Source organism: Phalacrocorax aristotelis, chromosome Z (assembly GCF_949628215.1).
Source record: "Phalacrocorax aristotelis chromosome Z, bGulAri2.1, whole genome shotgun sequence".
NCBI classification, from domain to species: domain Eukaryota; kingdom Metazoa; phylum Chordata; class Aves; order Suliformes; family Phalacrocoracidae; genus Phalacrocorax; species Phalacrocorax aristotelis.
Window position 1 is genome coordinate 51,584,954 of NC_134311.1, and position 121,173 is coordinate 51,706,126.

The following is a 121,173-nucleotide window of genomic DNA, read 5'->3' on the forward strand; positions in this document are numbered from 1 at the left end:
GTCTACAAGAAGGGCCAAAAAGAGGATCCAGGGAACTACAGGCCTGTCAGCCTGACCTCGGTGCGGGGGAGGGTTATGGAGCAGATCATCGTGAGTGCCACCACGCGGTACGTACAGTGCAACCAGGTGGTCATGCCCAGTCAGCGTGGGTTTAGGAAAGGCAGGTGCTGCTTGACTAACCTGATCTCCTTCTATGTCAAGGTCACCCACTTAGTGGATGGGGGAAAGGCTGTTAGTGTTGTCTACCTAGGCTGTAGTAAAGTTTGACACTGTTTCCCACAGCATTCTCTTGGAAAAGTTAGCTGCTCATGGCTTGGACGGGTGTGCTTTTTGTTGGGTGAAAAACTGGCTGGATGGCTGGGCCCAAAGAGTTGTGGTGAACAGAGTTAAATCCAGTTGGCAGACGGTCACAAGCAGTGTTCCCCAGGGCTCAGTGTTGGGGCCCAGTTCTGTTCAATACCTTTACCAACAATCTGAACGAGGGGATCGAGTGCAGCCTCAGTGAGTTTGCAGCCGACACCAAGTTGGGCGGGAGTGTTGATCTGCTTGAGGGTAGGAAGGCTCTGCAGAGGGAACTGGACAGGCTGGATCGATGGGCCGGTGGCAACTGTATGACATTTAACAAGGCCAAGTGCCGGGTCTTGCAACGCTACAGGCTTGGAGAAGAGTGGCTGGAAAGCTGTCCAGCGGAGAAGGACCTGGGGGTGTTGGTTGACAGCCCGCTGAATATGATCCAGCAGTGTGCCCAGGTGGCCAAGAAGGCCGATAGCATCCCGGCTTGTATCAGGAATAGTGTGGCCAGCAGGAGTAGGGAAGTGATTGCGCCTCTGTACTTGGCAATGGTACAACGGCCTCAAGCTGGATATGAGGAAATATTACCTCACCAAAAAGGTTGTCAGGGACTGGAACAGGCTGCCCAGGGAATTGTTTGAGTCACCATCCCTGGAGGTATTTCAAAGGCATTTGGATGTGACGCTTAGGGTCATGGCTCAGTGGTGAACTGGCAGCGTCAGGTTTATGGTAGGACTCGATGATCTTAAAGGTCTTTTCCAACCTATAGGATTCTGTGGATTCTGTGTGTTCTGTGAGTTGCCGCAAGTGATTTCCCCCTTGTTAAGCAGCGTGTGCCCCTGAAAAAAACCCACCATGAACGCATTTCAGGAAAAGGGGATGCCAATGTCTGTCTTCTTCACTGACTAAGGTTGTATGTCTTACCCCAGTTGTTTGTTGTTTCAGTAAGGACCTCTAAAGGTCCTCATCCAAAGACCATTCACATGAATAGAAATTCTTACGGTGGGATAGCCGAATCCCTGCGTCAGTATGATGTTGTACCAGTTTTCATGTGCCATCTGTTCTGCCCCTTGTCGTATGCAAGCTATTCATAATCCACTCGGCATATTGGGAACTGACAAAGAAGCCATACAGTCCAGGAAGATCTGTGTGCTTCTGTTCTGAGAAATCACTTGGTACAAATCAGTCCTTCTTCTTCACGCATATTTCTTTAGGGTACCCAGAAACTTAAGAGGGTAACTCCACTGTTATCTAGTGGAGGCAATTTCACAGCAGTAGTTTCTCCAGGTGGAAAGACTGTAACACAAGTACGTAATGTAACTGAGGTTACAAAGAGCATTTCCTGTAAGAACCATTTTGTGTGGTGCCTTTTTTACCCTAGTGCTAATGTATTGGAAGCGCCAATGTAAGATTAATTGCCAGTAATAGTCACTGGAATACATTTTCTTTTTAGGCTCATCTTTTGATAACTGTGAAGCGTCAAATACCTCAGTTAAGGTAATTAAAAATAAAAAGTGGAAATTTGTGTTTCTTCTGTTACTATGCCTTCTAACGGAACAGTTCCATGAGGAGGGTTGATAGTTCAAAAGACACCAATGGGTAATTCTAGTTTTCTGTCATGGAGAAAATGTGAGGGACATGACACTCTGGCGTAGGGAAGATGAAAGCCCCACAGAAGTAAGCAAAGGTGTTTAAAAAAAACCCAACACAGCAGCCTGAATCCTTAATTTTGGAAAAAAAAATAGCGATAGACTATACTGAAGATACCCTGCCCAACTTTATTGTTTATAACTCTGTGAGACTTTACAGACCACATTGTAATAAAAACTGTAGAGAAGTCTGCCTTCTCAGTGGCCTACAGCTAGGCCAACATGGAGGAGACCAAACGGCTCTCTGCCAATGCCTGCATTTCTCTTGGGCGTGTAGCACGTGAGAACATGCTCATGTCAGCACTGGTTTGACTTCCTCGACTACTAGCAACAGCAAAATGTTTTTAATGCCGGTTCATTACTAACTGAACTGGCGTCTTGCAGTAACGCTTGAAAAGAACATTGAATGGACAACAGTGAAGTTGCAGTCGTGTAAGGTACTTACAGCCAGAGGAAGGCTTGACATCTAGTCTGAGCTGAACACCTCTTTCGTAAAATCATTACACAGAAGCACCTGGGAAAGTGAGGTGGGCCACTCCTACGTGTTCACGTTCTGCCTCTTCTACCCGGGTATTGCCACCTGTCCATCCCAAACCGTGTTTTCTTTTGTGAACTGTTCATCTCAGCCAAAAAACACAACAAGCCTGTGTGTAGTTTTGGAAAGATGTGTTTGAAATAGGTGGTGATATCAACAGTGGTATGAGGCCTGTTCTCTTATTACTATCAGGAAATTACAAGTACCTCGTCTCACATGGAATTTAAGAGAATCTCTTGCTGATCTCACACTTTGCTTCTCCTTACGGTAAGGTAACGGCAAGGTTACTTCACTGAGCGATTTAGAACTGTCCACCCGAAAAAGAAGAAATAATAGGAAGGTGCACTTCTTAACATACAAAACCTTGGTCTAGTGTAAAGCATTCCCAGCCACCACAGCCAACATAGACTCATTCGCCCTCCCTTTCTTATTCTTTTTTTCTTCCTCCTCAAAAGTGCAGAAGTATGTCGTCCTGGTTTCAGCTGGGATCAAGCTATTGACAAAATGCAAACATGTTTCATAAAATTACGTCCTCTAAAAACACAGTTTGCTCTGCTTTTTAGATTTAATTCCATAACTAGAGACTCCCCAGACAACGTAAAGTTGCAGGACAAATTGTACGGCAAGAAACATACACAAGTTTTAGGAATATAAAAGTGGCATATTATTTCTGGAAGCAAGAACAACTTTTTTACTCTCTGTTTCCTGTGCTGGCCCTCAACTCTCTGCAGTGAAAAACACTCTGAGGCAAGAGACCTTCTTGCAAAAGCTAAGAAATGCTGCTATGAAAGAAGCAGTCAGAATTGTTACTGGGAGAGGCAGGTTCGTTCTTCCTCAGAGAAACACATCCTCGGCTCCCAGTTCCTGTTGACCTGACCCCTGCTCCCACATAGGAAAGAGACTCCTTTTTCCATCTTCCAAGCACTGATTCCATCAATGGACAACCCCATAGTGATAGACCAATAGGCCCAATGGCCAGTCACTACACTTTCTCTGCTTTCCACGCAGAGGCCTGGAAGTGTTCCCCAGTGCCAGATCTGGGCTGGAGCTTTTGTGCGATCTCAGCAAGCCTCACTGCTCACTTCTTTAACATGCGTGGCAGTAAGGTGGCAAAGAACGTGAAGACAAAACTCAGGTTGGCAAGATTCGGACCCTGTTTCTGTTGCTAAATATTGTGTGGGCGTTTCAATAAGGCCCTGGGATCCTACATTACTGGTTAATTCAGAATGGGAACCGTCAATACCGTACGTTAGGTAGGAAGCACTGTAGAAGGAACCTGCCCTGGCCAGCTTGGATGAATCGGGAACCTCTGACTAAGCCTAACCACGAAGACCAAGTACACAGACGGTGTACTGTGATGTGTGCAAGCAGTGATGTGCCACCAGGCTGGAAAATAAAGATGTTGCCTCAGCCTGCAACAGTGACACTGGAAAACCCAAAGCTCAGCTGACGTTAAAACTTGCAAGAGAACAGAAAGGCAACTTGAAGGGATTCTAGTAAGTACATTACGAGGAAAATTAAGGCTAAGGCAAATACGACCCTGCAGCTTCATGGGCAGCGAACCGTGACGAAGGACACAGAAAAGACCAAGGTACTTCTTGAAATCTCTGTCTCACTTTTCACCGGGAAATCCCCTCTCAGGCTCCTGACCCTTTTAGCAGGCTCCAGGGGAGTGAAGATGTACCCACAGCAGAAGAAGACACGGTTAGGGATCACTTAGGCACGCTTGATATGACAAAGTACAGTGGGTCTGGGGGAAAGGTATCTGAGATGGCTCAGGGAGCTGGCCGGTATCATTTGCATGGTAGTTCCCGTTTTCTTTGAAAGGTCACGGCCACCCGGCGGAGAGTCCTGAGAGGAGAAAGCAAATGTCACACCTGTCTTCAAGAAAGGCAAAAAGGAGGATACAGAGGATTACAGACCACTCACCTAACTTCAGTCCCTGGCACGTTTATGGACCAAATGCTCCTGGAAAACTTGTCCAGACATACAAAGGACTAGAAGACATTTAGGATGAGTAAACATGGATCTACCAAGATGAAACTGTGCTCAGTTAACCCAGTCACTCTCTGTGATGGTATTTGTCGATATATGATGGGAAAGCTGTCAGTGGACGTCATTTAGCAAGCCTTTGACACAGCGTGCAATATCCTTATGGCCAAAGTGGTGAGATACGGGTAGTATAAGTGGACCGTAAGGTATGTGGAAAGTTGGTTAGATCACCAGGGTCTGAGAGTTGTTATCCACAGTTCAAAGTCTGATTATTGGCCAGTTTACCTAGAGGCATATCTCGGGGATCGATATATAGCAAATAACGTTCACCATCTTTGTAAATGACCTAGACAATAGGGCAAAGTGCACCCCCCAGCAAGTCGACCGACAGTACCAAGCTGGGAGGAGCATTTGACATGCCAGTGGGCAGCGCTTCTGTTCAAAGAGACCTCAAAAGGCTGCACAAAAGGGCTGTCAGGAATCTACCGGAGTTCAAGAAAGGTAAAAGGAAAGTCATGCCTCTGGGATGGAATAACCCCATATAGAAGCGGAGTGTTAACTGGCTAGAAAGCAGCTTTGTATAGACCTGGGAGGGCTGGTGAACAGGTTGAACCTGAGCCACCAGTATGACCTTTCAGCAAAGAAGGCCAGACACATCCTGGGCTGGTCAAGCGCAGCCAGCAGGTTGAGGAAAGTAGTTCTTTAACTCCGTTCAGCACCAGTAAGGCCATATCCGGAAGGTTTGCTCCAATTTTAGGCTCCCTAGTATACAGCAAATATTGGCGTATGTGATAGGCCAGCAGAATTGCAGCCGGATGGGTCAGGGGGCTGAAGCATGGGACACGCAAAGAAAGGCTAAGAGAACTGGAGAGGCTGGGAAAAGTAGATGAGGGCTTCTTCAAACAACAGGAAGAAGCCAGATATTCACAGGCCCTGTTCCTCACTGGGGACTTGAACCACCCTGATATCTGCTGTAAGGAAAACAGAGCAGGGCTCAAGCAACCTGGGAGATTTCTAAACTGCACTGCTCACCACTTCCTGCCACTGGTGATCAAGGAGCCAACAAGTAAAGGTGCTCTCCTAGACCTGATATTTACAAACTGGGTAGAACTGGTTGTGGCTGTGAAGGTCAGGGGTATCTTTGCCTGCAGTGGCCATGACACACTGGAGTTCAGCATCCTGAGAGGCAGTATCAAGGCGAAAACCAGGACCACAACCCTGGATTTCAGTAGTGGCGTTCATGGAAGGAAGACCAGATTAACGAGAACTTAAAGAAACCAGACATACATAAACTTATGGGGCATAAAGGTTTGCACCCACAACTGCTGAGCAACCTCAGTTACATCACTGCAAGTTTACTCTTGATTGTCTTTGAAAGGTCAGGGCAACTGGGAGAGGTTCCTGAAGACTGGAGGAAAGTAAATGTCACTCCTATCCTCAGGAAGGGCAACAAGAAAGATCCAGGGAACTACAGGCTGGACAGCTTCACTACAATCCCTGGGAAGATAATCACAGCATCACAGAATCACAGAATGGTAGGGATTGGAAGGGACCTCTGGAGATAACCTTGTCCAACCCCCCTGCTTGAGCAGGCACACCCAGAGCAGGGGACACAGGAGTGCATCCAGGCGCGTTTTGAACACCTCCAGCGAAGGAGACTCCACAGCCTCCCTGGGCAGCCTGTTCCACTGCTCTGTCACCCGCACAGTAAAGAAGTTTTTTCTCATGTTTAGCTGGAACTTCCTGGGTTCAACCTTGTGCCCGTTGCCCCTTGTCCTGTCATTGGGCACCACTGAACAGAGTCCAGTCCCATCCTCCTGACGCCCACCCTTAGATATTTATAAGCCTTGATGAGATCCCCCCTCAGTCTTCTCTTCTCCAGGCTGAGCAAGCCCAAGTCTCTCAGCCTTTCCTCATAAGGGAGATGCTCCACCCCCCTGATCATCTTGGTAGCTCTCCGCTGGACTTGCTCAAGCAGTTCCACATCCTTCTTAAACTCGGGGGGCCCAAAACTGGACACAGCACTGCAAATGTGGTCTCAGTAGGGCAGAGTAGAGGGGGAGGATAACCTCCTTTGACTTGCTGGCCACAATCCTTTTTATGGCGCAACGAATCCTGGAAGCTGTTTTTCCAAACATGTGAAGATGCACAAGACAGTAGTCAGAAATAGTCAGCATTGATTTAGGAAGAGGAAGCCATGCTTAACCAACCCAATAACTTTCTACAATGAGATGACTTGCTTGGTGCATGAGGCAAGAACAGTGGATGTTGTTTACCTTGACTTCAGTAAGGCTTTTGACTCTGGCTCCTGTAACATCCCCTCAGAAAAGCTGACAAAGTACAGGTTAGATAAGCGCACAGAGGGGTGGATTAAAATAGCCTTAACAGCCAGGTCCAGGGGGTTGTGATCACTGGCTTAGTGGAAAGTTGTTAGTGGTGTATCCCCGGGGTCAATACTGAGGCCAATACTGTTTAACATCTTCACCAATGACTCAGAGTGCGCCCTCAGTGAGTACACAGACAGTACAAAACCAGGAGGAGTAGCTGATTCATAAGATGGTTGTACTGCCATTCAGAGGGACTCAGACAAACAAAAGGGTTTCTGAGAGAAATCTCATGAAGGGTAACAAGGATGAGTGCAGTCCTGCATTTGGGAAGGAATAACCCCAGGCACTAGTACCTGCTGTGGACTGGCTGGCTGGAGATCAGCTCCGCAGAGACGGACCTGAGGGTCCTCGTGAACAACAAGCATGTGGAGGGAGGTGATCTTTCCGCTCTGCTCAACAGTGGTAAAGCCATAGCTGGAGTACTGTGTCCAGTTCTGGGCTCCCCAGTACAAGAAAGAGATGGACTTACTGGACCAAGTCCAGCGAAGGGCTACAAAGGTGATTAGGGGATGGAATGTCTTTCACATGAGGAAAGGCTGAAAGAGCTGGGACTGTTCAGCCTGGAAAAGAGAAGGCTTAGGGGGGGATCTTATTGCTGTGTATAAATACCTGATGAGTGGGAATGCAGGGTACAGAGCCAGGCTCTTTGCAGTGGTACCCAGAGACAAGACAAGAGGCAACGGGCACAAATTTAAAAACATGAAATTCCGTCTTGTCACCAAAATTGGGAATAAACCTCGTAACACCAATGTAGTGTTAAAAGGCAGGCATTCTTTATTTATGGCGCCGGATGCACGGGCGATCGCTCCTCCTAACGTGCACCCCGTCAGATCTCATTGTGCCGGTTAAGTACATGCTCTATATACATATTCATTAGTTTCCCGCTAAAAGATACATATATTCATCATATGCAAATGTCATTTGCGCATGCCTGTTGGTGTGTCTGGGTGGTCGTCAGGGGTCTCTGGATGAAGGGTATACTCCAGTTAACCCTTGCTTTTGCACAAACTCAGTTCTGAGATTACGTACGTCCCGTCCTTGAGGGATGGTCAGTTCTGGTTTAGTGTTTGCTCTGCAGTTCCTTATCTTTATGGTTCTGTACATCTGCTTTTCTTAAGGTCAAATGTCGTCGTAACTTTGTTTAGGCACTTCTTACCTTGAAGCTTTTCTGACTCCCCCAAAGCAACAAGTTTTAGTCGTCATGCGGGCTGTTCCTGTTAAGGCTACTTCATTATCCTGGCTAAGTTCTGGCTCCGGGCCCCAGCATTTGTCGAGCTACACTAGATTGCATTAGTAACACCCAACCATTTATTCCCTGAATCACTGCTACCTAAAAATGAGGCTTTAGTCCTTAAAACAGAGGTTTGGACCCTAAAAGTGAGGGTTTGGGATCTAAAAATTAGGCTCTGAGCCTTAAAAGAGGGGTTCTGTCAGAAACACATTGTCTATTGTTTCATTCGCATCAATGATTAACTAATGACTAAAATACAGATCAAAGAATACACTGATTGTCCCCAGACTTGATGTCCAGTTGGACAGGGTTGTACAAGGAGTATAGCAGCATCCATGGCTGGTTAACTTTATCACCCCGGTTACAATCTGAACACAAGAAAACACTGTTCTCCTGGGAGGCTGGTCAAATACACTGCTCAGGGATGTGGAGGGGTCTCCATCCACGGAGATAATCAACACCAAACTTGACATGGTCCTGGGCAACGTGTTCCAGCTGACCCTGCTTGACAGGGGGGTTGGGTCAGACGGTTTCATGAGGTTTTTCCTGACCAAAACAATTCTGCAATTCTGAGACTGTGTTGTTGGCTATGATTATCTAATGCAAGGATGTAGAGAAGACTGAGCAAGGCTCTTTCCAGAGATACCTAGTGCAAGGACAAGAATAAATGGCATAAGTTTCAATTGGATACAAGGACAACTTTTTTGACCATGAGGGTGGTCAGGCCAGAGAGGCCACGAGTTCTCTGTCATTGGAAATACTCAAAACTCAACGGTACAAGGCATTAAATAGCCTAATCTAAAATTGGACTTGCTTTAAGCGGCATTTGGACTAGGTGACCTCCAGAGGTCCATCTCAAGCTGAACAATTTCATGATTCCCATGCAAAGCTGAATTTAAAGAATGTAACCTGTTACAGATTAACTTATTTGTGGAAACACTTAAAATACACATGACACTTAAATATAGGGCTGTTAAAATACACGCACACTGGGACAGGAGTGTGGAATACAAGACCAGGACCTAGGCAAACCTAAGTTACCCTTGGCGGGTATCACTTTAGCCTGGAAGTACTGATCACCTGAGAAACACTGTTTCCTTCTCTCTGAACCGGGCAAATAGGCAGAATAACACTGTCCTATTACTTGTTAGTGCTTTGAAGCATTCACATGGAACAGCCTACTGGCTAAACGCAACGGTTTATTGATGAAACCCCAGAAACACTTTCCACTAACTTCAGTGACTAACAAAAGACTTTGATGGATCTAAGTAGAACCACAGGGACTGACAATCACTGCCATGTCATCAGATACCTCGGTTTACTGGCCTGCCAGTACGTAAAACCAGTCCCAGAGATTTCAGAAGGAAGATCTCAAAAATATGAAATAAACTGCCCAAGGATTCCTTACCAAGTACCAGAATGTACAGATTGGTTTATGTCCAAAAGAAAAGGGGAGGATTAAAAGTTATTGTATTTTTATAATATCTAAATATGTCTTTGAATTCTTTGTTTGTAATATCTCTTCCTTTCCTCAACATTGTTAACTGACTGACCTGATTTCCACCAGCTACCAGTGAGTTTGACAGGCCACTTACATACTGAATTAAAAAAAATTTCTGTTTATATTTTCAAATTTGTTGCTAAATTTCTTCAGTCTTCTGCTGATCTAGTAGTTCAAGACTTGTAGGGATAGACAAAGATGATGAAATTAATACTAACAAAAAAATATTCACCTTCTTAATGCAGTACAGACATTTTAGGATTCACATGTCTGACTACAAATGGTGGTGTGTTCCCATTTTCTGATTTTCACTCAGCAGACCCAAGGCTCAGTCTTGACGGTTGCTGCTGATTTTCTCTGCAGAGTTCACAGAAGTGGTCTCTAGTGTTCGGAGAAGGAGCCTGTGACTTTATCTAGCCTTTATCTAGCCTTCTCTAGCTTTTATCCCTTTTCACTGATGTTAGTGATTGTGTTAGTGATCGGTTCCGTTGTTCTGGTGATGCAGATGCAGGTCTTTGATTGCTTGATTCCTTGGCCCTGGCAGAGAAATTCACTGTTGTACAATTACCTAAGTAAAGACAGATAGAAGCCACTAGCAACTCCCTGCAAAGACTACTAAGCTCTAAGCAGAAATTAGTCCAGTAGGAATTGACCGTATGATAGCAGAATTTGGATCTGTGTATGTACAAAACGGATAACACCAGGAAAGCTGAGGCTGACCTGGAGTTGAATCTGGCAAGATTTCTGCAGAATTAATCCTTGCAGTTTTAAATTTAGATTTCCTCTGAAAATGCAGAAGGTGGCATCACCATGTAATTATTTCTCATTTAATAATAAATTACCAAGGTACAGTGACCATGGAAACCCATGAAACAGTCAATTGCTTTTATAATTTTCGCTCCTCTTGCTGCAGCATGGTGCCAGTTGTCCCTATTTGAATTGGGGTACTGACGTGTTTTCTTGATTTGTCTTTGACTGTTGTAATTGATGGCACGATTTCACAGTTTTTTGATCCCTAATGGTAATACCACAGGAGAAATAGAAGGCATCAATTGCACGTCTGCCTTTATTACAGGAGATATCTTGTACCAATGTTCTTGTGGCATTCTGTTATACTGAAGTCCTTATCCCCCCCTAACACATACAGTCACTGCATTTTAAATTAAGGAATTTTTGGTAAATGAAGGTCAGTGCCCTTCCTGCTAATGCACAGAGCAGTTCTTTTGAGCTTGCTGATCAGGTAAATAGCTGTATTTTTGCTAATACAGTAGCTTTTCTGTGATATCCTGCCTGCAACTCTGGCACTCAAGACAAAATTACCTTGCTAGGCCACTGATGCTTTGCTCTAATAAGCAGGAAAAGCATAGTGATCTAAAAGAGGCTGTTTGTACATATGCCCATAAAACAGCCTAAGCAGGACCTCTGAGAACAGGGAGAGAAGCTGCAGGAACTTCAGACAGCAGAGCTAACTTGTGTCGTTGGCAAGAATCTGCTACTTACTGGGTGACTAAGAGAAAAAGTTGGAAGGTTATGAAAAAGCAGTAATAACATATATCTTGCTACCTAAAAAAGAGACCATGTGAAAAGGTGGAAAGTCAAGTCAAGGTGCCAAGCTTTGTGCAGATACATCTTTCATTTAACTAACAAAAGCTGGAAAAAGTGTGTAAGTACAGATGCTTCTGGGTCTGCAGGAGTCCCAGAAGACACACGTATATGTAGAGTAGTAAGTCCCAATAGTCAATCCTGAATTGGATGAAATGCGAGGTACACTGTTTTCTTCTCTCTTCTTTTCCTTTACTGGGTGTTCTGCCAATGTGTCATGCAGTTAGCATACCAGACTTGAATCTTGGCCCTTGGGACCAAGGTCTGTAGGACTGATATTCCTGCCAACAGCTGCAGGATGGGTAGCCCTCCAGAAATGGTCCATGGCAACCGGGTTGCTGTGCCTATTCTCTTTGATTGAGCTTGCAGTCTGTGTTTGCGCCACTATTGTGGTTTCTTCACCGGTTTGGAATCTACATGTTTTACATTTTATAGTCCTTCACTACATCTTTACAATGCACTGTACTGCTTTCCTCTTTCCACATAGAACAATGTGTTCTCCCTTTATTGAGCTATTCTGTGAGCAAGGGCTTCTGCTGATTTCAGAGCTCCTTCATTTGCCTTCAATTCAGACAATGCTGCTCTTCAGCTATCACAACTGTTTGCTCATCCCAGGTTGCAGCTCAGCAGACTCCACACCAGGATGCACCATTATTTTTCTGTCTTAAAGATATTTATTTTTTGCTGTTACTGTTGCATTATCTCCATGTACCATGTTTAGCTCCATCCAAAATTTATTCTCTTCTCTTTGCAAATATCATAGGCTAGATTTTGTTACACTGACTTATTCAATATAACACCTGTCTTAGGTACACTTTCACCTTCTTCTTAAAAAATGGCCTTGCCATTATCAGTTGGTCATTGACAGCTTGGTCAATGGGAGTTACTCAAAGTTTCAGTGTGATGTGCTCTGGGGAAGATTAAATGACAGTGACTAAAATAGTGGCTAATACACTGTTCTCCAGCTACTGGCCTTTGTGAAACTGTTTCAACAGGGACAATGATGGAAGATTTTTAAGGTAGTTTCCTTATACAGGCTCTGTAGCCGGATTCTGACTTTTTGTAGCCTCCAGCTGGGGCTACAAAAATTTTATTAGTCCCCAGTTGGTATTGATCTGCCAGCTGTTCTAGTGTTAAGTCTGCCTTGGGACCCTCTGATAAAACAAAATAACAGCAGAACAATTGGATTTCTCTGCTGACATCCAGTGAATTCTGGTTTTGTGCCAAATGTTTAAATCCCTTCCTGCAGAAGATCTTGACCCTTTCAGGTGATTTGCAGCTCCGTAGACCCTCAGCATTGTTCCTTCTAAAGCTAGTTAACTGACTTTAAAATGCATTCTAAAGATCTATTTTGAGGGTGGTCACCTCTAACTACAGAGGTGACTGCAACACTACAGGTTGCCAGTCATTTCTTAGCCTCACTCCTGTTCTTGACAGGGTAAGAGAGTTTCCCACTCTTACCCAGATTGTGCCAGCAAATTAAGTACTAGTATTTTAAGGAGTCCGTTTGATGCAAATCTGCTTTCTTTTAAAGTGTTGAACTAGAAACCTGTGCTGCTATATATGTTTCTCTATCCTCAGGTTCAATGTGCAAAGAAGAAGCAGAAGACAAAGCATGCATGTTAGAAAATGATTACTGCAAAAGCAGCAGGACACAGGCTTTGGGACACACACTGCAGTCCTGTGCTCTTAGAGACCGCAGCTGCTGCAGAAAGAGCAAGTGTCTCGTTGGCAAGTGGTTATGGGGCTTTTATACGCAAACTACTTTTCTGAACCTAGTAGAGTAGTAAACACGTCTCTCACTGAGTAGATGACCCTCTGGAAGGGATTTCCCAGTTATTGCAGCACCCTGAAGAGCAGGAGGCTTTTGAGCACAAGGATGTTTCCCAGGGATCCCACTGGCTGTGCTCCTAAGCGATGAGGAGGCATTTGAAATACCCTCAAATGTAGCAGGGGTGGTGGAAGAAGTGGCAGGTCACCCTATGGCTTCTTATATTCATCAGTGGAATGGCTGATCCTGAGGTCCAAGGCTAGACAATATGTAGAAGAATACATCTTAGTTAATTTATATCAGCTGTCAATACATGAAGCTTATGAAATATTTGTTGGGGGGTGTAGAGCAGATTTTTGATTATTTACACCTCTGTTTGAACCTGGTGATTACGCTCAGCTCTGTCGTGAAACTGCCACCATGCATAACTCTTCATAACCTCACAATTTATGCTATGTGAAGGCGGTGAAATCTTTACACTGGGTCAGTACTATTTTGCAAAGTAAGAGCGCTGTGTTTTGACCAGTCTTTCTGCCTAACTACCATTATTGTAAAGCTGTTAGGAATGGGGTATGCAGAACCCTACGATCTATCTTCCATTCCAAAACTTTGGATAAAAAGTAGTGTTATTTGATTCATCTAAATAACAGCCACAATAATCTCTGTTTTGCTGGGAATCTTACACAGAGCTTACAGCTGTGAAGGATCTAACAAATGCAGAATTGTTAAGCAGAGCAAAAGAGCTACATGACAGATTAGGGTGGGGTGTGCACAGGAAGGTCATGTTGAGTAACATCCCTTCTTTGAGAATCTGCAACATATAAATACACTCAACATCCTCCTGTCCAGGGGGAAAAAGGGTTGGGGGACTTTTAAGCCAAATGATGGTCTTTGATATCGCAAGATCTGTCTCCTTCTTTTACACAATTAAGATTATTATGATGGTAAAGTTCTGAGGAAGGTATTTGGGTAAGAAACTTTTGTGAGCTTTGTCATATATTTTATAAACATGGCCATAGCTGTACATATTATTGTTGGCTCTGCTTGTCTCAGACCTGCACAATATTCTCTAGCTGGGGCACCTTATCTGTCCAAATCCTTCCGAAAGCTGGTTTTGCCATAAAAATAAGTAAGGTCAAGGGATCCATGCAGGAGATCCAGTTTTTAGGAATAAAACGGTGACATGAAGATCATCAGATTCCAATGGATGTGATCAATAAAATAACAGCCATGTCTCTACCAACTAGCAAAAAGAAAACACAAGCTTTCTTGGGTGTGGTTTTGGAGAATGCGTATTCCAAATGGCAGTCTGATCATAAGCCCTCTCTACCAAGTCACCCAGAAAAAGAGTGAGTTCAAATGGGGCCCTGAGCAACGACAAGCCTTTGAACAAATTAAACCGGAGATAGTTCATGCAGTAGCTCTTGGGCCAGTCCAGGCAGGACAAGGTGTAAAAAATGTGCTTTACACCACAGCCAGGGAGAATGGCCTGACCTGGGGGAGACCGAAGGTTGACTACCAGGGTTTTGGAGTCGGGGATACAGAGTGTCTGAAGCCCGCTATACTCCAACTGAAAAAGAGATATTGGCAGCATATGAAGGGGTTCGAGCTGCTTCAGAAATGGCTGGTACAGAAGCACAGCTGCTGCTGGCACCCCGACTGCCAGTGCTGGGCTGGATGTTCAAAGGGAAGGTCCCCTCCACACACCATGCAACTGATGCTACATAGAATAAGTGGCTCACACTCGTCACCCAATGAGCTCAAACAGGAAACCCCAGTCACCCAGGAACCTTGGAAGTGATCATGGACTGGCCAGAAGGCAAAGATATCACTGGAGCAGGAGGTGATGTGTGCTGAAGAGGCCGCACTGTATAACAACTGCCAGAAAATGAGAACCCATATGTCCTGTCATTTTGTGTGAAAGCATCGGAGATGGAAGGCTGCTGTATAAAGTCATATAGGACAAGTCACAGAAACTGCTGAAGGAGAAGCTGAATCAAGTCAGTTTACAGAGGTAAAGGCCGTCCAGCTGGCCTTAGACATCGCTGAACGGGAAAAGTGGCCAGTGCTCTATCTCTATACTGACTCACAGATGGTGGCAAGTGCCCTGTGCGGGGGGTTACAGCAGTGGAAGCAGAGCAACTGGCAGCGCAGAGGCACAAACCCACCGGGGCTGCCGCACTGTGGCAAGATATTGCTGCCCGGGTAGAGAACCTGGTTGTGAAAGTACGTCATGTGGATGCTCACGTCCCCGAGAGTCGGGCCACTGATGAACATCGGAACAACCAGCAGGCAGATCAGGCTGCTAAGACTGAGGTGGCTCGGGTGGGTCTGGACTGGCTGCATAAAGGTGAATTAATTCCAGCTCGGTGGGCCCATGACACCTCAGGCCATCAAGGGAGAGATGCAACATACAGGTGGGCTCGTGACTGAGGGGTGGACTTGACCATGGATGCTATTGCACAGGTTATCCACGAATGTGAAATGTGCGCTGCAATCAAGTGAAGCAGGTAAAGCCTCTGGTGTGGAGGACTATGGCTGACGTATAAATATGGGGAGGCCTGGCAGATTGATTATATTGCACTTCCACAAACCCGCCAAGGCAAGTGCCATGTGCTTACAGTGGTGAAAGCAACCACTGGATGGCTGGAAACAGCCTGTGCCCCATGCCACCACCTGGAACACTATCCTGGGTCTGGAAAAACAAGGCTTATGGCAACACGGCACCCCAAAGAGAATTGAGTCAGACAGTGGGGCTCATTTCCGAAACAACCTCATAGACACCTGGGCCAAAGAGCATGGCATTGAGTGGGTGTATCACATCCCCTGCCATGCACCAGCCTTCGGGAAAATGGAATGATACAATGGACTGTTAAAGACTACACTGAGATCAATGGGGGGTGGGACATTTAAACACTGGGATATGCATCTAGCAAAAGCCACCTGGTGAGTCAACATTAGGGGATCTGCCAATCGAGCTGGCCCTGCCCAATTAAATGGAGTGCAAGTTCCCCAACAAGTTGGTGCTCTCCGAGATGTGTGTAGCAGTGGAATGAGTTAAACCCTCCAGTGATGTCCATCAGATAGGGCAATTTCTTAGCAGCAACCTGCAGAGAAGCCCCCAAAATATGTGCTAGATCTCTGTAGAACAAGTGTAAGGATTTTATCCACTTTAAGCTTTTTTCACTGTGATGGGGTCACTGACTAGGTTCACTGCTAGAAGTTGGTGGCTGAAGTTCTCTTGTGGGGGTTAATATAATGGTTCACATGTTCCACCAACATGGAGAGGGACAGATAATAGCCTTTCTGCAAACTGTACTGCCATACCTTACCCTGCAATGGTATTTCAAAGGTAGCATCTTCGCTGATGTTCTCCCAGCTGTGCAGGTACTGTATTTCCATCAGCCCTATCTCCCACTTGCCTGAGGACTCGAAGTGCCTCGCCAGCTCTACAGTAAAGTTCATGCTAGTGTATTGTGGAAAGATGCCATTGTTGGGCAGCATGATGTTGTATGAGCCGCCACCTGCCACCCTTCCTTCTTCCTCTGCTCGGCTGCCAATCAATAGATGTTCTGGACATGGGAGGCTCCTGTCCAAGTGTTAAATTTCGGGGGACAGCCCCACCAGCAGCTGTTTTCTTTCTTCCTTTCCCTTCTGCAGCTATGTTCTTCCCAATTCTATAGATTCTGTCCTCGTCAGGATTCATTTTTTGAAGTTCTTTAGGGTAACATGTCCCCTCAATTGCTTTGTGATCATGATCTGTTAAGTAGCATGCAGGCAGCTGGCCCCTTCTCACAGTTTCAGCTTCTATGAAAATTTAATCTGTGAACATCTGCTCATAACCGTTCTCAAATCTCCCTTTTGTTCTAGACTCCTTGATGAGGTCTCCCTTTTTGAGCAGAGGTGCAGATTCTTGAAACTCAATATATGGTTTTCCAAACCCTTGGGGAGTTTAAAGTGTTTGTGTCCACAGGCCTGGCTCTGGTAGCTGGGTGGAAGCTGTGGTTGTAGCTCTTTATAAACTTTGACAACACATCAATGTAGCAAGAAGTATTGCATGTTGTAAAATATCTCCACACCTTGGTTTTGAGCACACTGTTAAAATGCTCAATGGCAGAGGCTTTTACTTCATTATTAGTAATAACATGGTGAAAATTATCTGCTTGAAAAATTTGTTTAAAAGCTGGCTTAAAAATTCTTTTCCCTGGTCCATCTGTAATTTCTTAGGCTTGCACAGTCTTCTAGAAGCCCCAGCTACCTCAGCACATTTTGGCTTTTGGATCAGTGGCTGAAGCAAGCTTGGATAGTATGTCTATCACTGATAAGATGTACTAAACACCATCATTATGAAGGAAAACTGTTGCATATCCACCAAGTCTGCCTTCCATGGTACATCCACCTCTGCCACAAACACCTGTTTTCTTTTAAAGTGGTTTCTTGCTGCCTTTTCTAAGCTATAAGCATCCTGGTTTGCAAGCCAGGTTGCTACTTGGCTTCTGATGAGATCAGCAGTTCACCTTTTAGAAGTTTCAGAAAGGAGACTTACAACCCCCAAAGCTTCCCAGGAGGATAGTAGATCTCTACTAACAGAAGCTGTGGCATAGAGGTTTAGTCATGTGCTATTACACATGCTTATGAAATGCAACACTGGACAATCAATTTAACTCAAGTACAGAGAAACTTCGCTAAGGAGTATGAGGGGAGTTAGTTGCCAGTCAGACTTCTCCAGGCTTTTTCCTTCTTTTCCTTGACCACACTGTCACTTCTGTGCTCATGCTCATTTCTTTGGCTCCTGCAGGCCTAGACAGGAAGGCAGAGAAGTCATAGCGTGCTACCCAATTCCCCCTCACTCAGGCAGGCAGAGCTTACTGAAACCTTTTGTAAGGTCATTGACCTAACGATAAGGCAACAGATACAGCACCAGCCTGCATCCTGCAGTGGACTTACAGGTAGCTCACTGATCCCTCACAAGCTCGGGCAAAGGGAGTTCTGCTTGCCACGCGCCCTCTCTGTGTGACACTTACCTCCAAACCCAGATTGTGATTCAGAAGCCCATCAGCGGTTCTTCTGGTTTGGGGGCTTCCCTTACGGTCTTTTCCTTCTTGGTGCAGCTCACAGGATTGGTCTCTGCATGTCACAGAATTTGCACCAGAGGCCCCTTGGTGCCCTCAGGCACATTCCAACATGTCTGTGCCCCACCACTCTTTTGGCATCCCTCTGCCTTTTTCAAGCCCCCCCACCCCAGACATGTAGTGCTTGTTCTGCAGTCTGGTAAAGTGCAGGACCCTGACCTGGCCTATTCATTCCATTAGCTCTTAGTAAAGAATATTTTACCCATTTTATATCACTGCTTTTATGGCTATATATATTTCTGTATCTTGATAAATGTGTGTATATTATCTATTATATAGTATAGGATAGCGGTACCTATATCACGTAGTACAGTGTGTAGTGTATCTATGTATAAATAAAATACGTATTTATAAACATTTATACACGCCTATTTATAGTTCCATATATGTATATATTGTATATATCATTGTGGTGGGTTAGCCTTGGCCAGCCGCCAGCTGCCCACCCAGCCACCTTCTTATGCCTCCTCAGCAGGATGGGGAGGGAAAATAAGATGGGAAAGCTCACGGGTTGAGATAAGGACAGGGAGGTCACTGACCAGTTATTGTCACAGGCAAAACAGACTCAACTTGGGGAAAATTAATTTACTGCAAACTAAGAATAGAGTTACATGGTGAGAAACAAAATCGAAACCACCTTAACCCACCCAACGCCCCTTCTTCCCTGGTTCAACTTCACTTCTTCATTGCTGACTCCTCTACCTCCACCCCACCCTCAGCAGCGCAGGGGGATTGAGAATGGCAATTAGGGTCAGTCCACAACAGCCCCTCTCTGCTGCTCCTTTCTCCTCATACATTTTTCTGAATGGTGGTGACGGTGTAGGTTTTTTGGGGCCAGCTGAGACTCTCAAGGACAGTGCAACATTAGATGAATCCTATCAGGAGGAATGGGTCAGAAAAAAAAAATCTTGCCTACTCAAGATGTTGCTTTTGACAATGGAGATACTGGCTTCCAAAAAGGGTATTTATAAATGGGTCATGGCTTTCCCCCATTACACTTTTCACACTCTTCGTGTGTAACACTGGTCTGGTGGTCAAGGTGCTGTGACTTGGTTGCTGTTCCTTGCCTGGTCTGCCTCCTGTGCTCTGGTAATCCTGCCTTCCTTGTGCTCTGCGGTCTGTCAAGTGCTGCCAGGTGTTGGGCAAAGAAAAGCTGGAGGCAGAAAACACAGAAAAAGGAAAACCAGGAAAACTCTGCCTGGCTGTAGCTCTGCACAGCTCTGCATGCTCCATTGTTTGACAACTCACTTGCTGGGTGACAAGAGATGCTCCAAGGCACATTGTACATAATCAAATGGGGCCTGAAACTAACTTCAGGGCGGGACCAAACCATGAGTTTCAGGGAGTGGTTGGTTGTGTCTTTTAAGATCTCAAACTGGGCAGTTTCTGTTCTTATCAGGGAATATTAAAGAACAAGTGAACTGCACAGGTCATTACTGGTTTTATGCAGTTTACACTCTTGTGGAGCTGATATAGCTGACCTGTGTGTACTGACAGACCTGTGCATGTTTACGTCCAGGTGTTTTCTTTTCTCAGTGTAAAGAGTTGACTACAAGTCCCTGAGTATTTCAGCAGGAATGCGTGAGTGGGTAGCCTTGTCTTCCAAAACAACATGGCTTTTCTGACTGGAGACTCTCCACCACTCTCCAAAGCTTCCAGACCAGGAGGCTATGGAGAAAAGGACACATTGCCCATGCAGGATGTTTCCACATATATACAAGGTACATACTCAGAATATTGTGTCAGGAAAAGCATCTTTGGACTTAACAGTATCTTCAGTATATGGTTTGGTCTCTTGGTGGTGAATAGATGGCCAAACAGCACCACCAACCCCCACTGAGCTGAATCTGATCTATCTAAATAAACAGTGAATAATCCCTTGCTTAGGGTGTGTTTAATAGTATACTCCCAATCCAGATCATCTGTCGTCAGAGGGCTTTCTTGCCATCTCAGCACTGTACTCTTAAACATTCGTTTTATTGGAAGAAGAGAGTAATTCTTGCCAAAGCTACAGCTGAGTCACTAGTGAAGGTAACAAAAATCCTAAATTCAACCAGATTTTTCTTGCTACAGCTAAAGGAGCTCAATATGCTGCAGTGAGAAGCGTAAAGAGATTATTTATTTAGAACACGTTAGGAACACTGTTCACAGTACATCATAACAGGGTGGCTACATAATGGGGTGATCATAAGAGGGTGACTTAAAAAAGCAAGGAAAAGACAAAGAATAGATTATAGGCTAGTTGTGGAAACTGGTTGTTTTTTTCCTCCCACAAGCCAAGCTGTACAAATAAAGACTGCCTCATACTATTTCTGCACAGGTAAAGATTGATCTACTCAATCTGTACATTTTCTTTATCTTCTGTAAACATACCAATACTTAGATTCACACTTCCATATAGTTTACAATGTTTAATTTAAATACAGTATTATGTCTCATTGACTTATTGATTTAAGGTGCAATTTATCAAAACCTACAGTAAATATTTTCTTCTTTTCTTAATCAGTTCTCTTTGGCACGCTTCTGGTTTATTTAAATACAAAAGTGTAGGACTGAATTGAGTAAATACCACTGCAGGAACTTGAAGGGAGATTTTGTTAGCGTATGAGTGCAATTTTAGGTTAACCACCAGCTTATTTACAAACTAAGAACCACATATGAATTTCAGTTTACTTTACATATAAAATGACTAATGATGTCAAGGTGGAAGGCAAAAAAACCTGTTACAGCAACTCTTCCCTTGTTCCCTTGAGACAGCGATTTTTGCACCATGGAAATCTTGTATAAAATGTTTTAGATTGAGATTTCTTATGAGGAAGTTCTTGGCACTTCTTTTCCTATAGCAAGCCACCTGAACACATGACTTCTTGCATCCAGAAATGTTTCATAACATACAGTTTATCTGGCATGTTGGCACTGTAGTAGTGTTGCAGCTACAAACTTGCACGTTCAACTGGCAGACTAAACCAAGGAGCAAAAAAACCAACCACTCTGTGTAAAAAGCTTAGTGACAGTGGCTTCTTTCTAGAAAATGGTATGCTTCATATATTCTTTATATTATATCTGTTTTTATTCCAAGGAGAAAAGGTTTACAATTTGCACTATGCATTGCTGTGTAGTCTATTTTCATCTTCACAACTTCTGCCTACTTTTGGGCTGATTAGTAATTGGTTAGAATCAAAGGTGAACAACTGTAAATGGGCTTATTTCTGCTTCTGGTGGAAATGTACTAGGAGGCCATCAAAGTAGACCTACGTCGGTGAAGTATCACTTTAGAAAAACCCTTCAAATGCCAGAAGGGCACACCCACAGCAATTTATTTCATGTCTGAAGGCCAATCCCAGCAGCTGGCATTCATGTGAAAGGCACGGGGAAACCTAGCTACACTGAAAATTCTTCCATGACCAATTTTTCATAAAGAGAAAATGAAACCCTGTTCACAGTAAAATACTTATTACAAGGCCTTTCTGGTCTGTTCCTTCCTGAATCACCCAAATGGTATCCTCTCAGCTGCAGAAATTACTATTTTGGCACATGGTCAAGTTACAGTAGGTGTCTGTCAATTACAGTGCAATCTGTTTAGAAGGCAAGGATCTTAAAAGGGATTTCATACAGCTGCTTTGTAATGTGGGTAAGGTGTGAATTGCTGTGCTACTCCTGAGTAAAACATGTTTGGCTGTCCCAGCTAAGATACCCCATTATAAGCATGCTGATTCCAAAGAGGCATTTCATAGCCTCAGCTATAGTGTATATTCTTTAAAAAAACCAAACCAACAAACAAAAAGCAGTATTTTACAACTTTTTCTTCAGCCTATCAGCAAAGACTAAGAGTGTTGAGTTAAAATTGTTGGGAAAGGGGATGAAAAGGGGGCAGAACTGGTAAGAATCAGAGTCTGTGTAGTAAATCAAATGCATGTGAGATGTAATTCATTCTCAATTATCCTTTAAGCTTTTTGACATATTGCATATGGCCATGGCCTTTAGTGCTCCTATTTTACCTGAAACCTACTGGCTTTAGAACTGAGATGTCTGTGTGAAGGATATGGTGTCAGACTTATCTATAGCAAAACCTCCATTGATGTATGATTTCTTGGTGTCTGTTTCATCAAGTATTGCTGTTTCCAAGGCAAAAGGATTAACTATGTTGACTTCAGAGGTGACATCCATTTGCTTCAGCTCCTTTTTAGAGAGCTTCTCTACTATCCCTGTACCAAAGGCATCTCCCAAGACATTCACCATTGTTCTGAATCGATCCCTGTGGAATAAAAATGCTGTCAGACAAACCATTCTGTATGTTAGTTAGAAAATCCTTTTTAGTAAAAGTAAGCAACTCTAGAAAATGCAGAGCTGTTTTTTTTTCCAGTGTAGACTCAGGGTAATTCTGCAATTAAAAGAAAAAAATCTTGTAGGAACAAGAAACAGAATTTTCCCCACATGTATTTAATGAAACCTGGAGTAATTTTAATGACAAATTAGTTTGTACAGCGTGTGCAAAACTGCAAGTCACATCGTTAGTCTGTTAGAGCAGTAATTAGACTTCTGTGCACAGCCTTACAAAATGTTGTAGGGATCACTTCTCAGGCCCTGAAGTATGCTACACAGCTGTTTCTCTTTGTGATGAGACTGCTTGTGTTGGGAGGAGAGAATGTGGGGTGCAGCAGAAGAGTCTGCATTTTGCCTTTTGTCTTTCTAACAGTCATTTACTCAGCCAGAGGAGTGTCTAGCCCAGCACCTTCAGTGTCTGGCCCAAACCCTGGAAATGGGAAAGGCTATGTTCTGTTAGCTTCCCTTGCTAAAGGGTTGAAGTACCCTTAAGGGAAGATGGTACTTCTGTACTGTTGATTCTTCTCCCAGCAGAACTGTGACTTGCAGGCCTTAAAAATCTGCCACTGCTTGGGAGAGGAACAACAAAACCATGCAACATAGCAAAGTTTGAAAATTGGCATGGAAGTAAGGTAGGGACAATGGAAGGTCATGCCTCCTTGTTTCACTGTGAGGGCTTTGTGGGGGAACGAGTTGTTCTGTCTGCGCAGAGTTTTGAAGTGTATGTATTCACAAATAGAAGGGACTGCAAAAACAATAGCGAAGTGGATCAGTGTGTCTTATATACCCATTCTTCTACTACAGCTGCTGAACTCCAGTGCTAAAAGCTGCCCGTGTGTTCTCCACGTGGAAAGGAAATACATGGTAGGGAAAGGAGTAAAGACAGAGGAGTGAAGTTAAATTCTGATAGGATCAGTGTGACAAGTGAGGAAACTAGCAGCACTGGAAACTCATCTTTCATAATATTTCTATTCTATTCTCAAATTTTTTCTATTCTTCATTAAAAACATGGAAGTATTCCTCAAGCCTATGTAGTAAAACCTTGGTAAGTTTAGAATTAACCAGAGGACTGTTAATGAGCCACTACTAGCAGGTTGCAAAATAATACATTTTAGGCAACAAGTACAAAAGGTGAAAGTGTTAATAACCTACGTGGTGTCATGATGTGCATTTCGTCTGCTGAGGTGCAAAATACACTGCCATTGATCCCTGGTACATGAAATTAATCTTTAATTTGCTTTACAGAGCATGACACCTTAATCTGAAAAATATTTCAGAATCAGAAACAGCTTGAATTCTTCGCCGGTTCCATGCTGGAATGGGTAGCTTCTATGTATTCCTATTGTGCCTAAGAATCACATAAAATGTGGACTTTCAAAGAAGAGATGAGATCAGATCCATAAAATTATTATTACTATGAGAAATAGGGAATTGCTCTTCTCTTTTTCGCTCTTTTAATCCTGGAAAAGAACTACAGGGCATCGAATAAAAGTATTAGGTGTAGATTAAACCAGACAAAATTAAGTATGTCTCTGTGCAACACCCTGTTAGGCTGTGAAATTCCCCTCCACAGGACTTGCAGAAATCTAGAAGTTTATATGGGTCCTTAAAGCAACGTGGCATTCATGGAAGAAGAAATCTATTGAGAACCATTAAAACAAAAACTACCTCTAGCTCAGGAACTCTGTGAGCTGCGATTTGCAGGAGGCTAGGAAACCACTTTGGGAAAAGAACCAATATACCATTTGTTCTCTTTTTACACTCTTCTTTAGATACCTGCTCTGAGACAGTGGTTTGTACTGATCTTCACCATCCTTAACAAAACTAAATGCCCACTGGCAAAAAAAAGGACAGAGCTGGAGAAAACAAAATTATTGTGGAGCACAGCAAACAAACCTATTAGATCCTGCTGCAGAAAGTTGGTGGCGAGAACGTACTTGTGGCTGGAGCTGTTTTGTTTGGAGCAATTATGCTTATACAGAAACTGAATTGATTCTTGGATCCATTCAACAGCTCTGGTTTTCTGGAGACGGGCATTTCTCTCTACAGCTTGCAAAATTCAGTTACATAATAAAATAAATGACACATATGTGTGAAATACATAGGTTCCTGCCAGAAATCCTTCAAGAAAATGATTGGAAAGGGTGGAGGAGGAACAGGAATGCATTTACCTTGTGTGTAAATATGAACCTAAGATGAAGACATGCAGAGACTATGAAATGAATAATTTTGATACCAGTGAAATAACCATACTGAGTTACTGCAGGTGAACAAGATCTTGGCCTGAGCACTAAAGCTCCGCACAGTTTAGGAGGCAAAAAAGCTGTATTACAAACTAAAGTTATACTCCTTAAAATGTGAATCTTACTACTCTTTCCCAGTGAATCATGGGACAAACTGAATGCTGATGCCCTTCTGAACTCCCGAATACACTCTGTGATCTCTGGGCTTTTGCAGAAGTAGCAGTGAAACACCTCAGTGCAGGATAAAGAGAAAAGATTTCTGGTGAAAATGCTTCTCTCCAGAAAGAGCTGCTTAATGGGACTGAGGAGTTTTGATGTGCTCTGAGGTGAGATGGTTGGGATCAGGCATCAGGAATGTTTTCCGAGTTTGCATGTGTGTGTTTGTTGATCAAGGGGTTGGGTCTTCAAAAAACTCTCAGTGAAGAACAGCCCTAGCAAAGGAATGCTGGCAGCACAGACCCACGTACAGCCCACACAGTGTGTGTGCACGTGGAGTCCAGGACCAGCTTTGCTTACTTCATGTTGTGCTCCACTACCTCTTCACCAGTGTGTGAATTCTATGTACTTTGTGGAAATCAGCTGAGATATTCTGCTTGAAGCTGCATTTGATTTTTATGAATTCAACATAATATGGTGGCAGCTGACATTCCAGAGGCACTCCTTGATACTGTAGAATTTGTCTTTGCCGAGTATTATGCTCATGATTTATTAATGCTGTGGCCCCTATTTTAAGGTTGATAGCACCTCTGGATGCAGTAGGACTTCTCTCAGACTTAAAGCCATTACTGCATTCAACTCTATATTGAACAAGCCTGGCCATAAGAAGAATCTTTGTCCAATTCCTGCAACAGTCCTACGTGATTTTGTTGCTTTCTTTCTCAGATCCACGTGTTCCCACACAACCTATGTAAACATTAAAAAATAATAAAATAATTAAATAGAAAGTGCCATAAACTTACAGAAGCCAGTCAACTGCAATGATCAGAGTAACATCTTCGGTGGGCAGGCCAACAGCGCTCAGTACAATCACCATGGTGACAAGTCCGGCTTGGGGGACGCCTGCAGCCCCGATGCTGGCTGCTGTAGCTGTGACACTAAATTCCAAACAAAGCCCAGAAAAGGCATTCAGAGAACATGTTGCTCAGGGAAATTCTATTTTCTGGCACAAATAGGCTTATTTCACTGCAAGAAAGAAGCCCAAATGCTCCTGTTTTCCTCTTGAATAGTAGCTACTCAAAGTAGCTACTATGACAAGTTTATGGGACAAGTCATGTACAGATACTGTTACGGTTACACTGCAGAATAACAGGCAATGCATGACTAACAAGCAAACTGAGCAGAACAGATGTAGAGACCAAGTTGGCTTTGCGAATGTTTGCAGTGGAAGAATAATGGCAATTTCCAGAACGATGCTGTATACCAGCTGCATGTCCTGGCTCATCCCACCTCCCCATCAGGTTGCACAGGCAAGGCATCAGACCAAGAAGTGAGAATATTTCTGTTACTTCCTGTGCTGTGAATGACAGATTCAACTTTCCCATTGGGTATCCAAAGTTAATGTACCCTTCATTAAAAAACCACCTCCAACAAACTGTGTGTGTGATGGCTTTAGTCTTACCTAATGGTAAGTATTTGGCCAATATCCAGTTCTAATTCATTCAGTTGTGCAATAAATACAGCTGCTACTGCTTCATAAAGAGCTGTGCCGTCCATATTGATGGTAGCTCCAACTGGAAGAACAAACCTGGTAATTCTTTTGTCGACTAAGTTTTTTTCTTCTGCACAGCGGAAGGTGACAGGCAAGGTTGCTGAACTGGCACATAGATAAACACACAAAGTAAGCCCAGGCGACAACATACCATTTCCCTTATCCTTCCTTTTCCTCAGAGCCGGAGCTGCTCTAAGACCTAAATGGAGATCTAAGGCAAGCAGGAGGGCTGCACCATGAAAGTTAGAGTTGGCTTTTAAAGCAAAATAACTTTTTTTATCTCTTCTAATTATGGAAGGAAATAACGAAGTCTTAGTTATCCTCAAAATTACATGGTAAAATTGTCATGATGCCTGTAGTCACAGAAACAGCGCAACAGCTTAAACTCTAGCAAGTCTGTGACTAATGAACTGAATGGCAAAGAACTGTCTCCTCCTCGGAGGGGCAGACTCTTGTTTGGTGTAAGGCCAGTGCAATCTACAGTGCCCCTTTGGGTACTACAGAAATAATGATGAAAGTAGCATTTCAATCTTTAGGGGATTTAGAATTGTCCAGGTGAAATCAGGGTAAGTAACAAAGTGCCAATAAAATCAGAGCACAAATTATTACCAAGAACATTACAGAAAAGAAATGTCTCTTCTGTTTACCTGGAAGAAATCATGAGGGCCGTAAGAAGTGCCTGAGCCATCCCCATGGCAAACCGAAAAGGATTCTTCCTTACTATTACTAAGTAGATCAGTGGCAGAATTATTGTAGAATGGATTGCAAGTCTGCAAAATAAAATGGACTAGTTAAACAAATGGATCCATCTCATTGTCTTGCTTTAATAAGACAGTGATAGTAGGTATCTAGTTCTGTCCACAAGTACACTTATAAAACATTAAAGGTAACTTTAGTGACACCTATGCTCAAAATCTAGAGTATACCATCTCAGAAAAAATGTAGACTAATACTGTTCTACATTTTCTTTTGGAAGGGAGAGAGAGATTACTCTTTCCAAAGTAGAACAAGAAATAACTAATACATTTAAAATAATTTCAAACTGATGAAGATGACAAAACTAAAGTAATACATAATATTTAAACTGCTATGCAGAGGGTGATCTGAAGTACCATAGAACACTCCACTCTCCTGCCATATCCTTACAATGTAGACTAGAGACAAAACAGAAAAACAAACAAAATTATTTTTCTAAGTTTATCTGCCTTTATTATAGAAAATTATTTTGAATTAAAGGTCAATACAGTTCCCAGTCAGGAAAAGATGAAGTCCACATTTTTCTGCAGAAACTTCAAACATGATTCTATCAAAAAAATCCACACATGCTTTGTGGAAAACTGTGTAAGCTTAGGTCCACCACTCAAATGTGGGGAGGTATTTCAGACTGTACAAATGAGATGTATGTGTTTTCACCATCTCTAATGTTGTAAGATGCTGAAATACCGTCTTTTGAAACTACTGATTTTTAAAATTAAGCATGTTGACATTCAAAAGATCAAATTGTCCTCTTGACTTTAGCTGCTTAGGTGTATTTGCCTGGATATTTGGGTGGGTCTCAGGGACAAATTAATCTTTCAACTTGTGCATTAATCCTGAATGTTGTGCATTAATCCTGAATGCACATGAATGCAGAGCTTTGTGGGCATTAAGATTAGAGGTAAACAGCCTGCTGTGAGTATATTTGATATGAAATACACGTGAAGGGTCTGTGAAAGATTTCCTGTGTTCAGAGGTCACAAGCAATTAGAGCAGCATCAGCTTCTTGTGAAATGAAACTATCATAGCCTGGAAACATAAAGCTCAGAACTGTTGTAAAATATAACCTTGGGATTTTCATTCTGTTCTAACAGGATGTTCTTGTGAACCTTACTGTGTTTTAACAGTGCTTTATGATTTCAAAGCAGCCGATAAACATAGTGATAAATCATGGTACCATTTATTCTGCCAAACATAGGCAATTAAGAGAGCCACAGTAGAGAAATCCACAACAGCACTAAAAATCACCCATAAAACCTAACTGTTTGTTTCCTTGGAAAAATTGTATTTTTAAAAGAATTAGAGTTTTTATTCTGTATGTGAACAAATTATCTATTTAGTGGAATGTAAATAACAGCACACAACGTGTATTGATAAAGTTTTGTAAAGAAGTCTAGAAAGAAACCTAATAATTTATATAATGGTGCCCAAGAACAACCTGAATTCTGCAAAACGTATAGAAAAAAAATATAAAGTGGTATGGGTGTCGCTGGTGTCTTAGTAAAATGTCGATGAGACTAAACCCTTCAAGTATATCTGTGTCTAAAAGCATACTGACTTCCAAATAGTTATTTTGAAAAATCTAGATCTGCACTGTAGTGGCAGCATGAATATAGCATTATCCAAAATAAAAGTATTTGTGCATATCTGCTTTGCATGAAATGCAACTCAGAGCAAGCAGCAGAAATTTTTATACCAAAAGTCATAATCAGCAACTGAAACTAGAAATTCTAATAGCATTCAATTTTAAGATAGGAAGAATTTTGTCCCTCAGAATCCCGAACTGGCATTCCTTATAGCATCCAGAGAAGCAGCTGCTTTCAGAACAGGCAAAGGCACAGGAAAGAGAGCGTTTGCCTGCTGCAGCTTCCTTTTTTCTTTCCAAGTGCTCTCTGGCACTTGTATTATGCCTCCTCCTTTAATTTTCCTCCTCTGTGACTGGTAACATGTCCTCACCCTGACACTTCCACCAGTAGAAGTGAGAGGCTGAAGATATTTAGTGGCCAACTGGAGCAGAGGCACTGGGGGAAGTCTGTTCCCTTAGGGTGACCTGAGTGAGACATAAAAACTGAGATGTGCTGCACGCAACATCTCAGCTGAGATGGCTGAGAATGTGAAAGGTCATGAATAATAAAGCTGGAAAGAAGGTGAGATAGAAGATGAATTGGACAGGGAAGTTAGAGAAAAGGAAGAGGGGGACAGACACATCAGCCCTCATGTTCTTGCACATTTTTCTTGATAGACAATATAAGAAATATGTTTAAGATAACCTATACTTCTCAGGGTCAAGCTTAAAGGGAGGATGATAGACAGCTACAGAAGATGCTGACGAACAGAACTCACTGAAAACAGACACAGTCAAGCAAATAAGGACAAAAACCAAAAAGATGGTGGGAGAAAGAGCACAACTACTCCTGTTTGCCAAGAGGTGGGAAAAAGGGTATTCTTGCAGGCTGGAAAATGTAGAACAAGCACCTTTTCCCTGCAGCCTATAGCCTTGTGTGTACGTTGTCACCTTTGCTCCTGTGATCCTGATTACAACATGCCCTCCCTGATGGTCAGTTTTGCAGAGAATGTACTGCTGTTAGCCCTTGTCTACAACACCTAGAGCATCACCTGCTGTAGGGCATCTGGTAAGAGACAGAAACGCTGTGGAGATTGACCCTAGCAGCCATCAGGGAAAACTGTGGCATGTGCAAGGGAGTTCAGTGTGGAACAGAGACTTTTTCTCTCCAGGAATATGAAGGTGGGCACCCTTACTATATAAACTCTTTTTGATGGCACCTGGGAACATACTTAAAATTGTTGTGCCTCTCAAGCCCATGGTTACCAGCTAAACAGGAGATTATATGTGGTGGTAGTTTACTTTACAACAAAAGTACTCTGGAGAAGGCACTGTTTCTTTGCACACATCTTAAGGAAGTTACTCCCTATCACAGTACAAATAGTAAACAGTAATAGGTAAGCAGTCATAAAACTTGCTATCAGATCTCAAACTGTAAAACTCACTACCTGATCTAAAACTGAAGTCAAAGGGCAGTAATAACAGATCCAACATATTCCTCCTCTGAGTTAACTGGAATTAATAACATAGAAAACCTGCAGAAGTTATACAGGATCATTCCATAAATGACTTGCACCTAACTTCTGGTTCATGGTCTCATTTATAGTTTATATAGAAAATATTACTCTTTTGATTTCAATTCTCTTGGTAAACATCAACTTTTGCATCCTTTAAAAGTCTCCTTTCTTTTCCAAGTCTAAGTGGAAACTCACAAAAAACTGCATTATGTATTAGACAAACATAACTTGCCCTCCTCTCTGTGATATTCTGAAAAAGTCATGATTCAGTGCTATTTCTGGAGCTGTAATATTTACTTAGAAAGTCATTATATCTCAAACGCATTTTGAACAGCTAGTCCAAAGATACTGGCTTATGCATAAAACAAAACAACAACTTTGAAATAAATATGATTCTCTAGCAAAGATTAATAGAATAAAAAAAGGAAAAAGAAAAAAGAGATCCTTCTTGACTATATATAGAGCAGTTTGCATTTTAGACTAATATATTACCCTTCTCTCTGCTTGGTTGTCAGCAAGCGTGTGTATTGGGTTTGTGTGGTGAGAGAAACAACTATGCAGACACCAAGGTCAGTGAAGAAGGAGCGGGAAGAGGTGCTCCAGGCACTGGAGCAGAGATTCCCCTGCAGCCCATAGTGAAGACCATGGTGAGGCAGGCTGTTCCCCTGCAGCCCATGGAGGTCCACGGTGAAGCAGATATCCACCTGCAGCCCATGGAGGACCCCATGCCAGAGCAGGTTGATGCCTGAAGGAGGCTGTGACCCCATGGGAAGCCTGTGCTGGAGCAGGCTCCTGGCAAGACCTGTGGCCCCTGGAGACAGAGAAGCCCACACTGGAGCACATTTTCTGGCAGGACTTTTGACCCCGTGGGGGACCCACACTGGAGCAGTCTGTGTCTGAAGGACTGCACACCACAGAGGGGACCCACAGTGGAGCAGTTCATGAAGAACTGCAGCCTGTGGCAAGGACTCATGTTGGAGAAGCTCATGGGGGACTGTCTCCTGTGGCAGGGACCCCACGCTGGAGCAGAAGCGTGTGCGGAGTCCTCCCCCCAAGGCAGAAGGAGCAGCAGAGACAACGTGTGATGAACTGACCACAACCCCCATTCCCTATCGCCCTGTGCTGCTGCGGGTGGGGAGGATGTAGAGCCTGTGAAGAAGGGAGGGATGGGGGGAAGGTATTTTAAAACTTGGCTTTATTCCTCATTACCCTACTCTGATTTGACTGTTAATAAATTAAGCTAATTTCCCCAAGTCAAGTTTGTTTTGCCCACGATGTTAACTGCTGAGTGATTTCTCCCTGTTCTTATCTCGATCCACAAGCTTTTTGTTATATTTTCCACCCCTGAGAAAGAAGAGGGGGTGATAGAGCAGCTTCGGTGGGCACCTGGCACTCAGCCAGGGTTAACCCACCACAGCGTGTGAATGACATCTGAGGAACAGCATGCATATGCATAAACGGAGGGGAAAGAAGCTCTTGAACAACTTTGGATCTAGCCTCTAGACAGAACGTGAATAAATCCTTATTATACTGAAGGAATTATAGTAGTGGATGCTACGGCAATGAACCAAGACAGCCTAGCAGTTACTCTTCACTGAACTGGAAATAGAAATCTAAATGCATTTAACTTATTGGGACTGTAATATCCATTTATCTATCAAAAGGTTTCTTTGTAGGATAGTCTTCAGAGGTATATAATGATCTAGTATTACAGCCTGTATCACTTAGAGCAGTTAAGTTCCCCCTTCTAAGGCTCCACATCTGCAAGACTCAACATTGTGCATGTATAACCTCCTCCACACCAGACTGTTCTACACAGCCAAGGGTCTAGAAAATGAATAGAACAGATGTTTTGATGCTTAGCTAAGTTATTCAGATAGCAACCGCTGCTTCTGCAGCTTCACCAGCTACCTTTAACTTGAAGGAGTAACTAACAAACCGTGCAATCCCCAGGGCTTCTCTTGATGTCAGCTGCCTGTTCTGCACTGAGGTGGGAAAGGATCAGTTTCCTCTTTGGCATATTTTATTACACTCTGCACCTAATGTGCATTTGTATTGGGCAGTGTTGCTGGGCGTATGCTGGTACACCTTGGACCCACAGGTCCCATGGAGATTCCCAGCTCAATCCAGATATTGGTGTATTTTCAATAGGCTGGCAACCCCCAATAAGCCATAATTCAGAACCTCACCCTTTTCCAACATCTCTAGTATCTAACAAAAGCTTTAGTACTCTCAAAAATGCGATGATATTATCTGTTTCAGCACCAAGCTGAGAAGATGAAACAATGAATATCAGATCAGCCTTCGCTTTTTTTTTAAATGCAAGACAGTGACTTTTTCAAACAAAACATACATTCAGCAAAATGTGCATTCAAAACATCTTCACATAATTTTCACTTACAACAATTTTTGTCTCTGACCTAGAAGAGGCTGGGTGTTGTGGATAACTGATTTGTAATCAACTGACCTCTAAAAAATGCACATATTTAATTTCATCTTAAAGAAATTACATACCCACTTAGTACCGTAGCCATATAAAGACCCAGTTTATGAAAGATTTCCCAGTCCTCAACTTCTATTATCTTCCCAGCAATTAGAGACACAATACCAATTGGCATATACCTAGAAAGCAAAAATAAAGCAATTTAAAATGCATTCTCAGAAATATTGCATGCTTGTCACAGAATAATTTCTTGCACAGTATAACTTTTTACAACAGATGGAAGAATTCTTTTATATTCTATTACACAACTGAAGATTTTTTTTTCATTCTATTATACAACTGACTTTATTCACTTGCAGCAAGACTACAATAGAGGTGATGAAAAAATATTTGAAAATCAGAGTAAAAGAAACCCTATGCATAGTCAAACAAGTACTGTATGACCTGGTGTGACAGAATGCACAGAAACTGGGAAGAGGTGTGGGTTTTGCCCTACTGCAGCAAATGTTTTTGCATAGCTGTAGCTTACTTGGAGGTGGAAGTTTGCAGGGCTGAGACCAATATCTGTGCATTCTGCAATCACACACAGAGGGGAACAGCCTCCTGTGCTTAGAGCAGTTGCCCTGTAGCACTGAGGGCTATATGTGGGTCACCTGCAAAGAGTGATTTTGATATGTTGGGATAGTACAGTCATCAGTGTGTTGCTTGATGGAGGAGTCCCCATCCCCCAGTAAACTTACACAAGGCCATGCCTTACAGACATCAATAGCTGCATGTGCTACTGCCTACAGAAAATTCAGGGCAAAAAATCAGGACTTAGGGTGGCACCAGCTCCTCTGCATTCCTTTTGGTACCAGATAGCAGGCTGTCAGGGAGTCAAGTTGCCACTTCAGAGCTTTGAGTAGTATAAATTAATGAATTTGTGAATATATAAAAGGTATCAATTTTAAAAATGTAAATTATAAATTACAAATTTTGTATGTGCTATCTCACAAATAAAATAGTACCTTGCCCCTGTGTAAAGCAGGGACTCCTAGTTCCTTCTGAGCCCTGACCCTGGTAAAAGCAGAACTAATTCCCCACAGTGGCAGCATCAAACTTTACCTTATTCAAGGCCACCAACCGCTCCCACATCTGTAGAACCACAGCTTCAGGCACATGCAAGACAATCAATAGTCAGCTTATGGGGAGGATCCTGTATCTGTGGCATGTGCTAACTCTCAGGTCTTGGTAGTGATAATTTGCTGCAGTGTGAGGCTGCCTATTTCACCAGGCTGAACTCAGATGGGAACTGAGCCAGCTGCCTAGCACAGGACAAGTTGCAGAAACTAATTTAACTTTCTTTGAAGGCAGCAGGAAGTGTGCAACTAAACCCTGGACAGGTTTACTGGTTTACAACCATCTCAGTGTGCTGGGATGGAAGAAAAATCCATGGAAGGGCCAGATCTGATAAGCTACTATTTGTGTGAAACATGTGGATATGAGCACAGTATGGCACAAGGCACTCCACATGTACGATCAAACTCTGGAAAGGATTGTGTGTGCCTATAGACCTGATCCTGTAATTGCGATCTGTATGGACAAAAACTCTGTGAATAGCTGTGAAGTCCAACCAAACACTATCAGACAAGTTGCTACATTTTAAAGTTGTTTTTCATGTCTGAGAATATTGTGAGAACGTTGTCTCACAAGACCTATTCGCAGAAGCTAAATGATGCTAAGTTAAATTTTGCATACCATTTTGGATTTTGCTCTGTCCTGTGGTTTGTATATTTATATTTCTAAAGGAACTTAGCTCCAAGGACAGCAATCCTGTCAATGTAATGGCTATGTGGGAATGGTGTTCAAGACTGAGAGGGTCATGCGGGTAGTAATGCTTCTACAGTCCTCAATTCACGAGTGCAGTTATACTGGTTTGATATAAACCTCTTGCAAGAATGTCTGAAAAACTCAGGCTTCTTTTGTACCAGTAGGACTGTTTCTTTAGTATACAGTAAGTGGAAGCCTTGCCTCCAGTTTCCTCAAAAGGATCAAATTCTGTGGAAAGGAAACTTTTTATCAACCTCTCTTTTAAAGCTTTTTGCTGTCAAGCACTGTGCAAAAGCAAACATGAAATATGAGTCTGCTCCCACCCCTTCAATGACAAAACACACTTAAAGAAGTTGTTAGAAAATGCCAGTACGTGCTTGACTTACCACATAATTATCTGAACTATTCTCATTGTAGCTTCGTTCAGCGCATTGAAAAAATCCACCAGCACTTGCCCTTTCTCTCCCATTTTCCCAATAACCACTCCGAAAACAAGACAAAAGACGATCAACCCCAGCACATTGATGCCATCGGAATACATGCCCACGATTTTGTATTCTTGGGTTTTGTTCTATAGATTAGATTCCAGAGAAAAAAAGTTACACTCTGAAAACACTGAATTTACTTTAAAGAGTTCTAAAATGAAAACACATTTAGAACTTTCTTTGAAAAGACACAGAGCTCTTCTCCAGTTACTTTATCCCCTTTCTGGCAGTGCCAAGTAGGCAAGTTCAGGAATGAAGGTAGAACTAAAATGTCTTTGAAAGCTTTGTATTTTAAAGCTATGCAAGGATATGACCAAACCTTAGCAGTGGATAAAGCACCCTTTAATTTATGTTGCCCTTTCTACAGGTGTCTGACACAAAGTATGGCAAGGTCTAGGTTGCCACAGTCATGACTTCAATATACTCAAAACTTACTTCCTGCTGTGGAGAACAAAATACAGCTGATGTATAATCCTTCTAGCTATTTCTGAGCAACTCAAGGGCTTGTCTAGATTTAAGATAAAGTCTATTGCGTAAGAACAGGGACAATGGTGTTTAATTTTGCCCTAAGCTTAAAATCTATTGTTCAGCTGAAAACAGTGAAATGGCATAATTTATAGCAGAATTGGATGCACATAATATAAAAATCCTACTAAATAGGTAGGTATTCACACATTCCTCTGTGTTTGTGCAATATGAACATATGAAAGAAAGGGTGTAATTCTTTACTACATCCTGCTTCAGGATTTAATTAAGGTCTTTTCACATAGCTCATGCTCCCATGCTTTCATTACTATGAGATGAAATTTGGAAGGAATATAATAAAATGCATATTGATTTAGTACTGTTCATAGTCCTGTGTTCATATTCTATTGAATTCCTTTCTCTCTTTCCTCCAGTGTAATTCTAGGCTTTATAAACCATCAGCATCCATAAGCTTTTCATACCTCTAATCAGAGGCTTGTTAAACCTCCTCTTCACTTTGTCTCTTTACATTTTTTTTGCAGAGTAACAAACTATTAATTAAAAAATGCATTCCATTGTTTTGCTTTCTATTAAAAAAATTATGAATTTCCAATCCTTTCTTTCTGCAGTGCTTACAGTTATCCCATTGCTGCTCAAACATCTCATGCTGATATATATCTAGCCTTTCCACAGTGACTTTTTTTTTTTTTTAAATTTCTCAGCAAATTGACAGTTCATTAGCACACAGATTTAATGGAGTATATGAATGGATTATTTTCTCACATCATGTATTATCTTTGGACTGCTTAATTACCAGTGGAGTCCTCTGGTGTTACAAAACCTACTTGATCCTCATAATCACCTCTAGCATTTACTTATTTAGTGCCCTTGCTAAAATCTATGTACCATTTCCTCGCTTCTCTCAGTCATTAACTACATCAACTAAATAAAATTTAATTTATGTTCCTTTTCCCCACTTCATATATTATGAAGGAATACAACAATAAAGGTCACACCTCTGAAGCCTCTGTCGTAGCAGTTGTAACTGTTTCTTCTGTAAATATGGAGCTATTTTTATCCACACCAGTTGTAGCTTCAAGTTTTTCACGTTTGGTTTTATACTGGAAAAGGTTTTAAAATAATAGAAGAGCTCATTTAGAACATGAGGAAACTAAAGAATGGGCAAAGGCTATGCCCAACAAAAATAAGGTAAAAATGGACCAATCTGACTTGAAGGTAGCAAACATAGACAAACATTTCCCAATTCATGTGAGCCATCATGTTTCTGTACTTCAGATGCTATAGATCAAACAAGCGATTCTCAGATAAAACACTATGAATTCTGCTCCCCAGGCTCTCGGGTGCCCTGTGGACCTGGGGATGAGATACACCTCCTGACAATGGCAAGGGGACTTTCTGCTGGGACCGGCAGTCTGGAAAGAATTGCTGACAGCCACCCCAGAAGAGGTCTGCAGAGCATATGCACCTGATACAACCAGACACCCGCTAATGTGGTTAGCATAACTAACACCCTTATATAATGCAAACAGCCATTCTCTGAGACCAAGCTGGTCACTTATTAGTCCCCTTTCCCTGCATTATCAGGCCCTGAAGGTCCTGCGCACCAAGTAGATGAACCAAACAGATTTCTTCTTACCCTCCCTACCAGCCTCAAGATTCCTGGGTGCCAGGCTGACTACTCCATTCCTTATTTGCCTTGAAGGTCCCAGGCACCGGGCCAAGCCGGTGTTGGTGATGACCCCGCCACAGAACAGGGAAGCATAACCGCACCCGGAGTACTGTCCCTAAAGCGAAGCAGTTACAAGTCCTAAGGGGAAACTTGGGCCACAGCTGCTGCTGGGCAGTGAGACCTGTGACCCCCCGGCAGCCAGGCACACCATCGCCATTGTCTGCTTCCTCCAAGGACTGAGGGAGTGACTCATATTCTTTTAATGTTTTTTTGAGTCTAGATGATGACTGTTACGTTGATACAGCAAACCAAGCACTAAGATTTGACCCAATCTGCAGAAAGTCCATCTGATTAGAAACTATAAGCTAAGTGGCGCTATTATAAAATTGTACTACACTGATTCTGCTTATAGAAATCCTGCGCTATTCTGAATATATATATAATATATAATATAATGATAACTGTAACTATGGTTTAGTGCTGTCATCATTCTGCCAAGGAAAGACTACATGAAGAAGTTTTACAAACCAGAAAAACATTCAGTGCTGTGCACAGCAGGATAGTTAACATTATTTCCTGGGAAAGGTTAACTACCTCGCATACAAACCTCAGATAAACTGGTAGGCTGCTGTTGGGGAAAACAAAAAAGGGAAGCAGAGAGCATCACAAAAACCAGCTAATATATTTACAGATAAAGATGACTGAATCTGAAGTAAATTTCATATATAAACAGCAGCTTCCTCCTTCATCTTGCAAATCTCACTTTTTCTGAAAGATGTCTCAAATAGACTCTACTAACTGACTGCCTTTTCCTTAAGATGGATCATCAGGTCTGGCAATGGATGTTAGATGAGAGACATATTGGGGTGAGGGTTGCTGTGCAGATTTCATCAGACACTGAGGCTTTTTAAGAACAAGGAAATAGATCCTCCTGACATGGTTCTTCTAACTCTGCCTGTCCCAAACAGAAAAATCTTGTCTTACACACTTCTTGGCTTCTGCATCCAGCTCCTAAGCAGTGTTTTTTTTTTCACAAGGGATGATCAAGGACTTAATAGCTGAAAACAGAGTGTTTGCCACAATGGAAATGAAAACAAGACGCTTTAAAAAAAAGTCTTTTTATGGGAGAATAAGATATTCTTGGATTTCTCAGAAATAATTTTTACCTGACATAGTTTTGGGGGCCATAAAAGAAGAGTAATTTGTAGTCAGGAATGAAAACTACAGTAGCAAAGAGAAATGGTCAAACTTACCTGTTGAAAACAGGCCTGGACAAGGTTTTCTGGGAACATATTTCTGTTAAAAAAGTAGATTCTTTTCAACATTACAGCATACTAAGATAAAGCTGCTTATATAAGTAAAATTGTAAAATCCACTGCTTGAAAAACAGATCAGACTGTGTCCCTTTACCCAGAAAGCAGTGTATTTGGCCCTGTCACATATAGAGACATAAGAAATTAAGGGTTCAGGACTTTCAATGACCAGTTGACTTTTTTCCTACAGATGAATCCTGGAACTTATTTTTTAGTATTTGACATTTATGTTGGTAAGCTACTAAACCCAGTGTTTCTTTTCCCTGCTGCATCATCTCCACTATTGGCATGACGAATACAGGAGACACTATTTTTATGGGATTTATCAAATATAGGCAGAGAAAAAAAAAACCTCATATAGGCTGCGCTGGAAGAATCAGATATTTGGTACGCTTTATCGTAGTTTTGAATTCAGAAATTAATCTTGGCTGATAGAAGATTCCCATGTGTTACTCCAGGGTCAAGAACCATTTTCACACACTGAAAAATTAGGAAATTAGATCAGAAGTAGTGCAATCCAGCCGTGTGCCCCCTTCCAACTGCCAATTTCAGATTCAAATGACTGCAGAAAAAAGCATCAATTACGTATTTATTGAATACCCAGTCCAGTGCAGAATAAAGCAGTTTACATATTGAAGCAGAATTCTTTATCTCCCTTCCAGACCTTTCAGAACACCTGCCTTTATTTTTCAAGTTTTTAAAGCAAAATTTCTTCAAATGCAAGAGTACTTTGTACAAGCCTATGTCTTTACATGACTGTATGGAATTGCATATTAAATCTGATTAATATAAATATGTAGGAAAGGTAACTATAATTCCTTTAAAAGAGGTCTTCAGGTCTCAAACTCCTAATTTAGAGTCTTACATTTTTTTATAAGAAGTTGACCTATAAACTGTAACAAAACCCCCAACTACTCTGAATTATGATTATTACCACTTCTTATTATAGGAAGGTGGTTTTGTGCATGGAGCTACATCAGCCCTGTGAATATGTGTGGAGATGTTCATGTGGAAATTACTGGTAACAGACTGCATTAGGTTTGCAGCTGATTGCACAGTTCCCCCCATTGATTCCTGAGCAAGTGACAATGAGGAATGAGATAAGCTATCCAAGATGCTGCTATTCCCGTCATGGACAGGGACGAGGGAACGGAGGCTGGGAAGAACTGTGGAGGGTTGAACATGAGGCTGTGGGGTTGAGGACTGTTAACTATCTCACCTACAACCTTAAAGAAATTGAGTTATTCTCAAAGAGGTCTACCTTGATCCGTGCTGGGGCAGAGATGCCCCAGATGACAGCAGATATTTGCTATTAAACAGGATGGTGACTTTATCAAGGCAGATATATACGTATGTGTGTATATATATGTGTGTATTTATTTTACACATGTCAAAGAACTGTGTATCTGGAGTCGCATCTGCAAATGCCAGTCACATTTCCTGAAATAAAAATTGCTGAGAAAGTAAATTTTAGATACGTGGCAGTTGATTCTTATACAATAGATTAAGTAAAAATCCTACAAAAAGAAAATAGCAGGCAGGAAAAGTGATATGGAACAGACAAATTGCAGCTGGAGAAAAAAAAATCTACAGAAACATTTTTGAGGGAACTACTCAGCCACTATTGGATATGCAGCCCTTTTTTGTGAAAATTTTTCTAATACCTTAAACTTGTTCAAGTCTTCTGCAGACTTTTCTAAGGGCTTCATTCTTTGAACCACTTTAAGTATCCATCATTTTCCAGGATACTGATGGGGACTCATTATAAGGTTGCCTTAGATACTGGTGATGCAGCAAACCTGTTGACTGTGCAACTCCAAGAAACTTTTACATACTGCATCTGTTACTCTGCATCTGGCTTTGAGGAGGGGAAACATAACACTGCAATTTCAGGTGCTTATCTATGCTGGATGACACAGAAGCTGCCAGTAAGTAGCCTGCCAACCATTCAATCTTTTCTGGGTATTTTCTTTGTACTAGGTAAATCTTACATATAAATTTTTGTGAAGGAGGGATTTTTTGTTGGTGGTGGTTTATTAACCAAAGTCTATAGTGTAAAGAAAATTTTTTTTAACAAACTGCTTTGAATATACTGTAAAATGTCTAACCTGTCAAAATACAAGTTATTCTCTCCTTATTCATCCAAACAACATTAGAAAGCATTTTTATTGTATTACACATCACAACTTTATTTGTAGTTGTTTGGACTTCTGCAGCAAGGGTATGGAAACTAAAAAAGAAAACCTCACCTGATCAGATCCAGCATGGCATCAACAGTACTGACATCTGGGGTACTGCCCACTCTGTCAATCTCACTTGCTGTTTGAGTCACTCCGGGTTTAATAGTCACAACTAAGACAATCCCTGCAGAAGGAGAAAAAGAAGAGCTTATAGTGCAAGCAGAGTCATTGGTGCATCCTGCCTCAGTGTATGCCATGCAGCTAAATTCTTTGTGAGCTAAATTCACCAAATGCTTTCCCATGGTGCTTATGCAGTGCTGTTCAGAAAAAAGAAGTCTACAGGTGGTGACCTTAAATGTGTGGGTTACCCCAACACAGGAGCTACTTGCAGCTTTGCCACTGGACTTGGGCACTCTAGCTTTGTTTTTACACATATGGTACTAAATCACCACCGCTCACCAAGATAGTAAATTACTTCAGCTGAGCTTCAGCTGAAGTGTTCTCCAACTTTTGCATGGTGATATTTTGAATTGCTATTTACCTTTTCCCTTATACAGCTCTCTTGTTACTAGCTTTCAGATATGAACACAGGTGCATTACCCTGTGACCTCAATGTAGAACAGGATGTTTTGGTAAACTTAGTTAGCAATAAAGTCACATAAGAGAAGGGCTTCAGAAACAGATTGAAATAAAAAAAATATGGACAAGAAATACTAGCTTTGACCTTGTGAATACTGAAATCAATGACAAATTTTCTGTTTACTTTACTGGTTTTGTTTTAGGCAGTTTTTCTATTATATTAAATACTAGGCCTTTCCAAATGTACATTCTTTTTTCTTTTTCTTTTTTTCCCCCCCTCTCCCAAATCCAAACAAACCTAAAGCAAAATGAAACTACTAAAACTCAGTGTAGGGAGAAAGAGGCACTTGGATGACTCTTCAACCAGCCAGGAACAAGGCTTTCTAATGACAGCTGTGAATAAAAGCAGAACTGAATTTGTGTAAATCTGCACAATGAATAAGTAGTGTCATAGCATCATAGAATAGCAGGGACCTGTGGAGATTACCTGGTTTAACTCCTCTCTCAGAGTAGGGGCAATTTCAAAATTAGATACATATTAATGTTAGTCTTTACTGATTTTCCTATGTATTCACAGAAAATTCCCACACAGACGAGATAGCCTAAATGGTGTAACCACAGTGATATGTTATTCTCAATGATGAAACCTCTAGAAATTAATCTGGCCTTGTATGTCTGTAGGTGATTCTTTTTCTATGTTAAATACTACTTGTTTTACAAGTAGGCCACATAATGAAGTACATTTTGCCCTTCAAATAAATAAGTTTCTTTTTAGTGGGTGATATCTAGGCATGGTACTCACTCAGGCTCAACGAAACACAAGGATAAGCCACACAAGCTACATGACAGCTGACAGAGGAGGGTTTAATTTTATTTCTTATTTAAGAAGGCAGGCTGAAGATGTTTGTTTAAGCAAATATGGAAGACTTCAGAGCTGCTTCTAGGGAATGAAGTTCCTGCAAGAGGAGATGTGGACTTCAGGGATATAGGAGTGAAGCCTGGCAGTGACAGAAGGGACAAAAACCTTTTAGGAAGGAAATGACAAGGAAAGTAATATTTTCCGTCATTCTTTCAGGTGAGACACATTAAACATTCTCACATCTGAGAATCAGCAACAATATATCATTTTGCTATTGAGGAAATTAACTTTGTAGTTAAGGCTGGCCTTTGACGTTCATTCAGCTTTCCCACTGCTGGTCATTGTTTGCCTAAGCAGACAGCTCCTAATCCTCCCTGAGCTGAAATGTATGGCAAAACTGCCTGTGGCTTCATACTGGATATGGATGTAGTGCAAGTGTGAACAGCAGGACTAACTTCTCCCTGTATCTTGCTACAAGGATGTCAAGGTGTTTGGTATGATTCCTGTCTCTTCTTGCCATCCTGTCTTGGGAAATTAGTAATGTCACAGTGCTGTATACTCATAATTAGGCGATGCTGAGGATTTTAGAAGTTCCAGATCACAGGGTACCTAGTATTACAGCAATGATCGTAGTGCAGAAATAATACATGACTGCTCGCAAACCAATCTTCCCAGAAACACTGGAATCCAAAGCAGCAACACCTGCAAAAAGAACAACAAAAATAAAACACTAAAAAATCAGTCTTAGAAGAGCTTTTTACTTCTGTAGAGACAATTGTTTATTGTCTTTTATTTCTATTCTGGAAATCTTTCCTTATTTAAGGTACCTCTATATACCTAATTGCCAGTTGCACTTCTGAAAAAAGTCTGTAGCAGACCAATATATCTGCTTCTGCTTCTTTGCAAAAGTCTGATAACCCTGGAATTTTCTAGGAAAAAGATAATTGAGCTTTTCTGATTCCTTGATGTTAGTGATGAATTACTTTTTTAGCTTATGAAAGTATGTTATCATTTATTTCCATATTCACTTAAACAATAGCTTAACTTTCTTCAGATCTGTAACATTTTGGCTTTAAAACTAAAAGCCATGGGAAGGGATCTGCTCAGGGCTGTTACCCCAGGTTGCTCAAAGGCACATGCAGACAAGTGAGACTCATTCCTGGTAGGCTCGCCTTTATTAACAGGTTTACTTTTTTTTTAACTAAAGCTTTTCTGAAGTTTGGGTTGTTCCCTCTCCTCTACCTGTATCTGTCATTGCCAGAAATTGAGGGTAGTTTTCATTAATGGAGGTGGGGAAAGTGCTGAGGTAGGCATTATACTGAGGTCAACTTTATTTCTGGCAACAACATTATATCAAACTGCTCATGAAGTATTATTTAATTGTTTAAAAGCCTCACAGTTATATCGGTAAACATACAATTCAGTAACCAGGGTAAAATGAGCATTGTGACTGCAACACTTGACTGCCTATAATCACACTAGTTAATAATTCACTGCCATCCCTTTATTATATATTTGTGATCCATTTCTGGTTTTATGTTTATTGAGTCAGTCTATCAAGGACTAGTCAGATTCCTTTGTATAGGAAAGCAAAAATACCATGAGGATATTTAACCTCAAAGAAGAATGATTTTATAGAAAAATTAAAGTTTCAAAAACTGTGGAAGAAAAACCAGAAGATCTTTCAGACACAGATGTAACATATTGATCTTTGAGCTCAAAAGGGATCTTAGCAATCATACTTTAACCATGTGTTGATGTCTCTTTCAGAAGGTATATTAACAGCAGTAACAACTTGTGCCTAGAGCATTCACATAATGCCTTACTTGTTCTGTTAATTATTATTTAAAATGCAAACAGTACCAGGAGGGGACAATGAAGGTTATTTTATTTCATCATCTATTTGATTACTTTGAGCTCTTCCGTGGGATAGCATATCATCAGACTGACTAGAGAAGAATTACATACACCTGCAGAAATCATTTTGTAAAGACTATGTCACTTGTATAGCAAAGAAAGATAATAAAAGAACAAATCATATGGCAAGGGAATACAGACCATTACACAGAAAAAAGCAATATCACAGCTATTACAGGAGGTTGTCACCACTAAGGAAACTGAGGCACAAACAGAATGGACACAGAATCTGTGCCACGATTTTTATTTCTCATCTTGGGAACTGGCAAAAAAAAGGTAGAAAGAAGGAATTCTGTGCTGCTGTGGGGTCAACTGTGGAAATTATGGCTGTACAAACATTTGAGAATGGATAGTAATAAATAATGGGTTCTGCAGACAATAGAAGAGCTGGTTTCAAAGGCTGTCAATGCTGAAACTTTTGCACCTGATATATTAACTCAGAAGACATTACATCATGTGTTAAAAAGAGTGAACTGGTATTGCCAAAGTTCCATATTTTTTAATGAAAAGTTCACAAAAATTAGAAATAATTTAATTTTATTCTAAAACTCTTAATAATTGTCAACAGTGGCTAGACAGACAGTGGAGGTAAGATAATAATCTTTCACAGGATGGAGTGCTCCACAAAGCCTGCCTTAAGATTTTTTTGCCTGACAGGCTTGCTGACTCAGCCAAGTAATAATCATGCAAAGTTATTTCCCTGGAGTATTCAGTCGTAACAATTATACAATTAGTATGACATGAAGTTCTTGTGACAGCCATTCTTCTGGCTCCAAATGAAATCCCTTGCACACTGTTATGCTCACTGGAGTTACAGAGGTATAATTAAGGGCAAACTTTGCCCCTACATTTTTAAACTGCATAATGATCCTGTTAGTGAGTGAGCTGTGCTAGAATCAAGCTTGTGCTTCCACTGTTGTGTGAGTGCTACCTTGCTAGTACCTATAAAAACACACAGATCAGTCAGGCAGACACGACTGAATAAGTACTAGTATGCTCTGAGGATGGCAGGTGAGGGTTTTTTTGTTTTTGTTTTTTTTTTTTAACTGCTGTACTCTGAAACAAAACTTCTTTCAGGATTATGCTTCCATTTAGAGAATGAAGTTGCATTCACTACAAGTGCCACAGACACAGGTTTGTAATGGGCCCTTTATGCTGATAAGCTGCTTTTTTTCATGTTAGCTTGTTACACATAGGAAAACACAATATATAAAAAAGATTTCCCTCCAGATATATCCTACCGTCATTAGTGAGCAACTGATAATATATTATAATTGATAGCTACTGGCCTTCTCAAGCCAAATGAAAATTAAATTTCCTTTGAAATAACATCATGGCTTTATAATACCTTTGGACATAACTGAAAGAGTTAATGGACAAAGCATACAACTAACACTGATTTCACTTCATAAGAAAACTCATTTCTCAAGCTAAGATTGTGCACATGCTTCCCAAACTGGAAAGCCTGAAGTGTTCTAAATAAAGATAAGATCACCAAACAGTGTAATTAAATTTGGGTATATACTGTGGATTACCACTACACTTCTATAGCTATTTTATTTGCTCTTCCCCTCTCTCAGCCTATCCCCAAGATTTAAATTGTTTAAACAGGTTTGAGCAGATAAACTGTAAATGTATACTACTGTACAGAATTTAAACAGGCATGATGGATTCTCCTCCATCCCTGGGCATTTCAAACCTGGAGTATTTCAGATTAGTTCCTTAAATTTTCCCACAAAAGATGTTCCAATTCAGCTACGGTCACTGAAGCACGGAATGCAATTCTGTGGCTGTGATATACAAGACTTAAGGGAGATGACCACAAAAGACACCAACTGGTGTTAAAATCTGTTAACCTAGCTATCTCTGTGCCCATATTATTTTAGCAGAATGGAGTTAAGGATTTAATATCTGAAGCCAAATTTGGGAATCAATTGCCTAGTCTTCTGCAATTCAGCTTTCATATTTCCTACGTTACAGCCTCCACCTCAAAGCTTTGTTTTTCTCTTTTTGCCTGATGTTCTCTAATGTGCAACATATACACTTGCAAAAGAATAAAAAAGGAAACAATAGTGAAATCAAGTCTCTCACATCTTCTCTTTCTTGTCCCAGGACTTCAAAACCCCACCAAAATGAAATGCTGTACTGTATATGCACCTTGTTTTTTTGAGGAAAGGATGGGACTGATGTTAATAATTTTGTTTGACAGAGTATTAGAAGGCATCAAAGCATAACAGGGATGAAATGGTACGGGACCCTCAACAGAACAGAAGAGGCACATATGTTTGGGTAAGATACACAGACATGCCATTTTAAATGCTGGGGGAAAATGGAACTCTAACCCAGCTGTTCCTCACATTGCAATAACTTTTTTTTTCAGTTCTATATATGGCCTATTTTTACTTGAATTTTTCAGTTGGTGTTGCCAGAGAGCCTAGTGATTTAATTTTCTTTTATTTTTATAGCTGCTATTTTTGCTCTATTACTAAAGGATTCTCAGGACTTTCCTCTATAAAAAACAAGAAAGATTTCACAATATTGTGAAATTTGCAAAAAAAACCAGAGTGGAAAACTGGAATGATTACAACTAACCAGTGTAATCCTATGTTGTGTTGAACTACTGGGTTTTTTTTGCATATGGAATATGTTGTGTTGCCAAAGTTACAGAAAGACACATAGCTTCCTCAACTCCTACTTTACAACCTGTGTATACCTGGTTAAGTGCATCGAACCAAGACTCCTGTTAAGACTGGACGATAGCACCATCAGTCATCTGCAACTTTTCAAGTCTCTCTTAAACTCCTGTCATAATCTTGTTTTGTTGTACATATTTAGAGATCCTTTGCTGAAATACTAGTGTATAAAGCTACTTTACCTAAGGGAATAGTCTGACTTAAACAAAATTGAACCTAAATATGAAACATGGTATTCCAGAAATTTCTACCAGTAGCCACTGATGGAACCATGAATCACAGTTTCAGTTTTTCACAGACTACAAAAAATGGCACTTCAGTATAACACAAGGTTGCAACTTCATGAAAGACCAATATTTACTTGTCTATCTTCTCTCTGACGAGGGATTTTTTTTCCATTTTGGTGTCACAGCGAACAGAGAATGCTCCTAAACAAGGCTGTAATTTTGGAAGTGCTGGAAAAGTTACAATGAAGTCTTGAAAAATCATTGAAATGTATCTTTCAATCGTACTGACGCTGTTGAATCTTCATGAAAATCCAGGAAATTGATTTTCTAAACTTTTTGTGATAAACACTTGTCTTTCTTTGCCTTGCTGCTTAGAAAGGCTGTTTTGGAATATTCTGAACACAGGTTTTCTTTCTTTGTCCTCTCTTCTGCTGCTAATGACAACTCCGCTCCTATTAAATACAGGAATATCTTTGCACAGCTGCCACCAGTCAACCTCTTTTCACTGCATCCAGGTTGGTCTACAGCTTTCTTATTGCTCCCTAGATTCTCAATGATTTCTGCACTTCCCTTTTAGTTTTCAAAAACAGTTACTCATATCTTTGGGAATACAAATAATGCATAATGTTTCAGATTAAAGAAGCCAAGCAGTTAATCAAAATAATTCTGCAGGTATTGGAGTCAGGTAAACCATTCAGACAAGTTCATAGTCAAACCACACCTGTCCACCACTCCCGAATGACCCCTGAAATTTGACACACCCACAGATTTTTGATGAATAAAAATCCAGCTGAGGTCTTTCAAACCCTGCATAGTGTGCCAGCATTAACTGCTGTGGAGCAGTGTAATTACATATCTCTGCATCAGGTAAAGTACCGTGGGCTCTGTAACAAATCCTAGAGCAACCTGCTTCACATCCGCTATGCCTGAGGTACTTATTGAGAAAATAGGGAATTCCTATTCTCTTCCCCTCCTAACACAGGAGCAGTGGAAACTGCCACCAACCAACTACATTGCAATGTAGCAATTTCAAACTAGTTGTAAGGAAATACCTTTCATCACCTGTGTAACTACACTACAGGCTGTGTTGTCTTTGAGTGTTGGAGAGGCCAAGGGCTAAGTAGGAGACAGAGGTACCGAACCTCTACAAAGGTTGTAGAGATACCAAAAATCACAGCTGTTAATATAACATGAAAGATAAAGAAACCAGACTCAAGCTACTAGATTAGACTGAAACCTCCATGATGTGTAAGTATTCTGTATCCGGATATTACAAAGCTTTTTTATCCTTCTCTGAAGCTGGCCATTAACACAGACTTAAGTTGCTAAGGAGCAACCTATAAAGTCAGGTAAAAAAAAATCAAGTAATTATTAATCATTTAATTTTATTTCATGAAGTGCAGGAGAGGCAACCACTTACAGTGCATTAATAAAACCTTCAAAGATGCTGAACGGTTACTACCCCATTAGCTCCTCCTCCTATTTTTATTCCTGCCTGTTCGAATAACCTACACTTCCCACACAAAACATAAATTTTATGCTGGTATCAACATTTAGGAACCTCACAATAAAATCTGTTATAGCACTACAGTTTTATATAGCATGGAGTGGATAACAAGCGACTGACTGCAGTTACTACCATCACAGAAAAATTACCAACACTTCTGAGATCTACTGTCCAGAGCAGAACACTTGCTCTGTTACAGGTACTAACCCTGGTCAAAAACTGAAACTGTGCGATCCATGAATTATAGATTTTTTTTTTCCCTCTGAGGTGTGTGCAGTTGCAATAACTATTTTAAACTGAAACAAGCAAATCAGAGATGGTTAAGGTGATTAAAAGTCAAGTAAACAAAATGCTCTCTGTACAAGATGATAGTGCACTGTGTTGTTGTGTGGTTTGTACCAGCATTTGCTTTGCACACGTGTACAAATGCAAGTGTCCAAATGCCTTTGGCACTGTAATTCTAGAGTCGTTCACTGTACGTCATTAACCCTGTGAGACTTGGGAGTGAAAAGGGTTGCATTAAGGACTGGAAACAGTAACACTGGTCTTCTGACTTCCCATGATTATCATCTTATCAGTTCCCTAGGGGATAACACCCACATCCTTAGAGTTTGTCATGCCTTTCTACAGAGGTGTCCCAACCGAGCACAAGGATTTATGCTTCCAGGTGTTCTTTTTCAATACATTTTAAGAACCTACATCTACAATTTGGTGCTGTGATTGACTCTATTCAGCAGCAACAATCATACCTAGACACCTTAACATTTTTTTTTCTGCTCTACAAACTCCAGTGTCATAATCAAGTGCATCTCCTGAAGTACTTCTTAGCTGTTCTCAAAGCTTCTGAAGATCAGCAGAAGCTGACAGGATATGTTTCTTCCACCATCTCACTTCAACTGCACAACAAATTGATCATTAAGTATAATCAGTAAAAGGCTGGGCTGTTTACCTCCCTTTGCCAAGGTTGCTACACTTGACGACCACAACATGAGTCTCTGTACAAAGATTAATGCCATTTAGCCAGCTCCTAGCACTGGTGGCAGGCTCTTCTTAGGTGTGACTCAGTGCTAAAGGGAAGAGTCTGGCTCAAGGGCCTTCCATGTCCACGCAACTGCCACCCACGTTGCAGCTTTCTCAATTAATTTTAGAAACTAATCACATTTCTGAGGAGAAATAAGTGAAGTATGGCACACATCAACTGTACACAATTCTCTCAGAGTTCTGATATCTAAATCACTATTGTGAATACAGCAAAATACAGCTATATAGCAAAGATATATAACAAAAATGTAGCAACAAAAGTTCCTGAAGAGTAGAACACTATGGTTTTTACACCTTCTCCTCTAAGACTAGGATGTTGATTCAACGACAAAATGCAGTTCTAAAACTGTTCCAAACTGCCATCAGCTTTCTTGTTTTAATTGAGGAGTTTCTGCAGATGCTAGAGGAATCACTAAAGAATTCTCAACCTCTCCCAAGCGCACATTTTAATTCTTTCCTTTCATCTTGGCTCTTCTGGCTGCAATGTGCAGTCACTAGGTCATAGAAGTGATATGATGGACATCCAGGATAGCCAGGTCCGTTTAAAAAATTTTTACAGAATGTTCCAACAGAATATGAAAATAGAAAAACATAGGAGAATCATAAAATGCATACAATTTCAGTAAGCAATCCTTCTAAGGCAACCACAATGTTGTTTTATTGCCACGGGTGCACTATGTTATGTGTTGTTCCAAAAATGTAAGATTTACTCTTTAAAAAATACTCGGGGGGAGGGGAAGAATGAAGCAGTGCAGACACAATGCCCTTGATAAATGGATAGCTGTCTGAAATGCATTCAGTTACTTGGCTTTAAAAGATGGAGCTGGGAGTGTTTCTAATTTAAGACTTGAACAGTATCAAAATTTCAACTGCACCTGACTGTGGTGTGACCTCTCTGTTCTAATTTGTTTTTTGGAATGTCATTTACCCCGTACTGACTGTTCTCATTTAATCCTCTGATCATCACAGAGCTGGTGGTCAAGTCATAACAGCAATCTTTCTTAGAAGCAAGCAACCATTTTGAATTAGTTGCCATACTTCTACTGCTAATACTAAAACAGTATTTGGCTTATACCTTCATAAACGACACGATTTTTGCTCGATGAACTGAGCACCAAATTCTAGCTCCAGTACTGACTTGTGTAAGAAGCTTATTGCTTATTTTCTTATTCCTGTCTGTGTCTAAAAGAATCCAAATTTGCATTTTTGTTTCACAGGCTACTGCCAGCTCTCATCAGCTGCTGCTGGGAAAGGAAGGAATCTTACACATGTAAGATTTGATTTCATCCTATTTCCATATAAATTTTGTCATTGTTTGTAGTTGGGTGATGGATACAAGTGGGAAAGTTTCCTTTTCACATGAGGGGAAGGTTGACTCTGCTGTCCTATGAATTTGGGACAGTTCATAAATATGAAGTCAGGTTTGGAGAGATCTTTGTGCTCGAAGTACCTGGCATCACCTACGCAATCTCCCTTATGACTCATCAGTCCACAGCAATTCTTCCTAAAAAGGGACACTCGTTGGAGTCACACTCCCTGAGACTCAGGGTACGAATAGACTAAAAATTGAATTCGGCAACTGATCTGAACTTTTTCACCCATCCAGTCTCTTGGTGACCTGGCTACATCCACTTTGGATGCCTGCCTTTGCAAGCCAATCCTACCACTACTTCTTAATTTCCTGTGTGAAGGATGGTCCTCTCATGGCTTTTGAAAACACAAGGAAGAGTACCAAAGCCAGGTGTCCTCTGTCCTTTTGTCCTTGGCCCTGTATTTCCTTTGGTCCTTGGCCTATGCTCACCTTTTGAAGGAAAAACCATGCTGTATCCACTGCAGACAATGACAGCTGCAGGGGCAATCACCATAACCCTGGTGAATTCAGGGTCTATACTTAACTGAAGCTGTCTTTGATTTATCTGTGATTTCTTCCCATTCTAGACTCTGAGCCTTTTCTCTCTCATTCTGCCCCTTTAGTTGGAACGATCTTGTAGTACAAATTTATCCTGACTGTGATTAATCTCCTTAAGGCAAACTTTCTTCATATTCTCCCTGAAATCTTAAGTTTACAAATTAAGTTCAACAGGAATTACTGTTGTTTCCTTCCAAGGGCTGAATGGTGAATCTTTTGCTCTTTTTCCCTTTGCTCTGTGGAATGCTATAGAAAATGCAATACCACATCCCTTGTGTATGAACAAGACGGTCAGGACCAAATAAGTAATTCACAGCTGCCTACTGAAATACCACCACATTCAGGACTTCAGACAGCACAATTCTATGCAAAACTTCACCATTCAGCTGAGACACAGGACTCAGATGCTGCTGTTATTACCTGTATTTCACCTGGTATGCACCTCATAAATTTTTTTTTTTTGCTCCTGTTTAGTGTGTCATAGGGATCTGAATTATCTTTTGTATCTAGTCTTCCACTAGCTAACTGAATGGCATATATAGCTAAGTCTCATTAGGAGGACAGTTCTGACTCAGATGTTGGCTGAGTAGGTCAGGTAAGGAAGAAGCTAGGGGAAACAGAAACCCCAAAGACAGTGTGATATGTGGTCTCTCAAATGAGATTTTTGGTGACCCACCACCTCTGTCTTTAGCGTTTGTTACTACAAGTCTTCCATTCCTATTCTGTCCTATAGTCCCTCTATAACAGCAGTTATCCTGTCTATTCAAATTTCATTGTTACTTACTGTAAAGGAAAAGTATTTCTATGATGGCTTGTAGCAATTACCCTTTCAATTGACTTTATAGAAATTTAATTAATCTCTCTTCTTTAGAGCAAACGACTGTTATTCCACTAGTACTGTTGTGTAAACATAACAGAAGAACCTCTTAGAAATGAACTAAAAAAACCTAGCAAATTTAGTGAGGCAGGGGAGAAGGGAAGAGAAAGAAAGATGCCTGCAGGTAATAAATAAGCATCTGTTAGCGCTATTTAAATACGACAAAAAATTTAAATCAGAAAATTCTCAGTTCCTACTTACATGATCTAGTGACACTACCACTGGATTAGCATGGTAAGTATTGGTCTCCTAACTTTGAAGATGCATTGAAAAAATATATATTTTTTTTAATAAACAGACTAAAGCATGGAATGCAGTAACAGTTATAAAGAGTATTCCAAATACCGGAAGGGGGTGTCCTGCATGATTTAGGATGGGGTTGAAAAAGTAGTTGTTATGAACTGTCTAAATACCAGATAGAAAGGGAGGAATAAATGGGAAATTAATAGTTTATGGCAATGAAAGGGACGAAATCATTGTAAAATGGAAGGAAGCTCAGGTAAGATGTAAAGAAAAATTTATAACGCTGGGTATCAGTTTGCTAAGGGACTGTTGTGCTGCCCTGTAGGCAGCTGGAACAATCAGCATTGTATTATGATCTTTCCCTAGAGAGTTTATGGGACTACATGCATAGAAAGAAAGTATTAGTACTGCCTTCCATCCTCTTATTTGCAAACAGTATCACTTGTAGGAAAATTCTAATTTTCCTTTAGAAAGCTCTTAAAGGTTATATAATCTCAAGTTAATGCCTTTCTGAGGAGATATGATGTTGCTTGGGTGGAATATAGTAAGAGCTTATAAGGAGGGAAGATGACACATCAATCTGCCAAGATGGACGGGCTAGCAAGATTCATTAGGAGAAATCAGATTCAGTTCATGGATGTAGCAGAAATATAGCCTCTGCACTGTTGCAGATGAAATATGTATAGAGTGAATACAGAAAACCTGGAGTGCTGAAAGTACTTCAATTGCCTCAAAATTACTGGTGGTAAAACATACAGGTGAACAAGTTTTAGCTTCCAGACTCTTAAAAATAAAACTTAAACGTGACACTACATTTTTTAATTGATCACAATGTCCACACACAGAGAAAAAAAATAATGCAATCTGTTTTATATAGTGGAATTGTTGTTTACATCCTGAGCTCTAGAACAGAAGAGCAGAAGCCATTAACTCACTTCAGACCCATCCATAGCAGTGCCACCAGCACTGCCCCCAGGTGACATGGATGGGACAGGAGGCAGTGACTGCCGATGCTGCAGAACGGCTGTTGTGTTGGGGCTCTTTGCCCTTGAGAGCTGGTGGTAATCATGCTCCATAAACCAGAAGTGCACTTCGAAGTTTTATTACTATAATTTAAAACCTTAAATAATGTAGGGGCTGTCTCAGTTGCATAAGGTCAACCGATACTGATGAGAAAGGAGTAGATGACTGTGACAGAAGTAATCTGAAGAGGATGGGCACAAAGCCTCGTCCATTAATAGATCATGACTCTGCAGTCCTCCCTGCCTCAATGACTGCACATGTACAGTGGGGACAGGACCTCCAGCATTCCTTAGTACAACTGAAGGCAAAAGTCATTAACAGTAGTGTAACATTTTCTGTCCTTTGCACAACTTCAATGATACAAATGGACAAGGTGAGTTTCCTGCCTAAGCCCAGATAACTAGTTTACTAATACTATACAATGCACCTGCTTTCTTGCAGGTTCTTTTGGCTTCAGAAACATAGAAAAACAAGCGAAGAACATGCAGATATCTCAACAGATAGTCTCTGAGTACGTTAAATTAGACCAGGGATTCTCCAAGGAGTGGAAACTAGTGTGCCTGCTGATGATGCACAGGGCCTGTTCAGGGTGCCTCAGTGAAAGAGAATCTCTCTGCGCTTCTTGGACTTGCAGAAATGGGAACCGCTGAGGCAGCTGCCACCCCATGAATGGTGATACCAAAGGAAAATTCATTTGGAAGCCCTGCATTATAGGAAACGAAACAGATTTGTTCTTCCACTATTTCCTTGCCTGTGCTCTTTTACAGTACTTTAAATCTGTAGACATTTTATATCTAATGGAACAGCCTTAGTGTGTTTTAACTTCAATTACTAATATAGTGGAGGGAAAAAAAAAAAAAGGCTGTTTAAGCCTAAACTGTTCTGACTTTCAAAGATAAACATGAGAAATAAGAACAAGCTGATTAATACTCTGATTTTTTTCTCATCGCATTCCAGCTCTTTCGTATCCCATTTTGTACATTTTGTCTCCATTCACCAAACTTGGTGGCATTGTGATAAAGCAAACTTGTAACTTCCAAAACATAGATCCAAGGTAGGAAACTGACACTTTAACTTTGAAAAACGGAAAAGAATGAATAACCTATTCAAGATACCCATCTATCAGCCATGATTCAACATCCTTTTTCCACAGAGAAAGCAATGGCCTCCGCAAATGGGAAAAGTGACATAGCCCAGGTACTTCACTGAGACTTTTTTCTCTTTCATGCAGTTTAATAGGTCATTGTCAGCTAGAATAAGCCAGATTTCTTGTTGAATCATTATCTTTGTGCTATGAGCAAGAAGCACAAATAAAAGAGTGTTAAGTTGGTACTGGGAAAGGTGGAACTAGCAAGATGCTTCAGACAGTACTGCAGCAGTAATCAAAGCAGGCCCTGGTGTAAAGGAAGAGTTAATTTCTATAGTAATGGAACCCTAATTATTGGAGCATCATCAGACATGTGGTAAGGCAGTTTTTGTATTTATAGCTCACGCACACCTGCCTTCAGAAAGGCAACTGATACTGTCTTTTTTTCACTGTTCCTGAGGTATGTTGTGTGTAACCTACAAATACCTCATCAATTACTTTAAGGAATTTTGGTGTCCTCCATAGCTGACCGTGCACAAATTTATGAGCCAGGAAACTCCTATGCATCTGTTCTAGCCTCTTTGGAGCTGCCTGTGAAGACTAGAAGTACAGGGAAGGTCAGAAATGTAAGGAAGAGCTTGTTTAATGTTTCATCAGGGAGAAGAGATAATAATTGGGGGAAAGGTTACACTAGAGCTTAAAACAGATGTTGAACAGCTGATAAAATCATGTCATCGATATTGAGATCCGAGACACGAACCTGCTGTGTTATGTGCCATATCTTTTCACCCAAAGCATGATGCAGAAAACAGAACAGACATGACTGCTACACAGCTAAGATTTCTGTCATGGGTAACCCTGGAAACATCATCAAAGAAAGGTAATTTATCAGACATGTGATTCCAGCTTTTAGAGGAAGTTTTTGACAGAAAGCATTCTAGCCCTCAAGAAACACTTCCACATCATGGTCCGCAGCTTATAGTTTGAAAATGAGTGAGACTGGCAGTCTGAAATACCCCCAGCTTAGAAGGACTGAATGACAAGAGAAGGGAAGCAGAGCCGTGGCACTTTGGTAGAATCTGGAGGGCTGTGGGTGTTGGGTAAGATCCATACCTCCTCACCCTAGCTACCAACATGGGACTTAGGTGCAGGAAAGAAGGCCAGACACTGTGTTGATGACTTAGCTCCAGGCTAGGCATGTAAGTTTCCCCAGCTTGTATCCAAGTACAGGGGAATAACTCTCCAGGAAACTGGACAGTTCTCTCCAGCCTAAATCCTGTTGTGATCCAGACAGAAAATAGATTTGCAAACACTTACTGCTATTACATACCCTGTGAATCTCAGTCCTTGAAAAAGGTGGTTAAAAGTGATTAAAGGGGACTAGTCTGCTCAGTGTGCAGACGTGTGATGAAATACACTGCACAATTTTAGAGATTTTTCATTCTCTGAATAAAACTAGAGTTGTCAATTTTGAAAACTTTCAAAGACATTTTACAGGCTTTTAAGTACTCCCTGAATGCTTAGATATAACCCTCAAAACTCCCAGGAAGCACACATGAGATTCCTTGCAATTCTCACCCCCTACAAGGCACCTAAAAGTAATGTATTTTTGGTATTTGCCTAATCATTTCTTTTAGAGCATTACTTCAAAGGAAGTGGATTTGGGGTGTGGAGTACTACACTTAGTACAGGTGTAGTTCTGGATGTCATAGCAATTGTCTTGAATAACACACTAGGTTTTTTATTTTCCCTTTCAATTTTCCAATGCCACTACAGCAGGAAGCAGAAAATACAAATAATTCCTTCAGATGAATGATGCATTAGTGTACAATTAGCTAATTTGAGAGATAGAAGTCACATGGAGATGCAATAGAGCTAGATATTTTGAACTGAATTATCAGTGGTGGGCTTATGGGTCAGAATAAATTAAACTTACATCTGCCATCCATTAAAATAATTACGAGAAGAAGAGAACAAAGAACATTCGGCTCTGAGGTAGACTAAGAATAATTTAAAAGAACATGGCACTAGTCAGACTCTTCTGTCCCCAAAGCAAGGACCTATTAACCATCCTTTTCAAATTTTTCCAAACAAATAAACGCTTAGTGCTTATGTTAGTGTTTTTACTAGCTTACAATTCAGCCTCTAAGCAGGTCAGTGGAAAAATTCCACAAATTGCAACTTGTATGCCACATAAAATATGTATGTGAACAATGCCTTCTGTCTTTTGCACCCTGAGAAACTGAGTTTCTGAAGGAAAACCACATTCTACAAAGCCCTCCATTTAACCAAAGAGCAAGAATTTTGCCTTTTCAATTTGAAAGTGGGCTAAGTGTGTTCCTGCTCTAATTGAAGAAGTCACTGAGAGTTCTTCCACTAAGACAGCATTTCCCCCAACAAGTTAAAATTACTAATAGTCTAAATTTTGCAGAAATTCCTGGAGTCTCAGGGAATGATTACTCCCATCGCTGTCTTTGCTGTGGGCTTGATTTACATCATTATGTCCAAATGGACAGGGATCTGGTCATGGGATGTGCATTTGTACATAGCTCACTGTCTCAAAAGCATATAAGTTCATGTGACATTACCTTTTAAGACATTCTAATCCTAAAAAAGAAAATTACAGATCATATCTTCAATAACATCTTGGTGATTCCTGTGTAAAAATGTTACTAGTCACCAAAATCCAGTATTTTGGAATGACATACATTTACAAAATAGCCTCCCATAGGCCTCAAAACTTCCTAGATACCTTTGGACCCAGCACCATGGTCTCGTTACAATTATGCACCAAACGAGCCATTACAATTATCTCTGTGCATACTCTTAGCAGCAGCAAAGGCACAATAACATAACTGAATGTTTAACTTTCTGTCGTGGTGAGCTAAGTAGCATCGCCTTAGCTTGTGAACTAAAAAGACAGTCATTCAGGCCCAGCTGATGCATTGTCACAAGTTCTAATGCAGCAACTTCATATGCATTGGGTGCCTAAGTGCCTGCCACTGAGCATGTGAACATGTGGAGATTGTCAGCATGTAAGCATGTCAGAGAAGTCTGACGGCTGTGATCATTGTGTATAAGCCCTATATGGGTCTGCCTAATATGCAAATCTTGAGGAGGTGTGCATACTCAGAACACATCTGGTCCCACAGAGGACAGCCAGCATGCATGTTGCAGTGCTACTATCCTTGTATGTCCTGCATATAGTCAATAATGATGAGATTACTTATAAGAAAAATACTTTTGCATATCATTCCAGAGAAGGCTCATTGCCAAATGCAGAGACGTGCCCTTGCCACTAACAGTGAGGTGCCTGTCTTGTTTGCAGACATAACTGAAGACACATCCTGGATTCTGCTTCATTTTTTCATTCTTCTCCTCTTTCCATTCTTTACAGTATTTTTTGAAAGTGTGAATTGTGCTTTGGTGCTAAAATTTGTTATTGCAAAGAGGTCATGCTGGTACCTCAACTTTAGTAAGGCTTTTTACATTGTCTGCCATAACATCCCCATAGATAAACTGACAAAGTACAAGTTAGATAACTGCACTGTGAGGTGAACTGAAAACTGTCTGAATGGCCAGGCCCAGAAGGTTGTTATCACCAGCAGAAATCTGGTTGGAGGCAAATCACTACTGGTATTCCCCAGAGATCTATACTGGGGCCAGCACCATTTAACATCTTCATGAATGACCCAGATGTTGGGGCAGAGCGGTCCCTCAGCAAGCTCACAGAAGATACAAAACTAGGAGGAGTGGCTGATACCTGAGATGGTTATACTCAGATGTACCTGGATGGGCTGGAGAATTCATCTGAGAGAAATCTCATGAAGGTTAAATGTAAAGCTCTACATGAGGGGAGGAATAATCAAGGCACCAGTACATGCCTCTGCAGAGAAGGACCCAAGGGTCCTGGTGGACAAGCAGCTGACCGTGAGGCAGCAACATCTCATAGCAAAAGTGACCAACAGCTTCCTGGGCAGTATTATGAAGTGCACTGCCAGCATGTGGAGGGAGGTGATCTTCCCCCTAAATACAACACACCAGTGAGGCTACACCTGAAGTACTGTGTCTAGTTCTGTGTTCCCCAGTACAAGAAAGAGATTAACTTACTGGCGTGAGTTCAGCAAAGGGCCACAAAGATGTTGAAGGGATTGGAGCACCTCTCATATAACGAGAAGCTGAGAGAGAGCTGGGACTGTTCAGCCTGCAGAAGAGAAGGCTCAAGGGGATCTTATTCATCTGTATAAATACCTGATGGGTAGGAATGAAGAGTACAGAGCCAGGGTCTTCTCAGTGGTGCCCAGACATAAGACATGAAACAACAGGCAAGAACTGAAAAAAGTGAGACTTCATCTGAACAAGAAAACACTCTCTTACTGTGAGGCTGGTCAAACATGTTGCCCTGAGAGTTCATGGAATCTCTGTGCTTGAAAATATTCAAAACCTGACTGGACATGGTTTAGGGCAACCTGCTCTAGTTGACCCTGCCTGAGTGGGGGGGTTGGACTAGATGGTCTCAAGAAGTCCCTTCCAACCTCAACCATTCCATATGACTCCGTGTGAAAGAGAAAAAATTACTAGTATGCTTTATGATTATACACAGCCCTACCTATTCAATTCAAATGTGCATTTCTAATGCTTGGAAGATTACAACACTTCTTTAACAAGAGGCAAAATATCTCATCAACATCCTGAAGAAGGATGCCAGTAACAGTGAAAACCATCATGCAGGGACATGCCTGGTCCATTTGCTTGCCACACATTTCAGCATTACTTGCACACAGGCATCTACTGTTTTTGCCTTCAAGAGCAGCAAAACTCTATACATTCTGTTGAAGTAGCTTCTGTTGATCAATCTTGTTTCCTTTTTCTTGCCTAAAAACCTAACACAGAAGTGTAGAGGAAATAAGCCCTTCTTTTCTATGTAAATTGGATATGCTAAGGTCAGAATTAGAGCATCTCATTCTCATCTCTGTATATGAATTTAACTCCGGCAATCTTCAGTCTTTAAAATCCAAGCTCCTGTTAGTAGTTATAAAGGCAGTTTACTCATACTGGAATGTTAGACATTAAATAGCAGCACAGAATTTTTGACAGCATGATTCTTGTTTCCCCTCCCAAATGCTGGACAGGGATACATTTAGTAAATAATTCATTTCATAGTTATCCTAATTATAGCATTTATTTCTGAAGACACAGGCCCAACTTCACTCACAAATAAAAGCTTTTTCAAAAAAAGAAATAATTGAATCTTATTTCAAAAAAGAATTATCTGGGCAGCTTTTCCTGTATATCTCCTGTCACAGACGCAAGTTCAATAGGATGAAAGTAGAGTTAAGTTTTCTTTTGCTTTCTGTCTCATTTCCTCCTGCATATAAAAATGCTGCTGCCCTGACTATTAATTAAAGTACCAAGTCCTTTTTATTCAACTTTCTGTTCTTCACTCCTTTACATACTAACAAGTATTTAATCTCCCTTCATTCCTTGACTATTTTCTGCTGCCATTTCTCACTGTGCCTCTTGCAGCTTTCCTTTCTGGATGTCTCCATCTTGCAGCTCTTGACATTCTCCATTGCAATTCTAACACTGGGTTCCTGTCACCATGTATCACAGATATGCCCCAAAGGCCTTGGCAGCTTCCCTCTGCGCTTCTTGTCATAGGCCCACTTTGGGGTGTGCTGCTGAAATTAGTGATATTTTTGGCCATAAACTTTGAGGAGCTTGGGAGTTTGTATTCAATACCCTACTCTTGAAAGGACTTTCATAGCATGATCGAAATTACCCTTCCATTTTCTGATCACAACATGCTTTCCTCTGCAGTCAAACGTCTGATCTATTTCTGTGACCATCCAACCAAACAACAAACACCTGGACATGAATACATTCCTAAAACAGAGGCTTTGTGGAGATGAAAAGGGACAGCACAGTGACAAATGTGTCCTGATTTATTGTAGGAAGCGAAAAGAAAATAATCACAACACTCGTTCCCTCAGTAAAGGCTTAAAGAATAAAGACAAGTTTGTTTGGCTTTCTTCCCTGCCAGAAAGGCTACGACATCCAGTTCTGTCTCTTCGTTTTGGGCTCTGTCCTGCAAATCTTTCCAAATTTTCCCTACTGGGTGAGCTGTAGCAAATTCTAGCATGCCATGGTGGGGTTCCAGCCAACGGCTTGCTGCTTCTTCCAAAAGAGGGAAGCTTTGCTCTTCTTTCCATAACCCCTTCCTGGCCACACAGTCTCCCTTACCACTCTCTTGCACTTCCCCAAAACTCCTTTGAACCAATCACACCAAAATGTTTGGGTTTTTTGTTTCTAATTCATAGCTTTCTGTCAGGCCAGTGAATTGAATGGATTCACAGAAAGATTCAGCAAATGCCAGAGCTCATGCAAGGTACCTCATGGGAGTTTGTTGAGACCAGAGAAGTGTAGGTGAGGAATCTCCTCTTTTTATGACAGTAAGCTATAAGATCAGCTCTCCCTTTCTTGTGAAATGGCAGCATAAGACTACTTACAATAGTTAACTCTGTACCTGAAAATATGCAGTTGCAGCTTTGGGCCTGCAATTTGCAACAGTTTAACGCTCTCCTGAAAACAGGGAGAAAGAGATACAAGAATCTATGAACACATAAGTTATTACCTTACAGCTCTTCATAACTTAATTACCAGATAATGGTGCTAAACCTTCCAAATCTAGTCTCATTAAAGAAAAATCTAGTCTCATTAAAGAAAAGCTTAACCTAAATGTATGCAATCTATACTACTCATCATAGAATTCCACCAAATTGTTTTTAAAGGTTATTCCTGTTAGAAAGAAAGTTAAACCACAATGATAATCTCATCAGCTAACAATACATTACCAGTCATACCTGTGATCATACTTGATATGATTAATGGCAGAATGATGAGTTTGAGCATTCTCATCAACACCTCCCCGGGAAAGGAAAAGTAGAATTTATCCACGTTAGAGAGTTTGCCATATTCCCGTACCAGGACACCGACTCCAATACCTAAAAGGCACATTAAAAATGTGACACAAATTAGCAGTAATTTATAGTAGAGAGACTAGGAAAAAGGAGGAAAAATAGGAGAAGACCAGTAAAACAAAAGAATTGAGCAACAGACACATTTTTACAGCCATGGTGGAACTTCTAAAGCAAATTAGAGACTAGATATTTCCTTTTCTGTTCTATATATTGATGATAGACACAGTAATAGCACACATAATTCTGAACATGGAGGATGTCTTTAGGTACATCTTTGGGAAAATCTTGACTATGCTCTCTGATTATCAGTCCAGTTCAGCAGTGACTTTTTACCTGCTTTCACTTGCTCTAGTAGTTTCCCATAACTGAAAGCCAAAAAAAAAATTAATATAACGTATAAACACTACCAAACATTAAAGAAAGTAATATGATATAAATATTTTAGATAATTAATTTGTATTGTTGAAATACTTTCAGTAACTGCTGCTGTACATAATTAGAAAAGAATGTGACCACAATCACTAAATTAACCTAATAATTTCCAAGAAAATTATCTACAAAAATACACGCAGCATATTTCACACGCAGTCCACTACATGACCAATCTACAAAATACCAGACTACAAGTACGATCAATGATTGAGTCACAACACAAGGCACCATCGTACTTCCTCTTATCTTTGGATTAGATAAATTATGAGATAGTTCTAGCTTCTGAGACAAATCACAGATAAGAGTTCTGCCAAAAGAAAATAAAAGGCCAAAAGACAAGTTTCTTCAGTTTGACAGGCAATACCTTTATTTTCTATTTCAACATGATTTCCAAATGAAAATCACTGGTATAAGAAATGTGATCATCAGGGTTTAGAAAGCATTTTGACTGTTGTTTCACATACAATTTTGTAACACTAACGAGAGAAGGTTAGAAAGTCAGCAGTATAAATTTGCTTATGTACTGGAAATGGATATATAGCGAACTTCTTGATCCTCGTCTCAATAACCAAGTTCAACTGGAATTTTCTTCCTAGGAATTATAATTCACAGAAGGAAGTGTGGCTGAGGATAAAGATATCTCATATGGTCACCAGTGCTTTTAACATCACATTGATTACCGCAGCCCTAAGCAAGTATAGATTAAAGTCTTATAAAATGTTAATTTCTCTACATGAATGCTGCTGATATCCCACCATTTCTGAAACTAATTCTCACATGTGCAATTACTTCTAACAACAACAAAACACCCTATAGTAGCAAAGCCTCTACCATATATTAGGATTCTTCCTTTCTTTTAATTTCTCTCTTTTTCATTTATGGAATAATTTACTTCTGCCTTTTTTGAAAGAGCAAAACACCACTTTTCCTGCTTGCCCTCTTCCTCCTTCCTCAGTTTCAACCACCCTACCTTTCTCCTTGTCCATGCTAAATTGTTTTTCTTTCTTTTCCATTCCATCTCGCTTTCCCTTCTTGCCCACATGGCTAAGTCAGGTTATGATTTCTAACACAACAGCAATCCTCTACTTACAGCTCAACAGCATGTACCGCTCAAGGTCCAGATTTCTGCGACACTGGGCAGAAGGGAAGAATGAAAGTGGAAAAAAAAATACAATTCCATGTCTTTAATTTAATTTTCTATGGCAAATATCTCCTTGCAACTCTGCATAGTACAGCACATGCTGCATATCATGGTGTCTACATTTTCTCTCCCAGCAGCCACTGACACAAAAAGCGGAAGGTACAGCCTGGGACCCTAGGATTTCAAAACACGAAGAGGCCACAGGACAGTTCTCTTGTCTGAATCCATATGAAGCAACACATGCCTTGACTCCTTGGCATGTAGTTCTGTAGTCTTTTTACAAGCTTGGTAACAGATGGAAGAAAGAAAGGCCTTCAAAGAACGGCTGTAAATGCAGACTATGAGAAGTGAGGGGTGAGGATGAGAAGAACAAGAGAAGAAAAACAGAGCAGAAGAAAATTGCTGAAAATGAGCACATCAAGAGAAATCTGTTGGCACCCATCATCCAGGTAGTCCCAGGAGTCCCAGCATAAAAAGCTAGAGGGAATACGTGCTTCCTCTGTATGAGATGGCCCATTTTTTATTATATTACCCAGGGAAAGGGGAGCAGGAAGCACTGCAAGGGGATAGCACCTGCAACTGGCTGCACTGCATGCAGCACTCAATCCATCACATCTGTCAAGCCTGAGACTTTCCAGACCCTAAGAGATGATGGCTGTGTGTAATAAGGTGGCAGAACCAGTCTGGCTTGTGTACATGTGTACAGTGAGTGAACCACAGTAATGAAGTAAAATGTGTCTTGGTGGACCATTATGTTGTAGGTCCTGCATATCTGCAAAGTTAACTCTGTGACACTTGGTTATCTGCTGAACACTTATTTATCACAATCTGCCCTACTTCTAGAATATGTCTTTTTGCATATTGCTGTTGTTTCTGAAATGCTGTCTAAGGAAAAATGCAAAATATTCACACGGGAACAACTATAGGGCTACTACATTTTTTCTTCAAGTACTGTGCTACAATTCATGACACGTATTTGGAAATGAGTAGGAAAAGAAGCACACATCCTGTTCAAACAAATTCCATTTGGACTCATCTATACTAGCACACATGGGGAGTGTCACAGATTGTCCTACAGCTATTGTAAACTTGTAAAAAAGCGCTGTCCCCTCAGCAACCACCTGAGCAACCAGATGTGGAGACTACAGTTTTTCAGTGAGTGATGGTTAAACCCTGAAGCCTGTTTTGTATTACTACGTGGGGTCAACACAATTCAGATCTTCAATTTGAAAACTCAGAACCCCTGAGTAGCTGAATCTGTTTGGGACATGCAGTATGAAGTAACTGCATTACTTGCTTTACGTCATTACCATTATGGGTTAGATGCTCTTCAGATCTCGATTATCTCTCTGATAACAAGAGAGCACGTACTATGCACCTTTACTTTCTTTACCTTCACTCACAGCTAAACCAACTCACAATTTAGAAACAAATAACTGAAGTCCACAAACAGACATGCCTGGTTCTATTTCTCACTGAAAGAGAATTTAAACCAGATAAAATTGGTATCTAATGTTATTTGCACTCATGGGTGACAACACTGGTATGGGATGCATGGTGCTAACTGATAGGGAGCTCTCACTCCACCAGTGTGCATGACACTGCAGGAACAGCACATCACCTTCAACTCCCACTTATGGGAATGAACCATAAAGACAATGAGAAAAGAAATCCAGTGTATATTTCTGGAGAACAAATAATCTGTTTTATCAAATGAGCTGTTCTGAATTATACTGTGTCCCTCTCTGAAAAAAAAGTTGTGGTATTTATTTTTCCTGTTTTCATATAATTCCAGCATGTAGACACTCCCTTTCACTGGAGCAGAGTTAGTGATTCTGGCTGATACTGATAGACACTGGGGGAATTATAGGAATTTTGCTTTGATATGGCATTGAAAGACAAAAAATAACGTGGGCACTTCTCATGGTTCAAATTTGATACTATTCAATTGTACTGCAGCAACATGGATTGTCCTATTAACAAAGTGATTAAGCTCTTCACTGTTTCACATGATATACTGTTCACATGACAGACTAAAATACAATTACTTCTATCATATTGGTGGGTCTTAACTGCATTATCTTCACAGCAGATGATGCACGGGACTGGCAAACAAAGTTCACTGACTTAATTTGAAACAATACAAAATATTCATTCATAACATGTAAAATTGCAGCACAGGCAGGCAAGATTTTTGTGGTCTGTGATACAGTCTGAGTCCTTTCGTAATATTTTATAAAATCCATTTTTGTTCTGCTCTCTCTAGAGTTTCTGTAATATCACTGGCTGTCTCTTAACTACAAAGAAATACACAGTGCCAACTACAGAACACTAAAATAGAGGGTGTAGAAGAAATTCTTACTTATAATAATACTTATACACTTATTATTTCAGCTTATTAATTCAGCTGTCTTTGGGTTATTTTTAATATTTTCTAACGTTATGCATTTTGCCGTCTTACATTTTGCTTGACAATTAATATTCCTTCTAAAAAAACATACTGAAAAACCTAAGATTCTTAGAAAATTGCAGGCAACTACTGAGGTAGGATTTGGAGTCTCTGCAGTATAATTGCATGGCAACCGATCTTAACTCTCTGGGTGCTGGTGTTGCCCAGACTACCAGCTTGCTTACAAAGACACATGAAAAGAAGTCCTCTCAGAAATCTTCCAGAAAAAGAAAGCTCCCAAGTCAGATCTTGGTCTACTGAAAAACATTTAGTAGGAATGTATTGGAGAAAGGTGTGCTCATTCTTCTGCCATGATGAGACCCCCGTGCCCTCTCTCTGATTAACCTGTTGAGGGTGCAGCGGTTGTAAATTCCTTCACATAAATGACACACTGTCATCTGACTGGAGTGTGATGGAGGTTCGGGTGGACAGTAACTCCCTGTGATGGACCTTCAGCAATGAAGACAAGGTGGAGCACTGGCCAGAGGGGTAAAAACCAGCTACTCCAGTGTGGGGTACTCCTCTTACTCAGCAGGTGTGAAGGCTGCTGCAACTGGCAAAGCCACACAACTCCTGCTTTCTGTGCTGTGGGAGCCTGTAGTAGGGCTGATAATGGAGAGCAGTCCGTAGCAGTCACTGATAAGGCGGAGCAGCCTCCCTGCAATGCAGCCCTGCACGGGACCCGCCCCACCCTTGGTCAAACCAAGGGCGGTTATTTTATTCAGCCAAGAAAAGGGAAGCAATGGCCATTCTCCTGTGACTATGAGTAACCACAGTTCTGTTGAATGCTGAACCAGTGTTGCCCCAGAACAGCAATGTGACGATCATTAAGCAGTTTGATAATTTACCAGTGTCTCCTACTGGACTCTTAGTTTCCTCTCATTTATCTAAATATGCTGTAGATTCATTTCACATGTACATATCTTCCAAATATTTTCAATATGCAGATGTAACTTCTATCTGAGAAAGCCAAGATAAAAGAATATAACTGAAGAAAAAAAAACAACTTTCCAATTGTGCTTCACCTATATATATATATCTCATTACACTAGCGAGAACTGCTGTACAGAACCTACCTATAGGAACAGCCCATTAACATACAGAAAAAAACAGAGAGATGCTGTGAAGAATTCATTCCTTGATTACACCTTAACTCTGTTAAGATAAATTAAATTGTATCAGAGATACAATTTGCCTCTTTCACATCTTTTCAACAAATCACTCATTAGATTTGTGAAGTACAGTACTTATAACCTTAATATAATAAGCACAGTATTATAATGATTATGTTGTAAATTAAGTAATTTGGGGAAAATGACAGCTCTTTCCCAGCAGCTATACAACCTACATTTCCTCATGAATTTGGATGTGTCCCGGTGAACGCACCTGTTCTGTTGGGGGAATACTGTGTGAAACTGATGAAGGCTTCAGGAAGAGAGAAGTCAAACTGGAACACACGCAAAAGTGGTCTGTAGAGCAACGAAAAGAATGACGAGCCTACCTTCTGAAAGGATATTAAAGAGCTTAGTTTGTTAAAACATTGCTTTTTCTCTGCTATTCAATCATTTTCTGCATTTCTGGTTCACTCATCCCTGTTGGACAAATGGATGCATATTGAACCTGAATACATTTAGGCTGGAGATTGTAAGGGTTTCAACAATCAGACTGATCAATATAGCTTCCTAGGAGGATGTGCAGCACCAAGAAGCCTATCAGCTTTAAGGTGGAGCATGATATGTTACAGAAGTTTATATAAAATGGTGTAACCTGATGCAGCAGTTGACTAAATGTGATACCCAAGAGGTATCTTCCTATCTCATATTCCTGTGTATTACAGTAAAATTGAAATGTAATATGACAACAGTAACTTGCCCTTCATCTTCTGCAGACCTTCCCCATGATCCCTTTCAGCTGTCAGTTCTAAAACCACTACTATTCTCCTTCACCCCACCTTCTGTAACTTGGGTGCCTTCTTTAACTATGACCTATGCAATCATCCAGATATGTACAGGTCTTGTTGCTTCCTCCATTTCTCCAAATCCACTCAATTTTATAAAATAGTACTTTCATTTGGACCTCTTTTGATGGAAACATTTGCTTGCTACTCCAAAGCTGTACAAGCACCTTTGTACATCCTGTATAGCCCAAGAGATATTAGCTCCATAGAGCACATCAAATACACCTTCATTTAAGACCCCTGAAACGCTTAAGAAACTAAATGGTTGGCAATGGTATAAGAAAGGTGAAAGGCTATTAATTGGGAATATCTGCCAGATTCTGACCCTTGTTACAGCTTCTGTTTTAATCTGTGATGAGAGGAAAGGACAGTAAACAGCACATGCTGTTCTACCTATCCCCTTGCTGGAAGGGCAGTGGAACAGTTCTGACTGTAATAAGTTGAGATAAGCAGCCAGAAGGGCAGTTTAGTGGAAACTAAAGAGAGACAGATAGATAGTGGCATGCAGAAACATCATTATTCTGAAACTAATGAAGACAACAAAGCCTTGAGAAATCAGAGATATGAGTAGAAAATTAGTTCAGATTAAGCAAGGCCAGGTTGTTTGTGGTTACAAAATCATGAAAGGACCAAAAAGTGGCTGTTTAGCAATATATTGTGAAAATATTTAGATTCTAGATAACCCACAGAATTTATGACGTCACGTTTAATCTTCTGGCATGCTATTGGGTTCTCATGGAATGTGCAATACATGGAACAGTGTTCCAGGTTTATTTTTCTGTCTACCATTAAGGCCAATATAGCCCTGATCTTCAGCATAATATATGACACAGACGTCATGCCACACCTTGAGATACTGTTTGGGTCCATAAGTAAGAATGCCTTCCACAAATCCTATGATGCTTTTGTAAAAACAAACAAACAAGTAGATTTGCAAACAGTGCAAGTGTTTTTTGTGAGTAGTCTCAACCTGAACACTATCTATTTGCTGGGGTATATAAGAAGAAAGTGTCTATGATTTGCTAAGATGTAAACAGAAAACAAAAAAAAATATTTTTGTGACTACACTGTAGTATTTTCCCTTAAATAACACTGGGAAATTGTGAACAGTAAATATTTTGCTGGTGATATTGTTTCAAACGGAAAGATATATTTCATTGACTTTGGCAGCTTTAGGGCTTTGCAGAGTGTAAATTGACCTTTGGCTCACTCCTTCCAAAGCTCCATTTATTTAAAAGTTCAGCTCTAGTGATAGTTTCACTTCATTTACACAAAGTGAAACCCAGGCTTTATGTTAAAACAGGACACAAAATACAGGGACAATAGGAAAACTATTTACATGCCAGAAGAATATATTAAAGTTAGGTTTTCTTTGCTTCAAAACAGCTCAAGAGCAAAAGAGGCACCATGTTTTACTCCAGTTATCTTTGGTTTCTTTTGGTGGCTGAATTTCTGGCTCAGAGCATTTTTGATCCTCAGCAGTATGTGACACTCTCAGATGAAACTGTTGGCCATTCTGCATTTTACTTTGTGTCTTTAAAATTAAATTCAGACATTCTTTCAGAATTGTTAGGTTTCACACACTCCTGAATAGATCCCATCCTGTATCAAGTTGTATGCAGTGTGACAGAGAAGAACAGACAGATAAGCATCACAACTCTCTGAAGAGGCATAAAAAGTCACAGGTATCATCTGTCCTGCTCTAAATCACACCAGGAAGAAACCAGTCTTGTTAAATTTCCATGCTACTACAGATAATTCAGGATGTCTGGTCTTTGCTTGCTGTATATTCAAGATTAATAAAATATTATGCTTCAGAATTCAAGAAAAGAATCAGATGTTTGCTTTACAACTACACTTGTCAGAAACCAACAGGGTAATAATTCCTTTACTTTAGTATATTATCTTTAATTTTTTTTCCCTGCTGTGAAGAAGAGAGCTGTTTTTGCTAGTGTGTTTCAAGAGGCAATTAACCTGCTTCATTGTTTGTAACTGCCACGCTGTATTGTGCAAGTAAAGAGAAAGGGTACACAGAAGACAGCCTAAACAAAGTTAATAGGACACTTTTTGGTAAAGGTATGTGGAGGTGGAAATGAAAAACAGTGAAGCCTTACTCCATAACCAGAATGGGCTTTTTAATTTCAAATTACACTTGTCAGAGACAGAAACAACTTACTGGGAGAAACTGAAAGAGTTTACAGATTTATGGGGTTTACAGGCTGCAGGCTACATTTGCAAATGAAATTTCCCAGCCTCAGGAGTACAGTGAGCTCCCTGGCCTTCTGCATGGTGAGAGGCCATCAACAGACTGAAATGTAACTAACTTCTGTTGTTGTCTTCGTCCTGCAAGACATTAATTCTTGTAAGAATGCACTGGTGGGTTTCCAGTAATGTCAGCTTGTGCTGACACTGCTCTGATGAAAGGACTAAACCCCTGACAGTCCCTGACTCAGGCCTAACTGTAAGCATCCTTGCTCTCTTGTGGTTTCCTCCCTTGCAAAGATAGTTTTAGGTATTTGAAGAATGCCACTTGGTGCCTGATAGGATTAAAAAGATCTTCAATAAGCTCGTAAATTCATTGATAACACAGACTCAGACTCGGGACATCAGTGCCGAGATAAGCACTCGAGGAACTAGTTTAAATCAGCCTCTTGTGATAGTCCAAGGCCAAAGGACTGATGAGCTAATTCAATTACTATATATAGGCAAAGGAAACCCAAAGTTCAACCATTGGATAGGTGAGGAAGACCATCGGAGACCACTGGAGGACCCCCGAAGACCACCAAAAAGACAACTATGCATGCAGATTGAATTTCTACATATGTTAATAAATCCTCAGGAACCTTATGACTATGTATGACTTTACAGCATATGATCTTTGGAAGTTTACCAAATCACTGGAGCACTCATGGTGGAGCAATCCCCAGTGCTGCCCAGCGCTGTAATAAAGGATGTCTACTTAATAGTGACTTTGTTGCTATTGAGTTTTATTTTGGGAACTTTCTGGATACTCCACTTCCTCTTACGGGGAGGTTCTGACTTTGAAGGATAGTATCTGCAAATTTTTGTATCAGTTTTGGCAACCCAGATGGGACCATCTCTGTCCGCCTGCAGGACCCCCTCAGTCGGAGACTCCCTTGGCTGGCCCCAGAGAATTCTCTGGAGGGACTCCCTGATTCAGCGGATCCGTGTGGGGGCAAGACAAGGACCTCTGGTAAGAATAAGGCATTTTTTTTTGTTTTGGGGACCGGTCATTTGAAGCTACCCATCAGTCGCAGTTCGTGAGAACTCCGCAGGGTAGCATACAATTGCATGTACGATTTGTATTAATCACTTGGTTATTACATTGCATGATTGTATTGATCAATTGATTAGTATGGTCGTTTGTTTGTGCATTTGTATCTGATTTTGGTTTACATATACATGTGTGATATACACTACATGTTTGGTATATGTGTATTTGAAAATTTCTGATCAGCCTATGTCGGCATTTGTTATCGGTGGGAGTAGTAGTGGTTATTGTGTCTGTGCTAGTAATTGTTAGTTGTGTGTGTGTTCGTGCCCAAGTCTTTGCCCTTGTCTTTGTGTTGCATAAGTTTTAGAATGGGTTAACAGGGTCGAGGTCTGAAAAAGAGCCCTTTGGGCTGCATTTTGGCCCACTGGAAAGATATCGGGGAAACACCGGGAGGGAGTGTGGATCGTAAAACCTTGATAAAATATTGTAATCAGTGGTGGTCTTTATATAAGCTAGATGGAGAGAAATGGCCTTTTAACAGATCTTTAAAGTACAACACTTTGTTACAAGTCCTTTTATTTCTACGCCGCGAAGGAAAATCGGATGAAGTGTGTTATGCAGGTATGTTTTTCACCCTGCAGAATCACCCTGAATGGCAGAAAGAATGTGGAATCAATCTAGCACCCCAGGACCCTATGGTTCTGGGGATAGAAAAAGAGAAAAATAAGCAAAAGACAGAATTTTTGTATCACTGACATGGATGAACTTTAAAGTAGTAGTGCTTTTAAAAGCAGCTCTTAAATCTCCTCATATCTAATTACAGAGGGAGCCCAGCCTTTCCAGCTACAGTTAGCAGGTGTGAATGCACCTGGCAAATTATTTTTTTTTGGAACACAGACCTTTGAACAAAAATATTCTTACAGGGAGATATTATTACTTAATACTATAATTTAAAATAATAATTTTTATTAAAATGAAAGAGAATAAATTTTTGGCATTTGGACTGCTGGGGTGATACCAGTGGGCACAAAACAGAAGCTGTTGCTGCACTCATCAAATCCTGGCAAATAGCTATAGCTGCACCACTCAGAGTTTCTTCAGTGCTGGTGTTACAGATGGGAACTCCGTATAGCTCAATCTCACTCTCAAATGCAGGGAGAAAAGGAGGTCTGATGGTAACCTCAATCTTCCAAGGGAACCGCACAAGGAAGGTGTCTGATCCTGCAGCGGCTGAACACACTTCCTTTCGCTCAGAGGTGCCAAGATCCGGCGCTCAGGCACGCGGGAGGCGTTCGCCCACCCCCACCCCCACCCCCACCCCGTCCACTTCATCGCCGCCGCCCACCGCCGCTTCCCGCAGATCCGCGTTTCGGCTCTTCCCGGGCGGCCACCTCGGACAGCTCCCGCCGAACCCGGCCCCGCCCGCGATCCCAGCGGCGCGGCGGGGGCGTCGGCAGGCGGGACGGAGGCGGAAAGGAAGCTCCCGGCGGAGAGCAAAAACGTTCACTGCAGCCTCGCACGGAAGCAGCGTTTCCACGCCTTTGACACACACCGTTCTACGCCTGGCTGGAGAAAGGACACCCGCCACTCACGACCTCTCGTGACCGGTGCCTGTATCGATCTCAAGAGTGCACTTCTCACACCTTCTTCATGAATATCTGAACAACTCCAGCGTCCCACACACGAAATGTTAACAACAACAAAAAAAGAACCCCAACAACTTCAGAGTCACAGGCAGGCTCACAGGTATCTGAAGTTCTGAATTTGTTTAGGAAGTGACCGACAGACCCCATTAAGCAACAAGCAAAAGTACTTGTAACCTGCAAATTCATGCAAACTGAAACCCTCAGAATCGTGTTTCCCCAAGCACAGAACGATTACAAAAAGATATTGGTCTAGCAGATTTGAAAAATACAAGTATTCAAAATAATTGCAACCTATTTGCATATATTCTCTGAGTATATAAAAAGATCTCTGCTTTAGCATAATGTGCCACTGCAACTCAAAGCCTGAGACTCTATGTACGCAAATCACTTACACTTTTATTTCTACCATTAGAAAAAAAGCTGTTCTGCTGAAGAATCACCCAGGATTACAAGCTATTAGGCTATGACCCGAACACTAATGAATGGGTAAGTATTTACACATCAACAGCGTTTTACCTTTGTGACTGGTTTGGCTGCATTGCAGCAATGACCCCTCAGAGACAAAGTGATGATAAAAAATAGATGCCCTGTGAGAATCTTATGAAGTGTGACTTAACTCTCCCTTTGCAATTGTCCTTTGGAAACTTGTTTCAGGGTGAGTAAATTTCAGGGATGTTTCTGGTTTATTTTGACTTGACTGTACAAACTGGAACCAATATAACTTACTTTATTACAGGCTGAAGAAGCACTTCCGGTAACTTGACTTTTGAACTGCTTCTGCTAGCTCAGCTGCTTTGGGCTCAGTAAGGCCAGTGGAGCAAAAAGATGCAAGATATCTACCTGATCTATCAGAATCTATCACTGAAATTATACAAACAACAAGCTTCAGAATTAGCCCTGAATATGAAATTCAGTCAGAGTCCAAATCTGAGTTCACGGGTGTCCCCGTGCCAGTTTGGTGGTCTGAAACAGGATCTCTACTAAGGTATGAAAAATAACCTTTTTAGTCTCGAGTTTTATTTTCTTTGAATAATACATACAGGTGTTTTCACCAAAAAAGATGGACGTTCTCCAGATATTTTGTGTACAGGTTTTAAATAATTCCCCTCCCCCCACAACTGCTGTAAAAGAAATTCCAATGGTTTTGGAATGTAAATGACAGGCAAATGATTGAATACTTCAAATACAACACACAAAATAATTACTCTTGAAGGAATGTGCTTGGAATTCTGAGGGGTTTCTGTCTCCTCTTGTCAGAGAGGGGCACAAGAAAGGACAAGGAAAACTTTTCAGCGTAGTAAGGATACTAGCAGAGATAAGCACATCTCATTAGGATGCTGAACACGGCTCTGATAACGATGAGCAAAAATCATGATTCCATATGATAGTGCTGGAATATCAGGCACTTTGCTGGACAGCTTTCACAGTATACTTCATAGCTTGCTGCATTTGATATTCCCACTCCTCATCCACACACACTTTTCTGAAAAGTCTAAACATATTTGCTGCTTTCAGAATCATAAGTGATACTCTTCTGTTCATGAATGCTAAACTGTTCCTCCAAACTAAGCAGATTAATAAATCTCAGAGCAATTTCCTAGTGTATATTAAAAAATAACGAATATGCAAATTATGAAGGGTTTGTGGGCTCGAGGTATATTACAAACATTCCTCAAGCTGTACTAAAAAGATAACATACAATTCAACTGAGCCATCCTTACAGAGCTTCACTGTTCTCCTTGTGTAACTTATTTCACCTCCAAGAAATATTGAAAATGCAGCAGATACACAGCTACTTGCAAAGTGTAATTTGGTCCAAAGCCCAAGGAATTTTTAAGAAGAGTCTCTCTGCCACATTACAGAGTTCCCCTGAGTTCTAGACTGTTAATTACTGTGCAGCAGGTAGAAAAATCCAAAGGCACAGGAGGTATTTGGGTGCCTGTCACTCTCTCACTACGAATTCCCATTGGGCATTAGGGGGATTAGGGTCAGACTGTCCCCTCAGTTTCCATGTTGGCAGGCTCTGTGGCTCTCAGGGAAATCTCACTTCAGAATTATCAGCTTGTAGGATCACATCACACATTTCAGTTCTACCTACATCCACTGAGGATAATGAGAGGGGAACATTTCTGAACCACTTCTGTAATTGGGAAGTAAGTATGTCAACTCATAGAAGTGTACCTGATGCGAGTACGTGAAAAAGCAATTGTACACAGACAAACACAGACACATACACACAATCCTCCAGTTGTTACAGCCAGATTTTCAAAACAAGCCCTTAGCACTTGATACATGGAACTCACAAAAAATCTTTCCACTTACTGAAGAGATTAAAAAGAACTGAGATCTTTCAAATACTGAATGCATGGAGAAAAAAACATGCGTCTACATAAGTGCACCTCTGATCACAGCTCATAAACAGCTGAGTGGCATTCCAAAAGAATAATTCTCTCCTGAACAAGCACACACAGAAATAGAAATGTTCCAGCCAAAATTCAAATCATCAGAAAAGTCATCTGAAAGAGACCCATCAAACAGCAAGTGTTGTTAATGAAGTACTTAAAGCAGCTCTTCTCTAGAGGAGCAAGGATGCCAAGGAAGCTCCGTTTGCTTCACATCAGAATAATCACCACGAGGAAACCAGCACCAAAATTATGTCCTATGGAAAAGTCTCTTCAGCCAACTCTTTTGACTGCTTCTCTTGGCCCTTTTGCTTACCTGTTCTTAATAAGATGGTGTTCAACTCATTCCTCCTTCAGAAACTTGTTGGCAAGCAGAGAAATCTTCATATCTTTACGACACCCCTAAAAACCGCACTGAAAGCTGGGTGGTATTGCCAAACTTTTCCAGTTGCATTGCTGGCTTAGGCCACCAGAAGCACCCCAAAGCTACTCCAACGCTCTCCTGCCCAGCAGCCTCCACCCCAGCCGGGCTCCATCCTGCAGACTAACCGAAGGCAGGGGCCGGGAGCCCGGCTTGTTCGCCCCCGGTCAATCCCGGCCCACGACGCCATGGTGTGCCCGAGGTGTGCAAACGCGGCCCTGGGGGACCTCCAGCGCCCACGCACGAAGGGCTCACGGTCATCCGGCGCGCTCGCAGGTTTTTCGTAACACAGTTTTACCCTCCTAATTACCAGACCTTTCTCACACAGGCTGGAGGGACGCAGGCGGGGGTGGTGGGGTGAGGAGCTCCGGCCAAGAGGGCGCCGGGCACCCCGCTGCGACCCGATGGCTGGGAGGCGCGGCCTTTACCCACGCGAGACCCCGTTTTAGGCACCGTGCCACTGCGGACCTGCTCCCCGCGGCCACGGCTAGGCGACGCCCGGGCCCCGGAGCCCGCCAGCCGGCCTGCGGGCCGTCCGGGGAGGGCAGCCCCAGACCCCTCAGGGCATCGGCGGGAGCACACAGCCCTACACGACCGTGCCTGCTCCCGCGGCGGCGGAGAGCCCCCCCCGGCGGCGGAGAGCCCCCCCCGGCGGCGGAGAGCCCCCCCCGGCGATGCCGTCGCTCCGCCGCCGGCCCCGCTCTGCCGCCGGCCCCGCTCCGCCGGCCCTGCGACGGGCTGGGCCGTAACGTGCCGGGCCAGGCCGAGCGGGGGGCGGCGGCGGGGCCGCGCTCCCCCCCAGCCGCGCGCCTTCCCCCCGCCGCTCACCCATCAGCACGGCGGCCACCGTGCTGAGAAGGAGCCAGTTGTTCTTCAGGAAGCCCAGGAAGCTGCATCCCTTCCTGCCCGCCTTCGCCATAGCGGGGGGCGACGGCGGGAGGGGTAGCGGGCTTGGGGCGCGCCGCGCCGAGCCGAGCCGAGCCGAGCCGCCTGCGCGCGCTCCGCGCTGCTGCGCGCTTCCACAGGCGAGGCGGAGCCGTTGCACCTCACCTGGCAATGGGGGAGCCCGGCCCTCCGCCCGCCACGCGCCGTGCCCGCCCGCCCCCGCCTCCCCGCCCCCCAGCCCGGTCCCCTGGCCGCTCTGCCCGCCGGCGCCGTGCGTTGGGGACAGCCTGCCCCTGGGGAGCGGGCCAGGGAGGGGGGCGGGCAGGGAATCCTCCCGCCTTCCGCCCCAGGGCCGCTGCCCGGAGCGCTTCGGCTGCCCGGCCCCGCCAGCCCCGGCCCGCAGGGCAGGGCGAGGGGAGGAAGGAAGTAGCAAAGGTGGCTGGTGAGCCCCGCCAAAGACTTGACTCCCGCCCCCCCCCCGGCTGGTGGGCTACCGTGCCCAAACCACTCTGCCCCGGCGTGGTTCCCCGCTGCTGTGCCCTTTATGGTGGGCTGGGCTTGGCTGCTGGGTTTTGTGCCAAGTTGGCGTGCGAGCCAGCCTCCGCCACGCCTGGCAGCCCCCGTGCCAGTGGGGAGGTTGTCCCATGGCGAGGCCTGCGTCCCACGCCGCCGCCCAGGCAACCTCCCTGTGGCTGTCGGGAACTCGGCTACAGGCAGGAAAGTTGGTCCTGGGTGTTGGTGGCTGCTGGAAAGCCACCCGCGGTTGCGCTGGGGAAAATCTGTGGTTAAAAGAAGAGGAGAAACAACAGAAATAGGGGAAATATTCTGCCCTGTACTCCTGGTGGGAAAATTGGGGGTGGAGAGTACAAAAATGGGTTGTACTATTTCCCACTGGGGTTTTATCCTGGTAAGTTTAAATACTAAAATGGTGAAGTATTTATTTCTCCATGCAACTGCTTGATGACAGTCTCCTTCCCCCTCCCCACCCATAGGCATGGTTAGGGCGTGTATAGTATTGGGACCCAGCTTGCTGTAGGATTATGGTAGGGTTTTCAATATCTGTTTACAAACATGTTGATGATGGTTTTCAGACTTGGAGATCAATTGGTAAATGTAGGCAAAAAAAAACCCACACAAACCTGCTGTTGTCTTGCTGAATGGCATGAAGACGAGTGCAGAAATAAAGTTTAATTTATCTTATTTAATTACACATCTTATTTAATTACACTTGGCACCATCCGTTCCAAAACATAGGCTAGTAAAGTTTGCATGCTATCTGTCTGTGATGACCAGGTAACTAAGGCCTGGGGTAGATGAGCAAAGACTCCAAATGCAACCTTGTCACATTTCCTCTTCACATAGATCTGGCTGTTCTGGGTGACAGCTTGGGGAAAGAGATAAATACGTACCTTCCTGAGACAGGAAAGGGCACTGAAATCCACCTGGATGAGAAGCAAGGGCAAGAGCATCTATCCTAAGTGTTAAAAACTGGAGCCAGCTGCATAAATTTATATAGAGACTCCTAAAAAAGCAGCCTTATTTTTCAAATGTGTTGAGCAACTGCAGTAATTTGTCTGCATCTGTCACCATCAGGAAAATTTAATTAAAAAAATAAAAGGAAGCCTGGTGGTAGAAAGGAAGCAGATGAGAAAGCATCATATTAGTTTAATTAAATCATAAAAGGTTCTAGGCCACTTGAAAGGAAAGCTGGCATACTACCATGTTACAAAGCCACAGAAAAAGCAAAACAAAAATAACTAACGCAAAGAAACTATGCCCAGACTTTGGTACAGAAATCTGGCAAAGTGTAAGTGGTACTGAAGACGTATAGGAAAAAAAAGAGGGACATGAGGTTTCAGGGTGGGCAGGATCAGGCTTACCCTGTGCAGAAGAGCTCTGGCCTTGGTTCTCACTGCCACAGAGTGTAATGTTTAAAAAATTTTTAATTCCTCCCACATTACTGGGAATCTCAGATGTTTCTTTCAGTAAGTAAAAGGTCTGATTTGACCCTGAGGGAGGGAGCTGGTGCCTCTCTGAACAGTAGTAACAAAGTCTGTTGCAAGACAGCTTCAGAGTTTAGGCCTTCCTCTAATTTTCTGTCTATTCACATTCTTATGTATGCCTTCTTAAAACTTACTCTGCATTTCTTTGGGGCAGTTTTGGTGAGCTAGAGGAAATAACTGCAATACAATTATTCCTGAAAACTCTCTAAAATTAAGTTAGAATTTACTTCTTCCTCCATGGAGTTTCCATCGTTTGTGTGTTTCTCTTAATGCTCTAAGTATCTTTTTTTCACGTTAAGGATGTCGTGATACTTTTTTGGAAGAGCTAGAATTGTCTGCTGCACTCAGCACAAAAAAATGCCGTCCTACTAGTACAAAGCAGTGTGATCGTAACTGATATATGCCTTCCTGGAGCTCGCAATATCTTGGAGTTACGCAACTTTGGAAAAGACGTAATACAATTAAGCTAAAGAATGTGTGAAGACTAGAGACATATCTTATTTCCATGTTCTGCAACAGTAGAACAGTATATAGTGAATTGTATTGAAGACCCCTACATACTTCTTGTTTCCTGTTAAAGTACAGTGTTTCTGTTCTTTTCTGTTAGTGTTTTGTCCCTTAAAATGTTTAAGAAAAAAAAGCATGCCAACATTCTAGGCTTTTTTTCATAATAATTTAGCTTGCTTTTTTTTTTTACTTCATCAAATATAACTCCATTGACATGACCTTGAAAAAAAGAAGTTGATAACTTACAGCATCCATAGAAACTTAAAGAAGCATTTTTAAAAATATTTAGGCAGGTGAAATAGAGATGTTTTAAACATCCTGGTGAGCAAGCTGTTTTTAATTTGATCTTCTATTATAGAATGACAGACGTTGGCTTTAATCCTGGATGTAGAGTCAAGCTGGCAGTTTCTGTACGGGGAGCTATAAAAGAAAAAACTATACTAAAAGTGTCCCAATAAAATGGAAAAGAATTAAAGGTAGCCCAAGCCCATGCATCATTCTTGAAATGTTGAAGTTATTTTAAAAATGAACTCAGCTATGGAGAAAGACCAAAAGAACTAATACTTTGGGAGACTTGCTGCCTATACAGCTATGAAGCACTGCTGCTGAGCAAACAAAAATCTGAATTCTATTTAAACCATTTTTAACTTTGTGTGATTTCGAGACATCCTGGCCTAACTATGAAGCAAATAGGATGCATGTGTGAAAAAATGTCAATACACTTCATGTGTACAGATGATACGAATACATTCTTTAGCTATATTGCTCACTGTTTCAAAGTTCTCAGAGTAGGTCATGGGTATGATTGCATGCATGACAATATGATTTTATTTTTGTGAATAAATTTCTTTTTAACGTTAATGAAATGTACAGAGGAATTGGTCTTGAAAATCTGAACATTTGCCTTGGAAAAAGTGATATGCATTTACGCGTATGAATTTTTGATTGAAGGGTAGGCTAGTTCACGTTACTTTATTGTAGACCTAGGATACATAAATAACTATTATATTGACAAGTTATTACTACATGGTGACCTGATATGTATGTAGCCCTGTGTCTCAACACTCATTTCCAACCTGCAGAACTGTCTTAACAACATTTTAAGTGAATTACTTAGAAACATAACAAGTAATTTCACAGGCTAGGAATATTTTCAACTTTGAGGTGTTTGAATCTTTCAGTGCTGGGAAAGGCAGAAAGGTCCTAGAGGAACATATACAGCATGGTGTAGCACAGTGTAGCAAGTGGAAACTTGCCTTTTCATACTCCTTAAAAATATCTTCAGAGATAGTAGTTAAGAGATTAAAAAGCAGTTGAGTTTTACTTATTTAGTCCTTCAGCTTTTTCTACCTTGGTCAGCCTATTATTATAATTTGTATAAGTTTTGGTGACTGTTGACTTGATTGATAGAAAACTAATGAAGTGCCTTTTCCTTATAGTTTATGGTGACCGTAGATGAGAAATCACATTGCAGGGAAATGCTGAAATTGTGGGTATTGCATTATTGTAAATGCTTTGATAGAACAACAGTATTTAGCAAAGATTTCAAAAAAGAGGTGCTAATAATCTGCCTAGAATACAGGTGGAATAATTGAGTTTGCTTTTTTTATTTGAGGCCAGTCCACCAGATGGGGAGTTTGCAAGTGTTTTTTAACACCATAAAGTCAGGGAGCACACACAAAATTTCAAAACACAGAGTAATCAATTTCTGTCTAATATATCTCATCTTAATGGGAAAATAATCCAATAAAAGGATAGTATTTCTAAGTACTGTGAAAATTTCCAGTTGTCATTTTGGCATTGGACCATATTGCTGCACTGGCTTCTTTTATCATTAAAGTAACTGAAATTCTTTTGTGTTTGGAATACAGTAAGTTGAAGAGTAAGATCTTTATGAAGTTAACTAAGCATGAGCCATCAAGCACCATGCTTTTATCTCTGAATTCCAGAATTAGGCTATTAGCAGAGTTGCCTTGCTTTGGTCCCACTCTAGCTTTGTAGCCAAATATGAAGGCTGAAATTAGAGACAGAAATAAGAAGTGTGATTCTGGATGCAGTTCAGTGAAGAGCCAAATAATGCTCAAGGAAATGCACAAAGCTGTGTCTTATGTGTGTAAGAATACTTTAGTGTAACTAAGCACCCAAAATTGCAGGATTTTCCTTATAGCCTGGAACCTATGCCTCCTGACATCTGACCTCAACGTTTAACTGCCGTACACACTATGTAATATAGCTGGATAAGCACAAAAAAAAAAAATCTGGTGCTGAGACTACCTGTTAAATACACAAGACCTCTTTGACAGATGCTCTGACTCTGTTCCCAGGGTCAGAGCTGATGGGGTGCTCTTTTTTATTTTTGGGGGGATACTGGTTTCGTGGCAGTAATGTCTTTGCACATGGAGATCCTATTTAATCCAGTGTAGGTTAGATTTAAGCTACCAGATCCCATATTGTTGTATTTAACTAACCCAGCCCACTCTTCTAATTTTAAAGGCATATCTATTTCTATTCCAGTAGCTGGTTCTGAATACATAGAGAGATCCTTGTTATCTACTTATAACTTCCAGTAAGATTCTTATAACTTCCAGTAAGGTTTCCAGTAGCTGCTTTATCTTCTGTTTGCATTGGTTTTTCTAATGTCCTATCAAAGATACTCTAAACCTTCTCAAATTAGTAACTTTTCTCTGTAGTTTCCTCAACTGAGTTTTTTTTTTTCAGAGTTGTTGAGTTATTGGTCAAAATACATCCCTTGCAGGTAAAAAGGTCTGGATTTGGCCTAAAATTAACAAGGAGAGGAGGTTCTTCTTTTCTTTTTTTTTTTTTAATTAAATGAGATCCTGTGCCAGATCAATCGATTTTTTAACTTTGTTGGAGCCAATGTGATCACAGCTAGGAGAAAGATGACATCTGAAGATGGGTTTTTTATTTGCTAGTTTATAGCCCTCTAATGCTGAATATCTTTTCTTCTACCAAAATCCAGATTTGTTCTCTCTCAACTAAACTTTAGAATTTTATCAGCCCTTTTTCACTGTGAGATCAGAACACACCTGTGTCCAACCAACATAAAAGAGTAATGATGAAAACATATTAGGATTCCTTGATAATGGTGCACTTGTTAAACTCTTAAAACCGTGGATGTAGAACCCTATGTTCTAGATCAGTTTTGTTTTTTTCTAAGTTGTGTTCCTGTTCCCACTAAAAATACTGTGAATGTTGTCACAGATTTTGATGAAAGCTGGAAGAGATTGTGCCCATGTGATAATCAAAGGAATTCCTATCAGTGAGAAATGCTATGAATTTTTTCTTTCTTGTTTTGAGTAGTGTAAGCATTTCATACAATGCTTGTTCCTTTGCCTGGCTGCAGACTTTTTATGTTGTAAGAAGGTAGGCAGGAGGGAGTGGGAAGGTGGCACAAAAATGTGTTCCACAAATTGAGATTTAAGTGGTAGCCATGTACTATTTACAGAGGGTTGAAGGAAAGCTATGCTCTGGAAATCATCAAGGGCAGGTATGTTTTACAAAGTCCAGCAGTTCTCATTTGTCTAGAAAGCGTGATGACATAGCTGTGAAGAGGTAATGAGCTAGCAGCTATGTAAATCCAGATGCATATTGGGGTAAAGGTTTTAAAAATGGTTCTTCCTTTTTCTTAATTATTCAGCCAGTTATGTGTCCTTGAAAAGAGCTAGACTGCAGTTTTCCTTCCTAGTTACACAAAATGTCAAGGATGAGTATGAACAACACAGATTTCTCACAGCACCCTTCTTTGGCCTCATGTGAGGAGTTCTGGTAGTAATAATAAATTAATTCATCTTGCATGATGATTATAAAATTCTAAGTTTCTGCAAAGCATTGAAAAATTTCTGGCAGATGATATCAGCATGGCAGGTATGAGGTTTGTGTAGAAGGATGATCTCTTCATGCACAAACTTGTATTCAGTAACTACTTTTTAAATGTTCGTAGAAATTCATAAAGTTGCTGTCCTCAACTGGTGGATAGGGCCAGATGTGAGTAAGATAGGACCAGGTAGAGAAGACAGATACATCTGGAGTCTGGAGTGGAGGCTGACCATTTTATTTCTGCAGTAGCTTGTTACCTGCTGACTCAGAAATGTACACTGCTTAAGGCAAATGACTAACAGGAATTTGGACTGGACATGATACATATTTCCTAGACTTTTGGGCCATGGATCAGGCATTATTGTTTGCAGATGTGACTTGCTATTGGCTGTTGCAAAAGAAAAAATGTATTTAATATTGCTCTTTGGCACACCAATACCTACAAGGCACTTTCACCTCAGAGTAAGAGTTACTTCACAGTAGCACTTACATCTGACCTCCAGGACCATGTGAGAAGGCTGGCTCCTCACTGTACTGGCAATCAGCTCTTGTCATCTTGAAAAACTGAGAGGTAAAAGCATGTTAAACAAATACCATTTCATTAGTACATTAATAAATTGTTCACCGAATGAAGATGGAGGTATTGCCTTGCCATGTTGGAGTAACATGGTTTTATCTCCATAGTGCACAAAGTGCATACGCACTAATATCACCGTATATACATATATACAGTGAACAAAGGGCAAAGTATAGGATAATATTCTACTGCTGCTCCAGCAGTTCTGCAGAACAACTCATTATGTGATATATCATACATGTAGCTACTCTAATACATATGTAATTATAAAATTATTGATTCTTACAGACAGTTGCTCTTTACCACTCTTCATAAATGGCATAAGTGGAATTGGAGGGCTCTGTTCACTCACACACCATTTGGAGACTTATTTTAATGAAGACGTGCTGAAGCAGAACACTTTCTTGATAGAAGATAATGATAGCAAGTGACAAAATTATGTTAAAGCTCAAGTCTCTCGGTAACACATTGAAATGGATGAGTGGGTGAACACTGATTTGGAGAATGTTGAGCAAGTTTGAGGAAACAGGTTAACTTACATACCCAAATATCTGGAGGGTGAAGTGGGGAAAAGCATTCAGAATTATTGACTATACAACTCTCAAAAATGAGTTAGAGGCACATGATGTGACCTTTTGGCTTATTTGAAGAACCTGAAAATGCTCAGTGCCCTTGACATCCTTTCTAGCCAGAACTAAGCAATCATTGCTTTACCAATTTGTCACCAGGAGTTTTATCACAAGACTTGCAGCATTAGCAGACTGCGTCTAAGCCTCAGCTTTTTTAGTAGCCTGAACACTTTAGAATATTAACATCCAGTAGTAAACTAAGGTTCTAGCCCAACAGAGTGTGAATAAAAAGTTGAAAAATATAATGGTAATGCACTGTAAATATTCTGAAGGCAAGCAGAACTAATCTTTTATAATTTTTAAAAATCTCATATTTAAGCCAGCCTCATCATTTTCTAGGGAATGACTCATGATTTTTTAACACTTTCAGTTGGCAGTCCTGTTCTGTACACATCTGGGGAATTGTAGTTATTCTAGACAGTCTTATTCTGTAGACTGTAAAGTCTTTGTGATAGGGACAACAGTCTGTATTTATGCATTGCTTTTTCTAATAGAGTCCTGCTTCACAACTGGGTCTTGGTGCACTTTCAGAAGTAGTAGTAGTAGTAGTCGTAGTAGTAGTAATTAATAGTAATAATAATAGCACTATCTAACTAATAATCAGAGGAAGGCCATTTGCAATGACATCTATGCTCCAAATACCTTACCTTTTCAGTATTATCAGCATAAGAAATTGGAGGGGAGGATAGGAAACACTAATTCCTGAAATGATTTTGCAAATATTATTTGTCTTTGAAAGGGATGATAACATTCTTTTCTGGCAGGCAGTTTGGGCTGCAGTACAGAGGAAAACATGCAACTTGCATTAATGTTGGGATAGACAAGAACTGACTAACGGCAGAGGTCAGGAAATCAGGACATGAAGGTGGATTTGGACAAAAAAATGGAGAACAACAGAAGAGAAATTATGCTAAATTCATCCAGGAGTACCAGGATTCTAGCTTGTACTAGCAAAATCATCTTGCAATTCAATGCACGTATTTACTTTTGTTGTCTGGGCGAATATATACCTGTAATGGCCCAATTGCAACGGAAAGAAAATTAGGAGATTCGGGAAGAATTGTGTAATTAGGTTCTGACAATTAACATCTGCATCATACTCAGTACTATGCTTGGTGTCAAGTTTACTATGGATCTTTGAAGTTTAGGATACGCATAGGTGGAGTATAAGGTGTTGCATGGGAACTGTGCCATTGAGTCATAGAGAACAAGTCTTATGAGGAGCGGCTGAGGGAGCTGGGGTTGTTTAGTGTGGAGAAGCGGAGGCTGAGGGGAGACCTTATCGCTTTCTAGAACTACCTGAAAGGAGGTTGTAGCAAAGCGGGGGTCGGTCCCGTCTCCCTCGTAACAAGCAATAGGACGAGAGGAAATGGCCTTAAGCTGTGCCAGGGGAAGTTTAGGTTGGATATTAGGAAAAACTTCTTGACCGAAAGGGTTGTCAAACATTGGACAGGCTGCCCAGGGAAGTGGTTGAGTCTCCATCCCTGGAGGTATTTAAAAGAAGGGTAGACGTGGTGCTTGAAGATATGGTTTAGTGGTGGACTTGGCAGTGATAGGTTAGTGGTTGGACTCAATGATCTTAAGGGTCTTTTCCAACCTTAATGATTATATGATTCCATGATTCTATGATTCTATGATTCTATGATTGTTTACATTTCTCAGAAAGACTGGGTAACAAAGTATGCCTAGAAGGATTAATAAAACAGTGCAAAAGTTTAAAGTGTTACTGGGCAGTTAGAGTCACACAGGAATTGAAAACAGCCTCCCTGTCTAATTGGGCTACATGAGTAGAAAACAAAGAGGCTGTTTTTCTTTTCTTTTATTACTGGGGCAAAAATATAAAGGGGGATCTGAAGCAGATTTTTCCTTTGACATTTCTTCTTTAAAATATTATTGTGACTCTATGATATCTGATGACTGATTCACAAGTTAAACGCTTTCACTCCATACCATGGGCGTCCAGGGTATGATCGTGACTCGGGAATTGGTGGGGAACCATGCATGGCAGAAAGAAGAGAGGTGGACAAGAAGCAGCAGTAGATCAGCTTTTCTGTCTTAAGAAAAGACCCCTGCCTTCCTTTAAAGACTTCTGAAGTATAAGAGGGGTCCTTTCCAACCTCCTTCCCATAACTGTGAAGGATTGCTGATGGAAGATAAACCTGACCCTTGCAGCTTTCATTCTGTGTATCATTCCTCCATGCTTTGAAAATTCTTCCGAGAAAGACAGAATTTCTGCAAGAGCTAGGGGGTGAAAGCTGGCAAAGGATGTATCAACCCAGGAGGAACAGGGTGACCACCATGTGTTAGCATGCCTCCACAAACTTAGGTGAAGAGATGGCTGACAAATTACAGCCCTCTCTGAATTGCAATAAAATGAATACCAGCAGCTGTAGCTGTAAGGAAATAGCTGGTATTTGAAAATTTCCCATGGTTTGGAGGCAGTATTATTTTGAGACTTAAAGTTTAGCCATTCAGCTTTGGTTCAGCCACACTGCAAGTCATAGGCCAAATTTTCATGGTAGAGAAGCCAGGTGAATGCTCTGTCAGTGTGGTAAGTAAATCTTACGCACAGCTGTTAGTATAGAAGAGACTATATTTTAGTGCAAATTATGCAAGCAGTTCGTACAGTGGTATGGTCATAGTTTCAGTGTATCAAGTGAGGGATATTGTTGATAGTAGTTCACAGGACAGGTGGGACTTACTGTTAGTCTTAGTCTCTTCTTTTCGACCTCGTAACAATTTCAGTCCTGTCTATGCCTTCTAGTGCTTCAATTCTTAGGCCTGTGAAATGAGGATGATCATGCTTGCTTCTCACCACAGGTCCATCTAACACTGGGAAGGGAAGAGTGCTGTACAGGAGGTAAGGATTTGTAGTTTATTAGTTACAGTTGTGTGCTGGTTTTGGCTGAGAAGGGGTTAATTCTCCTCACTGTGGGGGTCGGCTACCTTTCCAGCTTCCCGCGCTCTGCCGTGTGGCGGGGGGGGGGGGGGGGGGGGGGGGGCTGGGAGGGGCAGGGCCATGGTGGGGGCGGCTGACCCCGACTGGCCAATGGCAGGTTCATTCCATACCATGTGACACCATGACCAATACATTGAGGGGGGGGCAGTGGCAGCGCGGAGGCGGCGCGGCGCCGGGTCGGCGGGCGGCGAGCGGCGAGCGGCTGCGGCGCGTGCGGTTTGTTTCGGTGGTTCGTTCCCCCTCTCCCCTCCCTTCCCCGCTCCCCCGGGGCTTTGCGCCTCTCGTTGTTCTCCTTTACATTGCATTTCTGTTGTTGTTTCTTTTAATTTTAATTATTAAACTGTTCTTATCCCAACCCACGAGCGTTACCCTTCTGATTCTCTCCCCCATCTACCGGTGGGGGAGTGAGCGAGCGACTGTGTGGGGCTGAGCTGCCGCTAAACCACAACAGTCATTTTGGCGCCCGACATGGGGCTCGAGGGTTGGAGATAACAACAGCTGCTGGTCACAGCACCATGTTGTCCTTTTTGCAGTTGGTGTTAAAAATCGGTGTTGGTTTGAGTCTGCTGTGTTCTGCTGTGATTAGTAGCGTTTTGCCTACAAGATTTGTTATACAAACACTCGTTTTCAGCTTTATCTGGTATTTGGGGTTTTTGCTGAAACCGTTACTGTACTTCGGATACCACCTTGTTGAGGCAATTAGCAATTATACCTCCTCCTCTGAGAGATTTTATATGGAGGAAATACAGAATAATACCTTTGCAACTTTGTTCTATGATGTCTGTGCCTTTGTTACAACAACGTTTTTGTATCTTGAACATCCTTGGGTGGTTAAGGTGCACTTATTGTTAGTTTTTGGGCATGTTGTTTTGGTTTTGACTAAGCAACTTAAGAATATCACCCAGAAATCTGCCCCGAAGCTTGATAGTTACGAGTGGCAGGGCATGTGGGATAGCATGGGCAAATACCTAGGGCAGTGGGCACCCCCAGTGTTCTGGAGTTTCACCCCCGAACAAGTGCAGAATCCTAAAAAACTAGTAGAATATTTGGAGAAAGTATGTTGTTACCCTGGGAACTCCAGAGAGACACAGATAACTGCAACATGCTGGGGTCTGGCCCATGCATACTGAGCCCTGCTCAACAGTATTCAGTGCCCCCAGGGGGAAGAGAATGTCTCTGGATTGAAATGCAAAGTGACTGGCACTGTAGACAATCCAGCCCTGACAACAGGCACTGCAGCCACTCAAACCCCCACAACAAGTACCGGAGCTAGCTCAGAAAATAAACCCGTACCAGTATCAGTTGCCCCCATACACAAGACGAAATATTGGAAGCGGACATCAACTCGTTTAGAACGGGATGATGAAGAACCAGGGCCATCGCGGGGAGAGGAGGGAGAAGTAATAAATGAAATAGAGACCATCCGATCCCTGTCCTTAAGCGAGTTGCGAGATATGGGAAAAGATTATAGCCATCGTTCAGGTGAGCACATTGTCACCTGGCTGCTCCGATGCTGGGATAATGGGGCCAGTAGCCTGGAACTAGAAGGAAAAGAAGCCAAACAATTGGGATCCCTTTCTGGGGAAGGGGGCGTTGACAAAGCAATTGGAAAAAAACCACAAGCCCTCAGCCTCTGGAGGCAACTCCTGTCTGGAGTGAAGGAAAGGTATCCCTTTAAAGAAGATGTTACATATCGCCCAGGAAAATGGACAACTGTGGAGAAAGGCATCCAGTATCTAAGGGAATTAGCTGTGTTTGAGGTGATTTATGGACGATCAACGGTCATCCAAAGATCCAGATGAAGCCGAGTGCACACGACCCATGTGGCAGAAGTTTGTACGGAGCGCACCATCTTCGCATGCAAACTCATTGGCAGTGATGTCCTGGAAAGATGACGAGACACCAACGGTGGCAGAGGTGATAGATACACTCCGGGATTACGACACAAATATCTCTTCCTCGCTTGTCTCTGCTGTGGAGAAACTATCCCAAGAGGTCCAGCAACTCAAAGAAGATCTGTCCTACTCCCCACCTCGACAGAGCAGTGTCTCAGCTGTTAGGAATAAGTGTCCTTTGGCTCAAAGAAGGGGATGCACACCACGGGCCACCCTATGGTTCTACCTGCGTGACCACGGAGAGGACATGATGAGGTGGGATGGCAAGCCTACTTTGACCCTACAGGCATGAGTACATGAACTGCAAGGAAGAACAGTCACTCAGGGAGGATTCTCCAGGAAAGCTGCTGCTCCAGTTTCCAGCGAGCAAGTCCCCAGACAGAGGAGTAGAAGCGCAGATTTTATTTCTAAGTGTAATAGAGGGACTCCTGATTCACATTTACAGGAAGTGAGTTGTGACTGCCATGATCAGGACTAGAGGGGCCCTGCCTCCAGCCGGGTGGAGGAAAGGGATAACCGGGCTTACTGGACTGGGTGGATCCGATGGCCTGGCACGTCCGACCCACAGGAGTATAAAGCTTTAGTGGACACCGGCGCACAGTGCACCTTAATGCCATCAAACTATATAGGGGCAGAACCCATCAGCATTGCTGGAGTGACAGGGGGATCTCAAGAGCTAACTGTATTGGAGGCCGAAGTGAGCCTAACTGGCAATGAGTGGTAGAAGCACCCCATTGTGACTGGCCCAGAGGCTCCGTGCATCCTTGGCATAGACTACCTCAGGAGAGGGTATTTCAAGGACCCAAAAGGGTACAAGTGGGCTTTTGGTGTAGCTGCCTTGGAGACGGAGGAAACTGAACAGCTGTCTACCTTGCCCGGTCTCTCAAAGGACCCTTCTGTTGTGGGGTTGCTGAAGGTCAAAGAACAACAGGTGCCAATCGCCACCACAACAGTGCACCGGCGGCAATATCGCACCAACAGAGACTCTCTGATCCCCATCCATGAACTCATTCACCAACTGAGGAGCCAAGGAGTCATCAGTAAGACCCACTCACCCTTTAACAGTCCCATATGGCCAGTGCGGAAGTCTAATGGAGAGTGGAGACTAGCAGTAGACTATCGTGGCCTGAATGAAGTCACTCCACCGTTGAGTGCTGCTGTGCCAGACATGCTAGAACTTCAATACGAACTGGAGTCAAAGGCGGCCAAGTGGTATGCCACAATTGATATTGCTAATGCATTCTTCTCAATCCCTCTGGCAGCAGAGTGCAGGCCACAGTTTGTTTTCACATGGAGGGGCGTCCAGTACACCTGGAATTGACTGCCCATGGGGTGGAAACACAGTCCTACCATTTGCCATGGACTGATTCAGACTGTACTGGAACAGGGAGAAGCTCCAGAACACCTTCAATACATTGATGACATCATTGTGTGGGGCAACACAGCGGAAGAAGTTTTTGAGAAAGGTGAGAAAATAGTCCAAATCCTTCTGAAAGCTGGTTTTGCCATAAAACAAAGTAAGGTGAAGGGACCTGCACGAGAAATCCAGTTCTTAGGAATCAAATGGCAAGATGGTCGTCATCAGATTCCAATGGATGTGATCCAACAAAATAGCAGCCATGTCTCCACCAACTAGCAAAAAGGAAACACAAGCTTTCTTGGGCGTTGTGGGTTTTTGGAGAATGCATATTCCAAATTACAGTCTGATCGTAAGCCCTCTCTATCAAGTGACCCGGAAAAAGAATGATTTCAAATGGGGCCCTGAGCAACGACAAGCCTTTGAACAGATTAAACGAGAAATAGTTCATGCAGTAGCTCTTGGGCCAGTCCGGGCAGGACAAGATGTAAAAAATGTGCTCTACACGGCAGCTGGGGAGAATGGCCCGACCTGGAGCCTCTGGCAGAAAACACCAGGGGAGACCCGGGGTCGACCCCTAGGGTTTTGGAGTCGGGGATACAGAGTGTCTGAAGCCCGCTATACTCCAACTGAAAAAGAGATATTGGCAGCATATGAAGGGGTTCGAGCTGCTTCAGAAGTGGTTGGTACTGAAGCACAGTTGCTCCTGGCACCCCGACTGCCAGAGCTGGGCTGGATGTTCAAAGGAAACGTCCCCTCTACACACCATGCAACTGATGCTACGTGGAGTAAATGGGTTGCACTGATCACCCAGCGGGCTCGAGTAGGAAACCCCAGTCGCCCAGGAATCTTGGAAGTGATTATGGACTGGCCAGAAGGCAAAGATTTTGGATTATCACCAGAGGAGGAGGTGACACGTGCTGAAGAAGCCCCACTGTATAACAAACTGCCAGAAGATGAGAAGCAGTATGCCCTGTTCACTGATGGGTCCTGTTGTCTTGTGGGAAAGCACCGGAGATGGAAGGCTGCTGTATGGAGTCCTACACGACAAGTAGCAGAAACTGTTGAAGGAGAAGGTGAATCGAGCCAGTTTGCAGAGCTAAAGGCTGTCCAGCTGGCCGTAGACATCGCTGAACGGGAAAAGTGGCCAGTGCTCTATCTCTATACTGACTCACAGATGGTGGCAAGTGCCCTGTGCAGGGGGTTACAGCAGTGGAAGAAGAGCAACTGGCAGCGCAGAGGCACAAATCCACCGGGGCTGCCGCACTGTGGCAAGATATTGCTGCCCGGGTAGAGAACCTGGTTGTGAAAGTACGTCATGTGGATGCTCACGTCCCCAAGAGTCGGGCCACTGAAGAACATCGAAACAACCAGCAGGTAGATCAGGCTGCCAAGATTGAAGTGGCTGAGGTGGATCTGGACTGGCAGCATAAGGGTGAACTATTTCTAGCTTGGTGGGCCCATGACACCTCAGGCCATCAAGGGAGAGATGCAACATACAGGTGGGCTCGTGATCGAGGGGTGGACTTGACCATGGATATTATTGCACAGGTTATCCACGAATGTGACACATGCGCTGCAATCAAGCAAGCGAAGCGGGTAAAGCCTCTGTGGTATGGGGGACGATGGCTGAAATATAAGTATGGGGAGGCCTGGCAGATTGGTTATAGCACACTCCCACAGACCCGCCAAGGCAAGCGCCATGTGCTTACAATGGTAGAAACAACGACTGGCTGGCTGGAAACATATCCTGTCCCCCACGCCACTGCCCGGAACACTATCCTGGGTCTCTAAAAAACAAGTCCTGTGGCGACACGGCACCCCAGAGAGAATTGAGTCAGACAATGGGACTCACTTCCGAAATAGCCTCATAGACACCTGGGCCAAAGAGCACGGCATTGAGTGGGTGTATCACATCCCCTATCACGCACCAGCCTCTGGGAAAATTGAACGGTACAATGGACTGTTAAAAACTACACTGAGAGCAATGGGGGGTGGAACATTCAAGCACTGGGATACACGTTTAGCAAAAGCCACCTGGTTAGTCAACACGAGGGGATCTGCCAACCGAGCTGGCCCTGCCCAGTCAGAAATCCTACATACTGTGGAAGGGGATAGAGTCCCTGTAGTGCACACAAAAAGTATGCTGGGCAAAACAGTCTGGGTTCTTCCTGCCTCCGGCAAAGGCAAACCCATCTGTGGGATTGCTTTTGCTCGAGGACCTGGGTGCACTTGGTGGGTGATGCGGGAGGATGGAGAAATCCGATGTGTGCCTCAAGGGGATTTGATTTTGGGTGAAAACAGTCAATGAACTGAATGGCACAATGTGAACTGCTATATAATACTGTGTGTCAGCTCTGTGTTGTATCAATGATATCGGAGTACGAGCCTCCCAACCCATGGAAGATCAACTATGAAACAAGCCGTGCAGCAGTGATGGAACGATGACTGACTCGGTATGCAGCAACCCACCGCCACACACCATCTCTCCCACCCAGAAAGACTGATACAACAGATGGAGCCCAGAGTCATGGACTGGGTGAACTCAATGGACATTTTAATGGACATTTTACAGGGAAGGTCCATGAACTAAGGGAATGATGTCTGTGTATTATGTTAAAGGATGGGAAGGGGAGGGGTAGTGGTTGGTACGGTTGTATTGCATCGTATGGGACACGGGCATGGTGTAAATGGTATGGAATAAGGGGTGGAGAATGTGCTGGTTTTGGCTGAGAAGGGGTTAATTCTCCTCACTGTGGGGGTCGGCTACCTTTCCAGCTTCCCGCGCTCTGCCGCGTGGCGTGGCAGGGGGGGCTGGGAGGGGCAGGGCCATGGTGGGGACGGCTGACCCCGACTGGCCAATGGCAGGTTCATTCCATACCATGTGACACCATGACCAATACATTGAGGGGGGGGCAGTGGCAGCGCGGAGGCGGCGCGGCGCCGGGTCGGCGGGCGGCGAGCGGCTGCGGCGCGTGCGGTTTGTTTCGGCAGTTCGTTCCCCCTCTCCCCTCCCTTCCCCCCTCCCCCGGGGCTTTGCGCCTCTCGTTGTTCTCCTTTACATTGCATTTCTACTGTTGTTTCTTTTAATTTTAATTATTAAACTGTTCTTATCCCAATGCACGAGCGTTACCCTTCTGATTCTCTCCCGCATCTACCGGTGGGGGAGTGAGCGAGCGACTGTGTGGGGCTGAGCTGCCGGCTAAACCACGACATCAACCCATGAGTTTTCTTACTTTTGGCCCTTCCGATTCTCTCCCCCATCCCACAGGGGTGGGGGGAGTGAGTGAACAGTTGTGTGGTGTTTAGTTGCTGGCTGGGTTAAACCATGACAGTCCCTTAGTTCTGAGTAGGACTCTAAAAATTCAGTTCCCAGGAATTTTATGTAGTTGGAACTCAACTGCAAATAGTTCAAAATTGCTTAGGTTTTGTGTTCTCAGCAGTAGATAGATTGGCTTGTTTTTTGCCATGTTATGCCTGCCTTTGACTTGCTCACCTTCAGCACATTGAAACCTAGGCTGCAATATCTCCAGCTGGATGCTCCACATCACTTCTTGGTTTCAAAATGCTAGTTTGATCATTGTGTCTTGACTCTTTCCTGAGACCAGTAAGAATGATCTTTAATGCTGTATTTTCCCCATTTTATCTCACCATGCATATCCATTCCACTTTCATTTGTTGCTTTTATTTGCATGTGTGTTAGGTTTTCAGCAAGCTTTGCCTTGTGCACTTGGATCTGCAGGCTAAGCGTGATGGATTTGTCTCTCTCACTCTCTCTGCATGCTCAGTGAAAGTGTCCTTGTACCATCAAGCACTTGTTTCACCTCACTGCATTGCAACAGAGCTTACACAAGCAATCACAATACTAATGATGTTCTAAGAAATAACTGCAAAGGCACTCTACATAAAAAAAAGTAAGAAAGAAATATTTGCTTCTGAATATCTTTGAGACATTTTGCCATGGACCCTTTGAAGTCTCTGTCTTCAACAAGCTGGATTGTGCTCTGCTGTTACTATTATTCTGATCTCTTTATGTGCCTGATTGAGAGATTTATGTTTCAAAGGCCTAGAAAGCCTTCAGTGCCTATAGTGTAAAATTCTTTATCCAGGGAGACACAAGATGGATCTCTGCTGTTCCCCTGTAATGTAAACCAATGTAAATTTTTTTAGGGTGATATTAGGCTGCTTGCATTTGGCAAGGTAGGAACCCTACAGAGAAACTGAATTATGTAGGAGTTTATTTTCACAGCATTGTGCTTTCTTGCCTCTTTTTATTAAGTTTTGATCCATGTTGTTTTGGAAAGAGAGAGAATCTGATTGTGAATTATATGTGGGTTTGGTTACAAAGTACTTGAAAATGGCATCTGATTTTGTTAGAAGACCTGGTATCCTCCCTACATGCTTCAGACTTGAAAGAGGAGGATGAATGAGAGAGAATATCCTTGTGACTAATGAGTCAGTCATGCTACTGTTGTCAGATATATGAACACGCAGTCTTGTTACAAGACCTTGGCAATCAGGCTAACATTAACTGCAAAGTCATTACTGTATCAGTAATCTGTATATATTTCAATTCTGCTCATTGCACAATATTCTATATACCATCCATAAAAACCCTATATCTGTATTTTCCATATATAGAAATGTTGCCAGATTTCAGAAATAGATCTCTTTGTAGAAATACACAGTGCACAATTAAGAAAAAAATTACGCTCTTTGTCTCATCCAGGTTTTCCTTCTTACATTCCTCCACACAGTGAGAAAAAATCCGGTTCAGGCCAAGCTGGTTATTTTCCAGGTAAGTGTGAGTTATCCTATGCTGCCTTAAACTACTTTTTTCCCTGATGCTCTGTTCAGAGAGAGTGATCCTGAAGTTGTGCTCAGAGAGCATGATCTATGTACTCAGAGTAAGACTTGCTGTTTATTGCTTATAGAAATCAACAGATGCTCTCAAAACAAGTGTGAAAGAGCTATAATGAAAGGTAGGTTATGATTAACAGGGTTGTCTTTGTTCAATGTTTATTCTGTTTTCTCTTGGGCATTGAATACAGAACCACATTGACAGACGTTAAAGCAACTGGACTATGTTATTTGGTAGAGGTGGTGGGAAGGGAAAGAGAAGGAAACAGTCATTAAAGAAACTTTTGACAGTTTTTTTCATGCTTTCTAATAATATAAATGAACTGTAGTCTGTGTAATTTTCTGACTACATCAAATGCTTGTGGAGAAAAGGAACTGTTTGCTTGCCAATTATATTAGCGGTGCTCCAAATTGTTTTGTTTATAGTGGAAACAAGTAATAATTATTCTTTTTTTACCCATCATCATAGCAAGGTGTAACTTCATAAAGGAAAAGAATGAGGGATTTTAAAACAGAGACATGAAGGACTCAGTAAATGGGTTATTAAATTATACCAGAACCAATTGCTAGGCAGATGCAACAGAAAGCACCAAAACATATAAACTCTTGATTGACTGTGAGTAAATTACAATTCAACCTTTTTATGAAAGATGTGATCTGGTAAGGAATTGACTTCACAGAGGTGTGTCCGTTTTTGTAATATGGAAACAAAGGTGTAATTGTAGGCACTGTTTAGCGTGGAATTGGGATGCAGGCAGAAATCCATGAATCAAAATCCTCTTGTGGGACAGCATTGAACAGTTGGTTATCGAGAAGCAGATTCCCCACAAACCAGATGTAGTGCAACAAGCTTATCCACGAATGGTTCAGGCTCTGAGTAGGGAATGACAGTTAATTGAAAGACCATTTTGTCACAAAGCATATGGATTTCAAGGGTAGACCTGGGATAAAGAATCTGGTTTTACTGCTATTGAAGTAACTGAAGCATGGTGGGACAACTCAAACGACTGGGGAGTCGCAATGGATGGTTACAAGCTCTTTCATAAGGACAGGCAGGGTAGAAGAGGTGGAGGAGTTGCACTCTACCTCAAGGAACACCTTCAATGTATCGAAGTCAACTATGGCAATTGCGACTGCTCTATTGAAGGTTTCTGGGTTAAAGTCAAAGGGGTCATCTCCAAGCAGGACTGCACAGTGGGCATCTGCTATCGACCACCTAACCACGGTGACGAAGCTGACAAGGCAATACTTGGGGGACTAAAGCAAGCTTCTGGCCAACAGAACCTGGTCCTAATGGGGGACTTCAACTACCCAGACATCTGCTGGAAGAACAATATGGCAGCTCACATGTCATCCACCAAGTTCCTGGAATGTATCGAGGACTGTTTCCTGATATAAATGTTAAATGTGCCAACCAAGAATGAAGCACTGCTGGACTTGCTATTCACAAACCGAGAAAGCCTGCTTTGTAATATCTTAGTTAGTGATTGCCTTGGCTGCAGTGACCACAATATTGTGGAGTTCAGGATCCTGCCGGAGCATGCTGAAAGTCAGCTCTAAGACAAGGATTCTGGATTTTAGAAGAGCAAACTTCAGTGTACCCAGGGCTCAGTTGGGAGGGATTTGATGGGAAGCTTCCATGGAAGACAAAGGAGCTAGTGAGTGCTGGGAGTTCTTCAAGAACTCTCTCTTGGAAACAGAAAGCCAATTTATCCCCTACAAAGGAAAGGGAAGTAAGTGGAGCAAGAGACCCCCTTGGCTCAACCATGACCTCCTGGGTCTACTCAAATCCAAAAGGGAAGCATACCAGAGATGGAGGAGTGGAGGATAATCCACTGAGAACTACAAGGGCGTAGCCAGAGAGTGCAGAGATGCAGTTAGAAAAGCAAAAGCCCAATTTGAATTGAAACTGGCTGTAGACATAAAAAATAACAAGAAAGGTTTCTTCAGACATGTCAACCGTAATCAGAGAAAGAATGAAAACATAGGCCCACTGCTAAACAGAAAAGGAGAATCAATCACCAACGATGCAGAAAAGGCAGAGGTCCTCAACACCTTCTTCACCTCTGTCTTTACCAGCACTGTAGCGTCCCAGGATTTGGGAAGAAAATTGCCGATTGAACCAAACACCAACCCACCATCAGTGAAGGAAGAGTTAGTATATGAATTACTAGAGGGGATTGACCCCTACAAATCAATGGGCCCTGACGACATCCACCGGAGGGTGTTGAGAGAGCTGGCTGACATCATTGCAAGGCCATTCTTCATAATCTTTGAGAAGTCGTGGAGTACAGGGGATGTCCCAGAGAACTGGAGGAAGGCAAATGTTACCCCTATCTACAAGAAGGGCTTGAGGGAGGAACCGGGTAACTATAGGCCCATCAGCCTTACTTCAATCCCTGGGAAAGTTATGGAACGAATCCTCCTGGGGGCCATCACAAGTCAAATGAAGCACGTGATTGGGAAAAGCCAACATGGCTTCACTAAGGGCAGATCGTGCTTGACAAACCTGGTGGCCTTCTATGACAATGTGACTTGCCTGGTTGACATGGAGCGGGCAGTGGACGTTGTCTACCTAGACTTCTCCAAGGCCTTTGATACAGTCCCCCACAGCCTCCTCCAGGAGAAATTGATGTGTTATGGCCTAGACAAGTGGTCTGTGCAGTGGGTGGGGAGCTGGCTGACAGGCCGCGCCCAAAGGGTGACGGTAAATAGCTCTTTCTCAAACTGGCAACCTGTCACTAGTGGAGCCCCCGAGGGATCGATATTGGGCCCAATGTTATTCAACATCTTTATAAGTGATCTGGATAACGGCATCAAGTGTAGCCTGATGAAGTTTGCTGATGACACCAAGTTGAGTGGGGAAGTAGACACTCCAGAAGGGAGAGCTGCTCTGCAGGAAGATGTGGATAGGCTGGAAGAGTGGGCCAGCAAGAACCTTCTGAAGTTCAACAAGGAGAAGTGTAAGGTCATGCACCTGGGAAAACATAATCTGGGAGTGCAGCACAGACTGGGATGCACCTGGCTGGAGAGCAGCTCTGTGGAAAGGGACCTGGGGGTCCTGGTGGACAGAAAGCTGAACATGAGCGAGCAGTGTGCTGCTGCAGCCAAGAAGGCCAACAGGATGCTGGGTTGCGTCAAAAAGGGCATCACCAGCAGAGATAAAGAAGTCATCATCCCGCTCTACTCAGCACTTGTCAGGCCACACCTGCAGTACTGTGTGCATTTCTGGTTCCCGCTGTACAAAAAGGAGATGGACAGGCTGGAAGGGGTCCAGAGAAGGGCCACCAAGATTATCAAAGGCCTGGGAAGCCTGCTGTATGAGGATAGGCTGGGAGAACTGGGTTTGTTCAGCCTTGAGAAAAGGAGGCTCCGAGGGGATCTTATCACCATGTACCAGTACTTAAGGGGTAGCTACAAAGAAGATGGAGACTCCCTTTTTATACGGAGTCACATGGAGAGGACAAGGGGGAATGGACACAAATTGCTCTTGGGGAGATTCTGATTGGACACGAGAGGAAAATTTTTCACAGTGAGGACAGTCAACCATTGGAATAATCTCGCCAGGAAAGTGGTTGACTCGGCCACGTTGGGCACCTTCAGGAGTCGTCTGGACAGGGTGCTGGGCCGTCTTGTCTAGCCTGTGCTCTTCCTAGAAAGGTTGGACTAGATGATCCCTGGGGTCCCTTCCAACCTGTGATTCTGTGAAGTGTTTAAGTGGACTAATGAAGAAAGTGTATGTGTGTATATACGCTTATTACTAACAAGAGAAATCATATTTTCTACAGATCCAGTTACTATAATAAAGCAGTTTATATATATGTATTTTCAAATGTACTGAATATCGTACTTCCAAAATTTTCAATTTTAGATATGTAATCAAACCTGACAAGAGTTTTATTAGAGTGGCATAATCCATCTTCAAAAGCCAGTAGCTTCTAGGATTAGTTTCCACTGGACTTTGATTCCTTTCTTTTCCACATATCTATCCAATAGCAACCTCTTCCTTTTTCTGAATTTGCATTTATGATTCATTAAAAGCAGAAAAAATATCATGGAAGCACTGGTAAGTGTTAAGAAAGGCTTTAATTTTACCAGCTGTATTTATATCATGTTCTTTTTGTTGGCCATCTTCTACCTGCTGTGAAAGAGAGCTTTACTTGTCTCTCAGGGTGGAAGAAGAACCTGTTGAGACTGGCTGGAGTGGAGAAGATTACTTTCTTTACTGGAGTACCAGTCTAATCACTGTGCCTACAGCTTGGTTAGGCTCTTCGGCAGCAGATGTGAGGAGCTTGTGCCTCACCACTGTGTGCCATCAGGGCTGGAAAAGGACTGACAGTTGTTTTGTGATCTGCCCTCTCGTCTGATGCCCTTCTACCCACAACTTATTAAGTTTCTACCCAGCCTAAGGGGAACTTTGTCATTAAAATTAAGAGAAATTTTCAGTCCTTGACAGACGACTGGTATATACAGTTTCAGCTTGGGTGATTAAATTTAAATAAAACTAGAAAAGCTGAAAGTCAGGTCAGAATGGAAAAAGGCATGCTAGTTTAGCAAGTGTAACAGCCCCCAGCATATAGTTCTTGCCACTATTATTTCCCTTAATGTCTTTACAGCACCTAAAAATATATTTTATGGAACAAGGTTGTGGCAAGAATGAACTTATTAGCTTAGTTGTAAAGTGCTTTAAGTGCAAGGGGTAGCAGGTGAGAGCTGTGCTGTTTAAAAGGGCTGATGATTTGACAGCAAATAGTACTGGGCCAAAGCTGGTTAAAGAAAGCTGGAGGCAGATGTGTTGGACTTTACTAAGATATTTTCTGAAGGTTAGAGGATGCCATCTGTTTTTCTCCCCTGGCACTGCAGTGGCCTGTGCTCGGTTCTCTACACCAATTACTCTTGATCTAGTAAGAAAACAGTGTACCAGAGAGTGGTATGCATGGCTGACTTTGGCTCAGGCTGACATAAATTAATATTGCTTTTGCAACTATGGGGCATTTATTTGAAGTAAACTCTTCATATTTATAGACACCAAGCAAAATTCCATGGATGGGAAAGCAGAAGAAAAGGTCAGTACTTGGTAAACTTCAGCCTGTTTGTTTCTAAGCCACAGGTAGGTGTGTGGTGTGCAAGTGAAGGAGAGTATACATCATCCTTTCTGCGTCCTCCAGCTACCTTTGTGTGGATCCCATAAGGTCAAGGTAAAACTGGGGTTCTTTTACTTGTAGGAGAATAGTGGATACTGTCTCAAGGATGTTTGGCTGTTACCTGCCATCTATAATGGCTTAGAGTGGGTGGGCATGCTTATTCTGCACTGGAACATTTAGAAGGAGGGATCACCTTGCAACATGCTGCTTTGTCTAAAGGCTGTAATTTGATTTATGTGACGAGGGAGGTATTAGTGCCCTAGCTGGGTTTCCTCATCCCCTTAACATAGCTGAATGATAACTTATGGAGTGGGAAGGGGTTTCAATCTTTTATTTGTAAATGTGATCACTTCAGGAAGATGATGAAGAATAAACAGCAGGAAGGGAAAATAATGCACAGCCAAGTCAGCTTACCTTTACTGTGGGAAAACAGTCCTGGGAACATATCCTTTGTCTGCCACCTCCTGCATTGCATCTTGTGCCTTCTGTTACCAACTCAGCTGACTGAGGACTACCAAGTGAGACTCTGCATTTTAACTGTCTCTGTGCTTCACTAGAAGGAAAATAGAAGCAAAGGGTAGCAGTGCTCAATTCAGTAGTAATAAATATATTCTCCTGCCTGTTGCTGGCTCAGGTGTTCTGAGAGCAAACTGAATGCATAGACTGACAGCCAGTATTTTCAGCATGGAAACCACAAGTCTTGGAAAGGAATTTTTCCACTTATGGCTCCTCTCTTCCAAAGATATGTTCATCTTTACTGCTTCTTTCATTATTATGCAGAAAGTATTTTTAGCTTGCTTGCCAGGGAAACAAATTCAGAAACTCTATGCAGATTTATCTGATGTTTCCATTAAATAAAATTCCATCATGGTGAATATAAGACCAGGAAGAGCTCTTTCAAATCTAATTCATTATTTTAAAATGGTTATCTATATTGGAAAAAACGATTTTGCAAATATTTAGTTCTTCATTTAAATGTAAATTATTCCAGAAGTTATAAATTCCAGATCAAAATAAGGAAAATGTTTCTAGATAATAATAAACTCATCCTTCCCCAATTCAGAAGAGCATGCAAAAGTGTTTGCCTAATAAGTTTATAATCCTGAGATGTGTATGCTCAGCAGCAGCAAATACATCCTGTGCTGAGATTGTGTTGTAAGCATCAGCATGTGCTTGTTTGTGGTGGGAGACTTAGATCTCTTCAATTATACCCAGTTTGAGGGGAGAAAATCCTTGCTGTTAATATAATTGACAAAACAACTTTGTGCTTAAAGTCTTTTAGTGCTGCTTGAATGTAGAGAAGAGGAAGCAAGAAGGAAAGGCTTTTATTTCTTCCTTGTTCCAGGTCCACAATGCTAGCTCCTTGTTTTGAGTGTATCAAGGATTGACAAAGTGTGCCACACCCAGCCTGTAAATTTCTCCAAAGATAAAAGGTTCCACATACAAAATCTTTGGACTTCTAAAAATATTGTCAATGATCTGGCAGTTACACAGACCTGTGAATCATTTTGTCCACAGGTGATTATAAAGCATGGCATTGATTTTTACATTCAGATTTAGCCCTGTCCCATTGAAGTCTATTTTCAGTTCAGTTTATGATATTGATAGATTTTTTTTTAGGAATGTGTTGCTCATTCTTAAGTAAAACAGAACTATCCCAGATTCTAGCTCTGCTTTTCTGAGCAACTCAGAACCATTTAGCTCCAGCACACTCAGACATACAAACAAAATACAATGGGAGGTGCTATTTTGATAGTTCAATTCCATCAAAACTAGCAGATCCTTGAAAACATGGGGTTTTTTAAATTATCAGCTTATAAAGCCACAGAATGGCTTTGAACAGGCATGAAAACTTTCAAGTCCCTGTTTCTTTCCTTGCAAGATTGTTCTGTTGATTTTGTCTGAAGTCAATGTCTAACACGACTCTGTAAGTGAAAGGACACACAGTTCTGGAAATGGAGCTCTCAAGATATCTTTCTTCAAAATGCTTTTATTGTCATTACAGTTTCTACAAAGTGAGAGAAAGAGTTTGCAGGTGTTAATTTTACCCCCCAAAAAATACGGATCCAGGAATTCTAAGTTTAAAAAGGTAGGAAAATATTTTGCCTCAAGTCAATCTGACTTTAACATGAATGTCCCAATTTTGATGAGTTGTCTTGAGGGAACTGGAGTTCACAGTCCTGACATGTCTCATCCCTCATATGTGCCAGGCTCTCTGGCTGGCCTGTGTCTCCTGCAGCACAGCTTGGTCTACAGCTTATTTACAGGTTTAAGGAATGCCTCCCTGGCTTAGTGGCTGCTGTGTGCTGCAGGACAGAAGCTGGAGACTAAGTAGACATCCCTGTCTATGGAGACGAGCTTAAGTACCTGGGACGCAGGGCTGATTTGACACAAATACCTCTCTGTACAGATCTGCTGTAAAACATAAATGACCTGTAGTTTCTGAATCACACTTGCAGTGTTTTGATATGCAGAGAACTAGCTACTTCAAATTTTCATTTTGATTCTTGACAGAAGCTAATTTTGGTATTTTTAAAGAGGCAGAACTTTAACTTAATGCTCAACTCTGTCCAGAACAAACATTTGTTTCATGGCATCATTCCTGTTACCACATACAGAAATAGAGTTCAAAGGCACATATTCCCCAGCAGTCACATTCTGCTTTTTACTGTAAACCCAGTATCTCAATGGTTGTGAGCATACAACTGAAACCAGAATCTCGGGCTCCTACTCACTGAATAATAGTAAATATTGAGGTAGCAAATTGTGTTGATCAGTTTGTTTATATGGCACATTCCAAATTCCCTGCACACTCAAAGCCTGAAGGTGCATTCATTTACTATAGGATTCTGAAAACAGAATGCAACTTACAACAAATTCACCTAATGAAGTTAATATTAGAAGGTATTCGTTGTTATCAGGGCACTAGAACATGAAAAATAAAACACTGGGAACAGAGTTGAGTGGTTTCAAGAAGTTCACTGAATAAGATAAATCAGGGATTGAAGGGACCTTGAGAAATCATTTAGTCCATTTCCCTTTTCTAGTTACAATTGTCATCTTTATTGGCATGTCTATCTAAGCTGTTGGTAAAAAAATCTCCAGTGATGCTAAGTGCACAGTCATCTGTAAACATCATATATATGATATGTAGCTGTCAGATTTAATGAAAGTTATAACAGCATCAGAAGAGAGGGCTTCTGGTGTGGCCAATTATTCTGCCTTCAAAGCACATTCTGACCTTGAACTCAGCCAAGAGAGGACCTACTAATGGACAGAGGTCATCTGTTGTGAGGGAGATTTAGCAGATCGCATGATAATCTCCATGCTGCTATTTGTGGGGCATGGGAGGGACAGTTACTGCTTTCTGTTGAAATTTTGTGCTCGCTTGCGTCTGTCAAGATTTGCATACACCTCTGGCTTTGTTCAGAGTGGTCTGCTATTAGCTAAACACAGAGATTACTTGTACTCTTAGGAGCTGTACTGTGGATTTTTCTGATGTAGCTGAGAATCTGGGCTGCTGTATTTATGATTTCTTTCATATGGAGAATTAGTAAATTCAATTATCATTTTTTCAGCCATTAAATGCAATAAAATTAAAATTTTTCATCATAGAGCATAATTCTCCTTGACCTCCCTGAAGCAAGAACACATATCTAATGTATACAAGTAATGATTCCATGGTTAGCTTTTCCTGCTGAACTTCTAAGGTATTGGTTAGATATGGCTGTGTCTCAAAAGGTACAAATTATTTTTCTCTCTTACCCTGCATAAAAACTTGATGCTTGCACATGTTGGTTTCTTATTTACTCAGAAGCTGTCCTCTCATCAAGGTTTTGTAAGGGATCTCATATTTGGAAAAATAGATGTTCTGTTCCCAGGTAGTGTGGCAGGCCATCCATAATCATTAGGGCTCTTTACCTACAATAAAAAAGTCCATGACACACATCAACCAATGTAAGCAATGCTGTGCTGCCTGACATGTTGGGACAAAGGGGAGCCAAGTTTTCACTGCATTAATTTTCTCTTTTCTGTGCCGTAACTTTTAACAGGATACCTATTGTGACTTGAAGCTCAGCACCCACCATTCAGTAGGAATGGGCTGGAGACTACTAAACAGGTATCAGATGACAACTGGACTAGTTTTTGACCAAAATCAGGGTGAAGGGCTCATCTGTTTAATTTATTTAAAAGGGCTCCTGTAGACCTTACCACCAGAACATTTTTTGTTATTCCACTTCCTAAAGGATGAGGCTTATCTGATCCTGTATTCTTGTCTGTGAATGTGTTTGTATGTGTCTGACTGTTTTCCTCTCTTCTTGGAACGACTTTTGCACTTTAAGGGTGACAGCACCATGCCAAGACAGTCTCAAGACACAAAATACCTGCAAGAGTAATGATGATGTGTGTCTGTGTGAGACAGATGCCATAAGAGCACTGCTGAGGAAACAATGTAAGACACAGATCCATAAGAAATGAGGCTACATTAGTTATTCATATCACTGTACTTACTGGTTTTAGATAGGCCAGTTATATCCTCTCTGATTTACTCAGTTAAGAGGAGTGTCCTTGGTATGTGGCATCACCTTAGAAGTTTACCTTTACCCTTGAAGAGGGTGAAGTTCTTCACTCTTGAAGAACTTCATATGATCCTAGAGCAGGGTTCATTTTTTTTCCCTCCATGCACTGTTTCCAATATGACAGTCTCGCCTTCAGCATTTTGCTTGTCTTCAGTGCTATTTTATTTTTGTGAAGTAACAATTATTTTGGCTGAGATGATCAACCCAAACTGTTCAGACATTCAAATCCCTTTTTCAGTATAAGCATGTAGAACTTGTGGTAATTTACATCTTTGAAAATTATTTCAGTGAAGCAAACAGTATTCTTTGGGTAGCTTGCAAAAGTCTGCAGAGTTTTGCTTCCTGCTTCGTTGACTCTGCCCTACCTTGCAAAACATTTTGTTTCATAAATTTTGTTTTCTTCTAAGGAACATTCATTATAATTCATATGTTATTATCATTTAAATAAGATTAAGTAATCAACATTTCTAAACTATATTGCGGACATGGAAAAAAATTCACTTGCAGTTAAGGTCACTTAGAACTCTTTTTTTCTAATAAGGTTATGGACAGGATTTTTCCCATTGTGTGGATATGAGTCAGTGCTTTTTTTAGAGTGTTGTCAATCAAATGTCATTACCTGTAATTTTTTTTCTCAAAAGTTGAGTCTACCCTCTGTGCTTGGAAGGACTGGCTGCTGCTCAGAGGAGGTGCTACCACCCATTACTGGCCCATACAGCTACCACTGCTAGAAGAGAAAGATGACAGCCACTTTCTACTAATGATACAGAATAGTATGGCAAAACAGGTCCCTGAATTTGTGCCTTGGAGCTAGGCGACACCTTGTGAGTGAGTCTTCTGGTGAGGTTTGTATGAGTGCAGATCCTCGTATGTATCATGCCCTCACTCATGGCCCAGAGCCACAACCAGCCTTTTTGGGTTTTGTCATTTTTGTCCAGGCAGTGCTGATACACCAGGCTGGTCAGTGGCATTGATGCTCAAAGTCCCATTTCAGAAAAATGGCTGCACAACACCCTTCTGCAAAAGCATGAAATGCAGGGCAGAGGAGCAGGAGACAATATTACAGTTTTCATGCAATCTAGTTAGGTGGGGATTTTCCTAAGCACAGACTGGATAACTAGACCCTTATATATGCAGAATACAATTCTTTTGATGCAACATCAGAACTGTGAACAGAAGGGAGGAAAACCTGTTTTACTCTTAATTGGAAAGATGATGCCAACATAACATCCCAATGCATTGACAGCAGAGGAATGGTTTGCTAGTGAGAGTTTGCACTGAATATGTGCAAACTGGGCTGTATGGCTCTGGGTGATGAAGTTACAAGGCAAGGTGATAAGACTGTGTAAGGGAAAAAAATATAAATAATGTGCCATGTAGGAGATGAATAGTGTAAGTGGGAATATATCAGGAAAGAACATAATGCCAGAGAGAGGCATTCAAGTTAGCAGCCATTTTCTAGATTTAGTATCCAGCAAGGTGAGTAAGTGCTAGATTTCAGATTTGTTGTTAGAAGTCTGAACATTATTTTAATTAATTTACATTTTTTCTAACAGTGATTACATACATGCTACGAATTAAAATTATAATATTAAGAACATGTAAGCATTGGCTGTATATGATGAGCTGGTGTCTTTTTCATAATGGACAGTTCATAACAGAGCAGTGTTAAGATGCAAGAAAGTAATGAGATATAATTTTTAAGGTGGTGATTAGTTTTTTACTGAATATTTGGTGTAGGAACTGAAAGCATTTTTCACTGATCAGAGCAATTATGCTGCTTAATAGGAGCCTGCTGCCACAGTGACTAGTATGCTCTCATGTCAATCCTGGTAGCTATTCAGCTAATCTGGACTCAGCCTCATATTCAAACAGGCTGTTTTTGTATCTGATTTGTGGTAAGAGTGGAGTATGTTGTGTCTGTCTTTGCAGAAGGAAGAATGCCCCCAACACACTGTCCTTTAACAAGACAGAGTTTGTTTTCACAATACAGGGCTGGGAAAGATCTTTTCTATGGTGGCTTAATGTGTCCATCCCCTCTGCTCTGCCAGGACATCCTGCATGTAGCTGACAGTCTTGCAGGGGAACTCCTCAAGGAAGAGGTGTTGAGAAATGGTCTCTGAGGTACCTGTTGGGGCAAATGCATTTTGAAGTTTCAGAAGTTAAGACTTCTCAGTGTCCAGGAAGGCAAACCCACCACCTCAATTTAATATTATGGGATGTATTCCCATATTAGTCTTATTTGTGTACATATGCCTGACCATTACATTCACAGTGACTGAATTACATGCCAGTGACAGAAATAAGTGCTCTCTGACCATGAACAAGCCATCCATGCACAGTCATGTAAAATCTCTGCATCTGGATATATCAGAGGGTCCCAAAACCACCCAAGTGTGCTCCAGTGCTCCATCAATCCAGCAAAGGCAAGTTACTCTATCCCCTGAAATGTGCTGGTGTTGAAACAGCCTAGGACCTCAGATGATATATAGTGCAAGCACTAGGGAGATGCTAAGTTTTTCTGATCTCTACTTTGTAGCTGTTATATATATGTAGCTGAAATATCCCATTTCTTCCCCAGTGTAACCCTTCAGCCACCTGTGCTAACAAGCAGATTGAGGCTATGTAGACCAATCAAAAAAGGGCAGAGTTTCTGACTTTGGAAAACACAGCAAGAGAACACAGCTATTTTGTATGCAGGAAAAGGGTAAAAAGCTAAAGGGCAAAACATTTCTCTTTCTGATAAAAAAACCCCAAACAAACCCAAAACCAATCCAAACCACCCCCCCTCCCCTCAAACACCAGCTGGGTGGATGGCCGGGCCCAAAGAGTTGTGGTGAACAGAGTTAAATCCAGTTGGCAGCTGGTCTCAAGTGGTGTTCCCCAGGGCTCAGTACTGGGGCCAGTTCTGTTTAATATCTTTACCAATGACCTAGATGAGGGGATTGAGTGCACCCTCAGTAAGTTTGCAGATGACACCAAATTGGGTGGGGGTGTTGATCTTCTTGAGGGTAGGAAGGCTCTGCAGAGGGATCTGGACAGGCTGGATCAATGGGCTGAGGCCAGCTTCAACAAGGCTCGGTGCCAGGTCCTGCACTTTCACTTTGGTCACCATAACCCCGTGCAAGGCTACAGGCTTGGGGAGGAGTGGCTGCAGAGCTGCCTGGAGGAAAAGGACCTGGGGGTGTTGGTTGACATGAGCCAGCAGTGTGCTCAGGTGGTGAAGAAGGTCAACAGCATCCTGGCTTGTATCAGGAACAGTGCAGCCAGCAGGAGCAGGGCAGTGATTGTGCCCCTGTACTCGGCACTGGTGAGGCTGCACCTTGAATATTGTGTTCAGTTTTGGGCCCCTCATGACAAGAAAGACATTTAGGTGCTGGAGCATGTTCCAAGAAGAGCAACGAAGCTGGTGAAGGGTCTGGAGAGCTGGTCTTATGAGGAGAGGTTGAGGGAACTGGGGTAGTTTAGTCTGGAGAAGAAGAGGCTGAGGGGAGACCTTATCGCTCTCTAGAACTACCTGAAAGGAGGTTGTAGTGAGGTGGGTGTCGGTCCCTTCTCCCAGGTAACAAATGATAGGACAAGAGAAAATGGCCTCAAGCTGCACCAGGGGAGGTTTAGATTGGATATTAGGAAAAAAATTCTTCACCGAAAGGGTTATCAAGCATTGGAACAGGCTGCCCAGGGAAGTGGTTGAGTCACCACCCCTGAAGTAATTTAAAAGAGGTGTAGATGTGGTGCTTGAGGACATGGTTTAGTAGTGGACTTGGCAGTGTTAGGTTAATGATTGCACTCGATGATCTTAAAAGTATTTTCCAACTGAAATGATTCTATGATTCTACAATTTTTCCTTTCTGTCTGTCTGCCTCTTCCCTTTCCCCCATCAGTGAAATTGTTCCAAAAGTTACAGTGAGTGCTCCTGCCCATTCCACCAATTCATTTTGCCCTGATGGATGTGAGAGGGATATAGTGTCAGCAAACTGAAACCACCCAAGGATCTCTTTTCACAAGAGATGCTGTGAGAAGGAATACAGCCCAGCTTCCAAGCTAGTACCAGTGAGTCTCTGGCAGCTAGCCCACTATCCCTTTGTGATAGCTCATTTTTGAACCTGTTCTGAAGATTTTTGAGACAGGCATCTTTGGTTTAGGCATTGCTGATCCTGGCTTTGGGCAGGAGGCAGAGCTGCATGACCTTCTGAGCTCCCTGTCAGCCCTGTGATCTGTCATACCTCCAGACTAGGTGCACTGCTCTTGGAAGGCACAAGGATGTGAGGAATCCTGCCTAGCTCTTCCTGGTTTCTTCTGCAGCAGAAAACAATCAAGCAATACTATTATTTGAAAGCAAACTTCACTTGTTGTAAATAGCTTTGTCATCACCTCCTGCTGTCACAAGATGCATTGGAAAGCAATCTTTCATTACAGCTTAGCAGTGCCAAGAGCAAATTAGATGATATTGCAATTCTCTTGAGATGGAGAGGGTTCATATGAAACCGACATTTGTAATGTTAGTTTTGGCTAATCCGTCCCTTCTGCACTGGTATGCAAACCAGATATGAAAATGGGAGGAGGCACGATTGCTGAAGAAGACTGGAAGGGCTTTCCCATGTATGACTGTCAATTCTGGGAACAGAAAACAGCATGGGGGCTGATTATTCTTCTGAACTTTTGTACTAAAGTTATGCTTGGGTCAGGAGACTTAGCAACTTTTAAAGACTAGAATGGTTTGGGTACTGTCCACTGTGAAAGAAAGCAATCAAACAGTGAATCCACAAAATTCAGCCAAAACTAAAATTAATCTTCATGGGGAGGCACAAAGCCAATGGTATGCTGTGATTTTAAACATTGAGTAACTTAATATGTTATAGTGACAACTCTCAGAATATGTACAAAGCTAATGGAAAAATAAGAGAGAGGTGACACCATCAAAGTTTGCTTATTTGCTGAACTTGTTTATTGTGGATCATTGCACACAGCGCACAGAAAAATGCACATGGCATGCTGGGCCACTTCCACACCCACATTCTTGTAGGGGTGTGTGCGGTTTGAAAGGAGGCCAGGGGAGAAAGGCTAGGTATTTTTGTGCTTGCAATCACAGTGTAGATGTGGTGCTTTTTGTTAGACACCCACAGAGAAGGTAATCTGGCCATACAGGTAACTATAATCGGGGCCCTTCCTGACTTCTGACTGCTTGAGATTTACATCTCAAAACCCTCTTGATGTAGGGTTTTGTTTTGTTTTCTGTATTGTGGCATTTTGTTCAGTGACTGAACTGGTCCATAATGTGTCATCAGTACTACAAAAAGACATGCTGGAACCATCTTTAGAATGGAAACAGAACGGAATAGCAACACACTGCACTGCCACTACTAACACTGCTTTTAGATATTCATATCAATACCTTTGAAGTTGCATCTTTATCATTGGTTGTAGTACAAAACTGTCTGAAACATGAGAGTTTAATTCTTTATCTTTGTGCTGATTAGCACAAAAGCAGGACAATAGCAAAGCCGCAGGTCATGTATTCTGTACCCCAGAACTGTTTATCCACAATATTCGTACTCATGTTGCAACATATAACCTTCCAAATTACAATACTGCCATATTTTATCATGTATTATTAAAAAAAATTCAATAAGATTTTACTCTACATGTGACCAGTGTATCACAGGAAAGACAGCCAGAGTGAGTGAGAAGTCTGTTTGGCTCAATGCAGAGTAACCTGTCAGTGTGGGATGCTGCATACAAGCAGCCTGGCATCAGCTAAGCACCTGGTCCCAAACTCTTCATCACTGTTTTCTAGAAATGGCTGCCAATGCTACCAGCCTGAACTTAGTTATTTCCTGGCTTTTGAAGGCTTGACTCAATGACCTAACATACTTTTTTTTTTTTTTTTTTTTGTAGCTCTGTGTGTAATGTCATGCCAGTACAAAACAGAGTGCCTGAAGGCTGGGAAAAGCCAGCCCTTGTTTAGAGTGAGTTGTTTCTTTGAAAAGGTTTGTTATATGACTGGTCTTTATTTAAGCAGAATGTCATTAAAAGCTTGATGCATATAAGAAAAATGCTTTCTCTCATGCTTATAATAAAATGCTGTACTGTCATTTAATGGTGTACAACCTCAAAGACTAGTACGCTGTCTTCATTTAATTTCCTTGGGGAATCCCTGTATTATAGTCTTCACCCAATCTGAAATAAATGGGCTGTAATTTCTGAAATGAAAGGAGTGGGATGAAAGATAAGAGTTGATCTAGGAACTTGCTTGTGGACTGTAAGAGGTATATGAAATGCTTATTTCTGGTGTGTCTGCCTGCACTGCAGAGCTTATTATGTCCCAGCAGCATGCTCTTGCCTTTCCTGACCAGCTGATGGAATGCAGAAGGAAAAGCTTTGGTATCAGATGCCATGATGGACTGCTACCACTTGGGACCTTCAGAGCCCATGGAGATTATTTGTGGCTTGCCTAGGGCTCACTCCTATTATTTTGTCCTTTAAGTGTGACTGCAAAGCCACTTGCCCAGTTCCACAGTTTGTGACAAAGCTGCAACTCAGCCTGCACCAAACCTGTGTTGTGTTGCCTCTGAAGGCAATGTAACCCTTCTTACACACTACAATGAAGTTTAGGGTGATCTTCACAAACATGAACACCTCCCATGGTGCACACAATAAATAAAAGGATAAAAAGAAGTGAAGCATGGTCTTCATAAAGAAATTAACATTTTAAGATCTCTCCACAGACAGCAGGTTTGGAAACGAGTATTACTATGCACACAGTAAGTCACAGTGGCTGACTGGGTGTTGTCCAGATGGTACTGCTGTTCCCTGCCTCAATATGAGAACAGCCCTACTAGGAAAAACTGGTCACTGACTAGGAATGTTTGCTGCAGGTATAACTGAGATATTTTTACAGAATCATAGAATCCTAGAATGACCTGAGTTGGAAGGGACCCACAAGGATCATCAAGTCGAACTCCTGTCCCTGCACAGGACAATCCCAAATTTACACCGTATCTCTGAGGGCATTCTCCAAATGCTTCTTGAATAGCGTCAGGCTTGGAGCCGCGTCTGCCTCCCCAGGAAGCCTGTTCCAGTGCTCCACCACCCTCTAGGTGAAGAACCTTTTCCTAATACCCAACCTAAACCTCCCCTGGCACATCTCCCTGACATTCCCTCGGGTCCTGTCATTGGTCACCAGGGAGGAGAGATCAGCGCCTGCCCCTCCTTCTCCCCTTGTGAGGAAGCTGCAGACTGTGATGAGGTCTCCCCTCAGTCTCCTCTTCTCCAGGCTGAATAAACCAAGTAACTTTAGCTGCTTCTCATATGGTTAACTTTCCAAGCACTTGCACACTTAACCCAGAATAAGAGCATGAAAAGATTGGTCCAGTCTTGGTATTGGATCACCAGGCAGGCCAGTGGTCTCAGGTCATGGCCCTAGAAGGACCTCTGTTTCCAGTCCAGCCTATGTTTCTTTTCAGACAGATGTATACAGTACTGCATTGCTGAACAGGGAAGGTGACAATGTCATTCAATGTTTTTGTTTGTTCATTTTCCTTTCATCTGCTTCTGACAATGTGGGTCTCTCTTCCCATTTCTTCTGTACTGAATAACCTGATGTACTTTGAAAGTGGATCACAACAGGCGCACCTGAAACAAAGTTTGTAATGTAGATGTATAAATGGGATTTTTGTCCCTTTTGTATCATGTTCTTTCACATCCTTTATTGTAGAGAAATCTATTATAATTGGGAAGACTGGAAGTATTTCAGACTGAACCATTTCAGTTTGCTGCAAATCTCTGGGTGCAGTATGATATGGTTTAGCCATTTGAGGCAGGGACTCACCTCTGAAAATGACTAGTTTTAAAGTGCTGTTTCCACAGACATCAGCAGGCAGTATGATTAGACAAGCATCTTCATTCCTTTTCTTAGCACGCAACTGATGAAGAAACATTGTGGGGTTTTCAAGGATTATGGGTAGAAGCAGCTTTGGAAGAGAGTGGGCTATCCTATTACTTAGAGATTATGCCCTCTCTGTCACAAATATTTATTACAGAGTGCAGCTTCGAAGCAGAATTGGGTATTGATGTCAGGTGGGTGTATTGCTGCAGGTGACCTTTACCCTCTTACATAAGGACATGTGCATTATCAGTTAAAATAGCCCTATGCAGAAGTTACCCAGGCTCAAAACCCCTGATTCCTCCCACCTTGGGAAATTGACTGGGAGCGGGAGAGGAAGGGTCCTTTATACTTGTGCTGCCACAGTGTTACAATAGGAGTTGAAGGAAGAAAGCATTTTGCACCGAAGTACTTTTCACTCACTCTGTTCCTGACTAACCCCATTTCATTTGTGAAGCCTACAGCAGACAGTCAGCACAATATCCAAGACTGCTTCCTGCTGCCAGCCACTGGCCCTGGTTTTATGGTTGCTGCACGTTGGGGGAGAGCTGCTGGCATTTTGTCTCTCCTGCTCTCACACACCTTTTCTCCAGGAAACAAAGGAAGGAGCCCTAGCAACAGGGGTATCATGGCTGTTGGGTGTCCTTTGGTACTGCTGCAAAGAGCAGTTTGGTAGCACTGGCCTGCCTCCCTGCTTGTGTTTCTTTCACAGACTGAAACACAGGATGTTCCCTCTGAACATGAAGAAAGACTTTTTTTTACCATGAGGATGACTGAGCCCTCAGTTGCTGTATGATTCTAAGCTTACAAACAAACAGTCTTGCAAACAGTTGAGCAGATGCTTTTCTTCCAAGCATTTCTGACAGAGACTTCCATGGAAAATGATACTTATACCAATGCCATCCCATTTGCCTGCCAACAGATGAGAGTGGAAGTGCAGGGCATGAGCCCACTAACCTCCTCCACCCTGACCTCTGAATCAGCTGTAGTTGTGCACCTGAGCCTGCCTATTCCAACATTACATTCAAAGGCAAATGAGGAAAGCAACTTGGGAGGACATCAGAGGTGCCCAAGCTTTCCCCACAAACCTGCACCCAGTGTCAGCTCTGGGGCTGGGTGGGATCTGCATGTACCAAGCATCTCAGGAGCTATCTGAGCTCAGAAGTCGGAGGTTGAAGTGCCTCACAGGTGCTCCAGTGCCTCTCCCTCACACCGAAGCTCACAACCAGTGCCTCTGTGCCTCCACTGACAGTGGGCAAATACCAAGATCACTAGGATCTTCAAAAAGAGGATCGTGAAGAGCCTCTTCTTTTTCAGGGTGATGACCTCTTTCCTGAAAGAAGCTGGTGTGTTAGCAGTGCTTAAGAGCAGAGCCCTGCACATGGCGGATTTTCTCTTACAAGCTGAGGAGCAGCAATTTATAGGGGAGCCAGGGGTCCTGGTGGAGAGAACCACTAGCCTCCCCCTGCTCACCCTGACCCACCAGCAGCCCTCATCTCCGTGTTAATGCCAGATGTGTGTTGTACTTACAAGCTGAAGATGCCTGGGCTGAGGCATCTCTGGAGGGAGAGCACAGCCATTTCCAGGCTGTCAGCAATGCTGAAGTCCAACCCTGGGCAAAGAAACCAGAGAAAAACCTGAGTACCCTTCCTGAGGATGCCCATCAGGGTGTGTGCCAAACGCCTGTGGGGAGGTGGGCGCTGGTCCTATGCACTCTCTCCCCATGGGGCAGGGCCAGGGTTATGCCATGGAGAGGGGAGCAGCTGGGTGCACCCTGGGGGCAGGGGACAGAGAGCCAGGCAGGATCCCCTTGCAGGCAGGGCACTCCAACAGTGCCCATGCTGAAGACACGGCATAAAGGTGTGTGGAATGAAAGACGCAAAATACTTGAAACCCTCCATAGCCAGGAGCCCTGGTTCCTGGCTCTTGGCTCATGCAAGGCTTTACCCCATATCTTACTATGAAATCAGGCATCTGTATTACCTCTGCTTGCCAGTCACATACTACAGGATTTTTAGTTAGATATGAAGATTGCTGGTACTGTAGGCTTCCGACTTTTTTCAGATACTAAACTCCCACTTCCTGTTTTAGTTAAGTTTCTCTGGCTTTTGGCCTTTTGATCATCTTCTCTGAGTGACTCACTTAGCTCTAAAATGTGGAAAAATATCTCAAGTCTTAACCGTTACATTTGAGGATCAACATAATCATATGGTGACAATTGCTTATAACTCAGCCTGTCACCAAAGTGGCGGGGCAGGGACATCTCCCCTTGGTGGCAGAAATGTGTACGTCTGACCCTCTGTTTGAGCTGCAATGTTCAAGTGCCTTTTGAGAACAATCTTCATAGAAAGAGGTGCACAGCCCCATCAGAAGTTGCTTTCCAAGGTGCTTTCCAAGGAGGATGATAAGAATCAAAACTCTGCAGAGGGAGAGGTCTGAAAAGACTGAGGCTTATTGAGATGAATGTGACTGGATATGGTTAAAATATAGATGAAGAAGAGAGTTTGGAATAGCTGTAGAACAGCAATATTTGTATTCCTGGTGTTCTAGCTTTGTTGGGTTTGCCTACTGAAGGTGCTGGGGAATAAGAAATCATTTGATGGATCAGTGCTGGAGACAGGGTCCTGTTTGTATCTGTCTGGGACTGATTTACCTTATTTTCCCTATTTTTTTGTATGACAGCAAAGATAAATGGAGATGTCTGCCACTAAAATGACTGTGATGATGACTCTTCATATCTGACAACTCTGTAGTGGAAGCAGATCGGTGTAGTTTTGAGCTAAGGGCTGTTATTTAAACTTAATGCATTTATTTCATGGAATTGCTCCCACTGGAAAGCAATACAAGAGGAAGAAGAGAATTGTAAAGAGATTGACTACTACTCCACAACCTTATATCTTTATTATGTCGTCTTCATTTTACTAGCACAGTGCAGCTGTAAAACACTGGCAGGTTAGAGGGATAATATGTTAAACTGTGCTGATGTAAACTACTTAAAATGTGAGAGGTCAAGCAGTGTCTCCAAACATAGCATAGATCACTTTTAAAAAAAAGGAAAAAAAAAGAATTACAAGAGAAGGAAGTCTTTCCTACTATGAAATGACTTTGGAAATCCTCCTGATTGATCTTAGAATCCTGCACATAGCCAATGCTAAGAAACAAATTCACTGACAAAGAGCATAATGTTCAGGAAGAATATTGGCTACTCAAAGAACTGTTACATCAATATTTCATCTCGAAGCCATATTTTTAAAAGTGATAAAAGGTTAAAAACAAAATCAACAAACTGGTTTAGATGCAAGCAACAACCATAAATTAAATCCTTGTTTAAACCAAGCAAAGAAAATGTCACGTGTGGAAAGCGGAAATATCAAGTGTTATAAATTATGACACTGGGTCACATGAATCTTCTGTAACAATGAACTAGTTTGGAGGGTTGCTTAGAATGCATTGGATAATGTTTCTCCACTCTTCAGCCTGCTTGCTATAAGCAAATCTTTCTAATTCCTAAATGGTGTTTCTCTTAGAAAAGACTTTAAAAACAAAACAAAACAAATAACTCCCACACCTAGGAAAGTGAACACAATGGACATAATTGACTAACTCAAGGTTGAAAAAAACAACTCAAGGCTGAACAACTTCTTCAACTCAAATTTGAAGAACCCAGTGGGAAAGAAGCTGGTACTGCATCTTATCTTACATTAGAGAAGGAAGTTATAAACTTCATAGCAATCATGCTGTGTCACTTTGTCCATGAATTTAGGGGCATGTAACTGTGTTATATGTCAGTCAAATAACATTACATCTTTTGTCTTGACATATCACCAGCAGGCTGGCAGTAGAGTTGTTGAGATAATAACCATGCACATCCTCAACCCCTTTGACTTTCAACTAGTAAGTTAATGATGCTCAGCAAGTGAGCTCACAAATACCTCTTTGTTGGTATTCTCTCACCAAAGTAGTAGTGCTGAGTAAGTGTCCTCACAGCTTTGCTAGTTGAGATCAGACCAGTCATCTAAAAATGCTGAGTCATTGAATTTACAGGCCCCATGGTTTCACCTTGTTCTAGCTACCCACAGTGCTGAGAAATTAACTGCTGTGGATATCCAGATAAAGGAAAGGAGAACTGGTTTGATGAGACCATGCATACTTCTCTTCCATGACACAGATGAGGCAAGTTAGATAAATCCATCAACTTCAAAATGCTGCAAATCGGCTATGGTAACTGGTGAGCTCTTAGAACTTTTAAAACCAATATCCAGTGATTCTTGGCATTGACTTGGAAAATTTGAATGGTTTCTTCCTCTGCAAGGAGGAGCAAAATTTCTCATTCTGTCCTTTATACAAGCTCAACTTTTGAGTAGCTGGATTTCACAGTCTCTGCCATCTTCCTCCTTCCTTCAGGAAGATCACAGATATCACTGCAGAACCTGCTCTTTCAACAAATAATGGCTGGGGGTTTTCTTTTAGTCAAAGCTGGTAAGAAATGGCACAGTATCTGCAGATTCTTCTTTCTTCTTTCAGATTTGTTGTACAGTGTGTGGATGGATTATATTATATTTCCCACAAGTGTATGTTAATGTTACATCCAGTTACTGAATTTCTTGGTACCTTGGCCTCATATTTCAGTTATTTCCTTCCAGTATTATTTCCTCTGTACTCTGTCTCACTGCAGATGATGATGCATTAACATTTTACCTTCTGAGGTCAGAAGCTATGAGAAAGACTGGGCACAGAATGAGACTGATATACCTACTTTCTGATGAAAATATGCTATTAAGCAGAGGTTTACCTTATCACATCTCCATTTGGCAGCTCCACCATATGAATAAGAATGGTTGAAACAAGTGTCTGACTTCTCACATTTGGCTTAATCTTAAACAAGCAACACAGAACTTTGAACATTGTTATTTAATATATTCATAAATCCTGTTGACAGAATAAATTCAGAAACCACTATAATGCAAATAACAAGGAAAAGACTTTTCTTGTATGAATACTATATGTTTATTTAACAGTGTTATCTGTAGAAAAGAGAGAATATTTCTGCCTATGTGTATTCATCCAAGCAGTATGCAGTTTGTTTTAAGTAGTTGAGTTTGTAAAAAGACTCCCTCTTAGGTAAGAAGAAAAGGCATAGAGAGAGATTGGTGACTGCTTAAGCCAATGCCAAGAATTGCTTTAGGTAATAGATTGTGAAGATTGGATCTGAGAGTTTTGCAAGTTTTGCATTCTTCTCTGCGTCTGCCACTGATGTCAGCAAAAAAATCCCTCTACACTGTCGCTTTACATTCTCCAAAGCAAGATTATTACTACTTCATAATGAAACTGGCAGCACGGGTGAGAGGCTTGTGCTTTGTGGTATCATATGTACAACAAGAAGATTAAGCAGATGGAAAAGTAAGACTAAGACAGTTTGGCTATGACAGAACACATATTGCTCCGTTGTACATCCACTTTACACTACCCAGGTATTTTGTCATTACTGCATAGTTAAACAGTGCAGAAGAATACTTATGCTTAGAAGTTACAAGTGGGCTTTCATGTTGCTCATGCTTTCACTCCACTATTCATCCAAATACAATTAGTTCCAGTATTCCTAATATTCATGGTATATTATGGCCTTTTGTTACAATTGCAGTCAGTAAAACTGATGCCTGAATAGCTCCTTAGTAGATGACGAGAGGAAGCAGATTTAATGCCAGATCCTATGGAAAGAATGATGTTGCAGTAATGAAGACATGAGGGAAGGGTGAGAGAATTAGACTTTGATCGGGCTGCTACAGGGAAGCAGCAAACAGCCTGACTGCACTCTGTGCAATTCAGCTGTAACTGGGGCATCTGGAAAAGAGATTTTAAAGAAGACTCCAAACCAGGTCATGGGACAGAAAAGACAAATATCAAAGAAAAGAGGCACCTCTGCAACTTTCTCTGCTTATGACACTTATGCCTTGCCTTGCTGGTTTGCAAAAAGACCGAGACTGCCAATTTGAGAGGCAGTATTTGGTTGCTGGTGCCTCCCTGTAAAGATGCTGGGCTTGAAGCATTGTGACCTTGCTTAGCACCCCAGGACTAGGTAGATTTTCCACTGCTTTGCAACAATGTGCTTTCCAAATAAATTTGAATGATGTATTTCTAAACAGATTTGAAAATTTGTGCTTTCCAAATAGATTTAAATGCAGTATTTACCAGCAAACACCTCAGGAGAACAGCATTCAGTTTGTTTTGGATGAGTACTGTAAATAGTCAATGGTTACCTTAATGGGATGTGCCAAAACCCACCACTGAAATATCTTTCACACCTCATCCCTAAAAAGTGTTCTAGGAATACGCTTTGCCCTTTCAAAATTAATTCTAGAAAAAAAAATAATTTCACTTCACAGCATTGTCAAGGTGAATTTTCAAAGACACAAAATGCAGTTAAGAGAACATTCTACTTAAAGTTGGAGGCAGATGGGAATCTGTTTTCCATCTTAGCTTACAGAGACCTCTCATGTGCCTGAATCTCTTTAACTTCCGTTTCTAGTGTTTTTCTAGTTATTTTAGTTTTGTTCACAGCAACAGTATTATTGACACAATGTGCATGTACCCAGCAGGAGGCATAAGTAACAAACACCACATTTATAATCATCTTGGCCTAGTAAACAGGTAACAGTGGTAGATGAGATTTTAGAAAAATTATACATTAGTGTACCACCAGTCACTTGTTAACAGGCTCAATTTTTACAACAGTGGTGATTTTGACAGGATGCATATTTTGTAAATCAGCTTTGCAAATACAATTCCTGAATAATAAGCCTATGAAGTTTTTTTATACTTTCTTTTATTTGACACTGGTGACATCTTGTGGTAAATTAACTCAGTGTAAATAGCACCTGTTGCTTTTGCTGTCCTTGCGCTGCAGACATATGCTTGTTCCTGTGTGATAAATTCTGCAATTGCTAAAACTGTAATGTGTAACTTCACACTGGTGAGATACTACCTGCTTTAACAAAATTAAACTAGACTAAAATTGGTTTAGGTCACTGACAAGAAAAAGACACAGCTAAGTGTCTCAGTATGCCTTTTTTGTTACATATGTCAAGTTTCAGCTCTTTCTGTTGTCTGTGAATCCTCACAGCACTTTTCTGACATCTGTATTAGCAAGCACCCTCCAGCCTTCTCCATGCTTTTTTTTAAATTCCAGAATATACAACAGGGAAGTGCCTGTGTTTAGTGGAAAGTAATCAAAACTGGAACCGCAGATTTGTCTCTTCCAGAGTTCAGGGCTTTTCTGCCTCCAGGCTGGATCGTCTAGGTATAGTATAAAAGCTGTGTAAAAGAAAAAGTACTAATAATGTGAAAACTTCTAAGATCTTGTATTTACTTTGTCCTGGACAAAGAACTTGCAAGCATTTTAGCATAAACATATTAATATGGGCCATGTGATTGCTGGTAGACTTGCGTAGATCTCTCTTTTGCTTAGAAGATAACCAAAAGATTATCTTCTTTTGGTTACTAGCCAAACACCAATGGTGTCACCTCAGCACCAGCTTCATTCATCTCCCATCTAAGTCAATAGGAACTGCATTTGGTTTGGAAGACAGCTGAGTCAGTCTGCAGTCTGGCAGCTTGTGGCATTTCAAATGCTTGTAGAAACCTGAAGTTTCTATTGCTGTTCTGCTAGAATTCCCATTTTTCAGAGTACTAGAAAATGCTACCAAAATAACTCCAAGGGACAGATCACTTGATGCAGGGGATAACTAAATGAGATTTGCATATTTATGTCCTCAGAATATGCAAAACTTTTCATCCTTCTGGCTGCCAGTTAATTATTAAGTAGACATCAGTTACTTGGAAAAAATATATTTTCTCTCCCTATTACGCTGATAAATTTCCTTTGGCTTGTCATAGCTCTGTGTAAGTTAAGTGTCAAAAGAAATTCTCATACCAGAAAGAAAGGAGGGGGAAAAAAAATCAAACCAGTTATAGTTGTAAGTAGTGTGTACCAGAAAGTTCATGATTCACATCTGGAAAGCTAAACACTTCTTGCTGAAGAGGACCGGTTATTAAAGCTATGAGATGGATGGAGAAGACTTTATGTAACTGCCAGAGCAAAGGGGCTGCAGAAGTCACAGTCTTAAGCCTCCTCTCCTGTGTGTGATCTGGCTATTACTTTGTGATCTGGAAATTACTTTGATATTTTGTCCTCCCCAAAATTACAGTATGAGTCCAATGTTAAATCGGAACTATCAGCATTAGTACAGTACAAAGAAATCAGCTGATGAAACCTGTAAAAATCTGACAGTTTTGTTTGCCCTTTTAAACCAAAATACATTATTCTGATCACTAACAAGGAAGGAGGTGTCACTGTAAGATAAACGAGTGAGTGGGTCAAACTGTCAAGTGAAGTAATTTTGTGGCTGCCTAGCACGGTCATAGTAACATGGATAGCTTTATCTGGCCCTTGCAGGAAATGTGGTTGAGGGTTTTTTTGTTGTTGTTCTAGCCAATTTTCCCTGGAATTCTGTATGTTTTGTTTAAAGAGAGAGGTATGTGGTGGAGCTAGAAATGGAAGCGGGTAGTAAGGTACAGCTCCCAGGAATGCTGGCCTAGGAAACCTGACTCTGTGAGTGGTTTAATACAAGGGCAAACAATGTGTTTGAGAAGTGTTTTTAAGAGGCCCACAGATGTGTTATGCTTAGCAATATATGAACTGTAAAGCCTTCAACATCAGTGTAGTCTTAGATTTCAGTTAGGTGCTGAAATCTTAATGAGAAGGACTCTGGAGATTCCCCCAACAAGTCACAGCCCAAGCACCCAGGGCAGAACCAATGCAAGTGATCAGTGTTGGTGGGAATAGC

The 121,173-nt window shown here is 41.9% G+C and overlaps 1 protein-coding gene across 1 annotated transcript; it reads right to left on the reverse strand.

The window, feature by feature from the left end:
- Nucleotides 1-20,188: 20,188 nt before the first annotated feature.
- On the reverse strand, nucleotides 20,189-76,264 carry SLC1A1 (solute carrier family 1 member 1). Its single transcript, XM_075078638.1, has 12 exons — nucleotides 76,041-76,264; nucleotides 61,413-61,553; nucleotides 42,635-42,727; nucleotides 40,657-40,771; nucleotides 38,348-38,390; nucleotides 36,421-36,525; nucleotides 34,841-35,025; nucleotides 32,717-32,824; nucleotides 27,013-27,135; nucleotides 26,276-26,470; nucleotides 25,617-25,751; nucleotides 20,189-22,346 (listed from the first exon to the last, which is right to left on the reverse strand). The coding sequence occupies exons 1-12, from the start codon at nucleotides 76,129-76,131 to the stop codon at nucleotides 22,106-22,108; spliced, it is 1,575 nt and encodes a 524-aa protein (XP_074934739.1). The 5' UTR covers nucleotides 76,132-76,264; the 3' UTR covers nucleotides 20,189-22,105.
- Between the last annotated feature and the right edge of the window lie 44,909 nt (nucleotides 76,265-121,173).

What these genes read in the sequence shown, in the direction of transcription:
- SLC1A1 (XM_075078638.1), bottom strand. Translation starts at nt 76,131, where the DNA reads ATGGCGAAGGCGGGCAGGAAGGGATGCAGCTTCCTGGGCTTCCTGAAG. An exon ending in GCCATGCTGGATCTGATCAG is followed by an intron (nt 38,391 to 40,656) that starts GTGAGGTTTTCT and finishes CTTTTTTAACAG; the next exon opens with AAATATGTTCCCAGAAAACC. An exon ending in GGCCAAATACTTACCATTAG is followed by an intron (nt 25,752 to 26,275) that starts GTAAGACTAAAG and finishes TTTGGAATTTAG; the next exon opens with TGTCACAGCTACAGCAGCCA.